Source organism: Coregonus clupeaformis, unplaced genomic scaffold, assembly GCF_020615455.1.
Source record: "Coregonus clupeaformis isolate EN_2021a unplaced genomic scaffold, ASM2061545v1 scaf1682, whole genome shotgun sequence".
Lineage (NCBI taxonomy): Eukaryota > Metazoa > Chordata > Actinopteri > Salmoniformes > Salmonidae > Coregonus > Coregonus clupeaformis.
The window spans coordinates 1-118,706 of record NW_025535136.1 but is presented as its reverse complement, the minus strand read 5'-3'; the positions used below and the strand labels follow the sequence as shown (position 1 = coordinate 118,706).

General features: G+C 46.3%; 1 pseudogene; it reads right to left on the bottom strand.

Moving 5' to 3' along the window:
* Nucleotides 1-6,352: 6,352 nt before the first annotated feature.
* On the bottom strand, nt 6,353-80,275 carry LOC121546631 (annotated as a pseudogene).
* Between the last annotated feature and the right edge of the window lie 38,431 nt (nt 80,276-118,706).

Genomic DNA, 118,706 nt, shown 5'->3' with positions numbered 1-118,706 from the left:
GTCCAGACAGGCATCCAGTTTCTCCTACCGCTCCAGACAGGCAGTATCTAGTTTCTCCCACCTTCCAGACAGGCAGTATTCAGTTTCTCCCCACCGTCCAGACAGGCAGTATCTAGTTTCTCCCCACCGTCTGTAGACAGGCAGTATCTAGTTTCTCCCTACCGTCCAGACAGGCAGATCTAGTTTCTCCTCTACCTGTCCAGACAGGCAGTATCTAGTTTCTCCCTACCGTCCAGACAGGCAGTATCTAGTTTCTCCTTACCGTCCAGACAGGCAGTATCTAGTTTCTCACTGTCCTAGACAGGCAGTATCTAGTTTCTCCCCATCACACCAGGACAGGCAGTATCTAGTTTCTCCTTACCGGGCTCAGACAAAGTGGCAGATCTTCCAGTTTCCACCGCCCAGACAGGCAGTATCTAGTTTCTCCTCCCGTCCAGAGAGGCAGTATCTAGTTTCTCCCTAATGTCCAGAAGACAGCAGGCAGGTATCACTCCAGTTTCTCCTTCCCCAGTCCAGACAGGAGGTATCTAGTTTCTCCTTAATGTCCAGACAGGCAGTATCTAGTTTCCACCGTCCAGATGGTGGGTATCACTTCTTACCGCTCCTAGACAGGCAGTATCTAGTTTCTCTGTCATTCAAGACAGGCAGTATCTAGTTTCTCCTACCCATTCCAGACAGACACCCAGTTTTCCTCACCGTCCAGACAGGCAGCACCTAGTTTCTCCTCCTCGCCCAGAGACAGGGCATTCAGTTTCACCGCCCAGACAGGCAGCACCTAGCTTTCCTCCCACCAGACAGGCAGTATCTAGTTTCTCCTGTCATCTGACAGGCATCTAGTTTCTCCCTACCGTCCAGACAGGCAGTATCTATTTTCTCCTCCCCGCCCAGACAGGCAGCATATAGTTTCTCCTCACTGTCCAGACAGGCAGTATCTAGTTTCTCCTACCGTCCAGAACAGGCAGTATCTAGCCCTCACTGGCCCAGACAGGTATCTAGTTTCTCCTCATCGTCCAGAGAGTCTAGTTTCTCCTCCCCCCAGACAGTATCTAGTTTCTCCACCACCAGACAGGCAGTATCTAGTTTCTCCTTACCGTCCAGACAGGCAGACTCCAAGCCCTCACCATCTAGACACAGTATCTATTTCTCCCCACCGTCCAGACAGGCAGTATCTAGTTTCTCCTTACCAGTCCAGACAGGCAGTATCTAGTTTCTCCTTACTCCAGACAGTGCATCTAAGCCTCACCCCAGACAGGCAGTATCTAGTTTCTCCCACTGCCCAGAGCAGGCAGATCTAGTTTCTCCCTCCCGTCCAGACAGGCAGATCAGTTTTTCCCACCGTCCAGACATTCATAGTTTCTCCCTACCGTCCAGACAGGCAGTATCTAGCTTCTCCTTTCCGTCCCAGACAGGCAGTATCTAGTTTCTCCCACCGCCAGACAGGCAGTATCTACTTTCTCCCCACCGTTCAGACAGGCAGTATCTAAGTTTCTCCCCTACCGTCCAGACAGGCAGTATCTACTTTCTCCCTACCGTCCAGACAGGCAGGCATCTAGTTTCTCCCCACCGTCCAGACAGGCAGTATCTAATCCCCACCGGGTCCAGACAGGCAGTATCTAAGCCTTCCCCACCGGAGACAGTGGCGGTATCTAGTTTCTCCCCACCGCCAGACAGGCAAAGTATATCTAGTTTCTCCTTACCGTCCAGACAGGCAGTATCTAGCTTTCTCCCTACCGTCCAGACAGGCAGTATCTAGTTTCCACTCTACCGATTCAGACAGGCAGTATCTAGATTCTCCTCACCGTCCAGACAGTGGGGCAGTATCTAGTATTTCCTCCCTACCGTCCAGACAGGCAGTATCTAGTTTCTCCTCACTGTCCAGACAGGCAGTATCCAGCTCTCCCACCGTCCATGGACAGGCAGTTTCTAGTTTCTCCCTACCGTCCAGACAGGCAGTACCTTTTACTTCTCCCACCATTCAGACAGGCAGTATCTAGTTTCTCCCTACCGTCCAGACAGGCAGTATCTACTTTCTCCCCACCAAAAGACAGGCAGTATCTAGTTTCTCCTTACCGTCCAGACAGGCAGTATCTAAAGGTTTCTCCTTACCTATCTGTAAAATAGGCAGTATCGCAAGCCCTTCACCGTCCAGACAGGCAGTATCTAGTTTCTCCTCTACCATTCAGACAGGCAGTATCTAGTTTCTCTCACTTCATTCAGACAGGCAGTATCTAGTTTCTCCCTACCGTCAGACACAGGCAGTATCTAGTTTCTCCCTACCAGTCCAGACAGGCAGCATCTAAAGTTCCCTACCGTCCAGGCAGGCAGTGTCTAGTTTTCTCCTCTACCGTCGTAGGCAGTATCTAGTTTCTCCTTACTGTCCAGACAGGCAGTATCTAGTTTCTCCTCTACCTCCAGACAGGGTATCTAGTTTCTCCCTACCGCCCAGAACAGGCAGTATCTAGTTTCTCCTTACAGTCCAGAACAGTGCAGTGAGCTATTTCTCCCTCCCGTCCAGACAGGCAGTATCTAGTTTCTCCCTCTACCTGTCCCATAGACAGGTAGTATCTAAGTCTCCTACCGTCCAGACAGGCAGTATCTAGTTTCTCCCTCACCATTCAGGACAGGCAGTATCTAGTTTCTCCCTCTACCGTCCAGACAGGCAGTATCTAGTTTCTCCTTACAGTCCAGACAGGCAGTATCTAAGTTTCCCCTCACCGGGTCCAGACAGGCAGTATCTAGTTTCTCCCCCACCGCCAGACAGGCAGTAATCTAGTTTCCTCCTTATCAGCCCAGAACAGGCAGTATCTAATTTTCCCTCACCGTCCAGACAGGCAGTATCTAGTTTCTCCCCTCAGCCCAGACAGGCAGTATCTAGCTTCTCCATCACTCCAGACAGGGTATCTAGTTTTCTCCTCTACCGTCCAGACAGGCAGTATCCAGTTTCTCCCACCTGGCCCAGACAGGCAGTATCTAGCTTCTCCTTACAGTCGCCCAAACAGGCAGTATTTAGTTTTCTCCCTCCCGTCCCAGACAGGCAGTATCTATTTCTCCCTCCCACCGTCCCAGACAGGCAGTATCTAGTTTCTCCCTCTACCGTCCAGACAGGCAGTATCTAGTTTCTCCCTCCACTGGGGCCCAGACAGGCAGTATCTAGGTTTCTCCCTACCGTCCAGACAGAAGCAGTATCTAGTTTCTCCCTACCGTCCAGACAGGTGTACCTAGTTTCTCCTCCCGCTCCAGACAGGCAGTATCTAGTTTCTCCCTACCGTCCAGACAGGCAGTATCTAGTTTCTCCCTCTACCGTCCAGACAGGCAGAGTATCCAGTTTCTCCCCCTTACCCCGCCCAGACAGGCAGTATCCCCAGTTCTCCCTACCGTCCAGACAGGCAGTATTTAGTTTCTCCTTACCGTCCAGACAGGCAGTATCTAGTTTCTCCCTACCGTCCAGACAGGCAGTATCTAGTTTCTCCCTCTACCGCCCGGACAGGCAGTATCTAGTTTCTCCCTACCGTCCAGAAGGCAGTATCAGTTTCTCCCCTCCGTCCAGACAGGCAGTATCTAGTTTCTCCCTACCGTCCAGACAGGCAGTATCTAGTTTCTCTTACCGTCCACAGACAGGCAGTATCTAGCCTCTCATCCGTCCAGAGACAGGCAGTATCTAGTTTCTCCTTACCGTTCAGACAGGCAGTATCTAGCTTCTCTCACCGCCCAGACAGGGCAGTATCTATTTCTCCCTACCGTCCAGACAGGCAGTACCCAGTTTCTCCCTCCCCCGGGCCCAGGAGAGGCAGTATCTAGCTTCCTCCCAATGTCCAGACAGGCAGTATCTAGTTTCTCCTTCCCGTCCAGACAGGAGGTATCTATTTCTCCTACCAGCCCAGACAGGCAGTATCTAGTTTCTCCTTACCGTCCAGACAGGCAGTACCCACTCTCTCCTTACCGGGTCCAGACAGGCGGTATCTAGTTTCTCCTTACCGTCCACAGACAGGCAGCATCTAAGCTTTCTCCCCACCGTCTATGACAGGGCAGTATCTAGTTTCCCCCACTGCCGTCCAGACAGGCAGCATCTGGTTTCTCCCCCCACGTCCAGACAGGCAGTATCTAGTTTCTCCCCCACCGTCCAGGACAGGGCAGTATCTAGCTTCTCCTCTCCGTCCGGACAGGCAGTATCTAGCTTCTCCTCTACCGCCCAGACAGGCAGTATCTAGTTTCTCCCTACCGTCCAGACAGGGCAGTATCTAAGTTTCTCCCTCCCGTTCAGACAGGTAAGCAGTATATAGTTTCTCCTTACCGTCCAGACAGGCAGTATCTAGTTTCTCCCTCACCGTCCAGACAGGCAGTATCTAGTTTCTCCCTCACGTCCAGACAGGCAGTATCTAGTTTCTCCTTACCGTCCAGACAGGCGGTATCTAGTTTCTCCCCCCCGTCCAGACAGGCAGTATCTAGTTTCTCCTTACCGTCCAGACAGGCAGTATCTAGTTTCTCCCTTACCGCGTCAGACAGGCAGTATCTAGTTTCTCTCCACCGTCCAGACAGGCAGTATCTAGTTTCTCCTCTACCATTCAGACAGGCAGTATCTAGTTTTTCCTTACCGTCCAGACAGGCAGTATCTAGTTTCTCCCAACCGTCCAGACAGGCAGTATCTAGTTTCTCTACCACTCCAGACAGGCAGTATCTAGTTTCTCCTACCGTCCAGACAGGCAGTATCTAGTTCTCCCTCCCGTCCAGACAGGCAGTATCAGTTTCTCCTTCCGTCCAGACAGGCAGTATCAGTTTCTCCTTACCGTCCAGACAGGCAGTATCTGGTTTCTCCCGTACCGTCCAGACCAGGCAGTATCTAGTTTCTCCTACCGTCCAGACAGGCAGTATATAGTTTCTCCCTACCGTCCAGACAGGCAGTATCAGTTCTCCTTCCCGTCCAGACAGGCAGTATCTAGTTTCTCCCTCACCGTCCAGACAGGCAGTATCTAGTTTCTCCTTACCGTCCAGACAGGCAGTATCTAGTTTCTCCCTCCCGTCCAGACAGGCAGTATCTAGTTTCTCCTTACCCGTCTGACCAAAGTATCTAGTTCCCCTCCCCGTCCAGACAGGCAGTATCTAGTTTCTCCTGCCCACAGGCAGTATCTAGTTCTCCTTACCGTCCAGACAGGCAGTATCTAGTTTCTCCCCCCGTCCAGACAGGCAGTATCTACTTTCTCCATCTACCGTCCAGACAGGCAGTATCTAGTTTCTCCCTCTACCGTCCAGACAGGCAGTATCTAGTTTCTCCTTACCGTCCAGACAGGCAGTATCAGTTTCTCCTTACCGTCCAGAGAGGCAGTATCTAGTAACTTGAACACTGCATTCAGGAGAACCATGTGGTACCGCACTTCCCTACTGTACCTCTGTTCGAAATCAAATATGTAGTTCATCATTGAAACAAATGTCTCTAAGTAACACTGTCAAAGCTTGAATATGCCTCAAACACAAACATCTGTATCTGTTGGATAACTGTAGTGACCATAAACATCTGTATCTGTTGATAACTGTAGTGACCATAACGCTCTGTATCTGTTGATAACTGTAGCGGACCATAACATCTGTATCTATGTGATAACTGTAGCACCATAACATCTGTATCTGTTGATAACCGAAGCACCACAACGCGTCTCTGTATCTGTGTGTGATAACCGTAGTGACCACAACGCGTCTGTATCTGTTGATAACTGTAGTGACCAAACGCCTGTAGCTGCGATAACCGTAGTGACCATAACATCTGCATCTGTTGAAACTGTAGGACCATAACATCTGTATCTGTTGATAACCGTAGTGACCATAACGTCTGTATCTGTTGATAACTGAGTGCCCATAACATCTGTATCCTGTGATAACTGTAGTGACCATAACGGGCCTGTATCTGTGTGATAACTGTAGTGACCATAATCTGTATCTGTCTGATAACTGTAGTGACCATAACGCGCTGTATCTGTTGATAACTGTATACCATACCATCTGTATCTGTTGATAACTGTAGTGACCATAACGTCTGTATCTCGTTGATAACTGTAGTAGACCATAACATCTGTATCTGTTGATAACGAGTGACCACAACACTGCATCTGTTGATAACCGTAGTGACCATAACGCCGTATCTGTGATAACCGAGTGACCATAACGTCTCGTATCTGTGATAACTGTAGTGACCAAACGCGTCTGTAGCTGCTGATAACCGAGTGACCATAACATCTGTATCTGTTGATAACTGTGTGACCACTCACGGATAACACACCTTGAGCAGTAATGTTTATAATGAGTCTTACGTGCGTCAACGTTGTCCAGTCGTTGGGCGACTCGTGAAGCTCTCGAAGAGTCGTCATCGAGACGCGCCGGTGTCGGGCCCGACGCGGTTCTGGTGACCCGTGATCCGGATGGACGGGTTCATCTGCTTCACCTGCCGCGCGAAAGTCTCACTCTTCATCTTCGTCACGTCCCCACGGCTGAATACAAACCAAACACAACTTTATTTAATATAGTTCCTTTAAACCCCGCAACACTTCAGAAGAACAATGAAATACAAGCAAACAAGAGGCAATGACAGATCAATTAAACACAAAGGCCTGCGTCCCAAACTGTGTTCTATCTCCCTAGATAGTGCACTACTTTTGAGAAGACCCATATGTGCCCTGATGAGAAGTGGTACACTATCTAGGAATAGGGTGCCACTTCAGACACTCGATGTCGAAAACAGTGAAATCAGAGGAAAGGCTAAAGGGGTGTTTTTTTAAGCGTGATTTAAACCCTCCATGGGGTTAAGTCTACCCTCCCTACCTCTCTCTCACCTGAAGAGGAACTGTCTGTTGAGGTTGGATTTCTCAATAGTGTCCATGTCTGTCACGATCGACCTCACCCTCCCCGCCAGCCAATCCGATCATGGCAAAAGTTCTTGAGCAGCTCACAGCCAATAGCGCCAGCCCCAACCAGGAAGTAGCGTTGTTTAGCCAGCTCCTCCTGCAGCTTGACGCCAAACACAGCGATCTGGCCATCATAACGACTGTTCCTCTGGAGAGAGAGACATGTCCTTTAATTATTTTCCCACAGGTAGCAGGTAGGGTTGTAATAGAGAACAGGTAGCAGGTGGGGGTTGTAATAGAGAACGTAGCAGGTAGGGTTGTAATAGAGAAGAGGTAGTAGGTAGGGGTTGTAATAGAGAACAGGTAGCAGGTAGGGTTGTAATAGAGAAGAGCCTAGTATAGGGTTGTAATAGAGAACAGGTATTAGGTAGGGTTGTAATAGAGAACAGGTAGCAAGGTAGGGTTGTAATAGAGAACAGGTAGCAGGTAGGGTTGTAATAGAGAACAGGTAGTAGGTAGGGTTGTAATAGAGAACAGGTAGCAGGTAGGGTTGTAATAGAGAACAGTGGCGAGGTAGGGTTGTAATAGAGAACAGGTAGCAGTAGGGTTGTAATAGAGAACAGGTAGCAGGTAGGGTTGTAATAGAGAACAGGTAGCAGGTAGGGTTGTAATAGAGAACAGGTAGCAGGTAGGGGTTGTAATAGAGAACAGGTAGCAGGTAGGGTTGTAATAGAGAACAGGTAGCAGGTAGGGTTGTAATGAGAACAGGTAGCAGGTAGGGTTGTAATAGAACAGGTAGCAGGTAGGGTTGTAATAGAGAACAGGTAGCAGGTAGGGTTGTAATAGAGAACAGGTAGCAGGTAGGGTTGTAATGAGAACAGGTAGAGGTAGGGTTGTAATAGAGAACAGGTGCAGGTAGGGTTGTAATAGAAACAGGTGCGGGTAGGGTTGTAATAGAGAACAGGTAGCGGTAGGGTTGTAATAGAGAACAGGTAGCAGGTAGGGTTGTAATAGAGAACAGGTAGCAGGTAGGGCTTGTAATAGAGAACAGGTAGCAGGTAGGGTTGTAATAGAGAACAGGTAGCAGGTAGGGCTGTAACAGAGAACAGGTAGCAGGTAGGGTTGTAATAGAGAACAGGTAGCAGGTAGGGTTGTAATAGAGAACAGGTAGCAGGTAGGGTTGTAATAGAGAACAGGTAGCAGGTAGGGTTGTAATAGAGAACAGGTAGCAGTAGGGTTGTAATAGAGAACAGGTAGCAGGTAGGGTTGTAATAGAGAACAGGTAGCAGGTAGGGTTGTAATAGAGAAACAGGTAGCAGGTAGGGGTTGTAATAGAGAACAGGTAGCAGGTAGGGTTGTAATAGAGAACAGGTAGCAAGGTAGGGTTGTAAGAGAACAGGTAGCAGGTAGGGTTGTAATAGAGAACAGGTAGCAGGTAGGGTTGTAATAGAGAACAGGTAGCAGGTAGGGTTGTAATAGAGAACAGGTAGCAGGGTAGGGTTGCAATAGAGAACAGGTAGCAGTAGGGTTGTAATAGAGAACAGGTAGCAGGTAGGGTTGTAATAGAGAACAGGTAGCAGGTAGGGTTGTAATAAGAGAACAGGTGCAGGTAGGGTTGTAATAGAGAACAGGTAGCAGGTAGGGTTGTAATAGAGAACAGGTAGCAGGTAGGGTTGTAATAGAGAACAGGTAGCAGGTAGGGTTGTAATAGAGAACAGGTAGCAGGTAGGGTTGTAATAGAGAACAGGTAGCAGGTGAGGTTGTAATTGAGAACAGGTAAAAGCAGGTAGGGGTTGTAATAGAGAAGAGGTAGCAGGTATGGTTGTAATAGAGAAGAGGTAGCAGGTAGGGTTGTAATAGAGAACAGGTAGCAGGTAGGGTTGTAATAGAGAATAGGTAGCAGGTAGGGTTGTAATAGAGAACAGGTAGCAGGTAGGGTTGTAATAGAGAACAGGTAGCAGGTAGGGCTGTAATAGAACAGGTATCAGGTAGGGTTGTAATAGAGAACACGTAGCAGGTAGGGTTGTAATAGAGAACAGGTAGCAGGTATGGTTGTAATTGAGAACAGGTGTAGGTAGGGTTGTAATAGAGAACAGGTAGCAGGTAGGGTTGTAATAGAACAGGTAGCAAGGTAGGGTTGTAATAGAGAACAGGTAGCAGGTAGGGTTGTAATAGAGAACAGGTAGCAGGTAGGGTTGTAATAGAGAACAGAGTAGCAGGTAGGGTTGTAATAGAGAACAGGTAGCATGTGGGGGTTGTAATAGAGAACAGGTAGCAGGTAGGGTTGTAATAGAGAACAGGTAGCAGGTAGGTTGTAATAGAGAACAGGTAGCAGGTAGGTTGTAATAGAGAAGAGGTAGCAGGTATGGTTGTAATAGAGAAGAGGTAAAGCAGGTAGGGGTTGTAATAGAGAACAGGTAGCAGGTAGGGTTGTAATAGAGAACAGGTAGCAGGTAGGGTTGTAATAGAGAACAGGTAGCATGTGGGGTTGTAATAGAGAAACAGGTAGCAGGTGAGGTTGTAATTGAGAACAGGTAGCAGGTATGGTTGTAACTGAGAACAGGTAGCAGGTAGGGGTTGTAACAGAGAACAGGTAGCATGTGGGGTTGTAATTGAGAACAGGTAGCAGGTAGGGTTGTAATAGAGAACAGGTAGCAGGTAGGGTTGTAAAGAGAACAGGTAGCAGGTAGGGTTGTAATAGAGAACAGGGTAGCAGGTGAGGTTGTAATTGAGAACAGGTAGCAGGTAGGGTTGTAATAGAGAACAGGTAGCAGGTAGGGTTGTAATAGAGAACAGGTAGCAGGTAGGGTTGTAATAGAGAACAGGTAGCAGGTAGGGTTGTAATAGAGAACAGGTAGCAGGTAGGGTTGTAATAGAGAACAGGTAGCAGGTAGGGAAAATTGCTAATAGAGAACAGGTAGCAGGTAGGGGTTGTAATAGAGAACAGGTAGCAGGTAGGGTTGTAATAGAGAACAGGTAGCAGGTAGGGTTGTAATAGAGAACAGGTAGCAGGTAGGGTTGTAATAGAGAACAGGTAGCAGGTAGGGTTGTAATAGAGAACAGGTAGCAGGTAGGGTTGTAATAGAGAACAGGTAGCAGGTAGGGTTGTAATAGAGAACAGGTAGCAGGTAGGGTTGTAATAGAGAACAGGTAGCAGGTAGGGTTGTAATAGAGAACAGGTAGCATGTGGGGTTGTAATAGAGAACAGGTAGCAGGTGAGGTTGTAATTGAGAACAGGTAGCAGGTATGGTTGTAATTGAGAACAGGTAGCAGGTAGGGTTGTAATAGAGAACAGGTAGCATGTGGGGTTGTAATTGAGAACAGGTAGCAGGTAGGGTTGTAATAGAGAACAGGTAGCAGGTAGGGTTGTAATAGAGAACAGGTAGCAGGTAGGGTTGTAATAGAGAACAGGTAGCAGGTGAGGTTGTAATTGAGAACAGGTAGAGGTAGGGTTGTAATAGAGAACAGGTAGCAGGTAGGGTTGTAATAGAGAACAGGTAGCAGGTAGGTTGTAATAGAGAACAGGTAGCAGGTAGGGTTGTAATAGAGAACAGGTAGCAGGTAGGGTTGTAATAGAGAACAGGTAGCAGGTAGGGTTGTAATAGAGAACAGGTAGCAGGTAGGGGTTGTAATAGAGAACAGGTAGCAGGTAGGGTTGTAATAGAGAACAGGTAGCAGGTAGGGTTGTAATAGAGAACAGGTAGCAGGTAGGGTTGTAATAGAGAACAGGTAGCAGGTAGGGGTTGTAATAGAGAACAGGTAGCAGGTAGGGTTGTAATAGAGAACAGGTAGCAGGTAGGGTTTGTAATAGAGAACAGGTAGCAGGTAGGGGTTGTAATAGAGAACAGGTAGCATGTGGGGTTGTAATAGAGAACAGGTAGCAGGTGAGGTTGTAATTGAGAACAGGTAGCAGGTATGGTTGTAATAGAGAACAGGTAGCATGTGGGGTTGTAATAGAGAACAGGTAGCAGGTGAGGTTGTAATAGAGAACAGGTAGCAGGTAGGGTTGTAATAGAGAACAGGTAGCATGTGGGGTTGTAATAGAGAACAGGTAGCAGGTGAGGTTGTAATTGAGAACAGGTAGCAGGTATGGTTGTAATTGAGAACAGGTAGCAGGTAGGGTTGTAATAGAGAACAGGTAGCAGGTAGGGTTGTAATAGAGAACAGGTAGCATGTGGGGTTGTAATTGAGAACAGGTAGCAGGTAGGGTTGTAATAGAGAACAGGTAGCAGGTAGGGTTGTAATAGAGAACAGGTAGCAGATGAGGTTGTAATTGAGAACAGGTAGCAGGTAGGGTTGTAATAGAGAAGAGGTAGCAGGTAGGGTTGTAATAGAGAACAGGTAGCAGGTAGGGTTGTAATAGAGAACAGGTAGCAGGTAGGGTTGTAATAGAGAACAGGTAGCAGGTAGGGTTGTAATAGAGAACAGGTAGCATGTGGGGTTGTAATTGAGAACAGGTAGCAGGTAGGGTTGTAATAGAGAACAGGTAGCAGGTAGGGTTGTAATAGAGAACAGGTAGTAGATGAGGTTGCAATAGAGAACAGGTAGCAGGTAGGGTTGTAATAGAGAACAGGTAGCAGGTAGGGTTGTAATAGAGAACAGGTAGCAGGTAGGGTTGTAATAGAGAACAGGTAGCAGGTAGGGTTGTAATAGAGAACAGGTAGCAGGTAGGGTTGTAATAGAGAACAGGTAGCAGGTAGGGTTGTAATAGAGAACAGGTAGCAGGTAGGGGTTGTAATAGAGAACAGGTAGCAGGTAGGGTTGTAATAGAGAACAGTGTAGCAGGTAGGGTTGTAATAGAGAACAGGTAGCAGGTATGGTTGTAATAGAGAACAGGTAGCAGGTAGGGTTGTAATAGAGAACAGGTAGCAGGTGAGGTTGTAATTGAGAACAGGTAGCAGGTAGGGTTGTAATAGAGAAGAGGTAGCAGGTAGGGTTGTAATAGAGAAGAGGTAGCAGGTAGGGTTGTAATAGAGAACAGGTAGCAGGTAGGGTTGTAATAGAGAACAGGTAGCAGGTAGGGTTGTAATAGAGAACAGGTAGCAGGTAGGGTTGTAATAGAGAACAGGTAGCAGGTAGGGTTGTAATAGAGAACAGGTAGCAGGTAGGGTTGTAATAGAGAACAGGTAGCAGGTAGGGTTGTAATAGAGAACAGGTAGCAGGTAGGGTTGTAATAGAGAACAGGTAGCAGGTAGGGTTGTAATAGAGAAGAGGTAGCAGGTAGGGTTGTAAAGAGAACAGGTAGCAGGTAGGGTTGTAATAGAGAACAGGTAGCAGGTATGGTTGTAATAGAGAACAGGTAGCAGTAGGGTTGTAATAGAGAACAGGTAGCAGGTAGGGGTTGTAATAGAGAACAGGTAGCAGGTAGGGTTGTAATAGAGAACAGGTAGCAGGTAGGGTTGTAATAGAGAACAGGTAGCAGGTAGGGTTGTAATAGAGAACAGGTAGCAGGTAGGGTTGTAATAGAGAACAGGTAGCAGGTAGGGTTGTAATAGAGAACAGGTAGCAGGTAGGGTTGTAATAGAGAACAGGTAGCAGGTAGGGTTGTAATAGAGAACAGGTAGCAGGTAGGGTTGTAATAGAGAACAGGTAGCAGGTAGGGTTGTAATAGAGAACAGGTAGCAGGTAGGGTTGTAATAGAGAACAGGTAGCAGGTAGGGTTGTAATAGAGAACAGGTAGCAGGTAGGGTTGTAATAGAGAACAGGTAGCAGGTAGGGTTGTAATAGAGAACAGGTAGCAGGTAGGGTTGTAACAGAGAACAGGTAGCAGGTAGGGTTGTAATAGAGAACAGGTAGCAGGTAGGGTTGTAATAGAGAACAGGTAGCAGGTAGGGTTGTAATAGAGAACAGGTAGCAGGTAGGGTTGTAATAGAGAACAGGTAGCAGGTAGGGTTGTAATAGAGAACAGGTAGCAGGTAGGGTTGTAATAGAGAACAGGTAGCAGGTAGGGTTGTAATAGAGAACAGGTAGCAGGTAGGGTTGTAATAGAGAACAGGTAGCAGGTAGGGTTGTAATAGAGAACAGGTAGCAGGTAGGGTTGTAATAGAGAACAGGTAGCAGGTAGGGTTGTAATAGAGAACAGGTAGCAGGTAGGGTTGTAATAGAGAACAGGTAGCAGGTAGGGTTGTAATAGAGAACAGGTAGCAGGTAGGGTTGTAATAGAGAACAGGTAGCAGGTAGGGTTGTAATAGAGAACAGGTAGCAGGTAGGGTTGTAATAGAGAACAGGTAGCAGGTAGGGTTGTAATAGAGAACAGGTAGCAGGTAGGGTTGTAATAGAGAACAGGTAGCAGGTAGGGTTGTAATAGAGAACAGGTAGCAGGTAGGGTTGTAATAGAGAACAGGTAGCAGGTAGGGTTGTAATAGAGAACAGGTAGCAGGTAGGGTTGTAATAGAGAACAGGTAGCAGGTAGGGTTGTAATAGAGAACAGGTAGCAGGTAGGGTTGTAATAGAGAACAGGTAGCAGGTAGGGTTGTAATAGAGAACAGGTAGCAGGTTAGGGTTGTAATAGAGAACAGGTATCAGGTAGGGTTGTAATAGAGAACAGGTAGCAGGTAGGGTTGTAATAGAGAACAGGTAGCAGGTAGGGGTTGTAATAGAGAACAGGTAGCAGGTAGGGTTGTAATAGAGAACAGGTAGCAGGTAGGGTTGTAATAGAGAACAGGTAGCAGGTAGGGTTGTAATAGAGAACAGGTAGCAGGTAGGGTTGTAATAGAGAACAGGTAGCAGGTAGGGTTGTAATAGAGAACAGGTAGCAGGTAGGGTTGTAATAGAGAACAGGTAGCAGGTAGGGTTGTAATAGAGAACAGGTAGCAGGTAGGGTTGTAATAGAGAACAGGTAGCAGGTAGGGTTGTAATAGAGAACAGGTAGCAGGTAGGGTTGTAATAGAGAACAGGTAGCAGGTAGGGTTGTAATAGAGAACAGGTAGCAGGTAGGGTTGTAATAGAGAACAGGTAGCAGGTAGGGTTGTAATAGAGAACAGGTAGCAGGTAGGGTTGTAATAGAGAACAGGTAGCAGGTAGGGTTGTAATAGAGAACAGGTAGCAGGTAGGGTTGTAATAGAGAACAGGTAGCAGGTAGGGTTGTAATAGAGAACAGGTAGCAGGTAGGCTTGTAATAGAGAACAGGTAGCAGGTAGGGTTGTAATAGAGAACAGGTAGCAGGTAGGGGTTGTAATAGAGAACAGGTAGCAGGTAGGGTTGTAATAGAGAACAGGTAGCAGGTAGGGTTGTAATAGAGAACAGGTAGCAGGTAGGGGTTGTAATAGAGAACAGGTAGCAGGTAGGGTTGTAATAGAGAACAGGTAGCAGGTAGGGTTGTCAATAGAGAACAGGTAGCAGGTAGGGTTGTAATAGAGAACAGGTAGCAGGTAGGGTTGTAATAGAGAACAGGTAGCAGGTAGGGTTGTAATAGAGAACAGGTAGCAGGTAGGGTTGTAATAGAGAACAGGTAGCAGGTAGGGTTGTAATAGAGAACAGGTAGCAGGTAGGGTTGTAATAGAGAACAGGTAGCAGGTAGGGTTGTAATAGAGAACAGGTAGCAGGTAGGGTTGTAATAGAGAACAGGTAGCAGGTAGGGTTGTAATAGAGAACAGGTAGCAGGTAGGGTTGTAATAGAGAACAGGTAGCAGGTAGGGTTGTAATAGAGAACAGGTAGCAGGTAGGGTTGTAATAGAGAACAGGTAGCAGGTAGGGTTGTAATAGAGAACAGGTAGCAGGTAGGGTTGTAATAGAGAACAGGTAGCAGGTAGGGTTGTAATAGAGAACAGGTAGCAGGTAGGGTTGTAATAGAGAACAGGTAGCAGGTAGGGTTGTAATAGAGAACAGGTAGCAGGTAGGGGTTGTAATAGAGAACAGGTAGCAGGTAGGGTTGTAATAGAGAACAGGTAGCAGGTAGGGTTGTAATAGAGAACAGGTAGCAGGTAGGGTTGTAATAGAGAACAGGTAGCAGGTAGGGTTGTAATAGAGAACAGGTAGCAGGTAGGGTTGTAATAGAGAACAGGTAGCAGGTAGGGTTGTAATAGAGAACAGGTAGCAGGTAGGGTTGTAATAGAGAACAGGTAGCAGGTAGGGTTGTAATAGAGAACAGGTAGCAGGTAGGGTTGTAATAGAGAACAGGTAGCAGGTAGGGTTGTAATAGAGAACAGGTAGCAGGTAGGGTTGTAATAGAGAACAGGTAGCAGGTAGGGTTGTAATAGAGAACAGGTAGCAGGTAGGGTTGTAATAGAGAACAGGTAGCAGGTAGGGTTGTAATAGAGAACAGGTAGCAGGTAGGGTTGTAATAGAGAACAGGTAGCAGGTAGGGTTGTAATAGAGAACAGGTAGCAGGTAGGGTTGTAATAGAGAACAGGTAGCAGGTAGGGTTGTAATAGAGAACAGGTAGCAGGTAGGGTTGTAATAGAGAACAGGTAGCAGGTAGGGTTGTAATAGAGAACAGGTAGCAGGTAGGGTTGTAATAGAGAACAGGTAGCAGGTAGGGTTGTAATAGAGAACAGGTAGCAGGTAGGGTTGTAATAGAGAACAGGTAGCAGGTAGGGTTGTAATAGAGAACAGGTAGCAGGTAGGGTTGTAATAGAGAACAGGTAGCAGGTAGGGTTGTAATAGAGAACAGGTAGCAGGTAGGGTTGTAATAGAGAACAGGTAGCAGGTAGGGGTTGTAATAGAGAACAGGTAGCAGGTAGGGGTTGTAATAGAGAACAGGTAGCAGGTAGGGTTGTAATAGAGAACAGGTAGCAGGTAGGGTTGTAATAGAGAACAGGTAGCAGGTAGGGTTGTAATAGAGAACAGGTAGCAGGTAGGGTTGTAATAGAGAACAGGTAGCAGGTAGGGTTGTAATAGAGAACAGGTAGCAGGTAGGGTTGTAATAGAGAACAGGTAGCAGGTAGGGTTGTAATAGAGAACAGGTAGCAGGTAGGGTTGTAATAGAGAACAGGTAGCAGGTAGGGTTGTAATAGAGAACAGGTAGCAGGTAGGGTTGTAATAGAGAACAGGTAGCAGGTAGGGTTGTAATAGAGAACAGGTAGCAGGTAGGGTTGTAATAGAGAACAGGTAGCAGGTAGGGTTGTAATAGAGAACAGGTAGCAGGTAGGGTTGTAATAGAGAACAGGTAGCAGGTAGGGTTGTAATAGAGAACAGGTAGCAGGTAGGGTTGTAATAGAGAACAGGTAGCAGGTAGGGTTGTAATAGAGAACAGGTAGCAGGTAGGGTTGTAATAGAGAACAGGTAGCAGGTAGGGTTGTAATAGAGAACAGGTAGCAGGTAGGGTTGTAATAGAGAACAGGTAGCAGGTAGGGTTGTAATAGAGAACAGGTAGCAGGTAGGGTTGTAATAGAGAACAGGTAGCAGGTAGGGTTGTAATAGAGAACAGGTAGCAGGTAGGGTTGTAATAGAGAACAGGTAGCAGGTAGGGTTGTAATAGAGAACAGGTAGCAGGTAGGGTTGTAATAGAGAACAGGTAGCAGGTAGGGTTGTAATAGAGAACAGGTAGCAGGTAGGGTTGTAATAGAGAACAGGTAGCAGGTAGGGTTGTAATAGAGAACAGGTAGCAGGTAGGGTTGTAATAGAGAACAGGTAGCAGGTAGGGTTGTAATAGAGAACAGGTAGCAGGTAGGGTTGTAATAGAGAACAGGTAGCAGGTAGGGGTTGTAATAGAGAACAGGTAGCAGGTAGGGGTTGTAATAGAGAACAGGTAGCAGGTAGGGTTGTAATAGAGAACAGGTAGCAGGTAGGGTTGTAATAGAGAACAGGTAGCAGGTAGGGTTGTAATAGAGAACAGGTAGCAGGTAGGGTTGTAATAGAGAACAGGTAGCAGGTAGGGTTGTAATAGAGAAGAGGTAGCAGGTAGGGTTGTAATAGAGAACAGGTAGCAGGTAGGGTTGTAATAGAGAACAGGTAGCAGGTAGGGTTGTAATAGAGAACAGGTAGCAGGTAGGGTTGTAATAGAGAACAGGTAGCAGGTAGGGTTGTAATAGAGAACAGGTAGCAGGTAGGGTTGTAATAGAGAACAGGTAGCGGTAGGGTTGTAATAGAGAACAGGTAGCAGGTAGGGTTGTAATAGAGAACAGGTAGCAGGTAGGGTTGTAATAGAGAACAGGTAGCAGGTAGGGTTGTAATAGAGAACAGGTAGCAGGTAGGGTTGTAATAGAGAACAGGTAGCAGGTAGGGTTGTAATAGAGAACAGGTAGCAGGTAGGGTTGTAATAGAGAACAGGTAGCAGGTAGGGTTGTAATAGAGAAGAGGTAGCAGGTAGGGTTGTAATAGAGAAGAGGTAGCAGGTAGGGTTGTAATAGAGAGGTTTTATAGTTAATACTGGCATGTGTTTTGTGCCAGACCTGCAGTGCCTGTATGTGTGACTGTGTGTTTGGTCTGAGGGTTTGTGTACGGTGTGTGCATATTGGTGTGTGTGTGTGTGCGTGTGCGTGTGCGTGTGCGCGTGCGCGTGTGTGTGTGTGTGTTGTGGGGCGGCAGGTAGCTTAGTGGTTAAGAGCGTTGTGCCAGTAACCGAAAGGTCGCTGGTTCTAATCCCCGAGCCGACTAGGTGAAAAATCTGTCGATGTGCCCTTGAGCAATGCACTTAACCCTAATTGCTCCTGTAAGTCGCTCTGGATAAGAGCGTCTGCTAAATGACTATAAATGTAAATAAATGTTAAAAAATAAATGTGTGTGAGAGAGAGAGTTCGGTAGGTGTGCGTATGGTGGATGTCAGAGTGTGTGTGAGAGAGAGTTCGGTAGGTGTGCGTATGGTGGATGTCAGAGTGTGTGAGAGAGAGTTCGGTAGGGGTGCGTATGGCAGATGTCAGAGTGTGTGTGAGAGAGAGTTCGGTAGGGGTGCGTATGGCAGATGTCAGAGTGTGTGAGAGAGAGTTCGGTAGGTGTGCGTATGGCAGATGTCAGAGTGTGAGAGAGAGTTCGGTAGGTGTGCGTATGGCAGATGTCAGAGTGTGTGAGAGAGTTCGGTAGGTGTGCGTATGGTGGATGTCAGAGTGTGTGAGAGAGTTCGGTAGGTGTGCGTATGGTGGATGTCAGAGTGTGTGAGAGAGTTCGGTAGGGGTGCGTATGGCAGATGTCAGAGTGTGTGAGAGAGTTCGGTAGGTGTGCGTATGGTGGATGTCAGAGTGTGAGAGAGAGAGTTCGGTAGGTGTGCGTATGGTGGATGTCAGAGTGTGTGAGAGAGTTCGGTAGGTGTGCGTATGGTGGATGTCAGAGTGTGTGAGAGAGAGTTCGGTAGGTGTGCGTATGGTGGATGTCAGAGTGTGTGAGAGAGTTCGGTAGGTGTGCGTATGGTGGATGTCAGAGTGTGTGAGAGAGTTCGGTAGGTGTGCGTATGGCAGATGTCAGACGGTAGGTGTGCGTATGGTGGATGTCAGAGTGTGTGAAATGCACTCACAGGGGCACAGTCCTCCTCAGTCAGCATGGCTCCTCCCTCTTCCTCAGACAGACACTCCAGAGCATCAAAATACAGCCACTGCATCATGGGCATGAACTTCCCTGTACAGGCCTAGGAGACACAGACAGACAGACAGTTTAATACCGTACAGTCACCGTTCATGGGCGTGAACAGCCTCCGCCCCATGGGCGTGAACAGGGTAGGAAATTGGCATTGGCGGGCAAGAATGTATTTCACCAGCCACGTCGGTGGGTGGGTCACACAGCATTTGGGAACAGTTTCTTTTTTATTTAATTTTTTTATCCAATGCTCAAATGTAGAAGTAGAAAGGCTAGTACAGTGTGACTTTGTCCAGGTGTTTCTTGGATAGTTCATCGTTTTGTTCACATGCTAGGTTGTATTTCAATATTAGTTTGGAGTTTGCTGCAACTGTCTGCTGGTAGACACCGAGACGATCATCTCCGACAGACACCGAGACGATCATCTCCGACAGACACCGAGACGATCATCTCCGACAGACACCGAGACGATCATCTCCGACAGACACAGAGACAATCATCTCCGACAGACACCGAGACGATCATCTCCGACAGACACCGAGACGATCATCTCCGACAGACACCGAGACGATCATCTCCGACAGACACCGAGACGATCATCTCCGACAGACACCGAGACGATCATCTCCGACAGACACAGAGACAATCATCTCCGACAGACACCGAGACAATCATCTCCGACAGACACCGAGACGATCATCTCCGACAGACACCGAGACGATCATCTCCGACAGACACCGAGACAATCATCTCCGACAGACACCGAGACGATCATCTCTGACAAGGAGTGCCCTGTTACCATGGTAATGCCTGCTCCTTAAAGGGGCAGCTGAACATTTGTCTCACCTAATGACTACAATTTTATAACAGTCCAAAAACCTTTTATTCATGAACTTTGTCATTTATCATTAAAACACTAAAATAATTTAACTGCGCTCCTAAATATCAACTTATGTACTCCTTGTAAAAAATGTAAACGTTAAAGCCCTGAACTGACAGTTATAAATAAGCAATACTACTCAGCAGTTTGCGTTGATTCTTGATGTTCAGTTGTAAAACTGTTTATCGGTTTTACACTTTTACTATTGTATCTAAATTATTTTTTGTAACCTACATTGGTTAAAAGACTTGAGGTCACAAAAAGGAAATAGAATTTAGCAATACCACATTACTTCTTAGTAGTCATATATTCCTTGTTTCGTGTAACAAATGGTGAACAAATATTTAGTCTGGTAATAACATCTGGAGTGGCTGGTAGATTTATTTCATCTACCTGCCACAGTGGCTGGTGGAACAAAAGGTTCATTCCCAGGGTGGGAAATAAACTTCCCTGTACATGACAGAGGAGACAGACAGAACACACACGATGGACATGACCTTCCCTGTACATGACAGAGGAGACAGACAGAACACACACGATGGACAAGACCTTCCCTGTACATGACAGAGGAGACAGACAGAACACACACGATGGACATGACCTTCCCTGTACATGACAGAGGAGGCAGACAGAACACACACGATGGACAAGACCTTCCCTGTACATGACAGAGGAGGCAGACAGAACACACACGATGGACATGACCTTCCCTGTACATGACAGAGGAGACAGATGGGGTCCTGTGTGGCTCTTAGTTGGTAAGGTTGTGTGCAGGGTGGGACATTTACTTTTTGGTCTACCAACCAGTCAGTTTTTTTTTGCATGCTTTGTAATGTTTTTAAACAACTGTATTACTAGTAAGTAGTAATGTGGTATATTGTAGTGATTGGGAAAAACATTTGGTAGTTACATATCACAATATTATTATCAATGATTAGTGTTTTGCTAGGTAGCGTTAGCTAGCACTAGTCAGCTGCGCCAAAATGGCGGTACTTTCCCTCCTATAGCTTGTTCTCCATCTTAAAATAGTGAGCCAACATCATGGCTCCCTCATCTCTCTGCAGCAGACATACCCTGACTGTACAAAACATTAGGAACACCTTCCTAATATTGAGTTGCACCCACCCTTTGCCCTCCGAACAGGCTCAATTTATCGGCATGGACTACAAGGTGTGGAAAGCGTTCCACAGGGATGCTGGCCCATGTTGACTTCAATGCTTCCCAAAGTTGTGAAGTTGGCTGGTAGTGGATCTCTACTCCGAATGGCTCGTTCCATCTCCTCCTACAGACGCTCAACTGGATTGAGATCTGGTGACTGGGCAGGCCACTGCAGTAAGGTAAATTCACTGTCATGTTCGTGGAACCATTCCTGGACAATCCTAGCCTTGTGTCATTGGGCGTTATCCTGCTGAAAATATCTATTTGCAGATGGATACACTGCTGCCATGACAGAATGCACTTGATTGGCAATGATGTTCAGATATCCTGTGGCATTTAAACTTCGCTCCACTTTTATCAACGGGCCCATTGTGTGCCACGAAAACACCCCACACCATCACAACCAGCCGCAACCAGCCTGCCATGTTGACCTGCAGAATGATGGATGCATGTCCTCCTGTGGAGCGCTCCTTACCCTAGTCTTCCAATCGGCAGGAACAGGGATTCATCAGACCAGGCAATGTTTTTCCAATTCTCCAGTGTTTTAGTTCCTTTTAGCCCACTGCAACCGCAGTTAGTTTTTTGCTGAAAGAAGTGGAACTGTGTAAAGTCGTAGGCTGCCATAGCCCATTCATGTCAAGGTACGACGAGTTGTGCATTATTTTATGTGTATTTGGGCACCAGTGTTGTACTGGACTGGCAGTCGACTAACTGCAGCCTGTGTATTGCTTTGCACAATTCGTGTCAGCCTCCTTTGTCCTCTTTCAACAATGACCCGTTTTCAACCACTGGCTTGCAGTTGGCTGGATGTCCTTTGGGTGGAGTACCATTTTAGATACACTCAGAAAACTGTTGAGTGTGAAACCCAGCAGCGTTGCAGTTCTTGACACTCAAACCTGTGCGCCCTGGCAGATATACCTGCGCTCCAGCAGGTATATCTCACTGGTCATTCCCAAAGCCAACACCTCCTTTGGCCGCCATTCCTTCCAGTTCTCTGCTGCCAATGACTGGAACGAATTGCAAAAATCTCTGAAGCTGGAGACTCTTATCTCCCTCAATAACTTTAAGCATCAGTTGTCAGAGCACCTTACCGATCACTGCACCTGTACACAGCCCATCTGAAATTAGCCCACCCAACTACCTCATCCCTATATTGTTATTTATTTTGCTCTTTTGCACCTCAGTAGCTCTATTTGCACATAATCTCTTGCACATCTAGCATTCCAGTGTTAATACTATTGTAATTATTCTGCACTATAGCCTATTTATTGCCTTACCTCCATAACTTGCTACATTTGCACACACTGTATATATATTTTCTGTTGTATTTCTGACTTTATGTTTTTTTACCCCATATGTAACTCTGTGTTGTTTTTATTGCACTACTTTGCTTTATCTTGGCCAGGTCGCAGTTGTAAATGAGAACCTGTTCTCAACTGGCTTACCTGGTTAAATAAAGGTGAAATAAAAAAAATAAAAAACTACCATACCCCGTTCAAAGGCACTTAAATATTTTGTCTTGCCCAGTCACCCTCTGAATGGAACACATACGCAATCCATGTCTCAATTGTCTCAAGGCTAAATAAATATTTCTTTAACCTGTCTCCTCCCTTTCATCTACACTGATTTAAGGTGACATCACTAAGGGATCATAGCTTTCACCTGGATTCACCTGGTCAGTCTATGTCATGGAAAGAGCAGGAGTTCTTAATGTTTTGTACACAGTGAGCACTATGTTTGGAACATCAAGTCGCAATACATTATAATCGTGAGAATCGCTATACATATCGTATCTGCACGTAAGTGAGGTCCCTGGCAATTCCCAGCCCTAATGTATTGTTTGGTCAAAAGAAACCATCAGAGCGCTGTGGTAGAAAATAGTCAAAATAAAGAAAAACCCTTGAATGAATAGGTGTCCAAACTTTTTGACTGGTACTGTACATCGTAGCACTTGATTCAGCGTATCATATTTAAAGAAAGGACATAGCCTAATAGAATTGTGCTTTATCTACCCTGAATACCATCAACAAATGAAATGAGCAGCTTCATGGTAAAAACAAAAAGTAAACAAAGACAATTGACTCACCAGAATTAAAAGGCACTAATGTTAACTAGCAATGGCATCAACCAACGTAACGTCTAAAGAAGCCCGATGTGAGCGGTCAACAATGACGTCTGGAGGGCTTCCTTCAGTAGCTTTGAGACCGATGAAGTAGAACTTGAGCCCGGGTCCTCAGCCACCCCATGATCCTTTGCATAGGACTTTGTAAATGTATGAGTTGTTCCTTAAGGCTAGCCACAGCCGTTTTGAGCTTCCCAACGGTGGTTTGTGGCGTAGTCGCTTCATTCGAACATGTTGTCAGAGACTGTTTTCTTCGCTGTATCCAATTCAGTGCGAACCATTGCAAGTTCATTCGTGACCGCTTGTAACTCTGACTTAATGAAGTTGAAGTCCTCACTGAGTGCCTCTGAGCTCTGACTTGAGTACAGATGAGCTGAGGAGCCGAAGAACTCAAGCACGTCGTCTTGGGCCTAGTGTTGTCACTTCTGTCGGTGCCTCCGCTGTACTTAAAAACTTTCTCTGGTAATGTGCCATTTACTTCAAAACAAGTTACGTAAAGAAAAACGATTCAAAGGCTCGTTTCCTAGTTCTTTTTGGGTAAAAGCGCAAAGAAATTATTAAATAAATGCAATTTCAGCAGGAGCTCGGACAAACGCGACCTACTCCATGGCTTGCTCACTAGTGCCCCCCCCCCTTAAATATGATTTATATCATTCTGAGCACCGTGGATGGACGCCCTAATCAGGTTACGCACCCAATGCATTTGGGTCCGTTAAATTAAAATGCTGACAGTCAAATGTCCGGCGCCAGCCACATTTCCCTAACGGAAACCCTGGTCCACACACACAATGTTTAACCATATAGAGCAGAAACAGACAGTTTAGAGAAGACAGGAAGTGAGCAGCTCCTTACCTTCAGAACTTCCTGTGCGGCCAGTCCACCAATGAAAGCGTTGATTGGTGCCAGGTCGCCGGCGGAGACGAAGGCTAGTTTCTTAATGAGCGTGTCATCCAGCTCCTCCACCTTAGCTGACCCCGTCTGGCTGGAGTTCACCTCTTTAGCCAGAGACACCAGCTCCTCTCCATCAGCCTGCAACACACACCCCAAAACATTAACTGGATTGCTCATATTCTTTTGTTTAAGTTTTTCTTATTTTATTTTTTTTACATTCAAAAACAGACAAAGGGGGAAAAGGACTGTCAGTCTCAATTTATTTACATTTTACATTTTAGTCATTTAGCAGACGCTCTTATCCAGAGCGACTTACAGGAGCAATTAGGGTTAAGTGCCTTGCTCAAGGGCACATTTACGTCATTTAGCAGACGCTCTTATCCAGAGCGACTACAAATTGGTGCATTCACCCTATAATTTATTCCAACAAATGTAGTCGCTAAACAGCGCCACAGAACATACACTGAGTGTACAAAACATTACCACCACATCACTAACATTGAGTTGCACCCCTTTTGCCCTCAGAACAGCCTAAATCAGTCGGTCAGGAACTCTACAAGGTGTCGAAAGCGTTCCACAGGGATGCTGGCCCATGTCGACTCCAATGCTTCCCACAGTTGTGTCAAGATGGCTGGATGTCCTTTGGGTGACGGACCCTTCTTGATACACAAACCGTTGAGCGTGTAAACCCAGTAGAGTTTAAGTTCTTGACACTCAAACTGGTGCGCCTGGCACCTACTACCGTACCCCGTTCAAAGGCACTTAAATATTTGTCTTGCCCATTCACCCTCTGAACGGCACACATACACAATCCATGTCTCAATTATTTCAAGGCTTAAAAATCCTCCTTTAACCTGTCTCCTCCCCTTCATCTACACTGATTAAAGTGGATTTAATCCCCTAAGGTCGATGTCAGCAACCCCGTGGAAATCAAATTAGCATAATAATAAAAAATCCCATATAAATATGTCAGTTTAAACTAGAGATATGCGTTTTTGCACTGGTTGCATCTCAATCCACCGCATCCGCCTATGGTCGCACTCTGAAAGGTGACAGAGCTTGAGCGGTGTTTGTCAGACCATGAGACGTCCCGAAAATTGGTCTGCTTACAAAATCGTCTGTAGCGTCCGAACGGTTTGGCCTAGAAACTATGATGACCCCTCTAGGTCATGTTACCTGATCTTTCTGATTTCTCTCAGATATAGGACAGACAAGTCAGAACAGGTGAGGGATCATCTGTTGTTCCATGTAGTGAATCTGTTATTCAATGTGTTTGTATGGGCTAATAGCAGTAAGGACTATCTGTTGTTCCATGTAGTGAATCTGTTATTCAATGTGTTTGTATGGGCTAATAGCAGTAAGGACTATCAGTTGTTCCATGTAGTGAATCTGTTATTCAATGTGTTTGTATGGGCTAATAGCAGTAAGGACTATCTGTTGTTCCATGTAGTGAATCTGTTATTCAATGTGTTTGTATGGGATAATAGCAGTAAGGACTATCTGTTATTCAATGTGTTTGTATGGGCTAATAGCAGTAAGGACTATCAGTTGTTCCATGTAGTGAATCTGTTATTCAATGTGTTTGTATGGGCTAATAGCAGTAAGGACTATCTGTTGTTCCAGGTAGTGAATCTGTTATTCAATGTGTTTGTATGGGCTAATAGCAGTAAGGACTATCTGTTGTTCCAGGTAGTGAATCTGTTATTCAATGTGTTTGTATGGGCTAATAGCAGTAAGGACTATCAGTTGTTCCATGTAGTGAATCTGTTATTCAATGTGTTTGTACGGGGCTAATAGCAGTAAGGACTATCTGTTGTTCCATGTAGTGAATCTGTTATTCAATGTGTTTGTATGGGCTAATAGCAGTAAGGACTATCTGTTGTTCCATGTAGTGAATCTGTTATTCAATGTGTTTGTATGGGCTAATAGCAGTAAGGACTATCTGTTGTTCCAGGTAGTGAATCTGTTATTCAATGTGTTTGTATGGGCTAATAGCAGTAAGGACTATCTGTTGTTCCATGTAGTGAATCTGTTATTCAATGTGTTTGTATGGGCTAATAGCAGTAAGGACTATCTGTTGTTCCATGTAGTGAATCTGTTATTCAATGTGTTTGTATGGGCTAATAGCAGTAAGGACTATCTGTTATTCAATGTGTTTGTATGGGCTAATAGCAGTAAGGACTATCAGTTGTTCCATGTAGTGAATCTGTTATTCAATGTGTTTGTATGGGCTAATAGCAGTAAGGACTATCTGTTGTTCCATGTAGTGAATCTGTTATTCAATGTGTTTGTATGGGATAATAGCAGTAAGGACTATCTGTTATTCAATGTGTTTGTATGGGCTAATAGCAGTAAGGACTATCAGTTGTTCCATGTAGTGAATCTGTTATTCAATGTGTTTGTATGGGCTAATAGCAGTAAGGACTATCTGTTGTTCCATGTAGTGAATCTGTTATTCAATGTGTTTGTGCGGGCTAATAGCAGTAAGGACTATCTGTTGTTCCAGGTAGTGAATCTGTTATTCAATGTGTTTGTATGGGCTAATAGCAGTAAGGACTATCTGTTGTTCCATGTAGTGAATCTGTTATTCAATGTGTTTGTATGGGCTAATAGCAGTAAGGACTATCTGTTGTTCCATGTAGTGAATCTGTTATTCAATGTGTTTGTATGGGCTAATAGCAGTAAAGACTATCTGTTGTTCCATGTAGTGAATCTGTTATTCAATGTGTTTGTATGGGCTAATAGCAGTAAGGACTATCTGTTGTTCCATGTAGTGAATCTGTTATTCAATGTGTTTGTACGGGCTAATAGCAGTAAGGACTATCTGTTGTTCCATGTAGTGAATCTGTTATTCAATGTGTTTGTATGGGCTAATAGCAGTAAGGACTATCTGTTGTTCCATGTAGTGAATCTGTTATTCAATGTGTTTGTATGGGCTAATAGCAGTAAGGACTATCTGTTATTCAATGTGTTTGTATGGGCTAATAGCAGTAAGGACTATCTGTTGTTCCATGTAGTGAATCTGTTATTCAATGTGTTTGTACGGGCTAATAGCAGTAAGGACTATCTGTTGTTCCATGTAGTGAATCTGTTATTCAATGTGTTTGTATGGGCTAATAGCAGTAAGGTCAAATAAAATGTTATACTTCAACGGGTCTTAAAATTCAAAATCAAATGATCGTTGGTATGACATTCTTAATTCTTTAGAGTCTAAGACGCTGGGGGGGGGGGGTACTAAGAAGATACTATGGATCATTTAGCTATTTGATTTAGAATTTTAGGACCCCTTTAGGTATGAAAATAATATAGATTTTGGCCTTTAATACTAAAGCCCATAGAAACACATTGAACTACACATTCAGAAATGGCAACAAGGTTCTGAAAAACTCAAGAATATTATTTATTTGTACACAGATTTAACCCCTTTTTTGAGTAGGCACAAAACTACTTCATACGTCCATTCATTTTTTTAAACCGGTACGGCTACCTTCAGACGAGTCCCATGACACTTGTGGAAATTAATTTGTAGCCCAAACGGTTCGGACTCTATCAAAAAGAAGTTGGCACATCGACGGTATCGTGAGAATCACCCCTTTCCATAGTGGTCATAATAGTTTGCAAGTCAAACCGCTCGAACGCTACAGACGTTTACGGGAGAAGATCGATTTTCGGGATGTCTCATGGTCTGACAAACACCGCTCTAGCTCTGCTACCTTTCACCGCAGATGTGGAAGGGCGACATCGGCGGATTTTGATGGGCATTATTTGATGTGGAAGTGTGACACTGGCGGACGCGGTGGATTGATATCTTAAACTGACGGATTTTGATGGGGACTTTTTTGTTATGTAACACCGGTGAGTCAATCGACTCTAGGAGGTTAAAACAATTCCATATAGCTTAGTTTCAGCACAAACACCGCTAGCTAGCCTACATTTCCTCAACCAAGACCAGGCTGTCATAACACAAACTGTAGCTGATAAAACTAAATTATCTCGTAGAAACAGTTAGCTATGTTGAATCTAAACCCGGCCAACGGACATGCAAGTAGCGCATCGGCTGTGCTAGCTACCTAGCTAAAAATCAACACACGTTGCTGTTCGAGCATCCAGAACAAATTCCAAGCCCTTACATTATGACGCATAAATTCAGTACACCCTCCTCTGTCAATTAAATGTTCTATATAGCATTTTAATCCAAATTTGAGCTGACGGATCAACAGCGGCAAGTTACTTTTCAGTGTATTCCCAAAAATCAGAACCCAGTAAGCAAAAATCTTTAAAGGACGTATTTTTCCGGAGGTTAAAAATACGTATTTCTCCAGAGGTTAAATATACAATTTCCCAGTCGTTGAAAATACGTATTTTCCGGACATTGAAAATACAGTTGAAGTCGGAGGTTTACATACACCTTAGTCAAATACATTTAAACTCAGTTTTTCACAATTCCTGACATTTAATCCTAGAAAATATTCCCTGCCTTAGGTCAGTATATTTTAAGAATGTGAAATGTCAGAATAATAGTAGAGAGAATGATTGATTTCAGCTTTTATTTCTTACATCACATTCCCAGTGGGTCAGAAGTTTACATACACTCAATTAATATTTGGTAGCATTGCCTTTAAATTGTTTAACTTGGGTCAAACGTTTCGGGTAGCCTTCCACAAGCTTCCCACAATAAGTTGGGTGAATTTTGGCCCATTCCTCCTGACAGAGCTGGTGTAACTGAGTCAGGTTTGTAGGCCTCCTTGCTCGCACACGCTTTTTCAGTTCTGCCCACACATCTTCTATAGGATTGAGGTCAGGGCTTTGTGATGGCCACTCCAATACCTTGACTTTGTTGTCCTTAAGCCATTTTGCCACAACTTTGGAAGTATGCTTGGGGTCATTGTGCATTTGGAAGACCCATTTGCGAACAAGCTTTAACTTCCTGACTGATGTCTTGAGATGTTGCTTCAATATATCCACATAATTTTCCTTCCTCATGATGCCATCTATTTTGTGAAGTGCACCAGTCCCTCCTGCAGCAAAGCACCCCCACAGCATGATGCTGCCACCCCGTGCTTCACGGTTGGGATGGTGTTCTCCGGCTTGCAAGCCCCCCCCTTTTTCCTCCAAACATAACGATGGTCATTATGGCCAAACAGTTCTATTTTTGTTTCATCATAACAGAGGACATTTCTCCAAAAAGTACGATCTTTGTCCCCATGTGCAGTTGCAAACCGTAGTCTGGCTTTTTTATGGCGGTTTTGGAGCAGTGGCTTCTTCCTTGCTGAGCGGCCTTTCAGGTTATGTCGATATAGGACTTGTTTTACTGTGGATATAGATACTTTTGTACCTGTTTCCTCCAGCATCTTCACAAGGTCCTTTGCTGTTGTTCTGGGATTGATTTGCACTTTTCGCACCAAAGTACGTTAATCTCTAGGAGACAGAACGCGTCTCCTTCCTGAGCGGTATGACGGCTGCGTGGTCCCATGGTGTTTATACTTGCGTACTATTGTTTGTACAGATGAACGTGGTACCTTCAGGCGTTTGAAAATTGCTCCCAAGGATGAACCTGACTTGTGGAGGTCTACAATTTTCTTTCTGAGGTCTTGGCTGATTTCTTTTCATTTTCCCATGATGTCAAGCAAAGAGGCATTGAGTTTGAAGGTAGGCCTTGAAATATATCCACAGGTACACCTCCAATTGACTCAAATGATGTCAATTAGCCTACCAGAAGCTTCTAAAGCCATGACATCATTCCGGAATTTCCAAGCTGTTTAAAGGCACAGTCAACTTAGTGTATGTAAACTTCTCACCCACTGGAATTGTGATACAGTGAATTATAAGTGAAATAATCTGTCTGTAAAATTACTTGTGTCATGCACAAGTACATGTCCTAACCAACTTGCCAAAACTATAGTTTAACAAGAAATTTGTGGAGTGGTTGAAAAACAAGTTTTAATGAATGTTGAAAATACCACTTTTTTTATTTTTATAAAACCATGTTTTAAGTGAGAAGAAGGCATTGGTCTTAAGTCAAAAACAGGAAATTCACATGAGCACCACAATGCCTACTCCACCCATAATCGACCAAGGTTTTCCAGCACACAGCGTTGACCTACAACAGTAGCTATGTTGGTCTATTGTACTTCAACACAATGTGTATGCAGGTCGCTTAGGATTCAAACCTTCCCGAACGGTCTAATTCATACTCAGAGGTGCTCCCACAATAATGGGATTTGTACCGCATACAAGTTCAACTATTGGATTCTTCCCACACCACACTAATCCCATTCCACTACCTTATCGAGCTTTTTAAAAATTATTATATGAAAACAAGTTTTGCTTTTATACTTACAAGACCATGCTTGATTGAGAAAGCTGTTTGGTACTATAGTAATGGGGTCCCTTCCTGTATTTCCTTTAACCTTTATTTTAGCAAACCATGTAATTGAGAAATATATATATTTCATAGCATATTTTTGGGGTCAGTAGGTTCACCAACATAACACCAAGTGGTGTGTTGGACAGTCAATCATCTATAGAGGCAGGGCCTCAAATTAAACACCTGCGGGTAGATTTAGGCATTGGTGGTTAAGATGTCAATTTCAGCAGTCACGTTGGCGGGTGTTCAGGGCTCCACAGTGCCAGCATTTCACCCATTTGTGGATAAAAATAGTCAAGTGTAATTGTGGTGCTCATGTGAATTTCCTTTCTTTTTGGGCTTCAGGCCAATGACTTCTCACCTAATAGGTTTTGTTTTTAATCCTATAATGAAGAAGTCGAAGCAGTATTGCTGCTGACACACTGGGTTTAACCTCCCTATTTCATATCAAGCGATTGAGGATAGAACAAGAAGACAGGGAACATTCTGGCAACGAAGACATAGCACTGGACTTGTTCCCTCTCCATAACACACACACGAGTACAGACTTGTTCCCGCTCCATAATCCACAGGAGTAGACTTGTTCCCTCTCAATTATCCACACGAGTACAGACTTGTTCCCTCTCAATAATCCACACGAGTACAGACTTGTTCCCTCTCTATAACACACACAGGAGTAGACTTGTTCCCTCTCCATAATCCACAGGAGTACGGACTTGTTCCCTCTCCATAATCCACAGGAGTACAGACTTGTTCCCTCTCCATAATCCACAGGAGTACGGACTTGTTCCCTCTCCATAATCCACAGGAGTACAGACTTGTTCCCTCTCCATAATCCACAGGAGTACGGACTTGTTCCCTCTCCATAATCCACAGGAGTACGGACTTGTTCCCTCTCCATAATCCACAGGAGTACGGACTTGTTCCCTCTCCATAATCCACAGGAGTACAGACTTGTTCCCTCTCCATAATCCACAGGAGTACGGACTTGTTCCCTCTCCATAATCCACAGGAGTACGGACTTGTTCCCTCTCCATAATCCACAGGAGTACAGACTTGTTCCCTCTCCATAATCCACAGGAGTACGGACTTGTTCCCTCTCCATAATCCACAGGAGTACGGACTTGTTCCCTCTCCATAATCCACAGGAGTACGGACTTGTACCCTCTCCATAATCCACAGGAGTACGGACTTGTACCCTCTCCATAATCCACAGGAGTACGGACTTGTTCCCTCTCCATAATACAAACGTGCACAGGAACAGCATGGATGCCAAGAATGGAAGTTACTTGTACGTTTTTTTAAAGTGTATTTTCGACTTCCTGGAATGGCAGCTACCGGAAACACCCATTTCCACTAGCATTAACTACATTCTCCAAAAATGCTAACCATATTATTCTGGACGTCGCTAAATAACTAGCTTGCAATTATTTTATTTTTGATTTGGAGGAAACAGCCCAGGGAAGTCAAAAATAAGAAGAACACATTCATTCATTCTTGTTCACAGGATTCTGCCTTGTGCACAAGATTGATTGATGGGATTACCACTGTGTGTGTGTGTATGTGTGTGTGTACCTGGCACCAGGGCTTGGGCAGCCTGCGGTGTTTCCTCTGGTAGCTGTGTAGAGCCTGGAAGCCCAGGTGAAGCTGTCCTGGTCGCTCAAACTTAGCAAAGTCTGTCAGAACAAACTCTGGCTCAGCCATGGAAGTGGTGAAGGATTTCTACAGAGGGGGGGGACGTGTGCAAGAGAGAGAAGGCGAGACGCATGTGAATTAACTCACCCTTTCTTCCGCCAAGTAATAGTGGACTATGCACCGTTGGAGATTACTTTACTGGTGAAATCACTGCACACATTCAGAGTCCCAAATGATCATGATTAGTCAGACACTGAAGTTTTGCAACCTGAACATTTGACCAGGCTTGTACCACTACGTTAAACATTGTTGTAGATGGCAGTAACTGTCTGCCACGTCACAGTAACAGAACGGTTTAATGAAAACCACCACATGCTCACCTGACACAATGACCCGAGGACAACGTGAGGTACTTACGAAGGCCACCTTCTTGGGCATCTTGACCTGAGAGACGATGCCTCCCCTGGCGTAGTCAGAGAACCCTGTGGTGTCACAGATACTGAAGGTGTATGGGCCTGGACGGAGAGAGAGAGCAAGGAGATGAGGAGAGTATTGACTTTAGAAGACTTCTTCCATTCACTCAAGAGTACTGAATAGAATACGCCCTGATACCATGACAGTAGCCTGGTGCCAGGACTGTGAGAGACGTCTAGCTAGATCCTAGGGTCATTGTCACGGCAGTACTAAGTTATGTTGACGGAGCTATGGCTCTAACCCAAGACAGCAAAGACAGATCTGAGACCAGGCTATGACCATCCTAAGTTATGTTGATGGCGCTAACAGACAGATCTGAGACCTGCTACAGGATAGGACTCACCCAGGGTCTTGATTTCTAACGGCTTGCAGCTGTTGAGCTCAGTCATGCCCTGCACCTCAGTGAAGATCACAAAGTCTCCGCTCTCAAACCCGTGGCGAGTCTCGTCCAGACACGTCACCACACCTGCTGCGTCCTACGGAGTGAGAAGCAGGGATGAGATCTGCACAACACGGGAAACCAGGAACAGAGGTTACCAGTTCCACTCAATGACAAGATGAAAAGAGATAAGAGACAGTACTAGGAAGACTGGAAACGTCACATATGATGAGTGGTCCTTCGTAGCTCAGTTGGTAGAGCGTGGCGCTTGTAACACCAGGGACGTGGTTCGACCACCCATACGTAAAAAATAGATGCGCGCATGACTGTAAGTCGCTTTGGATAAAAGCGTCTGCTAAATGACATATATTAAGTCAGTGGTTCCACAACAACTTTTCTTACCTAAACGCGGAACACATTTTGTCACTCTCCAGCTAAACAAATGATTGACCCTGGAACCGTCCCAGTCTTTCGCTGAGATACAGGTTAAGTTCAGGTGTAAAGAAGCTCCTAACCAGAGGGGCTTCCAGGTATCAAACAGCAGCTGGGTAATATCTAGGGTTTAGGCCAGGGCTGGGTAATATCTAGGGTTTAGGCCAGGCCTGGGTAATATCTAGGGTTTAGGCCAGGGCTGGGTAATATCTAGGGTTTAGGCCGGGGCAGGGTAATATCTAGGGTTTTAGGCCAGGGCTGGGTAATATCTAGGGTTTAGGCCAGGGCTGGGTAATATCTAGGGTTTAGGCCAGGGCTGGGTAATATCTAGGGTTTAGGCCAGGGCTGGGTAATATCTAGGGTTTAGGCCAGGGCTGGGTAATATCTAGGGTTTAGGCCAGGGCTGGGTAATATCTAGGGTTTAGGCCAGGGCTGGGTAATATCTAGGGTTTAGGCCAGGGCTGGGTAATATCTAGGGTTTAGGCCAGGGCTGGGTAATATCTAGGGTTTAGGCCAGGGCAGGGTAATATCTAGGGTTTAGGCCAGGGCAGGGTAATATCTAGGGTTTAGGCCAGGGCTGGGTAATATCTAGGGTTTAGGCCAGGGCTGGGTAATATCTAGGGTTTAGGCCAGGGCTGGGTAATATCTAGGGTTTAGGCCAGGGCTGGGTAATATCCAGCATCTACAGGCCAGGGCTGGGTAATATCGAGGGTTTAGGCCAGGGCTGGGTAATATCTAGGGTTTAGGCCAGGGCAGGGTAATATCTAGGGTTTAGGCCAGGGCTGGGTAATATCTAGGGTTTAGGCCAGGGCTGGGTAATATCTAGGGTTTAGGCCAGGGCTGGGTAATATCTAGGGTTTAGGCCAGGGCTGGGTAATATCTAGGGTTTAGGCCAGGGCTGGGTAATATCTAGGGTTTAGGCCAGGGCTGGGTAATATCTAGGGTTTAGGCCAGGGCTGGGTAATATCTAGGGTTTAGGCCAGGGCTGGGTAATATCTAGGGTTTAGGCCAGGCCTGGGTAATATCTAGGGTTTAGGCCAGGGCTGGGTAATATCGAGGGTTTAGGCCAGGGCTGGGTAATATCTAGGGTTTAGGCCAGGGCTGGGTAATATCTAGGGTTTAGGCCAGGGCTGGGTAATATCTAGGGTTTAGGCCAGGGCTGGGTAATATCTAGGGTTTAGGCCAGGGCTGGGTAATATCTAGGGTTTAGGCCAGGGCTGGGTAATATCTAGGGTTTAGGCCAGGGCTGGGTAATATCTAGGGTTTAGGCCAGGGCTGGGTAATATCTAGGGTTTAGGCCAGGGCTGGGTAATATCTAGGGTTTAGGCCAGGGCTGGGTAATATCGAGGGTTTAGGCCAGGGCTGGGTAATATCTAGGGTTTAGGCCAGGGCTGGGTAATATCGAGGGGTTTAGGCCAGGGCTGGGTAATATCTAGGGGTTTAGGCCAGGGCTGGGTAATATCTAGGGTTTAGGCCAGGGCTGGGTAATATCTAGGGTTTAGGCCAGGGCTGGGTAATATCTAGGGTTTAGGCCAGGGCTGGGTAATATCTAGGGTTTAGGCCAGGGCTGGGTAATATCTAGGGGTTTAGGCCAGGGCTGGGTAATATCTAGGGTTTAGGCCAGGGCTGGGTAATATCTAGGGTTTAGGCCAGGGCTGGGTAATATCTAGGGTTTAGGCCAGGGCTGGGTAATATCTAGGGTTTAGGCCAGGGCTGGGTAATATCTTGGGTTTAGGCCAGGGCTGGGTAATATCGAGGGTTTAGGCCAGGGCTGGGTAATATCTAGGGTTTAGGCCAGGGCTGGGTAATATCGAGGGTTTAGGCCAGGGCTGGGTAATATCTAGGGTTTAGGCCAGGGCTGGGTAATATCTAGGGTTTAGGCCAGGGCTGGGTAATATCTAGGGTTTAGGCCAGGGCTGGGTAATATCTAGGGTTTAGGCCAGGGCTGGGTAATATCTAGGGTTTAGGCCAGGGCAGGGTAATATCTAGGGTTTAGGCCAGGGCTGGGTAATATCTAGGGGTTTAGGCCAGGGCTGGGTAATATCTAGGGTTTAGGCCAGGGCTGGGTAATATCTAGGGTTTAGGCCAGGGCTGGGTAATATCTAGGGTTTAGGCCAGGGCTGGGTAATATCTAGGGTTTAGGCCAGGGCTGGGTAATATCTAGGGTTTAGGCCAGGGCTGGGTAATATCGAGGGTTTAGGCCAGGGCTGGGTAATATCTAGGGTTTAGGCCAGGGCTGGGTAATATCTAGGGTTTAGGCCAGGGCTGGGTAATATCTAGGGTTTAGCCCCCCCCTCCCCCCTCTCTTTCCACTCATAACAACAAAGATGACAGATCACATCTCCCTCTCTGACGAGCGGATTTGAGGTTTGGTCCAATAGAATCGGTCGTATGGACACCAAAACACATTGAGACAGTATTTTACTGTAATAGAGGAGAAGGTAACTTTTCTACCAATACCCTTTCTATGTCTCAACTTCTCAAATTGCATTTAGCAGAGCGGACACTACTAAAAATGAACATCAATTCTGTTGCGCACGACATTGCGGTACCACGTCCCGCTAGCAGCATTTTAGCCAAAGACTTTTGTGCAATAAGCATAAAATATAAAAATGTGCAATAAGCATGAAACACAATTGTTTTCCACATCTGAACAAAGTGGACAGGCTAACATGCTATTCAAACAGTTGGAGTTGGACAGAAGGGTGTGTTCATAACAATTCAACTGTTCTACTTTGTTAGCAAGCAAATATATCTAGTTAAAACGCACAAATATTATTCGCCCCCCAAATACCTACCCTCCCGTTATTGAAATGGTGAGAGGTTAGCATGTCTGCACTAACTGTAAGTTGCTCTGGATAAGAGCGTCTGCTAAATGACTAAAATGTAAATTTGTCCCTAAAATGGGGGGACTACGTACAAAAAGTGCTGTAATTTCTAAACGGTTCATCCGATATGTATGAAAAAACCCTCTAATTAAAGCTGACAGTCTGCACTTTAACCGCATAGTCATTGTATCATTTCAAATCCAAAGTACAGGAGTATCCCAATACTTTTGGAGCCCACCGTATCAAGCTTGTAAGGTTTTCCAGAGTTAGTCCTGCCCCCCCTCTACTTTTTCCACATTTTAGTGTTACCGCCTGAATTTTAGCAGGGTACTAACCTTGGTGATCATGGAGATCATGGAAGAGAGAGGCTGCTCTCCATTGGTATCAATCACCAGCATCTCCTCTCCAAAGTCACAGAAGAGCTGTCCGAAGAGTCCCCGTGTGTCAGCGATCACCAGCTTGATGCCGTTACTGTGACAGACCTCTCCAACACTCTGCTGCTCCTCTAGGGGGGAGTTGGTCAGGACTACAACCTGCAACACACAGACATGTTAAATCACACACCATAGAGTATACACTACAGTACATAGGGTGTTCACCCATAAAAACTATTATTTCATTCAATGTTAATAAATATATATAAACTCTGTAGAGAATGGTATAGTCCAACCCTCACCACCATATATGGCTCACACACACGTTAGTTAGACTATTTAAGTCAGAGAATTTAGCATGATTAGAGTGAATAGAATGTAATTATGGCCATGGTCAAAAATCTCAATGGAACTCTGTCACTGCTCCGCGCCGTTACTTCGAACGTCAACTGACAAGCTATCCAGTGGCTGCAGGTTCGTGTGTGATAACAGGTTTTTTTCCCTAAATGAAATCTGCGGAATACAAAACTGGGTCTATATTTATTAAATGTACAAAGCTAACAGACTGGCACACGTAGCCTACATTACAATACATACACACAAACTATCTAGGTCAAATAGGGGAGAGGCGTTGTGTCGTGAGGTGTTGCTTAATCTGTTTTTTGAAACCAGGTTTGCTGTTAATTTGAGCAATATGAGATGGAACGGAGTTCCATGCAATAATGGCTCTATATAATACTGTACGCTTTCTTGAATTTGTTCTGGATTTGTGGACTGTGAAAAGACTCCTGGTGGCATGTCTGGTTGGTAAGTGTGTGTGTCAGAGCTGTGTGTAAGTTGACTATGCAAACAATTTGGGATTCAACACAATGTTTCTTATAAAAATAAAAAGTGATTCACCGTCTCTCCTCAACTCTTAACCAAGAGAGACTGGCATGCATAGTATTTATATCAGCCCTCTGATTACAATGAAGAGCAAGACGAACTAGGCCTTTCCTTTGTAGCAATCGACCACACGACTGGACAATAATCAAGATAAGACAAAACTAGAGCCTGCAGAACTTGCTTTGTGGAGTGTGGTGTCAAAAAAAGCAGAGCATCTGTTTTACGGACAGACCTCTCCCAATCTTTACAACCATTGAATCTATATGGTTTTGACCATTAGTTTACAATCTAAGGTAACACCAAGTAATTTAGTCTCCTAAACTTGTTCAACAGCCACACCATTCATTACCAGATTCAGCTGAGGTCTAGAACTTAGGGAATGATTTGTACCAAATACAATGCTCTTAATTATAGAGATGTTCAGGACCAGTTTATTAGTGGCCACCCATTCCAAAACAGACTGCAACTCTTTGTTAAGGGTTTCAGTGACTTCATTAGCTGTGGTTGCTGATGCGTATATGGTTGAATCATCAGCATACATGGACACACATGCTTTGTTTAACCTCTACGGGATCGGTGTCCTGTATACGGGACGGTTGAGCCAACGTGCGCTAATGTGATTAGCATGACTGTTGTAAGTAACAGCAAACTTTCCAGGACATAGACATGTCTTATATGGGCAGAAAGCTTAAATTCTTGTTAATTTAACTGCACTGTCCAATTTACAGTAGCTATTACAGTGAAAAACGACCATGCTATTGTTTGAGGAGAGTGCACAACAACAAAAAACGTATCATCACCTCTGAAGGTAAGTAATGTACTTGCATTCAGTAATCTTGCTCTGATTTGTCATCCTGAGGGTCCCAGAGATAAAATGTAGCATAGTTTTGTTTGATTAAATCAATTTTATATTCCAATGTAGGAACTGGGTTGTACAGTTTGAACCCCTGCTATCTCTGGCTCCACACCCACCCCGCCCGGCCATCTAGATCTGTGAAAGTTATTGTATAAGCTAATGATCCATCATGTATGACATTCCTGGGAGTGTGTAAACTTAAAATGTGTTTAATTTTTGTATTTTCTCTATAGTTGTATACTTGAAAATGTATCAATTGACCAATTCGGCACATTTGGGCAGACTTGATACAAAATAGTCCAGTATTGCAATGCTTCACTGGATCAATCTAAAACTTTGCACACACACTGCTGCCATCAGGTGGGCAAAATCTAAATTGCGCCTAAACCGCAATATTATATTATGGCCTTTCTCTTGCATTTCAAATATGGAACATAAAATAAATAGAAAACGCATGTTTTTTTGTTTGTGTTATCTTTTACCAGATCTAATGTTATATTCTCCTACATTAATTTCACATTTCCACAAACTTCAAAGTGTTTCCTTTCAAATTGTCTCAAGAATATGTATATCCTTGCTTCAGGTCCTGAGCTACAGGCAGTTAGATTTGGGTATGTCATTTTAGGCAAAAATTGAAAAAAAGGGTCCGATCCTTAAGAGGTTAATGCCAGTGGCAGGTCATTGGTAAAAAATAGAAAAGAGAAGAGGGCCTAAAGAGCTGCCCTGCGGTACACCACACTTTACATGTTTGACATTAGAGAAGCTTCTATTAAAGAAAGCTTCCATTAGATAGATTGCCATATCGTGGATTCAGAGCTGAGGTTGAAAAGCCATAACACATACATTTTCTCAACAGGTTAAGGTCAATAATATCAAAAGGCTGGACTGAAATCTAACAGTACAGCTCCCACAATCTTCTTATCAATTTCTCAATATGCACTCACTAACTGTAAGTCGCTCTGGATAAGAGCGTCTGCTAAATGACTCAAATGTAAAAATGAGTAGCTGCTGCCTTGGCAGGAACAATGGGGATTCTTAAAAATACAAATGGTAATTATTAATTTGAATCTCTGTTGATAAACTGGGTAAATCAAGACTAGGCCCATCCACAATTCAGGTTAGGGTTAGGGTCAGGGTTAGGGTTACAGGTGAACGCATATTCAATAGGAGTGTGGATGCATTGAGTTATTGAGGTTGATTTCATGGGGCTACAGATGACAAACAATCGGATTACAGTCAGGACTTATTTTATTGTACTGATCAACAACATTTGCATAGAAGTAGCTTATTTTATATAAATGTGTGCCCTCTTTAACCAGTAATGACGAGGCAGTCAGTTCACTGAGGCAATACATAATCTTTGGGAGAGACGTGAGAGGCCGAATAAGTGAATAAAAAAAGATTTTGGTGGCAATCAGTTTTGAAATCAGCATATTTTGCGTTATGGTTTGCATATTATCACAAACAAAGTACTAGGGTAGTGAATTGATGTCAGCTTTTGCCGTCAGCTAGCAAGGAAAGTTAGCCTACAAAGACGTAAGCTACCGGTACCTTCTTGCATTGTAAAGCGTTCTAGCCTGTATGGGCATTGTTCTGTGAACAGGAATTAACAGTGTCAACATTTCTACATGCCGTGTCACATTATTAAAGTGTGTTAACTTCTGTGTAGCGTGAGTGGGGAGCTAGCATGATGCTGCCCAGACTCCCAGTGCAGCGTGCGTGAGTGGGGAGCTAGCATGATGCTGCCCAGACTCCCAGTGCAGCGTGAGTGGGGAGCTAGCATGATGCTGCCCAGACTCCCAGAGCAGCGTGAGTGGGGAGCTAGCATGATGCTGCCCAGACTCCCAGTGCAGCGTGAGTGGGAGCTAGCATGATGCTGCCCAGACTCCCTGTGCAGCGTGAGTGGGGGAGCTAGCATGATGCTGCCCAGACTCCCAGTGCAGCGTGAGTGGGGAGCTAGCATGATGCTGCCCAGACTCCCAGTGCAGCGTGAGTGGGGAGCTAGCATGATGCTGCCCAGACTTCCAGTGCAGCGTGAGTGGGGAGCTAGCATGATGCTGCCCAGACTCCCAGTGCAGCGTGAGTGGGGAGCTAGCATGATGCTGCCCAGACTCCCAGTGCAGCGTGAGTGGGGAGCTAGCATGATGCTGCCCAGACTCCCTGTGAGTTAGTGGAGTAGGCAGGGTGATCTATATTAAGGGGTGGGCTGGGCTGATTGACAGGATCCGTGGGTGATCTATATTAAGGGGGTGGGCTGGGCTGATTGACAGGATCCGTGAGACACATTTGACAGAAGTCCTGAAAATAAATTCTAGAACCGACCCATTTTTCATGTTCTAGTATGCAAAAAGTACCAAAGTCGGTATACCGTGCAACACTAGTCATCAGTGAGGGCTCCAGCGTAATGTAGTTTAACTAGGTACCGGGGTTGATGGGTAATGTAGTTTATAACCTACCTGGAACTGAGTCAGGTAGTCGTCGGTGAGGGCTCCAGTGTAGGCCACTACAGGTACGTAGCTGTTGAGCTCAGCCAGGCGAGTCTGAGACACCTCCGCCCTGTTCTTCCCCAGGTCCTCTTCACGCAGGTAGAACTGGAGACAGAGAGACAGGGTTAATACAGAGATAGGTCCTCTTCACGCAGGTAGAACCGGAGACAGAGAGACAGGGTTAATACAGAGATAGGTCCTCTTCACGCAGGTAGAACTGGAGACAGAGAGACAGGGTTAATACAGAGATAGGTCCTCCTCACGCAGGTAGAACTGGAGACAGAGAGACAGGGTTAATACAGAGATAGGTCCTCCTCACGCAGGTAGAACTGGAGACAGAGAGACAGGGTTAATACAGAGATAGGTCCTCTTCACGCAGGTAGAACTGGGAGACAGAGAGACAGGGTTAATACAGAGATAGGTCCTCTTCACGCAGGTAGAACTGGAGACAGAGAGACAGGGTTAATACAGAGATAGGTCCTCCTCACGCAGGTAGAACTGGAGACAGAGAGACAGGGTTAATACAGAGATAGGTCCTCCTCACGCAGGTAGAACTGGAGACAGAGAGACAGGGTTAATACAGAGATAGGTCCTCTTCACGCAGGTAGAACTGGAGACAGAGAGACAGGGTTAATACAGAGATAGGTCCTCTTCACGCAGGTAGAACTGGAGACAGAGAGACAGGGTTAATACAGAGATAGGTCCTCTTCACGCAGGTAGAACTGGAGACAGAGAGACAGGGTTAATACAGAGATAGGTCCTCCTCACGCAGGTAGAACTGGAGACAGAGAGACAGGGGTTAATACAGAGATAGGTCCTCCTCACGCAGGTAGAACTGGAGACAGAGAGACAGGGTTAATACAGAGATAGGTCCTCTTCACGCAGGTAGAACTGGAGACAGAGAGACAGGGTTAATACAGAGATAGGTCCTCTTCACGCAGGTAGAACTGGAGACAGAGAGACAGGGTTAATACAGAGATAGGTCCTCTTCACGCAGGTAGAACTGGAGACAGAGAGACAGGGTTAATACAGAGATAGGTCCTCCTCACGCAGGTAGAACTGGAGACAGAGAGACAGGGTTAATACAGAGATAGGTCCTCCTTACACAGGTAGAACTGGAGACAGAGAGACAGGGTTAATACAGAGATAGGTCCTCTTCACGCAGGTAGAACTGGAGACAGAGAGACAGGGTTAATACAGAGATAGGTCCTCCTTACACAGGTAGAACTGGAGACAGAGAGACAGGGTTAATACAGAGATAGGTCCTCTTCACGCAGGTAGAACTGGAGACAGAGAGACAGGGTTAATACAGAGATAGGTCCTCCTCACGCAGGTAGAACTGGAGACAGAGAGACAGGGTTAATACAGAGATAGGTCCTCCTTACACAGGTAGACCTAAATGGAACTAAAAACATGTTCCGATCAATATCACTATCAATATCATCTTGACCTGAGCATGCCCAAAGATAAGCTCCGCCAGACACACCATGTACCTGTGAGGAGAGGTCTCTCCACTCAGCCTGTCCCTGGTCGTGCAGGGTAACACTCTTGACTCCACCCAGGATGACATTCTTAGCGATCTCCACTCCAAGCCCTCTCAGCCCTGAGACCAGGACATTGGAGCTCTGCATGCGCTTCATAGCATCATGGCCCAACACGTAGCTACGGAGGAGAGAATACAGGCTTTATAAGACTACATAGCACCTTTATAACACTATGTCAGCCCCCGCAGCCCTGAGACCAGGACACTGGAGCTCTGCATGCGCTTCAACAAAACACTTGGCTTAGAGCTGTCTGGAGTACAGGCCTTCATGGCTTACAGCTGTCTGGAGTACAGGCCTTCATGGCTTACAGCTGTCTGGAGTACAGGCCTTCATGGCTTAGAGCTGTCTGGAGTACAGGCCTTCATGGCTTACAGCTGTCTGGAGTACAGGCCTTCATGGCTTACAGCTGTCTGGAGTACAGGCCTTCATGGCTTACAGCTGTCTGGAGTACAGGCCTTCATGGCTTACAGCTGTCTGGAGTACAGGCCTTCATGGCTTACAGCTGTCTGGAGTACAGGCCTTCATGGCTTACAGCTGTCTGGAGTACAGGCCTTCATGGCTTAGAAGCTGTCTGGAGTACAGGCCTTCATGGCTTAGAGCTGTCTGGAGTACAGGCCTTCATGGCTTACAGCTGTCTGGAGTACAGGCCTTCATGGCTTACAGCTGTCTGGGGTACAGGCCTTCATGGCTTACAGCTGTCTGGAGTACAGGCCTTCATGGCTTAGAGCTGTCTGGAGTACAGGCCTTCATGGCTTACAGCTGTCTGGAGTACAGGCCTTCATGGCTTACAGCTGTCTGGAGTACAGGCCTTCATGGCTTACAGCTGTCTGGAGTACAGGCCTTCATGGCTTACAGCTGTCTGGAGTACAGGCCTTCATGGCTTACAGCTGTCTGGAGTACAGGCCTTCATGGCTTACAGCTGTCTGGAGTACAGGCCTTCATGGCTTACAGCTTGTCTGGAGTACAGGCCTTCATGGCTTAGAGCTGTCTGGAGTACAGGCCTTCATGGCTTACAGCTGTCTGGAGTACAGGCCTTCATGGCTTAGAGCTGTCTGGAGTACAGGCCTTCATGGCTTACAGCTGTCTGGAGTACAGGCCTTCATGGCTTACAGCTGTCTGGAGTACAGGCCTTCATGGCTTACAGCTGTCTGGAGTACAGGCCTTCATGGCTTACAGCTGTCTGGAGTACAGGCCTTCATGGCTTACAGCTGTCTGGAGTACAGGCCTTCATGGCTTAGAGCTGTCTGGAGTACAGGCCTTCATGGCTTACAGCTGTCTGGAGTACAGGCCTTCATGGCTTACAGCTGTCTGGAGTACAGGCCTTCATGGCTTACAGCTGTCTGGAGTACAGGCCTTCATGGCTTACAGCTGTCTGGAGTACAGGCCTTCATGGCTTAGAGCTGTCTGGAGTACAGGCCTTCATGGCTTAGAGCTGTCTGGAGTACAGGCCTTCATGGCTTAGAGCTGTCTGGAGTACAGGCCTTCATGGCTTAGAGCTGTCTGGAGTACAGGCCTTCATGGCTTAGAGCTGTCTGGAGTACAGGCCTTCATGGCTTAGAGCTGTCTGGAGTACAGGCCTTCACGGCTTAGAGCTGTCTGGAGTACAGGCCTTCATGGCTTAGAGCTGTCTGGAGTACAGGCCTTCATGGCTTAGAGCTGTCTGGAGTACAGGCCTTCATGGCTTAGAGCTGTCTGGAGTACAGGCCTTCACGGCTTAGAGCTGTCTGGAGTACAGGCCTTCATGCGGTATAGATATGGTACTTACAGCTGTCTGGAGTACAGGCCTTCATCGATCTCAGCATCATTGCTATTCTTAGCCATGCCCTGGAGAGAACAAAACACGAGTGAAAACCAGTCAAACTAACCCAGCAGTGTGTGTGAGAGAGTTCAGTTCTGACAGAGTTGGAGGAGCAGAGTGTGTGTGTACGTACGTTGGCGGGTCTGTGAGAGAGTTCAGTTCTGACAGAGTTAGAGGAGCAGAGTGTGTGTGTACGTACGTTGGCGGGTGTGTGCGACAGTTCAGTTCTGACAGTTAGAGGAGCAGAGTGTGTGTGTACGTACGTTGGCGGGTCTGTGAGACAGTTCAGTTCTGACAGAGTTAGAGGAGGAGCAATGGGATCCCGTCTTCGTCTCTGAGTCTGACACGCGACGCTTCTTGGACAGCGGCGAGCTGGACATCTGAAACACACACAATTATTAAGTTGACAACCTAACACACCGACATACACACAGTTAGTCTGACAACATACCCAGTACCCGCCCCCTTTTTTGGAAGCGAACAACTATTTCATCCCTTCGCTATATCGGCATCGACCAGGTCACCCTCCCTAGGAGAGGGGGTGACCTTGACAATTGTTAAAAGGAGAGGCTGCAAGGCATTCCTTCGCAGTGCTTAAGGAGTCACTACAGACCCGGGTTCGATCCCAGGCTGTGTCACATCCGGCCGTGACCACGAGTCCCATAGAGCGCCGCACAATTGGCCCAGCGTTGTCCAGTTTAGGGGAGGGTTTGGCTGGGGGGGCTTTACTTGGCTCATCGCACTCTAGCGACTCCTTGTGGCGGGCTGGGCGCCTGCAGGCTGACCTCGGTCGTAAGTTGAACGGTGTTTCCTCCGAAACATTGGTGCGGCTGGCTTCCGGGTTAAGCGGGCGGGTGTTAAGAAGCGCAGATTGGCGGGTCACGTTTCGGAGGACACAACTCTACCTCCGCTTCTCTCGAGCCCGTTGGGGAGTCGCAGCGATGAGACAAGATCACAATTGGAGATCATAAAATTGGGGAGAAAAAGGGGGTAAAACACTATATATATATATATATATATAAAAAAATACATACAAAAAAACGAGGCCATCTGGATCTTTAATTTAAAGACCCTTGCACCCTTCGGTCTCAACGTAGACTTTAATCTGAAGCCATTCTTGTGATTTTGCTATTCATTTTAAATGTTAGTAGGCCTGTGTAGCCAAGTTGTACCTATGATCGTATATATATATATATATATATTTGTCATTATACCCTGGTGAAGACAGCTTGACTGTTGAATCGTTGGTTATTCAACTATTGTATCTGAGCATCTAGACCAGGGTTCTTCAATTCCGGTCCTGGAGGGCCGAAACACTTGTGTTTTTTATTTCTACCTGGTAGTTAATTGCACTCACCTGGTGTCCCAGGTCTGAATTAGCCCCTGATTAGAAGGAGAGGATGAAAAACAGGTGTTTCGGCCCCCTCCAGGACCGGAATTGAAGAACCCTGTCCTAGAGCGAGGCTCTCCTCTGAACTGGTAGAACAACTGACAGTGGTCCTAATATAGTGCCTTGCGAAAGTATTCACCCCTCTTGGCATTTTTTCTATTTTGTTGCATTACAACCTGTATTTTAAAATTGATTTTTGGGGGGGGATTTCATGTAATGGACATACATAAAAGTCCAAATTGGTGAAGTGAAAAATATATATAAACGGAAAAGTGGTGCATGCATATGTATTCACCCCCTTTGCTATGAAGCCCCTAAATAAGATCTGGTGCAACCAATTACCTTCAGAAGTCAAATAATTAGTTAAATAAAGTCCACCTGTGTGCAATCTAAGTGTCACATGATCTCAGTATATATACACCTGTTCTGAAAGGCCCCAGAGTCTGCAGCACCACTAAGCAAGGGGCCCCACCAAGCAAGCGGCACCATGAAGACCAAGGAGCTCTCCAAACAGGTCAGGGACAAAGTTGTGGAGAAGTACAGATCAGGGTTGGGTTATAAAAAAATATCAGAAACGTTCAACATCCCACGGAGCACCATTAAATCCATTTAAAAAATTGAAAGAATATGGCACCACAACAAACCAAGGACCCACCCCAATCTTCAGTAGGTTGTGTCAGGAGAAGGTTGTGTCAGGAGAAGGTTGTGTCAGGAGAAGGTTGTGTCAGGAGAAGGTTGTGTCAGGAGAAGGTTGTGTCAGGAGAAGGTTGTGTCAGGAGAAGGTTGTGTCAGGAGAAGGTTGTGTCAGGAGAAGGTTGTGTCAGGAGAGCTGTCCAGTGCTGAAGTCATTAGTCTACAGACTCCTACGGTGGATTGTGAAAGTACATTTGACATTTTAGTCATTTAGCAGACGCTCTTATCCAGAGCCACTTACAGTTAGTGAGTGCATGCATTGACATACTGGTCCCCCGTGGGAATCGAACCCACAACCCTGGCGTTGCAAGCGCCATGCTCTACCAACTGAGCTACACAGGACTACTATAAGGAAGGCCCACTCCATCTCTACTGGTATTGTTTATTATACTATAAGGAAGGCCCACTCCATCTCTACTGGTATTGTTTATTATACTATAAGGAAGACCCACTCCATCTCTACTGGTATTGTTTATTATACTATAAGGAAGGCCCACTCCATCTCTACTGGTATTGTTTATTATACTATAAGGAAGGCCCACTCCATCTCTACTGGTATTGTTTATTATACTATAAGGAAGGCCCACTCCATCTCTACTGGTATTGTTTATTATACTATAAGGAAGGCCCACTCCATCTCTACTGGTATTGTTTATTATACTATAAGGAAGGCCCACTCCATCTCTACTGGTATTGTTTATTATACTATAAGGAAGGCCCACTCCATCTCTACTGGTATTGTTTATTATACTATAAGGAAGGCCCACTCCATCTCTACCTGGTATTGTTTATTATACTATAAGGAAGGCCCACTCCATCTCTACTGGTATTGTTTATTATACTATAAGGAAGGCCCACTCCATCTCTACTGGTATTGTTTATTATACTATAAGGAAGGCCCACTCCATCTCTACTGGTATTGTTTATTATACTATAAGGAAGGCCCACTCCATCTCTACTGGTATTGTTTATTATACTATAAGGAAGACCCACTCCATCTCTACTGGTATTGTTTATTATACTATAAGGAAGGCCCACTCCATCTCTACTGGTATTGTTTATTATACTATAAGGAAGGCCCACTCCATCTCTACTGGTATTGTTTATTATACTATAAGGAAGACCCACTCCATCTCTACTGGTATTGTTTATTATACTATAAGGAAGGCCCACTCCATCTCTACTGGTATTGTTTATTATACTATAAGGAAGGCCCACTCCATCTCTACTGGTATTGTTTATTATACTATAAGGAAGACCCACTCCATCTCTACTGGTATTGTTTATTATACTATAAGGAAGGCCCACTCCATCTCTACTGGTATTGTTTATTATACTATAAGGAAGGCCCACTCCATCTCTACTGGTATTGTTTATTATACTATAAGGAAGGCCCACTCCATCTCTACTGGTATTGTTTATTATACTATAAGGAAGGCCCACTCCATCTCTACTGGTATTGTTTATTATACTATAAGGAAGGCCCACTCCATCTCTACTGGTATTGTTTATTATACTATAAGGAAGACCCACTCCATCTCTACTGGTATTGTTTATTATACTATAAGGAAGGCCCACTCCATCTCTACTGGTATTGTTTATTATACTATAAGGAAGGCCCACTCCATCTCTACTGGTATTGTTTATTATACTATAAGGAAGACCCACTCCATCTCTACTGGTATTGTTTATTATACTATAAGGAAGGCCCACTCCATCTCTACTGGTATTGTTTATTATACTATAAGGAAGGCCCACCCCATCTCTACTGGTATTGTTTATTATACTATAAGGAAGGCCCACTCCATCTCTACTGGTATTGTTTATTATACTATAAGGAAGGCCCACTCCATCTCTACTGGTATTGTTTATTATACTATAAGGAAGGCCCACTCCATCTCTACTGGTATTGTTTATTATACTATAAGGAAGACCCACTCCATCTCTACTGGTATTGTTTATTATACTATAAGGAAGGCCCACTCCATCTCTACTGGTATTGTTTATTATACTATAAGGAAGACCCACTCCATCTCTACTGGTATTGTTTATTATACTATAAGGAAGGCCCACTCCATCTCTACTGGTATTGTTTATTATACTATAAGGAAGGCCCACTCCATCTCTACCAGTTTTGTTAATTATCTGTAAGGCCCCACCTGCCATCTCTGCCTCAACACTAAAAATGCTGATTCAGTAAAACTTCAATGCAGTGAACTGTAGGGGTGCAACACTTAACAAAGCCTGGTGGTGGGGGGCTGTCGCCAAGGCCACATAGAACAACAACAGTATCTGATACAGAGACAAAGCCATTAAACTCTAGCACGTCAGGTTATTGATGGTGTAGCCATCACACGATAAAATGAAACAAAATAAGACAAATCGCAATTTTCTGTTTACAAAGCAAATCACCATCAGCTATTTCTAAAAGTTGCGACAGAATTAAAATGTAATAACTAAACGGGTTGAGATCGCATACAAAAGCTATAGGTCTATAACGATGGACGAATCTTAAATAGTTTGTAAGTAAATAGCTATCAATTAACGCTCCCACCAAGATAAGATAGCTGTCATTCCGGGACATTGTGGGAGCAGGCCGTAACTTCTAGATTCATGACAACCAGCCAACAAGAGAGGCGGAAATTCTGCATCCACTGCAGCTGCCTGCCGACCTAGCATTATAACTAGCTAGCGCATAGCGACAATAACAAACAACGACTGATCTTCTGCAGTGACACATAAACGGGACAAACAGAGGCAAGAGACAGCGTCAAGCATCAAATGTGGGCACAAACTAGCTAAATCAAGACAAGGTAAAAACGTGAAATAGCCCATCAAGCAAAAATCAAAATACCACAATGATACAGCAAAGTCCAAAACAAAAATCTATCATAACATCTGCTTTGTTGGCTATAACACTCCACGTTATTTCGAGTGAACGACCAAAAATATTCACTGGCTAACACAAAAGTCAGCACTGGGCCACCGAACCAGTCTAGCGAACTAAATAACACGCGAACTTAGTCTGTCGTTTTGTTGAACAAACAAGGACGTAAAATATCCGGCAACAGCAGCAAGAGGTCAACGCTATTATTAGTAGGCCGTGTGCCGCTGGCTAGCTAATCACATAAGTCATTTGGCAAGTGGATCACGGCTGAACACGGTCGGAACACTAATAACTAAACGACATATCACCAGACTGCCTCCCTTCCTGCTATCGGCCCGTAAAGGGAGAATAACTTTTCGTTGGACTGGGGGGGGGGCCTAACGTTAGCACTCACAGAGCGGAACCGAGCGTATGGCTGGGGCCTAACGTTAGCACTCACAGAGCGGAACCGAGCGTATGGCTGGGGCCTAACGTTAGCACTCACAGAGCGTATGGCTGGGGCCTAACGTTCGCTAAAAGAGATTGTAGCTCTAACATAGGTAGCAAACGTCAGAAACCACCAGGGCAATATATAGGCTATGACTAAGCGCCTGGCGTGAATCTAAATCGAGCTGAAATAACCGTATTTACATACTTGAGTGGCTACTGTAACTAGCTACTTAGCACCCGTGCCCATTGATTTGCCTGGCTTACCAATAATCCTTCTCTGTCCCTTCTCTGTGCAAACCGCTCCTCTCGTGTGTAAAACGTCAATAACGATGATTGTAGTTCTGCTTACAAAAAGAAACGAGGTGAAAAGGTTTCGGACTATAAATGTCGAGTCACTATGTCGTTTAGCTGGTCGAGTCCTGTGTGCGACCACAAGACGGGAACAAAACCAAAATGGCAGAGGGAGATACTCCTTTCTCTAATACCTCTGGCGGAAGGGGTGGCCTCAGCCAAAGAGGAAGAGGGGAAGCGAGAGGATCCACTCCCATCTAAATCTGTCCACGCGGGTAAACAGCGATAAGCAGACCACCTGCCTTCCCGCCTTTCGGACAACGACTCCCACTGGGCCGAGACCATCTCGTCATTATATACCGTATCTCTGCCTCAGCACGCTCTCAATTTAAATGGGCTTTATTGGCATGGGAAACATGTTTACATTGCCAAAGAAAGTGAAATAATTAACAAAAGTGAAATAATCAAAATGAACAGTAAATATTACACTCACAAAAGTTTCAGAGGAATAGAGACATTTCAAAATTGCATATTATTAGTGCTCTCTCTCTCCAACTCCGTCACTCATTGGCTAGGTCAGCCTGAAATCGGTCTATGCTAATAGGATGTCCCCCTCACCACTTAAAATGTGTCTCCACGTCAGGAAAGATGCGTCCTGCCTGCGTCGTTTCTAAAATACTGTACAATGAACAGGAGTCCCCATTTAACTCGGGAAGGGATTGCATTCATGCATCTGCTCTGGACATTTGGTCATAGCAAATATAATATTTTCACCTCGAATTTGCTAGGTCATTTGCAAGCAAAAATTCGGCCGATTAGGCTATTTGATGGAGAAGGACCATATATGCTATAAATTAATTTGATTTTACTACAGATTTTTTTGGGGAACCCCACTCACTAATTCTATTCATTTCAGTCCTTCGGCCAATCCTGGCTTAATATAATGGCATTAGCTATTTTTAGGCATATAGTGGTGGCCAGTTATTATAGGACGACTTGGTATACAATGATCCATGACACAGCACACCAGTCTATTTTTCTATGGTTAGGCCTATCTGTAAACGCCGATACATCCTGACAAAATACACCATATGAGTGGCCGAATGTCATTTTCTGGACCTTGTAAACTGTCGAGAATAAACCCATAACTGATCCCAATGGTTGTAGAATCAGGGCTTTATTTCGGCATGAAGCACAAAAGGACGTTTGAGCGGTTATTCAAATTAGCCAACATCACTGCAGTTTACAGCCTGGACAGTAATTGTGTACTAACAATAATACATTCCTCATTGCACTGTGTTGTTGTAGCCTAGGATGTAGAATAATTATTTTCTAAAGACGTAGGCCTACTGATATCAATAGTGGAGCGTGCCCAGCGACCGCAGAGCGCAGCCTGTAGGAACGCATAGGCCAGTATCTTCCATTTGATAATCTGCTACCTTGGCTGAAGGAGTGATGCAGCCTACAACCATGCATGTTGAATTATTGCAATAGCCTATTAAAACGATTACAAATGTAGTCTATAGCCTATTAAACTGTTATAAATGTAGTCTATAGCCTATTACTGTTATAAATAATATAATAATAATAATAATAATAATAATAATAATATGCCATTTAGCAGACGCTTTTATCCAAAGTGACTTACAGTCATGTGCGCATACATGTTTAGGTATGGGTGGTCCCAGGGATTGAACCCACTACCCTGGCGTTACAAGCGCCATGCTCTACCAATTGAGCTACAGAGGACCATAAATGTAGTCTATAACCTATTAAACTGTTATAAATGTAGTCTATAGCCTATTAACATAGCAAAATAAATAACGACCCTGACAGTCAATAGAAAAAATCATGGCGCTCGAAACGTCATGATTGTGGGTTTGATTACCGGGGCCACGAATGGAATATGAATGCATGCATACTGTCGCTTTGGATAAAAGCATCTACTTAATGTCACATTTATTTTTCCACACCTCATATTTGTGAGACATGGAACATTTTCCTGCATGTGAACTTTTGACAGTAGCTATGGGCTGCCTGCAGCATTCTGAGAAGACAGAAGAAAATAAAACAGCATATCTAAACCTGGCAAGTTATGAATTGTATCACCAACTGTGTAACTCGGTCATAGTGTTTCTTTGTCATAACCCAAGATTGCATGCCATATTTTTGCTGAACCTGAACATAGACAAAGTTGAATTGAAGATTGAGACATCACCAAGTAAACAATAGGCTCCTATTTCCTGTCTGCTTTACAAGTTTCCTTAATAGGGAGCTAGCATTACCTCTAAAGCATGTGGTTCCCAAACTGTGGGGCTCTCTCTTGGAAGATGTAATAGTATAATGCACAAAGTGCAATTTCGAAATTGGGTAGTGCATCATCAGTTCCTTAGTTATTGCAGACCTTAAGAGAGAAATTAACAACAATATTATTCCAAGTCATTCGGATTACCACAATCATATAAACATCTTCAAATAGAAACAGCGGTGTCTGCGGGTGTGGTGGTGACTATCAAGAGTTCAGTATAGGGCCTCAACATCATGTTCTAACCAGACAGCACTATAGTGGGCAGAACCAAACCAATCAGTTAGAAGTATACAGCGGGTGAGGGCGTTCACAGCCAACCGCTCAGACGGGTGAGGGCGTTCACAGCCGACCGCTCAGACAGGTGAGGGCGTTCACAGCCGACCGCTCAGACAGGCGAGGGCGTTCACAGCCGACCGCCCAGACAGGTGAGGGCGTTCACAGCCGACCGCTCAGACGGGCGAGGCGTTCACAGCCGACCGCTCAGACAGGTGAGGGCGTTCACAGCCGACCGCTCAGACAGGTGAGGGCGTTCACAGCCGACCGCTCAGACAGGTGGGAGGGCGTTCACAGCCGACCGCTCAGACAGGCGAGGGCGTTCACAGCCGACCGCTCAGACAGGCGAGGGCGTTCACAGCCGACCGCTCAGACAGGTGAGGGCGTTCACAGCCGACCGCTCAGACGGGCGAGGGCGTTCACAGCCGACCGCTCAGACAGGTGAGGCGTTCACAGCCGACCGCTCAGACAGGTGAGGGCGTTCACAGCCGACCGCTCAGACAGGTGAGGGCGTTCACAGCCGACCGCTCAGACAGGTGAGGGCGTACCAGCCAACCGTTTTACATGGTCCGTCATGTCGCTGGAATTAGCGACCAATCGTTTTTTACAGAAACGATTCATTGTTGACCGTATACAGTCAATGGGTCAATCAGCTGCCGTCTACTTTCATTGAAAAGCAACTCTATAAAATAAACTAGAAGTATAATGTAAAACAACATTCTATTAGGTTGAATGATGAGTGTTTCCAGCTGACCCCATTCCTCACTTGAACCCCATGTAAAGTGATGTGCTCTACAATACATGTCTTGTTGTTTGTATTCCTACCAGCAGACTCTCTCTCCTTGCATCTATAGCTCCGATATGTTTCTGGTCAGTGCTATCAGGGATCCTTGGGACGTCCCTACCCTAACACATGACCAAATCCCTTACCTAACCATAACCATTTAAAATGTCAACTGACCAATAAAAACATTCATGTGGGCATGGTTTGGCACAAATGCATCTAAATACAATTTGTATTGTAACCAAACTTTGTACACGTGTTCTAATTAAGTGATAATGCCAGAGAAGCCAGTGTTTGGAGGATATATTGGCACGGGTGCTGGGCCACTCAAGGACATTTACAGACTTGTCCCGAAGCCACTCCTGCGTGGTCTCGTGTACTTAGGGTCGTTGTCTTGTTGGAAGGTGAACCTTCGCCCCAATCTGAGGTCCTGAGCGCTCAGGAGCAGGTTTTCATCATGGGTCTCTCTGTACTTTGCTCCGTTCATCGCTCTGTCCATCCTGACTAGTCTCCCAGTCCCTGCCACTGAAAAACATCCCGTCTGGCCACTCTACGATAAAGGCCTGATTGGAGGAGTGCTGCAGAGATGGTTGTCCTTCTGGAAGGTTCTCCCATCTCCACAGAGGAACTCTGGAGCTCTGTCAGAGTGACCATCGGGTTCTTGGTCACCTCCCTGACCAAGGCCCTTCTCCCCCGATTGCTCAGTTTGGCCGGGCGGCCAACTCTAGGAAGAGTCTTGGTGGTTCCAAACTTCTTCTATTTAACAATGATGAAGGCTACTCTGTTCTTGGGGACCTTCAATGCTGCACACAGTTTTTGGTACCCTTCCCCAGATCTGTGCCTCGACATAATCATGTCCAATCAATTGAATTTACCACAGGTGGAATCCAATCAAGTTGTAGAAACATCTCAAGGATGATCAATGGAAACAGGATGCACCTGAGCTCAATTTCAAGTCTCATAGCAAAGGGTCTGAATACTTATGTAAATAAGGTATGTCTTTTATTTTCAATACATTTCCTAAAATTTCTACAAACCTGTTTTTGCTTTGTCATTATGGGGTATTGTGTGGAGATTGATGAGGGAATAAAAAAAACAAAAAATGTTTTTAGAATAAGGCTGTAACGTAACAAAATGTGGAAAAAGTAAAGGCATCTGAATACTTTCCGAATGCACTTTATTAAAAAAAATGTTTTATGGCACACCTGTCTGATTGACGCCTGTCTAAGTGGACTAATCCATTGCGAAGGCCGCGGGGATGGCACACCTGTCTGATTGACGCCTGTCTAAGTGGACTAATCCATTGCGAAGGCAGCGGGGATGGCACACCAGTAGTACATTTACCCTTAATTACCATCATTTATCATCTACAATGTTTTTTTTTTGGTTACGGTAATTTCTGTTAATGCATTCAATGTATTATTATTATTATTATTATTATTATTATTACGGTCTTACCATTGTAATTGTAGGAGTGGACACGTTGTTTGCAGAACACAACCGAGGCTACACTTGTGAGAAAAGTATGGGCTGATTTTATTCCATTTACGAGTTGTCAATTTATTAATTGTCTTTTGTTTTGAGCGCTCCTGTCAATCTTGACTAAGGACACGCACCTGATTACGCATAGAAGTAGGCCTGGGCTACCTGGCCTGTCTGATGTAAGCTTATAGACGTGCTCATTTGGAGATCTGATACTATTTCTGATTGTCTTAACTCACCATCACTGTGGAGCTTCTCAAAGTAATTTTTTCTTTACCTAAAAAAGCAAGTTAACGAAGTCTGTTTTTACATCCATTGAGAATGACAATCGTTCCTCAGCGTAGCCTATTTGAAAACCCTTTCCAGCGCTCTCCCTTTCAATAACCACTCAGCCTGAAAGGGGAAAAAAATGTCATGCTCTGATCCGGTGGAAATGTTATTTTAAAAAAAGCCTACCTGATTACTTCTTATCCCTTGCGCATATAGCATACAGCGGTGTCGATCTGTCTGGAGCTCACTGGTGCAGTAAACTCTGATGGCCTAGAATATTTGATACAATGTTGCAAGTTTGCTAGTGCTAGCTTCAGGCCTGACCCAAGTTAATAGTTGATACAATGTTTCAAGTTCCTTGCATAGCCAATGTGATTTATAGGATATTTATTTTTAAAATCAGGATATTTTCTACCTGCGGGCTGCAATGTTTTTGTTGGCTTTATGTAGGCTATTTTTACATATTGGCAATAGAAGTTACTTTTAGATTTGTATCATTTTCATTTAGATATAATTTTGATTAACCACATGACATTGATTTTTTTTAGATATGAAGACTATTATAAATGAAATGAAACTGTTCCACGAAAATGTGCATATGAATATCATAACTGGCAGATCAGCAGAAATGGTACGATAACTTGGCACTCCGAATGGAAAAAGGTTGCCGACCGCTGGTGTAGCCTGTTACCAGCTGCTTCAGGAGTAATAATGGCAGAATCTGCGAAGGCAAGCAGCAGCGGGGCTGGGCGGGTCGGGAACAGATTTGTTTTCTTCTGGTTAGGCTATATTGATCTCTGGCTCTCTCTTTAGTCATTTGTGTGTCTTCATTTTTTAAATCGCAGTGCTTAAAGCAACAGACAAGCTCAGTAGCCTACGTATAGTTGATTTTAACATAGGGTGACAGCCCTAGTCCTAGCACTGTACATACTACAAGATGCACAACCAAAATTTGGGACATCCAACAGGGGTCTGGAGAACGGAACAGCCGACGGGTCTGGAGAACGGAACAGCCAACATCAGTGCGTCCTTGACCCGCTCAAACTACGCCAGGCCCAACGCCAGGCCCAACGCCAGGCCCTACGCCAGGCCCAACGCCAGGCCCAACGTACTGACCCAACGCCAGGCCCTACGCCAGGCCCAACGTACTGACCCAACGCCAGGCCCTACGCCAGGCCCTACGTACTGACCCAACGCCAGGCCCAACGCCAGGCCCAACGCCAGGCCCTACGCCAGGCCCTACGCCAGGCCCAACGTACTGGCCCTACGCCAGGCCCTACGCCAGGCCCAACGTACTGACCCAACGCCAGGCCCTACGCCAGGCCCAACGCCAGGCCCAACGCCAGGCCCTACGCCAGGCCCAACGCCAGGCCCAACGTACTGACCCAACGCCAGGCCCAACGTACTGACCCAACACCAGGCCCTACGCCAGGCCCAACGTACTGACCCAACGCCAGGCCCTACGCCAGGCCCAACGTACTGACCCAACGCCAGGCCCAACGCCAGGCCCTACGCCAGGCCCAACGCCAGGCCCAACGTACTGACCCAACGCCAGGCCCAACGCCAGGCCCAACGCCAGGCCCTACGCCAGGCCCAACGTACTGACCCAACGTACTGACCCAACGCCAGGCCCAACGTACTGACCCAACGCCAGGCCCAACGCCAGGCCCAACGTACTGACCCTAGCCAGGCCCTACGCCAGGCCCAACGCCAGGCCCAACGCCAGGCCCAACGTACTGACCCAACGCCAGGCCCAACGTACTGACCCAACGCCAGGCCCTACGCCAGGCCCAACGTACTGACCCAACGCCAGGCCCAACGCCAGGCCCAACGTACTGACCCAACGCCAGGCCCTACGTACTGACCCAACGCCAGGCCCTACGTACTGACCCAACGCCAGGCCCAACGTACTGACCCAACGCCAGGCCCAACATACTGACCCAACGCCAGGCCCTACGCCAGGCCCAACGTACTGACCCAACGTACTGACCCAACGCCAGGCCCAACGTACTGACCCAACGTACTGACCCAACGCCAGGCCCAACGCCAGGCCCAACGCCAGGCCCAACGTACTGACCCAACGCCAGGCCCTACGTACTGACCCAACGCCAGGCCCTACGTACTGACCCAACGCCAGGCCCAACGCCAGGCCCAACGCCAGGCCCAACGTACTGACCCAACGCCAGGCCCAACGTACTGACCCAACGCCAGGCCCAACGCCAGGCCCAACGTACTGACCCAACGCCAGGCCCTACGTACTGACCCAACGCCAGGCCCAACGCCAGGCCCAACGTACTGACCCAACGCCAGGCCCAACGCCAGGCCCAACGTACTGACCCAACGTACTGACCCAACGCCAGGCCCTACGTACTGACCCAACGCCAGGCCCAACGTACTGACCCAACGCCAGGCCCAACGCCAGGCCCTACGCCAGGCCCAACGTACTGGCCCTACGCCAGGCCCTACGCCAGGCCCTACGCCAGGCCCAACGTACTGACCCAACGCCAGGCCCTACGCCAGGCCCTACGCCAGGCCCAACGCCAGGCCCTACGCCAGGCCCAACGCCAGGCCCAACGCCAGGCCCAACGTACTGACCCAACGCCAGGCCCTACGCCAGGCCCAACGCCAGGCCCAACGTACTGACCCAACGCCAGGCCCAACGCCAGGCCCAACGCCAGGCCCTACGCCAGGCCCAACGCCAGGCCCAACGCCAGGCCCAACGCCAGGCCCTACGCCAGGCCCAACGCACTGACCCAACGCCAGGCCCAACGCCAGGCCCAACGTACTGACCCTAGCCAGGCCCTACGCCAGGCCCAACGCCAGGCCCAACGCCAGGCCCAACGCCAGGCCCAACGTACTGACCCAACGCCAGGCCCAACGTACTGACCCAACGCCAGGCCCTACGCCAGGCCCAACGTACTGACCCAACGCCAGGCCCAACGCCAGGCCCAACGTACTGACCCAACGCCAGGCCCTAGGTACTGACCCAACGCCAGGCCCAACGTACTGACCCAACGCCAGGCCCAACGTACTGACCCAACGCCAGGCCCTACGCCAGGCCCTACGCCAGGCCCAACGTACTGACCCAACGCCAGGCCCAACGTACTGACCCAACGCCAGGCCCTACGCCAGGCCCAACGTACTGACCCAACGCCAGGCCCAACGCCAGGCCCTACGTACTGACCCAACGCCAGGCCCAACGTACTGACCCAACGCCAGGCCCAACGCCAGGCCCAACGCCAGGCCCAACGTACTGACCCAACGCCAGGCCCAACACCAGGCCCAACGCCAGGCCCTACGGCAGGCCCAACGTACTGACCCAACGCCAGGCCCTACGTACTGACCCAACGCCAGGCCCAACGTACTGACCCAACGTACTGACCCAACGCCAGGCCCAACGCCAGGCCCAACGTACTGACCCAACGCCAGGCCCTACATACTGACCCAACGCCAGGCCCTACGTACTGACCCAACGCCAGGCCCAACGCCAGGCCCAACGTACTGACCCAACGCCAGGCCCAACGTACTGAACCAACGCCAGGCCCAACGTACTGACCCAACGCCAGGCCCAACGCCAGGCCCAACGTACTGACCCAACGCCAGGCCCAACGCCAGGCCCAACACCAGGCCCAACGCCAGGCCCAACGTACTGACCCAACGTACTGACCCAACGCCAGGCCCTACGTACTGACCCAACGCCAGGCCCAACGCCAGGCCCAACGCCAGGCCCAACGTACTGACCCAACGCCAGGCCCTACGCCAGGCCCAACGTACTGACCCTACGCCAGGCCCAACGCCAGGCCCTACGCCAGGCCCAACGCCAGGCCCTACGCCAGGCCCAACGCCAGGCCCTACGCCAGGCCCTACGTACTGACCCAACGCCAGGCCCAACGCCAGGCCCTACGCCAGGCCCAACGCCAGGCCCTACGCCAGGCCCAACGCCAGGCCCTACGCCAGGCCCTACGTACTGACCCAACGCCAGGCCCTACGCCAGGCCCTACGTACTGACCCAACGCCAGGCCCTACGCCAGGCCCAACGTACTGACCCAACGCCAGGCCCTACGCCAGGCCCAACGTACTGACCCAACGCCAGGCCCTACGCCAGGCCCTACGTACTGACCCAACGCCAGGCCCGTACTGACCCAACGCCAGGCCCAACGCCAGTCCCTACGCCAGGCCCAACGTACTGACCCAACGCCAGGCCCAACGTACTGACCCAACGCCAGGCCCAACGCCAGGCCCTACGCCAGGCCCAACGCCAGGCCCAACGTACTGACCCAACGCCAGGCCCAACGCCAGGCCCAACGTACTGACCCAACGTACTGACCCTAGCCAGGCCCAACGTACTGACCCAACGCCAGGCCCAACGCCAGGCCCAACGTACTGACCCAACGCCAGGCCCAACGTACTGACCCAACGCCAGGCCCAACGTACTGACCCAACGCCAGGCCCTACGTACTGACCCAACGCCAGGCCCAACGTACTGACCCAACGCCAGGCCCAACGCCTGACCCAACGTACTGACCCAACGCCAGGCCCTACGTACTGACCCAACGCCAGGCCCAACGTACTGACCCAACGCCAGGCCCAACGCCAGGCCCTACGCCAGGCCCAACGTACTGGCCCTACGCCAGGCCCAACGTACTGACCCAACGCCAGGCCCTACGCCAGGCCCAACGCCAGGCCCTACGCCAGGCCCAACGCCAGGCCCAACGCCAGGCCCAACGTACTGACCCAACACCGAGGCCCTCACGCCAGGCCCAACGCCAGGCCCAACGCACTGACCCAACGCCAGGCCCAACGCCAGGCCCTACGCCAGGCCCAACGTACTGGCCCTACGCCAGGCCCAACGCCAGGCCCAACGTACTGACCCAACGCCAGGCCCAACGCCAGGCCCAACGTACTGACCCAACGCCAGGCCCAACGCCAGGCCCAACGTACTGACCCAACGCCAGGCCCAACGTACTGACCCAACGCCAGGCCCAACGCCAGGCCCAACGCCAGGCCCAACGTACTGACCCTAGCCAGGCCCTACGCCAGGCCCAACGCCAGGCCCAACGCCAGGCCCAACGTACTGACCCAACGCCAGGCCCAACGTACTGACCCAACGCCAGGCCCTACGCCAGGCCCAACGTACTGACCCAACGCCAGGCCCAACGCCAGGCCCAACGTACTGACCCAACGCCAGGCCCTACGTACTGACCCAACGCCAGGCCCTACGTACTGACCCAACGCCAGGCCCAACGTACTGACCCAACGTACTGACCCAACGCCAGGCCCTACGCCAGGCCCAACGTACTGACCCAACGCCAGGCCCAACGTACTGACCCAACGCCAGGCCCTACGCCAGGCCCTACGCCAGGCCCAACGTACTGACCCAACGTACTGACCCAACGCCAGGCCCAACGACAGGCCCTACGTACTGACCCAACGCCAGCCCCAACGTACTGACCCAACGCCAGGCCCAACGCCAGGCCCAACGTACTGACCCAACGCCAGGCCCAACGTACTGACCCAACGCCAGGCCCAACGCCAGGCCCTACGCCAGGCCCAACGTACTGACCCAACGCCAGGCCCTACGTACTGACCCAACGCCAGGCCCAACGTACTGACCCAACGCCAGGCCCAACGCCAGGCCCAACGCCAGGCCCTACGTACTGACCCAACGCCAGGCCCTACGTACTGACCCAACGCCAGGCCCAACGTACTGACCCAACGCCAGGCCCAACGTACTGACCCAACGCCAGGCCCAACGTACTGACCCAACGCCAGGCCCAACGTACTGACCCAACGCCAGGCCCTACGTACTGACCCAACGCCAGGCCCAACGTACTGACCCAACACCAGGCCCAACGCCAGGCCCAACGCCAGGCCCAACGTACTGACCCAACGCCAGGCCCTACGTACTGACCCAACGCCAGGCCCAACGCCAGGCCCAACGTACTGACCCAACGCCAGGCCCTACGCCAGGCCCAACGTACTGACCCTCCGCGGCCCAACGCCAGGCCCAACGCCAGGCCCTACGCCAGGCCCAACGCCAGGCTTCCCACGCCAGGCCCCACGTACCTGACCCAACGCCGGGCCCAACGCCAGGCCCTACGCCAGGCCCAACGCCAGGCCCTACGCCAGGCCCAACGCCAGGCCCTACGTACTGACCCAACGCCAGGCCCAACGCCAGGCCCACGCCAGGTCTCACGTACTGACCACGCCAGGCCCTACGCCAGGCCCAACGCCAGGCCCAACGTCTGACCCAACGCCAGGCCCCACGCCAGGCCCAACGTACTGACCAACGCCAGGCTCCCTACGCCAGGTCCTTCGACTGACCCAAGCCAGGCCCTACGCCAGGCCCAACGCCAGGCCCAACGTACTGACCCAACGCCAGGCCCTACGCCAGGCCCAACGCCGAGGCCCTGCGTACTGACCCACCGCCAGGCCCTACGTATGACCCAAGCCGGCCCGTACTGACCCAACGCCAGGCCCAACGCCAGGCTCCACGCCAGGCCCAACGTACTGACCCAACGCCAGGCCCAACGTACTGACCCAACGCCAGGCCCAACGCCAGGCCTACGCCAGGCCCAACGTACTGACCCACCGCCAGGCCCCACGCCAGGCCCCAACGTACTGACCCAACGTACTGACCCTAGCCAGGCCCAACGCCAGGCCCAACGATACGACCCAACGCCAGGCCCAACGCCAGGCCCAACGTACTGACCCAACGCCAGGCCCAACGCCAGGCCCAACGCACTGACCCAACGCCAGGCCCAACGTGACTGACCCAACGCCAGGCCCAACGTCAGGCCCAACGTACTGACCCAACGCCAGGCCCTACGTACTGACCCAACGCCAGGCCCTACGTACGACCAACGCCAGGCCCACGTAGACCCAACGCCAGGCCCAACGTACTGACCCAACGCCAGGCCCCTACGCCAGGCCCCACGCCAGGCCCAACGACTGACCCAACGCCAGGTCCTACGCATTGACCCAACGCGCAGCCCAACGCACTGACCCAACGCCAGCCCAACGCAGGCCCAACGTACTGACCCAACGCGAGGCCCTACGAAGGCCCAACGACTGACCAACGCCAGGCCCAACGTACTGACCCTATGCCAGGCCCAACGCCAGGCCCAACGCCAGGCCCAACGTACTGACCAACGCCAGGCCCAACGCCAGGCCCAACGTACTGACCCAACGCCAGGCCCAACGTACTGACCCAACGCCAGGCCCCTACGCCAGGCCCAACGCCAGGCCCTACGCCAGGCCCAACGTACTGACCCAACGCCAGGCCCTAGGCCAGGCCCAACGTACTGACCCAACGCCAGGCCCAACGCCAGGCCCAACGTACTGACCCAACGCCAGGCCCAACGCCAGGCCCTACGCCAGGCCCAACGCCGGGCCCTACGTACTGACCCAACGCCGAGGCCCCTACGTACTGGCCCAACGCCAGGCCCAACGTGACTGACCCAACGCCAGGGCCCTACGTACTGACCCAACGCCAGGCCCAACGTACTGACCCAACACCAGGCCCAACGCCAGGCCCTACGCCAGGCCCAACGTACTGACCCAACGTACTGACCCAACGCCAGGCCCTACGTACTGACCCAACGCCAGGCCCAACGTACTGACCCAACGCCAGGCCCAACACCAGGCCCAACGCCAGGCCCTACGTACTGACCCAACGCCAGGCCCAACGTATTGACTCAACGTACTGACCCAACGCCAGGCTCTACGTACTGACCCAACGCCAGGCCCTACGTACTGACCCAACGCCAGGCCCCTACGTACTGACCCCAACGCCAGGCCCTGCGTACTGACCCAACGCCAGGCCCTACGTACTGACCCAACGCCAGGCCTCGTGACCCAACGCCAGGCCCAACGCCAGGCCCAACGCCAGGCCCAACGCACTGACCCAACGCCAGGCCCAACGCCAGGCCCTACGCCAGGCCCAACGTACTGACCCAACGCCAGGCCCAACGCCGGCCACGCCAGGCCCTACGTACTGACCCAACGTATTGACCCAACGCCAGGCCCAACGCCAGGCCCAACGACTGACCCAACGCCGGGCCCTACGCCAGGCCCCAACGTACTGACCCAACGCCGACCCAACGCCAGGCCCAACGCCAGGCCCAACGTGACCGACCCAACGCCAGGCCCAACATACTGACCCAACACCAGGCCCTACGCCAGGTCCAACGTACTGACTCCAACGCCAGGCCCAACGCCAGGCCCAACGTACTGACCCAACGCCAGGCCTCGCCAGGCCCAACGTATGACCCAACGCCAGGCCCTACGCCAGGCCCTCCAGGCCCTACGCCAGGCCCAACGTACTGACCCAACGCCAGGCCCAACGTACTGACCCAACGCCAGGCCCTACGTACTGACCCAACGCCAGGCCCTACGTACTGACCCAACGCCAGGCCCAACGCCAGGCCCTACGCCAGGCCCAACGCCAGGCCCTACGCCAGGCCCAACGCCAGGCCCAACGCCAGGCCCTACGCCAGGCCCTACCACTGACCCAACGCCAGGCCCACGCCAGGCCCAACGTACTGACCCAACGCCAGGCCCTACGTACTGACCCAACGAGGCCCAACGCACTACCCAACGCCAGGTCCTACCCAGGCCACGCCAGGCCCCTCGTACTGACCCAACGCCAGGCCTGACTGACCCAACGCCAGGCCCTACGTACTGACCCAACGCCAGGCCCGTACTGACCCAACGCCAGGCCCAACGCCAGGCCCTACGCCAGGCCCTACGTACTGACCCAACGCCAGGCCCGTACTGACCCAACGCCAGGCCTAACGCCAGGCCCGTACTGACCCAACGCCAGGCCCAACGCCAGGCCCAACGCCAGGCCCGTAATGACCCAACGCCAGGCCCAACGCCAGGCCCGTACTGACCCAACGCCAGGCCCAACGCCAGGCCCGTACTGACCCAACGCCAGGCCCAACGCCAGGCCCGTACTGACCCAACGCCAGGCCCAACGCCAGGCCCGTACTGACCCTAGCCAGGCCCAACGCCAGGCCCAACCTCTGACCCTAGCCCAAGTTCATAGGAGTTCACCCAGTCTGGGACGGCAAATTCGTGTAAATTATCAATTTCAAGCAATTTCATACCAAAACACCAGTAGGCCTATGTTAGTAATTGTTGCTTGATGCCCCATTGCTGGTGAGCTTGCAAAGTAAATATTGAATATTCTTGATAAAAAATACATTAAAAAAAGCTGCATATTTATTTATGTCAAACCTCTCGCCTTTCTACATTTTTACATTTGCACCCGATCCCATAGCTGTACAGGAAATCAGCAATCTGTTTGCTAGCTCAGTTTTTTTGACCCCCAAAAGGGAGTGGTTCAAACGCTGCGCTGTAGCCGTCATGAAAATCAGGGCCATAGCTACATGTGATACGGACCACTGGATATTTTGTGGGGGTCAAAAAAACTTACTGTTGAGAGTTACAATCGTAGAATACACAAGGAGCAGCAGCATTCATACTCCTTGACTTATTCTATATTTTGTTGTGTTCAAAATGGATTTTCTCACCCATCTACACAAAATACCCTATAATGACAAAGTGAAAACATTTTAGATTTTTTGGCAGATTGAAAATTAAATACAGAAATCTCATTAACATAAGTATTCACACCCCTGAGTCAATACATGTTAGAACCACATTTGGTAATCGATTACAGCTGTGAGTCTGCGTAGCAAGGCGCTAAAATAAAACTTGGGTTCTATTTTAGACGATCGACGCGCTGCAAGTCCTGCCTCTCCAATCTACTCATTGATTTTTATGAGCATATACCCACATGGGTGATTGAAAGATGAACAAGGTCCGTAATCCAGTCAGTCTTGGCGGTAATGCACCTAAAGTTGGTTGCCACCCACCATATAAAATTCAGAAGAATGAATGAGGAGAGATTCATCTAAGAAAACTAACTAGGTTTCCCTTTCTCATGTTTGGATTAATTGTCGGAGTAGAGAACACACAATTTTGTATGACTCAAAATGGGTCAAAATTCTAGGAAGATCCAGCCAAAAAAAGGACCATATGCATTTCAGGTAAAATAACAACCCAATGTTTATCTTCCAGGCCAAATGAGCTAGCAACAGCAAGCTAGCTAAATGTCCATGAATGTTTAGTGTGTGTTTAGACCTGTCCCCAAATTAATATAGTTGGTTCACAGTTGGTTTTGGTATTTTAACCTCAGCGTCTGGGGATAGACAAAATCAACATGCACGCTCAGAGCATGTAAGAGCCTTGCACACCTGGACTGTACAATATTTGCACATTATTCTTAAAATGTAAGCTCTGTCAAGTTGGTTGATGGTCATTCTAGACCGCCATTTTCAAGTCTTGCCATAGAACTTTAAAGCTGATTTAGGCCAAAACTAACTCGGCCACTCAGGATCATTCAATGTCAACTTGGTAAGCAACTCCAGTGTAGATTTTTTTGCCTTGTGTTTTAGGTTGCTGTTCTGCTGAAAGGTGAATTTGTCTCCCAGTGTCTGTTGGAAAGCAGACTGAACCAGGGTTTCCTCTAGTCTCCCAGTGTCTGGTGGACAGCAGACTGAACCAGGGTTTCCTCTAGTCTCCCAGTGTCTGGTGGACAGCAGACTGAACCAGGTTTCCTCTAGTCTCCCAGTGTCTGGTGGACAGCAGACTGAACCAGGGGTTTCCTCTAGTCTCCCAGTGTCTGTTGGACAGCAGACTGAACCAGGGTTTCTCTAGTCTCCCAGTGTCTGGTGGACAGCAGACTGAACCAGGGTTTCCTCTAGTCTCCCAGTGTCTGGTGGACAGCAGACTGAACCAGGGTTTCCTCTAGTCCCCCAGTGTCTGGTGGACAGCAGACTGGACCAGGGTTTCCTAGTCTCCCAGTGTCTGTGGACAGCAGACTGAACTAGGGTTTCCTCTAGTCTCCCAGTGTCTGGTGGACAGCAGACTGAACCAGGGTTTCTCCTAGTCTCCCAGTGTCTGGTGGAAAGCAGACTGAACCAGGGTTTCCTCTAGTCTCCCAGTGTCTGGTGGAAAGCTAGACTGGACCAGGGTTTCCTCTAGTCTCCCAGTGTCTGGTGGAAAGCAGACTGAACCAGGGTTTCCTCTAGTCTCCCAGTGTCTGGTGGAAAGCAGACTGAACCAGGGTTTCCTCTAGTCTCCCAGTGTCTGGTGAAAGCAGACTGAACCAGGGTTTCCCTCTAGTCTCCCAGTGTCTGGTGGAAAGCAGACTGAACCAGGGTTTCCTCTAGTCTCCCAGTGTCTGGTGGAAAGCAGACTGAACCAGGGTTTCCTCTCCCAGTGTCTGGTGGAAAGCAGACTGAACCAGGGTTTCCTCTAGTCTCCCAGTGTCTGGTGGACAGCAGACTGAACCAGGGTTTCCTCTAGTCTCCCAGTGTCTGGTGGACAGCAGACTGAACCAGGGTTTCCTCTAGTCTCCCAGTGTCTGGTGGACAGCAGACTGGACCAGGGTTTCCTCTAGTCTCCCAGTGTCTGGTGGACAGCAGACTGAACCAGGGTTTCCTCTAGTCTCCCAGTGTCTGGTGGACAGCAGACTGGACCAGGGTTTCCTCTAGTCTCCCAGTGTCTGTTGGACAGCAGACTGGACCAGGGTTTCCTCTAGTCTCCCAGTGTCTGGTGGACAGCAGACTGAACCAGGTTTTCCTCTAGTCTCCCAGTGTCTGGTGGACAGCAGACTGAACCAGGGTTTCCTCTAGTCTCCCAGTGTCTGGTGGACAGCAGACTGAACCAGGGTTTCCTCTAGTCTCCCAGTGTGTCTGGTGGACAGCAGACTGAACCAGGTTTCTCCTCTAGTCTCCCAGTGTCTGGTGGACAGCAGACTGAACCAGGGTTTTCCCTCTAGTCTCCCCAGTGTCTGGTGGACAGCAGACTGAACTCAGGGTTTCTAGTCTCCCAGTGTCTGGTGGACAGCAGACTGGACCAGGGTTTCCTCTAGTCTCCCAGTGTCTGGTGGAAAGCAGACTGAACCAGGGTTTCCCTAGTCTCCCAGTGTCTGGTGGAAAGCAGACTGAACCAGGGTTTCCTCTAGTCTCCCAGTGTCTGGTGGAAAGCAGACTGAACCAGGGTTTCTTCTAGTCTCCCCAGTGTCTGGTGGAAAGCAGACTGAACCAGGTTTCCTAGTCTCCCAGTGTCTGGTGGAAAGCAGACCCGAACCAGGGTTTCCTCTAGTCTCCAGTGTCTGGGTGGACAGCAGACTGAACCAGGGTTTCTCCTCTCCCAGTGTCTGGTGGAAAGCAGACTGAACCAGGGTTTCCTCTAGTCTCCCAGTGTCTGGTGGACAGCAGACTGAACCAGGGTTTCCTCTAGTCTCCCAGTTCTGGTGGACAGCAGACTGAACCAGGGTTTCCTCAGTCTCCCAGTGTCTGGTGGCAGCAGACTGGACCAGGGTTTCCTCTAGTCTCCCAGTGTCTGGTGGACAGCAGACTGAACCAGGTTTCCTCTAGTCTCCCAGTGTCTGGTGGACAGCAGACTGGACCAGGGTTTCCTCTAGTCTCCCAGTGTCTGGTGGACAGCAGACTGAATCAGGGTTTCCTCTAGTCTCCCAGTGTCTGGTGGACAGCAGACTGAACCAGGTTTTCCTCTAGTCTCCCAGTGTCTGGTGGACAGCAGACTGAACCAGGGTTTCCTCTAGTCTCCCAGTGTCTGGTGGACAGCAGACTGAACCAGGGTTTCCTCTAGTCTCCCAGTGTCTGGTGGACAGCAGACTGAACCAGGTTTTCCTCTAGTCTCCCAGTGTCTGGTGGACAGCAGACTGAACCAGGGTTTCCCTCTAGTCTCCCAGTGTCTGGTGGAAGCAGACTGAACCAGGGTTTCCTCTAGTCTCCCAGTGTCTGGTGGACAGCAGACTGGACCAGGGTTTCCTCTAGTCTCCCAGTGTCTGGTGGAAAGCAGACTGAACCAGGGTTTCCTCAGTCTCCCAGTGTCTGGTGGAAAGCAGACTGAACCAGGGTTTCTCCTAGTCTCCCCGTGTCTGGTGGAAAGCAGACTGAACCAGGGTTTCCTCTAGTCTCCCAGTGTCTGGTGGAAAGCAGAGCTGAACCAGGGTTTCTTCTAGTCTCCCAGTGTCTGGTGGAAAGCAGACTGAACCAGGGTTTCCTCTAGTCTCCCAGTGTCTGGTGGAAAGCAGACTGAACCAGGGTTTCCTCTAGTCTCCCAGTGTCTGGTGGACAGCAGACTGAACCAGGGTTTCCTCTCCCAGTGTCTGGTGGAAAGCAGACTGAACCAGGGTTTCCTCTAGTCTCCCAGTGTCTGGTGGACAGCAGACTGAACCAGGGTTTCCTCTAGTCTCCCAGTGTCTGGTGGAAAGCAGACTGAACCAGGGTTTCCTCTAGTCTCCCAGTGTCTGGTGGACAGCAGACTGAACCAGGGTTTCCCTCTAGTCTCCCCAGTGTCTGGTGGACAGCAGACTGAACCAGGGTTTCCCTCCCAGTGTCTGGTGGAAAGCAGACTGAACCAGGGTTTCCTCTAGTCTCCCAGTGTCTGGTGGACAGCAGACTGAACCAGGGTTTCCTCCTAGTCTCCCAGTGTCTGGTGGAAAGCAGACTGAACCAGGGTTTCCTCTAGTCTCTCCCCAGTGTCTGGTGGAAAGCAGACTGAACCAGGGTTTCCTCTAGTCTCCCAGTGTCTGGTGGACAGCAGACTGAACCAGGTTTTCCTCTGGGATTTTGCCTGTGCTTAGCTCTATTCGGTTTATTTTTATCCACCCCCAAAAAACCTCCTTGTCCTGGCCAATGACAAGCACGGCCGCTCCAGCTTATCCAGATTAGTCAGCCATAGGCAGATTGACGAGGGTGGCATTTTCTGAGCTAAACTGACCAAGACACACCTCCAACAACACATACAACCTCACATAATTCTGCCCAGAAACAATGATAATTTCTCTCAACCAGTGGCATATGGGCTTTTTAGATGAGCACTGGTGCCGCCCCGTGATACACAGTGCCCACTCTGTCAAAGGCTGGGGCGCAAAATATATTGAACAAAAAAAATAAAAATACGCAACAATTTAAGATTTTGCTGAGTTATAGTTCATATAAGGAAATCAGTAAATTGACAAATTCATTAAGCCCTAATCTATGAATTTCACATGACTGGGCAGGAGTTGCTTGTGCATGTGTAACATTTCTGGGATCTTTTATTTCAGCTCATGAAACATGGGACCAGCACTTTACATGTCGCGTTTATATTTTTTTGTTCAATGTATTTTGCTTGTCCACTCCCAGCGTGCTGTTGGAGACTCATCGCTCCACCTACACTCCGTTAAAAAAAAGTATTTAACATAAATGTAGCAGATATAGGATATGGTAGAAAGAGTGCGTGGCCTTTACTGTATCCTACAGGCTGGAGATAAAACTGTATGACAATGTAATGAAAACTGACACGTTTTACATCATGCAGGTTTCTCCGATCAAATAAAACATGTGCTGTCATGTTAACAAACATATCCTAAAAACAGGACAGGTCAAAGTAAAATGGACATTCACAACTGTTGTCCAGTAGATTCACCCCGTTGTCATAATCAGTGGTTTCAAGTTTGTATCTGTACATTTTTGACAAGTTGATCATAGCTAAAAATAAATAAAAATACTTCTGCATTTCCCACTGTGTAAACACATTGCAAATAGGCTCACGATAACTCCTGATAAAGTTGGGTAGCTGATATTCAAAGCTTAAAATAGCCAAATTGATTAGTCACAGGAATCAGGACTAATAAAGCCAATGTAACGGCCTGTTTAACAAACGGTGGGCCTACCACATGGATGGGCATTCATACAATTCCATTGTGGCCGACATGGTAAGCTACACCCCAGTAAACACGAGCCAACGTATTTTTTTGGTCCTGTCCGGACGTCTTCTTTTGGCGTTTTAAAAACGGTAGGCTTACGACAGATGGGCATTCATAAAATTCAATTTCAGGTAACACTGTAGGCTAAATTTCGTAAGCATGGACCGATGCCTTTTGGATGTCTTTTGGTGAGTCCATACCGGCCTTGAGTTCCACATCCACGTACATTGGTTTTTGGTCCGTTCTGGACAAAATCTGAACCAATCATAGACATGTTTGGTTCAGATTGTCTGGTCTGGACCAGCCTTGATTTGGCCCAAACAAAGACTTCTATAAATTACGTATTTTCAACTTTCATTCAGAACCGAAAATGAACCCAATTTCCACGTCCAGAATGTCTTTATTTTTCACCTTCTGGAAAAAGATGCCTTTTCAACATCCTGAAAATATGTATTTTAAACATACGGAAAATACGTATTTTCACCTTTCATTCAGAACCCAAAATTGAACCTAACTTCAACATCTGGAAAAATATGTATTTTACATGTCCTTTTGCTTACAGGACTATTCTAGTTTTGCAGGGGACAGCATTTTTCAGTCTCACCTAGGGTGGCAGAAACAGCAAGGACTGGCCCTGATGACAAGCATACCCATAACATGATCAGCCACCACCATGCTTGGAAATATGAAGAGTGGTATACAGATGCGTTTGGCCCAAACCAGGTTTTCCGTTAGGAAAATGTGGTGCCGACAATGGACCTGGAAGATTTTAAATTAACTGGCCATTTGAGAAATGTACCAGACACATATGCATTAGGTCGTAACCCATTAAAAAAGGCATCCACCCACGGAAAGCCCAGAATGACAGAAATCACATTTAGATTATGGTAATTAATATTAACAGAATATGCAACTCCTTTAATGAAGCAGCTAATAAAATGTCATTTTCAAACATTTGCCAAAATGCAATTGCCGGGAAAACACCGTTCTAAACAGCGCACCTGATGAGAGCGGTTCCATATGTGACAGAGATGAACTCTCTGTTAGAAATGTAGAAAGACGGGAAATCTAAAGATGCAACAACTAGGATGGGTTGCTAATATGACTAAGATTGTGCCTTTGGCTTCTGGACAACGAAATAAAGTTGATATTAAAACCAGTGTGACAGGAGAGAAATGGCGAATGATGAAGTCTTTCATAGGCGGTAAGCCCAATAGGCTAGGGAAGTAATTTAAATAAATTTGGCAAAATTATACAATTACTCCGGTCTATACAGAACATAAATAAAACCATTCAAAATACTTTACCAGAGAGCTTGACTTAGCCACAGAGTATCATTAGCTTTGTGTTTTTTTTTTTTTAATAGCTGTGGATTGTTTCAAATCACAAGCTAGTAGTCTATACCTATTAGGGGAAGCTAGCAGTTTGGGCTAGTAGGCCTATACCTATTAGGGAAGCTAGCAGTTTGGGGCTAGTAGGCCTATACCTATTAGGGAAGCTAGCAGTTTGGGCAGTGTTGCATGGCGATAGGCCTAGCTGGCTAGCAGTTTGGGCAGTGTTGCATGGCGACAGGCCTAGCTGGCTAGCAGTTTGGGCAGTGTTGCATGGCTGCACAGGCCCTAGCTGGCTAGCAGTTTGGGCAGTGTTGCATGGCGACAGGCCTAGCTGGCTAGCAGTTTGGGCAGTGTTGCATGGCGACGAGGCCCTAGCTGGCTAGCAGTTTGGGCAGTGTTGCATGGGCGACAGGCCTAGCTGGCTAGCAGTTTGGGCATTGTTGCATGGCGCAGGCCTATTTGGCTAGCAGTTTGGGCAGTGTTGCACACAGGCCTAGCTGGCTAACAGTTTGGGCAGTGTTGCATGGCGATAGGCCTAGCTGGCTAGCAGTTTGGGCAGTGTTGCATGGCGATAGCGCCTAGCTGGCTAGCAGTTTGGCAGTGTTGCATGGCGACAGGCCCGGCTGGCTAGCAGTTTGGGCAGTGTTGCATGGCGATAGGCCTAGCTGGCTAGCAGTTTGGGCAGTGTTGCATGGCGACAGGCCTAGCTGGCTAGCAGTTTGGGCAGTGTTGCATGGCGATAGGCCTAGCTGGCTAGCAGTTTGGGCAGTGTTGCATGGCGATAGGCCTAGCTGGCTAGCAGTTTGGGCAGTGTTGCATGGCGATAGGCCTAGCTGATTATTGAGATGCGGCCATCAGTGAAAAGCATCTAAAATATACGTGTGAAGATGTGTCTCGAGTATAATTAAAACATGTTGAGACAAGGGGAGGGCAGTCTCCCACCAATTCTTGCGCATTCATTGTGTGAATTGTTTTCCCTTTGCTTGTTTATTTGTATCAATTCCCCATTACATAGGTTAGCAGTAGGTTACATAGGTTAGCAGTAGGTTACATTAGGTTAGCAGTAGGTTACATTAGGTTAGCAGTAGGTTACATTAGGTTAGCAGTAGGTTACATTAGTCAGTAGGTAACATTTAGGTAGCAGAAGTAGCATTACATGCAGATAGTACATATTCAGGTTACACATAGGTTAGCAGTAGGTTACATAGGTTACAGTAGGTGTGGGTCAGACAGTAGGTTATGCAGTAGGCAGTGAGGTTACATAGGTTAGCAGTAGGTTACATAGGATTAGTAGTCATAGGTTGCATAGGGTTGCATAGGAGCAGGCAGCAGTAGGTTACAGGAGCAGTAGGTGAAGGTTACATAGGTTAGCAGTAGGTGGCACAGTGGTTAGCAGTAGGTTACATGCCAGGTGCAGGTTAGCATAGGCCAGAGGTTACGCCAGTTAGGTGAGGTTACATAGGTTACAGGTGAGTTACAGTAGCAGAGGTTACGTAGGTTAGCAGCAGGTTACATAGCAGTTAGCAGGTTACAGGGTTAGCAGTAGGTTACACAGTGGATGGCATAGGTTAGCAGTAGTTACGTAGGTTACAGCAGGTTACATAGAGCAGGTCATAAGATTACATTAGAGTTAGCAGTAGAGTAGTTACATACTGGCAGGTTACATAGGTTAGCAGTAGGTTACTAGGTTGGCAGGCTGCAAGGTTACAGTAGGTTGCAGTAGGTGCAGGGTTGCATAGGTTAGCAGTAGGTTGCACTAGGTTAGCAGTAGGTTACATTAGGTTTAGCAGTAGCAGTGGTAGGTGCATAGGTTGTGGTCACAGGTACACAGTCTAGCAGTAGGTTACATAGGTGAGGTGCAGTAGGTTACAGGTTATAAAGGTTGTAGGTTAGCAGTAGGTTACATAGGTTAGCAGATTAATTAGGTTAGCATGAGGTTACATTAGGTTAGCAGTAGGTTACATAGGTTGTGTAGGTTACAGTAGGTTACATAGGTTAGCAGTAGGTTACAGTAGGTTACAGTAGGTTACATTAGGTTAGCAGTAGGTTACATAGGTTAGCAGTAGGTTACATTAGGTTAGCAGTAGGTTACATAGGTTAGCAGTAGGTTACATAGGTTAGCAGTAGGTTACATAGGTTAGCAGTAGGTTACATAGGTTAGCAGTAGGTTACATAGGTTAGCAGTAGGTTACATAGGTTAGCAGTAGGTTACATTAGGTTAGCAGTAGGTTACATTAGGTTAGCAGTAGGTTACATTAGGTTAGCAGTAGGTTACATAGGTTAGCAGTAGGTTACATTAGGTTAGCAGTAGGTTACATAGCAGTAGGTTACATAGGTTAGCAGTAGGTTACATGGGTTAGCAGAGGTTACATAGGTTAGCAGTAGGTTACAGCTCAGGTTAGCAGTAGGTTACATAGGTTAGCAGTGGGTTATACATAGGTTACAAGTGTAGGTTTAGCAGTAGGTTACATAGGTTAGCAGTAGGTTACATAGGTTAGCAGTAGGTTACATAGGTTAGCAGTAGGTTACATAGGTTCAGTAGTAGTAAATGTACTGTTAAGCCTTCATGTGGTTACATTAATTTCTATTAATGCATGTTAATCACGACAGTCATTTACCATTCTCGGAGTGGAAACATTGTTTGCAGAGTTCATAACCTGCTACACTTGTGAGAAACACGTTTTGGTTTATTTAATAACCATAATTTTAGGAGTTTAGTCAATGTTTTCATTGTCTTTTGTTTGGAGTGTACCGTGTGAGCAATGACTGAGCATGTTTCTCTGTCCTGATAATGTTGAGGGAGCATAGGAGGTCCTGGCTGGTGCATTTAGACAAGGTACCTGGCATGGTGCGAAATTTAGGAATGTCCCATCTGATTTCTGATGGTCTTAACTCACCACTAATAAGCTTCAGTCATTTTTTTCCTCACCTCACACAGTAAGTCAACGAAGTCCGTTTTTTTAACATCCATTGCAAATTATAAAAGTTCCCAGAGTATTTGAAAAATATCCCCCACGAAAGAGCAAAATGTTTTGATCTGTTGAACCCATATGGAAACAAATAACCGAATACTTTTCCCTTACGCAAAAAACAGCTGCCTGTCCCGAGCGAAAGCACTGAGCTGCGTAGGCTACACACCCGCTGTTTGAGAGGACCTACACTGATCTCGAAAATCAATGACGGAAATCCATCACAGTGAAGGAGAACTTTAACCCCTACCTACCGCTGAATTGGCCTATAGGCATCTCTGAATTCCATGCACTTATTTCTCATTTTATAATTTCATTTTAGTCATTGAGCAGACGCTCACCCAGAGCGATTTATAGGAGCAATTAGGGTTAAGTGCCTTGCTCAAGGGCACATCGGCAGATGTTTCACCTAGTCAGCTCGGTGAGTCAAATCAGCAACCTTTCGGTTAACTGGACCAACGTCGTTAACTACTTGGCTACCTGCCGCACTTTTCTTTAGCCGCCATCTGATCACATTTACATTTGAGTCATTTAGCAGACGCTCTTATCCAGAGCGGCCGAGAGTTAGTGAGTGCATACATTATTTTTAATTTTTTTCATACTGGCCCCCCGTGGGAATCGAACCCACAACCCTGGCGTGGCAAACGCCATGCTCTACCAACGAGCTACATCCCTGCCGTCACCTCCCCTACCTGGACGACGCTGAACCATGTCTGCCGCCTCATGGGTCTCCCGGTCACGGTCTATGAATGTGTCCATACGGCTATATCATATACCATATCCAGAGGCTCTCTACATCCGCGTTTCATTTTTACTTTTAGATCCTTTTTAATTAAGATTTTTTTGACAATGATTGAGAAACGAAACGGTATATGAAATGAAACTGTTTCACAAAATCTACATATGACAATGATAGCTGGCATGCAGATCAGTAGAAAAGGGAGGGTAAGTTGTAAGCTTCCCCAAACCGAAACGCCAAGGGCTCTTTCTCCCTCTGATAGTTTTATAGTTTTCAATTCAACTTCAACCCAAAATCGTTTTCTACACTCATTTGAGATCATTTCCACGTTGGGTTGTACGATATTGGAAAGAATATAGGCCTTATTTTTAACCAAATGTTGCAATTGCGATTTGACTTGGGATTTTGATCAAAACACTTGGGTGAACTGTTAGAATCATGAAATATACACACATACATATATATACACACACACACACAGTTGGTAGAGCATGGCACTTGCAATGCCAGGGTTGTGGGTTCGTTTCCCATCGGGGGCCAGTATGAAAAATGTATGCACTCACTAACTGTAAGTCGCTCTGGATAAGAGCGTCTGCTAAATGACTAAGATGTAAAAACACACATATATACACACACATATCCACAAAAGTATGTGCACCCCTTCAAATTAGTGGATTCGGCTATTTCAGCCACACCCGTTGCTGTCAGTTGTCTAGAATCGGAGCCCACAGCCATGCAACCTCCATAGACAAACATTGGCAGTAGAATGGCCTTACTGAAGAGCTCAGTGACATAGGATGCCACCTTTCCAACAAGTCAGTCAAATTTCGCCCTGCTGCCCCGGGTCAACTGTAAGTGCCGTTATTGTGAAGTGGAAACGTCTAGGAGCAAAAACGGCTCAGCCAAAGTGTAGGCCACACAAGCTCACAGAACGGGACCGCTGAGTGCTGAAGCAGGTAAAAATCTGCAACACTCACAAGTTACAAACTGCCTCTGGAAGAAACGTCAGCACAAGAATTGTTAGTCGGGAGCTTCATGAAATGGGTTTCCATGGCGAGCAGCCGCCAACACAAGCCTAGGATCACCATGCGCAATGCCAAGCGCCGGCTGGAGTGGTGTAAAGCTTGCCACCATTGGACTCTGGAGCAGTGGAAACGTGTTCTCTGGAGTGATGAATCTGGGTGTGCAGATGCCAGGAGAACACTACCTGCCCCAATGCATAGTGCCAACGTAAAGTTTGATGGAGGAGGAATAATGGTCTGGGGCTGTTTTTCATGGTTCGGGTTAGGGCCCTTAGTTCCAGTGAAGGGAAATCTTAACGCTTACAGCATACAATGACCTTCTAGATAATTCTGTGCTTCCAATTATGCGGCAACAGTTTGGGGAAGGCCCCTGCTGTTTCAGCATGACAAAGCAAGGTCCGTACAGAAATGGTTTGTCGAGACCAGTGTGGAAGAACGACTGGCCTGCACAGAGACTCTGACCTCAACCCCATCGAACACCTTTGCGATGAATTGGAACGCCGACTGCGAGGCAGGCCTAATCACCCAACATCACTAATGCTTGTGGCTGAATGGAAGCAAGTCCCGCAGCAATGTTCCAACATCTAGTGGAAAGCCTTCCCAGAAGAGTGGAGGCTGTTATAGCAGCAAAGGGTGGGGACCAACTCCATTATTAATATCCATGTTTTGGAATGAGATGTTCAACAAGCAGGTGTCCAACATACTTTTGGTCATGTAGTGTCTCTCTCATTTGGCTGTTTGCATTTTTATTAGGGCTGTCAAAAATAGCGTTAACGACGTTAATTAGTTGTTTTGCTGTTAATTACGTCAATTTTTTCAAACGCATTTCACGCATGCGCGAGTGTGACAAATTATTCAGGTCAGAAGTGGTTGGGAGCTAGAGGTGAGATGGAGCAAGGTGAGCAAAGTGGGCCCTATTGCACGGATTCAAATATAAAAAAGAATGATGATGGTACAGTTAACAAGTACAAGGTTATTTGCAAGATTTGTAAGAAGGAGTTTCAATTTCACCGGAGCTGTTCAAGCTTGAAGTACCATGTCAACGCCAAACATGCGTTTGCTGGGCAGTCGATTCAGCAAGTGGTTTGCGCCAGACCACGCTGAATGTTTGCAGGCAATTAACAAAATCAACCTCAGATAATTGGACCAACACAATAGCAAAATGGATTGCAAAAGGATTGTAGACCCATTAGCATTGTAGAAGACTCAGGTTTCCTTGATGTTTTGCAAGTGGCGTCTCAAGACTCATTCTATAAGCCACCGTCAAGAGCCACAGCCAAAGACAAATACTTATGGTGTGTAGTATGTTTCAGCTTGATTTAAAACACCATTATTTGGCTGTGTTAATAAACAGACATAATATGAAAATTATGTATCTGTGTCCTGTTATTTATCTTTGTATGCATTTCAGAAAAAAATGGTTAGGATTCAGGTGTAATTGCAAATAGTGATTAATCATGATTAATCCACTGAAAATTCTGATTAATTTGATTAAAAATTTTAATCATTTGACAGCCCTAATTTTTATATATATATATATATATATATATATATATATATATATAGACCTATTGTAAATGTGTATTATTGTTGAGTCACCATCTTTATTTCAAAAAGAAATACAAGAAAAACATAACTTTAAGCTACCCATATTATTTTGACAGAGGTAATGAACTGTCCATTGATCAGCACAGTAATTGATAAAACAGGACCATGTTTAAAACACAAGTGGTTCTGAGCTTACGTCAATATTACACAGGTAAGATAACAGCTCCATAAACCAGGAATGCAGCCAGGCTCTATCTCTGACCTACTGTGTCCAACACAACACCTCCTAACCAAAAACGGATGTTATTACCATTTATTTTTATGACATGTATTGTCATTTATAATTGTATTTATTTATTAAGCCTGATGGTCTTCTAAGTATAACGCAAAGCTTGCTTTCATTTAATAAAATAAAAAAGCATGAAAGGGGTAGTGTCAATATGATAATGTCTTACTGTGTGTGTGAAGAATCCAATACTTCACCTCGTACGAGGTACAAATCACATTATCGTGGAAGCACTTCTAAGAGTATGAATTAGGCTGTTTGAGAAGGTTTGAATCCTAAGCCAACCACCTGCCCACACATACTGTAGTTTGAAGGCCTTACAATACCAACACAGCTGCTCCATAACATATTTTAGGTTTGGGAATAGAAAACTATTGAGATGGAATGTTTTATCAATGAGAAAATGAGCAGAATGTCTTCCAAGTTTCATCTAGCTCCAACCCCTCCCACTTCCCGCCACTGGACTTCCTCATCACCATATGTGCTGGTAGGAAGTTCTAAACGGAAGCTTCATATTTTTAAAAAAATGGTAGAACGCACAAGTTTCTACTCACCGAAGTAACAGTGAGTTCAAAGACTTAGAAACGTAGTTTTAGTCAAGATCTGGTTACCTATACCTACAAAACAGTTATGTTTGGGGTTTTTACATATTTTAAATGTATTTCCAGATATCTTCTAAACTACCCACAATGCACTTCTAACGCATCTGGAGAATCTACTCATGCTTACTAGCTCGAGCTGGCTAACAGAGCTACTAGCCATTCTGGCAGTGGTGAGCTACAATCCACCAATCACGCAGTAAGTGTGATGTAAAGAACTAACCAGATTCCCACACGTGGGGCATGATCTCCATGAAGTAGGCCACCAGACTTCTTCCACCTTGGCTTAGTACTAGCATGCTACAGTAGCAGACTGATTACAGTTGTGATCATTTCCATCTGCTTTCGGAGCCTTCCTCCAATCGCAGTCTTATTGTTGACTCATATTTTGATGGCTTTTTTTGTATGTGTTCTGTGGGTTCCTGCCTGTGCTAGACTAGTTGGTTTTGTTCTCTGGCTTACTACTCAGGTATGTCCGACCATGGTGGTTGGCTCGTAGGCTAGTTAGCTGGCTAGGCTAGCTAGCAGTGAAATAATTAACTTTAGGCGGCTAAGATAACTGCATACCGTAAAACTTCAATGAATAGCCCAGGTTATTTGCTTGCCAAATCACTGAACACAACAGGAGCTTACTAGAGACAGGCTTTTACTACCGTGCATAGTTCATTGTTTAATTCAGCATTCACTTCCAGCATTTAATACGTTCATAATTTATTGCACTAATGTGTTATCATTTACACACTGTCACGTTTCTTTTCGGTCTTAGTATGCCTCCATAAAAAAATAAAAACGTATTTGACTGTGCATTTTCGGCAGTTCTTTCCGCCAATACGGCGATCAGACCATTTCTAGGGTTCTTAGCTAGCAGTTCTTTCTGTTAGCAGCCAATGGCTAGCAGTTTTACCTGCCGATAAAATGGATGATTGCCATAATCTTTTCAAGTCATTACTGAATTATTTAATGTAATAAATCAAACCTCATAAACAATTATTTTAGACCTGGCGTTTATTTGCCGAAATGTTTTCTGTTGCCCGGCCATTAAAAAAAAAGGGACAGGCGGCTATTTGAGACTCCTGGAGCAACGGCCCTATGCCCGCCAACGGCCCAAATTGCCTCGCTCCTCGAGCAACGGCCCTATCCTCGCTCCTAGCAACGGCACCTAATATTGCCTCGCTCTCGAGCAAGGCCCTATTGCCTCGCTCCTCGAGCAACGGCCCTAATATTACCTCGCTCCTTGAGCAACGGCCCACTGTCTCACACTGCAGGTGATGTCCCAAACACAGACGCGCTAGTGTCATTCCCATCCTGGCTGATATGGTGATTTTTATTTGATTTATAAAATATTTTAAAAGTGCATAAATAAATGACATTAACAGAAATGAATTCATTTCCATGACTTTTGCTAAACTTTTCAGATTTTATCATTTCCCAGAACTTTTCAGGGCATGGAAAACACTTCAAATTCCTTGACTTTTCCAGGATTTTTATGATCCTACATTTCTATTGGAGTTCACATTATAGTAAATAGGCTGGCTTGCCAGGTCCTCCATACTAAGTCACACCCCACAAAAACATTTTCTGGCATGACTTCGGCATTCTTCGAAATTCTGATCGGTTTTATGTAATAACTCAAAATAGAAATATTAGGTGTAACTTTGCATTGGGACTTTTGATGGATGCTAACGCAAATACATATGTTACATGTGGCACGTTTATGCTACCTACCCTTTAAAACATCATGAGATCTGGCTCCTTCCATCTGTGAGATGGGTGCAGTGATGTGCATGCTTGTTAAAGATCACATCACTAGGTCGGAGCTGAGACATAGAACTTGGTTTCTGTATAATCCAGATTTTTTTCTACATACTCCCACAAATAATGCAAACAATAGCCTGCTGGAATAGACGGCTCACAAGCCAAGTGAATGATATGGAACTGCTCTCACATTTTGGGGGTTAGGGGGCAGCATTCTTGGGAGAATTGAGGTGAATGGGTGTTGGGGGAGGGGTGCTTGCAAATCACAAAGGCCCAAGTGGGCCCGCTTTTCTCGGGTGCAGAGGAAAGAGGCCAGGGCAAGTGGTTCGGATCTCTGTCGCAGCAACAAAAAAGCCAATTGATTCCGTTATGTTATTAGAGAGAATCATCACCAAACAAACCTTCTCTTCTGCAAGGGTACAACATATTCTCCGTGCAGACGCGACTTGTGAATGTTCCCATAATGTTGCATTGAGAGTTAGTGAGCAAGCGTTGTAATGACATGTCACATGGCTAGCTAGCTAACGCTGCCCCTGAATTCATGTCCTAACAAAGCCGACGACGCAGCACCAGCTAACCTACTTCAATCCATGTTAGGTAGCTAGCTAGTTAGCTAACTGGATCAGTTAGCTTGTGCGAAGCAGTGATTTGCAAATTACGTTATCAAACCAAGTCAGTTAGGTAGCTAAGAGCTAACGTTAGTTATCAGACGATAGCTAACTAGCTGGTTATCCAGATAGAGGACTCCGCCACTCTCGCTCAAGTACCACATGTGTCGACATTTTCTTGGTGGTAATTTTGGACAAGTAGTTAACTGACCGGTTAAAAAACATTGATACTTTGACTTGCGTAGTTGTTAGCAAGTAGCTAGCTAGCTAAAGCAACTTGAGGGGGCGAAATCAAATTCCAACGACATTTTCAGAACTGGCTAAATCACCAAGTTCGGTAGTAACTAACGTTACTGTAGTTAGCATTTGGCGACATAAGTATGCAGAACTCACCACATCCGATATTACTCGGGCCTGGTCCGTAGTATTAAAAAAACTTTTGTCTAGCTAACGAAACGAGCAACTAATCTTAACGTTATTCTCAGTTTTTCATCTGTCAAAGTCGAGGGATCTACGTGCCTTTCCTTAGTGCTGACGGTTGCCGGCCGGCTATTCCCAGAACTGCTTGGAGAGTCTCCCTCAGTCACGCTTCCAGCAACCAAGGATTTCTTCTTCGGTGAGGTTTAACGGCGGTTGGCATCCAATAAAAGTTGCATTACCTCCACCTACTAGACTGAGTATAACTCCCGTACACGTTCCTTGAAAACATTTTTTAAAACAAATACCTACCATCTAACACTATACTCACAAAAAACTCCACTATCTAAATCTATTTAGACCTACTTAGCCAACAGCCTAAAATGATGGGACACCACCACTTAACACACCCTGTCGTCTTCTCAAGTCTCGAACACCAAAATACCTCTCCCTGCAGCGCCACCACAACCTCAATTTTCGATTTACATTCCATCCCTGCAGTACAGTTGATAACCATTGCTATAAATGCTAAAAAATCAAATCTTACTGAAACATACAGTACCAGTCAAAAGTTTGGACACACCTACTCATTCAAGGGTTTTTCTTTATTTTTACTATTTTCTACATTGTATAACACAATAACACATATGAAATCATGTAGTAACCAAAAAAAGTGTTAAACAAATTAAGCTGTTTGAGAGAATGCCAAGAGTGTGCAAAGCTGTCATCAAGGCAAAGGGTGGCTACTTTGAAGAATCTAAAATATATTTTTATTTGTTTAACACATTTTTTTTGTTGTTGATTTAATGGTGCTCCATAGGATGTTCAAAGTTTCGGATATTTTTTTATAACCCAACCCTGATCTGTACTTCTCCATAACTTTGTCCCGACCTGTTTGCAGAGCTCCTTGGGTCTTCATGGTGCGGCTTGTAGTGGTGTTGCGCAGACTCTGGGGCCTTTCAGAACAGGTTTACATATACTGAGATCATGTGACACTTAGATTGAACACAGGTGGACTTGATTTAACTAAATATGTGACTTCTGAAGGTAACTGGTTGCACCAGATCTTATTTAGGGGCTTCATAGCAGAGGGTGAATACATATGCACGCACCACTTTTCCGTTATTTATTTATTAGAATTTTTTGGAAACAAGTTAGTTTTTTCATTTCAATTCAACAATTTGAACTATTTTGTGTATGCTCCATTACATGAAATCCAAATAAAGATCAATTTAAATCACAGGTTGTAATGCAACAAAATAGGAAAAACGCCAAGGGGGGATGAATACTTTGCAAGGCACTGTATGTATCTAAGCTAGTAAGTGAAACTAATCTAAAATATATTTATTAGAACACTGCTCAAATTAAGCAGCATTTTCACTCCGCTATGAACATTCAAATTGCATTTTTTTGGGTGGAAATGCAAATACTCATAACCCCCTGTAAAATCAGATTTTTTTTTTTTTTTTATATTTATACAAAAGTGCACTGGGCCTTTAATAGTCCTGTATTAGCAGACATCTTCAGCACTGGCAAAACGTTTTCCCCATGACCCCCACAAAAATAAACGCAACATGCAACAATTTCAATGATTTGACCGATTTACAGTTCATATAAGGAAATCAGTAAACTGAAAATATTTTATTCATCTATGGATTTCACATGACTGGGAATACAGATATGCATCGGTTGGTCACCGATCCCTTAAGAAAAAGGTAGGGGCGTGGATCAGAAAACCAGTCAGTATCTGTGTGACCGCCATTTTTTCTCATGCAGCGCGACACATCTCCTTCGCGATAGAGTTGATCAAGCTGTTGATTGTGGCCTGTGGAATGTTGCCCACTCTTCTTCAATGGCTGTGGAAAGTTGCATGGATATTAGCGGGAACTGGAACATGCTGTCGTACAATCGATCCAGAGCATCCCAAATATGCTCAATGGGTGATATGTCTCGTGAGTATGCAGGCCATGGAAGAACTGGGACATTTTCAGCTTCCAGGAATTGTGTACAGATCTTTGCGACATGGGGCCGTGCATTATCATGCTGAAACATGAGGTGATGGCGGTGGATGAATGGCACGACAATGGGCCTCAGGATCTCGCACACGGTATCTCCTGGGCATTCAAATTGCCATCAATAAAATGCTTATGCCCTGCCCATACCATAACCCCACCCACCAAGGGGCACTCTGTCCACAACGTTGACGTCAGCCAACCGCTCGCCCACACAACGCCATATATGTGGTCTGCGGTTGTGAGGCCAGTTGGACGTACTCAAATTCTCTAAAACGACGTTGAAGGTTGCTTATGGTAGAGATACGAACATAACATTCTCTGCAACAGCTCTGGTGGACATTCCTGCAGTCAGCATGCCAATTGCACACTCCTCAAAACTTGAAACATCTGTGGCCTTTTATTGCCCCAGCACAAGGTGCACCTGTGTAATGATCATGCTGTTTAATCAGCTTCTTGATATGCCACACCTGTCAGGTGGATGGATTATCTTGGCAAAGGAGAAATGTTCACTAACAGGGATGTAAACACATTTCAGTGCACCACATCTGAGAGAAATAAGCTTTGTGCATATGGAACATTTCTGGGATCTTTTATTTCAGCTCATGAAACACGAGACAAACACTTTACATGTTGCATTTATATTTTTGTTCAGTCTACTTCCTACAGCTATGGAATACTCTAGAATCCGAATAAATAAAATATGCGCATTTTCTGGTCCCCACGGTGGTGTTTGCACCAAATCAGTGTGTGATGACGTAGTGCAATCTACATTTTGCTCAAGTTTCCATGTACTGAAAAAAATAATAAATTCTAAAGTTCTGTGTTTCCATCACATTTTCAACTCAACAGATAGTGTTGCCACAACAAAGTGTTATGTTAATAGCGAATGTCCCTACTCTGGTCTTGACATCGTACTCAAGCTAGCCAACAGCAGATACAGTGCGATATGTCATAGTCAGTATCTAGGTTTCCATCCGATTGGCGACAGATTTTCATGATAATATTTTAAAATCTGCATAAAGAAAATATGCGCATTTTCCCACCAGTGTTGTTTCCACCAAACTGACTTGTTGCAGATTTTTAAAAAAAATCAGTGCCCGATGATCTAGTGCTCAGGAAAATGTTCTTTTTCGCTTACGTTTTCATGTACTGAATAAAAATCTGAAGTTCAATGTGTTTCCGTCACATTTTCAACTCTACCGATTGTGACAAAACTAACTGTTGTGTTTAAATAGCAAAGGTTCCTACTCTGGTTTCAGCACGTGCGCGTGGGCGCCCACATGTCCCAGATTGCATTTAGGCCCTTTGTCCCGCAAAACCAAACAATCAAGTCCCGCAATTTATTAACAAATTCAAATACCACCAATTTAGGAAAAAAAGGTAGATTTGTCCCGTATTTCAATCATGCATTCCAACCTGTCTCTGCGTCACCTTTGGCTTATGAAAATATACTCATAAGGATGTGGTAGCCTACCTACTGGTGATGTTAAACACTACAATCGTTGTTGAGAGGCCCTGATCCTGGAGAGGGGCTGACGTCTGGGACTTGGCAATCGGTGGAGCGGACCGCTCTGGCTCCGGGAGAGGAGCCGCTGACCGAGCTGGACTGTGCACCGGTGGAACGACTGCTCTGCCTCGGAGTGGAGCCGCTGACCGGGAGCTGGACTTGGCACCGGTGGAGCGGACTGCTCTGGCCTCGGGAGTGGAGCCGACTGGGCTGACCAGGCACCGGTGGAGCGGAACTCTGGCTGCGCCGGACCCGTATCCATCCCTATCTCCTGAGCAGGACTAAACGCCGTGCTCCAGCCTGGGCACCGACGCAGAGGAAAATTCCAGCCCTTCAGTTGGGCTGGGTTGCCGGCCCCAGACTGGCCACCGACACGCCTAAAGTGCTCCCTGTAGGGGGACCGCCCGGTCCGACCGAACCTGGACTCCATTTTAGGTGCGTGTTTCGTCCAGGCACGGGTCGCGCCGACTTGGGGAAACACGCACTCACCGGCTTGGTGCGGGAGCAGGCACGGTCGCGCCGATCGGGGAACACGCACCACCGGTTGCTGCGGGAGCAGGCACGGTCGCGGGCCGGGACTGGGAACACGCACCACTGGCTTGGGCGCGGGAGCAGGCACCGGGTCGCGGCCGATGCGCGCAGGCGCGGGAACACGCACACTGGCTTGGCGCGGGGAGCAGAACGGGTCGTGGCCAGACTGGGGGAACACGCACCACCGGCTTGGTGCGGGAGCAGGCACGGGTCGCGGCCGATCGGGAACACGCACCACTGGCTTGGTAAGCGAGGAGCAGGCACGGGTCGTGGCCGACTGGGAACTGGCGCTGGAGATCCACAACTGTTCCAGTCCTTCTCTCCACTGCCAATCTCTCCAGTGAGGACTCCGGGAGCCCCACGAGTGAGGGAACAGAAATTAATCGCCGCCGCTCCTTCGACTCTTGTGTAAAAACTGCTCCAAATACCTGCTCCCATGGTTGTAGGGACTCCACCTGGAACCCCCACCGGTGCACTGGTCGGGGCCTCTTTCTCTCTGATCTCCGACCCTTTAGCCCCCCCCAAAACATTGTTTTATTGGAGGCTGCCTTCCTTCTCTCGGCCGGCACCGTTGATGTCAGCCGTTGATCCTCTTCTACCCGCTCTACCTCACCAGGGTCCTTTCTCCAGTGAATATCTCCTCCCATGTCCAGAATGTTTTCCCCACCTGTGTCCAGGGTGTTTGCTCCTCCTGGCCACGCTTGCTTGGTCCTTGGTGGTGGGATATTCTGTCGCGTTCGTTGAGAGACGGGTCAGAATAAGGTGCAGCGTGGATGCGTGCACATGTTTATTAAGACGAATAAACACTTGACAAAATAACAAAACAACAAAAACGTGGAGTCCTAAGGGCTATACACACATAAAGCAACAGGAACACAACCAAGATCCCACAACTAAGGGAGGCAACCAGGCTGCCTTGAGTATGATCCCCAATCAGAGACAACGAGCGACAGCTGCCTCGACTGGGAATCACACCGCCAAACATAGCAAAATACACATAACTAGATCTCCAACATAGAATATGATCACATAGATCTCAACGAAACTCACACCCCGACCCAACCAACAAGAGTTCTCAGATCAGGCGCGACACAGGCCTCCAAACTACTTACAATAAGCGTGCTTCAGATGAAGAGCAAAAACCTTAGTACATAGCGGTAGGCCTAGACTGTAAGATATAGGCTAAGGTAATTTCGACAACTTGTGAGGATCTCCATGCTCATTAGTTGCTCATTCAACATATTTGCTGCTACTTCACTCCCGTTTTAAAAGACTCCCATCCTAACTGTTTTACATTCCCTGAGACCGACCAGGGAAATTTTTCCTTGGCTAAATATTAAGAGATTTTCAGATTTTCTGGTTTCTGCATCATGAGTATTCTACGCTTCAATTGGCGCGGTCGGGTGCAACAGACTGCAGGGGTGTAGTGATGTCGAGCACACCGGAGCGCTTACACTTCTACAGTGCTGCTCGTTTAGTAAAGTTAGATCAAAGCTGAATCAATGTCTTGGAAGATCACAATGATAGTATAACGTCACTGTTAGCACCAACAACACCTACCTCATTTTAATAAAATAAAAATAAAACTCATTAGGCTATATAGTTTATTAACACCTGTTGATGATCAAGTTTACTGGAGAACGGAGACCAAGTAGAGACTTTCGTACAAGGTGGATAATTGTATAATATAAGGCAGTTTATTCAAGAGGTAAAGATATCATGTAAGCGTGCACGGACCTGTGTAATCTCGTGAGGGAGATATCTGAGCGAGAGCCTTTAAACATGGTGCTGACATTTTATACAATAAAATAAAGTAGGTTGATTCTAGTAGTTCTGATCTTCCTGATTGGTCCTGGATGAGTTGGGCGAGGTCACCTCCAGGCTAGTGTCACTGTTGCATTGGCTCTGAGTCGGGTTCTCTGTCTTCAGATGTTCAGCCTAAGAGAAGGGGGTTTTTGTGTGTGTGTGTGTTTGTGTGTGTTTACACAGTGGTGTGTGTGTGTGTGTTGTGTTTATCAGTGGTGTGTGTGTGTGTGTGTGTGTGTGTGTGTGTGTTTTATCAGTGATGATGTGTGTGTGTGTGTGTGTGGGTGTGTGTGTGTGTGTCCTCAGAGCAAGAACTCGTGAGTTGGAAGAACTGAGAGACCTATGGCGTGGGTGTTGTCCACAGCCACCTGCTGATAAGGCTGACAAGATAGAAGTCTCTTGTGCATTGTATTAACTCTTCGGAGTCTGGAGCTTTTTGGCCGTTTTTGGGTACCTTCAATTTTGCCCTGATATACACATAAAGAAATGTTTACCAGACCAATGTTTGGTATCTTTTTTTTCAGCACAACCTCACCTATATGATCTGTTAGTAAGTTTTTCACTTTGACATACTATTTCAACACACTGGACCCAAAACACACACAGAAAACACAAAGTCCGTTTAGAAAAAAGATGGTTTTTTTATTGTAAAACCCTCAAACATGGTGAACCAAGCATTTAAAAAGCTTCAAATTGAACCACAAGGTGCAAATATGAACATATAAAAGTATTTTGGTGATATATACAAGCAATAAATAACTATTTTCAATAAAAGTAGTATAACCACTGGCGTTTTTTCTTCTATTCTATACCCTAAACCTTTTGTGCCACTCCTCAAAACAGTTTCTGTCCAAAATGAAAAAAAAGCTTCAAATTGAACCACAAAGTGCAAATATGAACATATAAAAGTATTCTTGAGATATATACAAGCAATACACAACTATTTACAAAAAAGTACGGTATAGCCACTGGCCTTTACCCTATTTGGCCACCTCTTCAAAAACAGTTCTGTCCACAATGACACAGAGAGCCACATCACAGGCCTTGCACTTCCATGGTGTGACAAACCTCTTCTTGTCAACTTGTTTACAGCGTTGACAAACCCTGCGGCCTGCTGTCGGCTTTGTCTTTGGCCTCTGCAACATTGGCAATGGCCACAGAAACATGGCTGGTGCTTTTTTGAAGTGGAACCCTGTCTGGGTCACTCCGCTACAGCTGGGCCACAAGTTCTGCCACAAAGTTCTTGTGTGTCAGGGTGTGACCTGTTGGGTCGCACTGATGTCACAGTGGGATGTATGCATTTGTTGTTCTCATGTCCAAAAATGCAGGAAGAGGGTACGGTACCAGAGCAGTTCTGCGATGGGTTGAGTAATACTGAGAAGCTGGTCTGACAGGTCAACCCTCCCATGTACTCATTGTAGGCCATGATGGGGAGGGCAGGGAATGTCTTTGCTACCCAGCAACAAAATCAGGGTCCTCGAGTCATCCTGGCCACTCTCATTGTCTGACGACGAACTTTCAAAAGTTTCTTCACGCTCATTTGGAATAACAAGTCGACGGTTTGTTCAACGTGAAGTGTGCGCCTCATATTGCTTCACAAAAACGATACTGCTGACAATAAAACTCTTGAAATACTAACAATTGAAATACTAACTCGTGAAAACTCTCCAAACTACTCGTGAACTGAACTAATTCCTCTCGTTCGTTCTTTGCAATGGCTAGTTGTCATGGGAATGAATGTTTATATATTTCGTGTGCATCCTGAAGAACCGGTTAGCACAAGCACACGTTTTTTCCGTTCTTTTTATCACAAAAGACGACAAAAGTTATTATAATAAATGCAAAGCTCCATAAAAGAGCGCATATTTTGACGCACTTTTTTCATTGGAATTGAAATTATCATAACTTTGGTTTTAGTTGGTTATTTACATGAAACAAACACTCAAAACGTAGCTTCGGGTCTCCATTTCTGCATGAAATCGACGGCAGCCCTCTCGGCGTCACTTGGTTTGATGCTGGGCTGTGTCCTAAAGCCGGCCCGCGATTTGAACGCACGCCGCGTTGCCGACTCGGAAGAGTTAAATACAAAGGCCCAACACAAGATGGGTCATGCACAAGATTTTAGTCAGACCAAGCTATAACATTATATGGATTTACTACGACAAATCCCTCTCTTCACGTCTCCCTAGAGACGTGACTAAGTAACAGTAAAGAAGGAAAACTTAAGACGTGACACAAGCTAACAGTGTGATTGGCAAATAGGGAAAACTTTATCAGAAGATAAAGTTTTACATTCCCCCTCTTCACGCCTCACAAGAGACGTGACAAAAAGCTTAAATGCTACAATTGGAAATAGGGAAAACTTTATCAGAAGATAAAGTTTTAATTCCCTCTTCACGCCTCACAAGAGACGCGATACAAGCTTAATAGTGCAATTGGCAAAATAGGGAAAACCTTATCAGAAGATAAAGTTTTACATTCCCCCTCTTCACGCGCTCACAAGAGACGTGACAAAAAGCTTAAAGCTGCAATTTGCAAATAGGGAAAACTTTATCAGAAGATAAAGTTTTACATTCTCTCTTCACGCCTCACAAGAGACGTGACAAAAAGCTTAAATGCTGCAATTGGAAAATAGGGAAAACTTTATCAGAAGATAAAGTTTTACATTCCCCTTCACGCCTCACAAGAGACGTGACAAAAGCTTAAATGCTATTCATCATCCAGATATCCTTGGTCAGCATCGCCAATAGCAAGCAAAGAAACATCTGACCGTTATCTGCAGGATGTGGATCAATAGCGGTGGTTATAATCCTGGTTGTCAGCGCCCGTATGCATGGAATGCAACAGCATCTACAAAGCACTAGAATTGCAGCAAAAACAGAGATGGATACAAGTATAGAAGAAACAAGCGCTTTTATATTTACCAAACGATCCATCCAAGAGTCCCATTGAAGTATCCACCCCTGAGTGGCTCTTCATTTTGCCATTAAGAGTTCGAACCCTTCCAGGGCGACAGTCAAGCTGCCATCTGTGGCTGTATTGTTGGGAATAAAGGTACAACATTGTTCACCAAACATAGCACATACTCCTCCTTTTTCAGCCAGGAGCATGTCGACAGCAATACGATTTTGGAAAGCCATGAGAGAGGTCGCAGCCAACTGGCCATGCACCGCCTCAAAACCTTGTTGTGTCCAATTGCCTAATTTTTGAACATTAAAATGGACATAATTGATTCTGTCAACATTTTTATTAACGTGCACCACCAGCAAAATGAAGATTCAAAACCTGCGGCTACTTGGTCAATCAATTTATACTCATCTGGTACCCCTAGGGACCCAATTGCATCAATGTAGGTTGGGTCCCCATGAGTAGGGCCCACAGCGCGCCTGGTCCTGGTGAGGAATTAAGTCAGACACATGGGTCACCAGCTCCTGAACACCTGTTGGATACACAGAAATTGGTAGCAAAAGAGAGACTAGTGCACAGGTGCCTGTGGCATTTCAGGCAGTCCATCAAACAGACGAACGCCCCACACCACCACCAGACATCAGCCCTGAAACAGGTTTAAACTCAGCATTAGGCGATAGATAAACCGACACCATCCAACAGGTACCATACCCAACAATGGTAGACCTTTCGTGAGATTGACACAGGTAAAGTTGCTCTAGCTACCTGATAGGAAAAATTGGTTTCTTAGTTGCTTTAGTAACCAAGGGATGAACTACGTCCCCATAGTGTACAATTAGCGGAAGGGTTGTCATGTTTCATGACAGACAGGAAGCATTCTGGCGTAATGGCGGCAGGGATAATGCGAAGCAATGGCCGGCCCCCCATACAAACCACACACTCTGATGAGTCACCCTTTCCGCTTCCTCAGTCAACAAGAGCCAGTTGTAAGAAAGGCCGGAGACACCTGAGCGGTCAAGATTGCATCATCCAAAGTAGGCGGTGCTGCAAGTAAAATAATATAATTATTCTTATTACCATTTTCATTAATAGCCTGTGCTTTTGTGTTATTAATATGACAAATTCGAACATTCCAATGGACTGGTGCAGTGGTACAGCTTACATAAGGAGCAAGTCTAAAGTCCTGGCAGCCTAATGCAATACCAGGATAGATAGTAAATTTGAGTCCTTTAGAGTTTTTTGTCAAAGTCAAGAGTTTCCTCCATTGTTTTCCTAATGTAGTAGAGGTGCAACTGGACCAGTCATAATTAGTCTCATCATACCAAGTTTGTCCAAGTCCAATCGCTATGGGTGTCCCCCACTGTCATATACCAGTCCCAGTCACGGTAGTAGGTAAGTTCTCCGAAGTCTACCGGCACGTCGCAGTAGTGGTAACATTAAAGGGTATACATAATGTGGTGCTTCACCTACAATTGTCTGGGCCCACAGGAAAGGGTGTTAGAGACAACTTGTCGCTTATTTACGTGGTGGCTGTGGCTTACATTCTGATCTGGGCTCAATGTGTCGGAGTGCAGGTTGGTCGGACGTATGGTTGTGGCATTGAATGTGTCGTTAGGTTTACTAGTGGGTGTAATGGTGTCAGTGTCATGTGCTGTACTGACCAGAGTATGATTCCTAGAGTAACCCCAATAGTTACAATCAGCAAAACAAGCGGTGGAGCAGAGCACCCCAGTCTCTCCCATGGTGGTCTGTCCCTCCCTCTGTTTTTCTCCCTCCAGTATCTGAAGATGGGAGTCTCCTCCACATATTCAGATAGTGTTGGTGTCAAGAATTTGATCCGAATTTAATGTGATTAAATCACTTCCGACTTCAGTCAGGGTTCTGGAAGGAGTTGGTGCTGGTGTACAATGTGTCGTGGTGCCAAGGTGCGCCTGATTTACCTTTGACCTGGACTGAGTGTGAAGTAACCTCCTTCACTTCGTACGAGTCCAGTCCACCTGGGATCTTGCCACTTTCTCTTGTGAACCTTGATCCTTACACACGTCGCCAACCTTTACCTTCAGTGGTTCTGGATCCCGTCAGCCTCTTGGACTCTGTGTATCTGTTTGGAGAGAGCTGCAGACAGTTCTGTCAATTTCCTTACATAGTCAGTCATACCTATCTGGTGTACATCAAGAGGGGGGCACATGACCTCCTCTCTTGGTAGGACCTGGCATAACTCTTCCGGTCATTATTTCATGGGGTGAAAGATGTGTCCCTGCTCCTGGTGAGGACCTCGCCCATCAACGCAAGGGGCAGGGCTTCCACCCACGTCAATTTAGAACCTGCACATACCTTGGCTATCTTAGCTTTCAAAGTTTGATTGGGCATTCCACGAGGCCCTGAGATTGCGGTACAGACCCAAACTTGTGCACAATGCCGAACCTCTCCTCCACCTGTCTCAGGTGTTGGTTACTGAAATGGGACCCGTTGTCGGATCGAATTTGTCTTGGAACCCCATACCTTGGTATGAGTTCAGTCTGCAGCCACTAATAACTGACCTAGCATCCTCACGTGCATGTTGGTATTGCCTCAACCCATTTGGAGAATCGATCTACCATTACTCAATAAGTACCTTTTCCCATTAGTTACATTATCAGCCCCCATGTCAGTGTAATCTATGCTAATGTCCTGAAAACATGCATTAGGTACTGGGTATGGAACCCATGGGTGTTTGGAAAGGTTTCTTTGGGTTGTGGCTGCCACAATGCTGCACTCATCACAAAACAAGTCTGTCATGTCCTAATGTGTGGGTGCCACCAAATATGGGAAACCTTCGTAAAGTTTTGAGTTTCCCTTCATGGGTGGGGCCCATGAGCCTCACGTATCAGCCCGGGACAGAGATTAGCTGGGGCCACCAACCTGCCGCCATGGCATCTCCAAAGTTCATCAGGTCCTTTGGTGGCTCCATTCTGTCCCCATACACGAGTGCTCATACGGGCCCGCTGTGAATTGTAGTTCCTTTATGTGTTGGTCTGTGAGTTCTGTTCTAGCTGGTTGAGTCTGCAGCACCATCTGTCTTGGAGTGAGCCCCCAGCTTTCTTGGCTGCTTTGTCAGCTGCGTCATTTCCCTCGCTGACTTTGTTCTTGAGTTGCTGATGTCCCTTGCACTTCATGATGGCCACCTGCTCAGGTAGTGAGACTGCCTATCAGTCTCTCCATTTGTGCCTTGTGTTTGATCGGGAAGGTTTCTGTTGTGGTGAAGTTACGTCTGACCCATTGTGGTCCATCTGTGGACTGCTCCATGAGCATATGCTGAGTCAGTGTAGATGTTCACAGTCCTCTTCAGCCTTTTCCAGGGCTTAGTCAAACCAATGATCTCGGCTAGTTGGGCTGAGGCAGGTTGTGGATGATGTCTGATTCCAGGGTCAGCGTGTGACCCCGTCTGGAAGCTGCTGTACCACTGCATATGCTGCTATGTTCCCTTCTTCTCTCTATAGCAGCATCCATCGGTGTACAACCATAGATCAGGATTAGTAAGGGTTCGTTTCCCAAGTCTGGTCGCAGTTTCAGTTCCTGTGCCGCGCCTCTCTTCGCAGGGAGTGTGCCAACCCTTCTTCTGCATTGAGTGCGTCTGCCATGTTTCTTGTCGGTGTTGACAAAAGTAATGTGATTGGGTGCATTTATTCTGGATTTTGTTCTTTCTTTCAGCGCTGAACGTGAATTCCTTGCTCATCAGATATGCTGCAACCCCATGGTGCGTATGGATTTCCAATTTGTGGCACATTACCAGGTGGGCGGTTTTTTTCAATAGCTTTTGCCACTGCAGCCACGTACCTGGAACATGTTGTCTGACCTGCTTCAATATGGTCCAACTTAGAGGAATGATACATCAGTACTCTTCTCTCCCCCTCTTGTTTCTGAAAAAGGATGGAAGAAGTGAACCCCTCCTTTTCAGAAACATCAAGATGAAATTTGTTTTTGTAGTCGGGTGCTGTCAGAGCTGCTGCCACCGAGAGATCGGTTTTTAGGAGAGCAAATGCTGTTGATGCTTCAGGTGTCCAGGTAAGTGAGGAGTGTAGGTTTCTTGGTCCTGCTTCTCTCACTATTTCTCTCAGTGGTTCAGTCCTGGATGTGTAGTCAGGGATGTGGGTACGGCCGTACCCTGTCAACCCCAGGAAGGACAACATGCCGACACTGTGATGGGACGTGGATGATGGAGTATGGAGATCTCGGTGGGATTTCGAGAGACCAGCACCTTCTCCTGAGATTTCTCTGCCAAGGAAAAGGACAGTTCTGCGACAGGACTGGACTTTGCTCATTTTGACCTTGTAGCCTTTGACAGCCAAGAAGTCAAGTAGGGTTTTTGTCATTTGTAGACAGAGATCAGATGTGGGAGCCCCCCAGCAAAAGGTCATCTACATATTGGATGAGTATCACTCCTTCAGGGATTTTCAATTCGGCCAGGTGTGTCTTTAGGATATGATTGAAGATTCCGGGAGAACACTTGTAACCCTGTGGAAGAACCGAATACGTATACTGTTGATGTTCATATGTGAAGGCAAAGAGAGGCTGAAGCCCTCATCCAGTGGAATGCTGAAGAAGGCATTAGCCAGATCCACAACGTGAAGTATTGGTGTTTTGGTGAGAGATTACTCAGTGTAATGTGAGGGTCAGGGACAGGTAGGTCAATGGGTGCAGTGACGTTGGTCACATTGCTCGGAAGTCTTGTACCATCCGGTATGTTTCGCCTCCTGTTTTCAAGACTGGTAAGATTGGTGTGTTCCATGGAGACACAGTGCGATATATGACACGAGCTCCCAACAACCCATCTATGGTTGGTTTGATCCCCATGGTCTGTTCAGGTTTCAGACGGTACTGTGTTCGGTAGATAGGAATTTGATCAGGGTTGAGTAAGGTGATGGTGACTGGTGCCACCTGTAGTTGTCCAACATCAAATGGGGTGTGTGTCCATATGCCTTCATCAATGGTGGAAAGCAGTGCTTGTGATGAGGGGTGGTCTGTGTAAGGTTTACCATGGTGTCTTGGGAGAGTCAAACGTTCAGGAAGGCAATGTTCCTCTGTGTCAACTGTCATAAACCTCCACATGTTCTCAGTGGTGGCTTTGGTTATTCCTGGAGTTTGGGTGGTTCCCACTGGAGTTTGGATGCTCTTCTGATCATAGGCCCAAGGCTCCTTGCCTCAAAACCGTGTCCAACTGCCAGTGTAACATGGGGGAGCAGATTCTTCGAGTAGGTACCAGGATTTCAAATGGGAAGGTAGGATAACCGGAGCAGCCACTCCTTCTTGTCCACACACTATGGTACAACATCTGATTGTTGGTGTCAGGTGCATCATGTTTTCATCCCAGTCATCGGTATATGGGTTGACATCATTGTCAGTCACATTAATGTACAGTGGATTTCAGCTGGAGGAGTCTTGTATGGGTGAAATGTGTAAATGAGTTGTCTCAGCTGGTTGAACTTGAATTGAACCTCAGGGGTTCCTTGGCCGGATCCGATGCACTTCAACCAGTATATTTCTTGGGTCAGGGAGAGCACTGGGGTTGGGATGATGGGTAGCATCAGCACCTAACTGGATGAACTGGTGTGGAGGTAATGGGATCAAGGAAACCTCCACACCCTTTTCGGTAAGGTAGATTGAACATTTCAGTTTGCACAATAGGTCCCTTCCTAATAGGTTGATTGGACAGTTGGGACAATATAGGAATTGATGCTTCAAATTGGAAGGGCCCCATTGGAAGAGCAATGGTATGGTCTTAGTGCCATGTTCCCTCTAGGTGTCCTCCTTGCACCACGAACACAGGCGCTTGTACCCGGGGACGGCTTGTTCAATAGGGCGATATGGGACGCACTGCCAAACGCGGAAAAGGAAGGGATTTTTTTCTAATCAATTATATCACGGCAACAGCAGTTATCAGTGTTCACGTCTCGATCTGCCAGCCACTAAATGTCAAATCAGGCTAAAGTCGTGCTTCAAATGGCCCCTGAGTTTTTGGGGCGATTTCAGTCAAGTTGAAAACGCCCAGAAGTCTCTCATAGCCTGTCATGTAAAATCTATTTTTTCACATTTCAAAGCTTTCAATACATTCTCTATGGGTGTCTGTGGGGCTTGCACTTACGCGCTTTACATACACGTGACGTAACGCTGAACGAACTAAGACAATGGCGGCTAGCAGCGTCTCTGTTGCGACCTGCAGTGCGGCGTTATTTTATGTTTTTAATTTGTAGACTTAGTTTACAACACTTCTGCCAACCATGGATTTCGTGGTTGGTTTTGGACTGATCTTGTTGATCGTGGTACATACCGCTACGAACGGACTAAATAATGAAAACGCTTGCTGGCAGCTGAATCCCAATACAGCTGGGAGACTTGGCTGGATGACAGAGTCCCGGACAGAGAAGTGGAGCCGGCCACCTTCACCCCTGGTCAGAGCGGACCGCGATCCTGGTAAGAGAGCGACTCTGAACCCCGACATTGAACTGCTTTCTGTGTCATTGCGACCTTACTATCAATTCAATTCAATTTAAGGGCTTTATTGGCATGGGAAACGTGTGTTAACATTGCCAAAGCAAGGGAAGTAGATAGTAAACAAAAGTGAAATAAACAATAAATATTAACAGTAAACATTACACTCAGAAGTTTCAAAAGAATAAAGACATTTCAAATGTCATATTATGTATATATACAGTGTTGTTACAATGTGCAAATAGTTAAAGTACAAATGGGAAAAATAAATAAACATAAATATGGGTTGTATTTACAATGGTGTTTGTTCTTCACTGGTTGCCCTTTTCTTGTGGCAACAGGTCACAAATCTTGCAGCTGTGATGGCACACTGTGGTTTTTCACCCAGTAGATAAGGGAGTTTAGTCAAAATTGGGTTTGTTTTCGAATTCTTTGTGGATCGCTGTAATCTGAGGGAAATATGTGTCTCTAATATGGTCATACATTTGGCAGGAGGTTAGGAAGTGCAGCTCAGTTTCCACCTCATTTTGTGGGCAGTGTGCACATAGCCTGTCTTCTCTGAGCTCAGGTCTGCCTACCCGGCCTTTCTCAATAGCAAGGCTATGGTCACTGAGTCTGTACATAGTCAAAGCTTTCCTTAAGTTTGGTCAGTCACAGTGGTCAGGTATTCTGCTCACTGTGTACCTCTCTGTTTAGGGCCAAATAGCATTCTAGTTTGCTCTGTTTTTTTGTTTGTTCTTTCCAATGTGTCAAGTAATTCTCTTTTGTTTTCTCATGATTTGGTTGGGTCTAATTGTGTTGTTGTTGTTGTTGTTGTTGTTGTTGTTGTCCTGGGGCTGTGTGGGGGTCTGTTTGTGTTTGTGAACAGAGGCCCAGGACAAGCTTACTTAGGGGACTCTTCTCCAAGTTCATCTCTCTGTAGGTGATGGCTTTGTTATGGAAGGTTTGGGAATCGTTTCCTTTTAAGTGGTTACTATCTGCCCCGTGAGTTCCCCAATTGTTTGTTACCGTTGTGTAATGTTGATAATCACAAGTTTACTGGAGAACTGAGACCAAGTAGAGACTTTGGACAGGGTGGATATGGTATAATAAAGGCAGTTTATTCAGAGGTAAAGATATCTGAAATCGCGTGCACGGACTCGATTGCACGTGTGTAGGTCACCTAAATCATCAGAAAAATTGCCCCTCCTGAGAATTTTTTTCAGGAGCCGCCACTGCTTGTACCACTGCAGGACTTAGGAATGGGTTATAAGGGTTAGTTGGAGGAGTGGGTGTGTATGCGGGTGGTGTGCTCTTCGCTTTCTGATGCAGGGTCGGATACAGTGGTGCTGAGGGCGCTGGTATGTCACTCATGGACTGTGTCCCTCTATTGGTGTTGTCTCAGTTGTGGGTTCAATCACCACACCCACATGTCTGGTTTCTTGTATGGGTGTGCTCGTGTGTTTCCTCAATTGCCCACGTACTATCCCTTAGCTCAGCCTCTGCTCTCTCTCTGTGTTTAGTCCCTTCCTTCTTGAATAAGTGAGACTTATTCCTTTCCACTTCACTTTCTGTTCCTTCCCTCACTGCCTCCCCCTAGCTCTTTCTCCATAGAGGTGAGTTGCCCTTTGGACGGGGCACCCCCGCTAAAGTAACCTGCCTGTGTCCATTTGAGTTTCACTCCTCCCACACTTTCTTCACTGTCTTATACTGTTCTTCTTCTCCCTCCCGCTCTATCCTGTATTTTTGATCTAGATATTCATTAAATTTGAGTTTTGGGACGGTAGTGGTTGCCATGGTTATACAGTTTATTAGACTATCTTGGTGCTCTTAGCCCGTCACTGGCCGAATCCAGCAATGTATTCTTGGCGCTGACTGAGATTTATCTCTGATGTCCCACCCTGTACACAAAAAAATGTTCAATGCTTTATTATTAGGAATTATTTAGCAAAAGGTATTATTGTTTTTCAATTAGTCGAATTATTATATATTTTCCCAAAAAGGTATCAGAACTGCCCTTTGGAACAATATATTAACAAACCCGAGCGCTCCCAAAACAATCATCAATTTAATCCCAGGAATTATTTTGCAAAAGTTATTATTGTCTTTCAGGTACTCGAGCTATTATATATTTTTCCCAAAAGGTATCAGAATCGCCTTTTTGGAAGAATATATTAACAAACCCAAGCGCTCCTAAAATAATTATCAATCTAATTCTAGGAATTATTTGCAAAAGTTATTATTGTTTTTCAGGTATTCGAGTTATTATATATTTTCCCAAAAGGTATCAGAATCGCCCTTTTGGAAGAATATATTAGCAAAACTCGAGCGCTCCTAAAAATAATTATCAATCTAATTCCAGGAATTATTTGGCAAAAAGTTATTATTGTTTTTCAGGTATTCGAGTTATTATATATTTTCCCAAAAAGGTATCAGAACGCCTTTTGGAAGAATATATTAGCAAACTCGAGCGCTCCTAAAATAATTATCAATTTAATTTTGGGAATTATTTTGCAAAAGTTATTATTGTTTTTCAGGTATTCGAGTTATTATATATTTTCCCAAAAGGTATCAGAATCGCCCTTTTGGAAGAATATATTAGCAAACTCGAGCGCTCCTAAAATAATTATCAATCTAATTCTAGCAATTATTTGGCAAAAGTTATTATTGTTTTTCAGGTATTCGAGTTATTATATATTTTCCCAAAAGGTATCAGAATCGCCCGGAAGAATATATTAGCAAACCTCGAACGCTCCTAAAATAATTATCAATTTAATTTTAGGAATTATTTTGCAAAAGTTATTATTGTTTTTCAGGTATTCGAAGTTATTATATATTTTCCCAAAAGGTATCAGAATCGCCCTTTGGAACAATATATTAGCAAACTCCGAGCGCTCCTAAAATAATTATCAATTTAATTTTAGGAACTAAGGAAATTCCAACACCACATGAGGGAAAAAGTACAAGTCAGCTTTTGCGCAGCGGCTGCATAACAGGCAAAATAGGACTCGGTGGTCCTCTTAAAAGTTATCAACTAGTTAGTCTCATGAAACGGCCAATCTTACACAACATTCAGGTTATCATTTCAACAATTACATTTTTTCATTACATATCAGCATCAACACACAAATTCAGTTTGAGTTCCTCACAGTACATATAGTTGAGGCCAAGTCAACCATTTGCCCGACTATCTGAACTTGTATTTTTATTTTATTTTTTAATGATTCTCCACAACCAAGACTCCCAGTCGCTTAAACCATTCAACTGGCGTCTAGTCGGGAGAACCTTTTCTGGACTTGGATTCTCACGGAATTAACTCAACCCGACTATCTGAATCTTTTTATCAAGTCACCAGATCCTTCTCTTGTGGATCAAATAAAAGGGTCCATCGCTGTGAACCAAAACCTCTGTAATAGGCTCTCTCACTAGAGAGCCACAATTCAACAGAAAATAAAACCACTGTAACTAGACTTTTTCTCTTAGAGTCACATTTCAACAGTAAAAACCTAAGATTTCAGATATCAACAGTAAAAATAAAAGGGTCCGTCTCTCGTGAACCACAACCTCTGTAACTAGACTCCTCTCTAGAGAGTCACATTTCAACAGTAAAAACCTAAAGAATTCAGATATCTTTACATATGTGCCTTTTGAGTCATAATAGATATGTTATAAATTTAACAGTAATCCATACTCACGCCCAGTACTACTGATCATAATTTGGTTTATCCTACAATACAATATGCAGATTTTGTTTTAACAGGTTCTGCTTACCTTTGTATTGACGTCCGTTTAGATCAGTTTCCTGAGGCGAGCTGGATTCCCGGCTGCTCCTGCGAACAGGTCACCCGTATTTTCTGATCCGTCTCTTACTTGTCTCCTGTCTCTATCAACTTTTATGGACCGAATTCAGAGTTAGAAAACCATCCTCTGCTACCAATTTTGTTGATGATCACAAGTTTACTGGAGAACGGAGACCAAGTAGAGACTTTCGGACAAGGTGGGATAATTGTATAATATAAGGCAGTTTATTCAGAGGTAAAGATATCTGTAAATAGCGTGCACGGACCCGTTCGTCAATCTCGTAGGGAGATATCTGAGCGAGAGCCCCTAAACATTGTGTGCTGACATTTTATACAATAAAATAAAGTAGGTTGATTCTAGTAGTTCTGATCTTCTGATTGGTCCTGATGAGTTGGGCGAGGTCACCTCCAGGCTAGTGTCACCTGTTGCATTGGCTCTGAGTCGGGTTCTCTGTCTTCAGATGTTCAGCCTAAGAGAAGGGGTTTTTTGTGTGTGTGTGTGTTTGTGTGTGTTTAACAGTGGTGTGTGTGTGTGTGTGTGTTTATCAGTGGTGTGTGTGTGTGTGTGTGTGTGTGTGTGTGTGTGTGTTTTATCAGTGATGATGTGTGTGTGTGTGTGTGTGTGGGTGTGTGTGTGTGTGTCCTCAGAGCAAGAACTCGTGAGTTGGAAGAACTGAGAGACCTATGGCGTGGGTGTTGTCCATAGCCACCTGCTGATAAGGCTGACAAGATAGAAGTCTCCTGTGCATTGTATTAAATACAAAGGCCCAACACAAGATGGGTCATGCACAAGATTTTAGTCAGACCAAGCTATAACATTATATATTTACTACGACACACCATCTGCTATAATTTGCTCAGGAAACAGTAATTCAAGAAGATCTAAATGCATAGGCTATTCCCACGAAACTGATTGAGATCAAATGATTGGCATGTGCAGAGTGCAGACGCAGTTTGGACATTTCACTGGTAAAACGTGAAAAAATTATCATTCACGTATTGATAGTGATGATGCCATAGGCTATTTTTGGAGTTAGGAATGCCTAACTTGGTGTTTAAAGGTATTAAACATTAAAAAATTGTATTGAGACAATAGGCAGATTCTTTTGTAATTGGAGGATGCATTTAATGCATATTCTATAAATGACATTCCATATCTGTCGGTACAAACTTTGAGAAATCATGACGCCATTTACATTTGTATTGCTTTCGAGGATGTTTTTATTCATGTAGGTTACACTGTCCCGCGAATGTCCGCAAAATCATCCTGTTGTCCCGAGATTTGGGTATTTTAAATGTGGTCACCTAACGTGCACTCCAGCCAACAGCCCAAGGCTGCGCAGGGAAGCCTAGTCTACACAATGAGGTTAATATGGATAAGAGCGAGGATATTTTTATTTGTCGAATGGCAGTCAAAGCATCGATCATCATGTCACCAGAATCAGACCCTCGATATTTAGTGGAAAGGCGCGATCAAGATCACCTGCACTTTCCCCACCCTGTGAAGTTTATCGTAAGTTATTTCATCTGTAGCCTAAGAAACTGTATGCTTCCCCGAGTTGTAGTGGGAGTGACCACACGTCATATCATCATGTGACTCCAAGTTTACTTCGATGTGATGGATTTTATATCAATATTTGCGCATAAGGGCGCTTCCGCAGCCATTTCTCGTCATAATTAATTTAATCAACAAAAAACTATCCGACCATGTCCAATGAACAAATTATCTGTATTTATTAAATCGGAGCCTACCGAAACGTCCCTGTTTACATCAGAGTTGTCATGATTCGGAAAGTAGTCAGACTGTACCATAACTTCTGCAGCGCCCCCTGGAGGGGAGAGTTATATAACACACAGCTAGGTATATACAGTGCATTCGGAAAGTTTTCAGACCCCTTGACTTTTTCCACATTTTGTTACTTTACAGCATTATTCTAAAATGGAATAAATTGCTTTTCCCCCTCATCAATCTACACACAAACCCCATAATGACAAAGCAAAAACAGTTTTTTAGAATTCTTTGCAAATGTATAAAAAAATTTAAAAAAATGAAATATTACATTTACATAAGTATTCAGACCCTTTACCTTTGTTGAAGCACCTTTGGCAGTGATTACAGCCTCGAGTCTTCTTGGGTATGACGCTACAAGCTTGGCACACCTGTATTTGGGGAGTTTCTCCCATTCTTCTGCGGCAGATCCTCTCAAGCTCAGTCAGGCTGGATAGGGAGCGCCGCTGTACAGCTATTTTCAGGGCTCTCCAGAGATGTTCGATCGGGTTAAGTCCGGGGCTCTGGCTGGGCCACTCAGGGACATCAGAGACTTGTCCAAGCCACTCCTGCATTGTCTTGGCTGTGTGTTTAGGGTCGTTGTCCTGTTGGAAGCGCGACCTCGGCCCCAGTCTGAGGGTCCTGAGCGCTTTGGAGCAGGTTTTCATCAAGGATCTGCTCTGGAGCAGGTTTTCATCAAGGATCTCTGTACTTTGCGCCATTCATCTTTCCCTCGATCCTGACTAGTCTCCGAGTCCCTGTTGCTGAAAAACATCCCCACCATGCTTCGCTGAGGGATGGTGCCAGGTTTCCCCAGACGTGACGCTTGGCATTCAGGCAGCACATTAGTTGAATCTTGCGTTCATCAGACCAGAGAATCTTGTTTCGCTGGTCTGAGAGTCCTTTTGGCAAACCCAAGCGGAGCTGTCGTGTGCCTTTTACTGAGGAGGGGCCTCCGCCTGACCACTCTACCATAAAAGGCCTGATTGGTGGAGTGCTGCATAGATGGTTGTTCTTCTGGAAGGTTCTCCCCATATCCACAGAGGAACTCTGAGAGCTTTGTCAGAGTGGACCTCCCTGACAAGGCCCATCTCCCCGATTGATCAGCTTGGCCGAAGGCGGCCAGCCTAAGAAGATTCTTGGTGGTTCCAAACTTCTTCCATTTATGAATGATGGAAGCCACTGTGTTCTTGGGGACCTTCAATGCAGAAAGTTTTTGGTACCTTCCTCAGATCTAAGTGCCCCGACACAATCCTATCTCTGAGCTCTACGACAATTCCTCGACTCATGGCTTGTTTTTTTGCTCTGACATGTACCGTCAACTGTGGGACCTTATATAGACAGGTGGGTGCCTTTCTAAATCATGCGCCAATCAATTGAATTACCACAGGGGACTCCATTCGAGTTGTAGAAACATCTCAAGCGTTGATTAATGGAAACAGGATGCACCTGAGCTCAATTTCGAGTCTGATTGCAAAGGGTCTGATTACTTATTTAAATAAGGTATTTTTGTTTTTTATTTTTATACATTTGCAAACATTTCTCAAAAACCTGTTTTTGCTTGTGTCATTATGGGGTATTGTGTGTAGATTGATGAGGGAAAAAATTAATTAATACATTTTAGAATAAGGCTGTAACGCAACAAAATGTGGAAAAAAGGAAGGGGTCTGAATATCCGAATGCACTGTATCACCTATTATAATTATGTAGCTCAAACCCCTTCTTTTCCATATTTAGATTCTGTGTGAACCAATCCGACGCTGTGTTTTAATGTTTAGAAACGCTAATAATCATCGCCTTCAAACCGGCTTTCAAACAGATGCTGATATGCTATTTTGCATGTCAGTGAGAAAGAATCTTTCAAATAATAAATATACACTTACTGTAGCCAGTGGCCATTTTAGTAAATCTTGGTGGGAAGATCTTGTTGGGGCCAGCAAAGCCACAACACAACACAACACTAAACAATACATTAATTGCACGATAACGGTGACAAACGATGCCCACAAACTGTTAGGCCTCCATAAAGCTGTCCCGACAGCGGGAGCTTTCCTTTCAGCACCATGGAGTGAATCCTTACCACCTTAGGAGATCAGCGGAGCCTCGTCTGGCAGCGAAACAGTCCATTCAGCCTCATTCACTGCCTTTTAAAAAACCATAGCTGATATGGCTGACTTGTTTTAACCGGAAATATGGTTTCTACTGACTCCTTGTGGATTTGTGTAACTCGATAAGAACAGCTGACCTGAGTTTTGACTTTTGAACCACATCACAAACATTATGATATTTATGTAAAGTTTGTTCTTATATCATTAACACTTAGTAAATTATTCATCCACGTTTTTCCTATTTTGTTGCATTACAAAATGGACACAGGTGGACTTTATTTATGTATCACATGATCTCAGTATATATACACCTGTTCTGAAAGGCCCCAGAGTCTGCAACACCACTAAGCAAGGGGCACCACCAACCAAGAGGCACCATGAAGACCAAGGAGCTCTCCAAACAGGTCAGGGGGAAAGTTGTGGAGAAGTACAGATCAGGGTTGCGTTATAAAAAAATATCAGAAACTTTGAACATCCCACGAGTCACCATTAAATCCATTATTAAAAAATGGAAGAATATGGCACCACAACAAACCTGCCACAGAGGGCCGCCCACCAAAACTCATGGACCAGGCAGAGGAGGGCATTAATCAGAGGCAACAAAGAGACCAAAGATAACCCTGAAGGAGCTGCAAAGCTCCACAGCGGAGATTGGAGTATCTGTCCATAGGACCACTTTAGCCGCACACTCACAGAGCTGGCCTTTACGGGAAGAGTGGCCAGAAAAAAAGCCATTGCTTAAAGAAAAAAATAAGCAAACACATTTTGTGTTCGCCAAAAAGGCATGTGTGAGACTCCCAAACAGTACTCTGGTCAGATGAGACTAAAATTGAGCTTTTTGGCCATCTAGAAAACGCGACGGCCTGGCACAAACCCAACACCTCTCATCACCCCGAGAACACCATCCCCACAGTGAAGAATGGTGGTGGCAGCATCATGCTGTGGGGATGTTTTTCATTGGCAGGGACTGGGAAACTGGTCAGAATTGAAGGAATTATGGATGCCACTAAATACAGTGAATTCTTGAGGGCAACCTGTTTCGGTCTTCCAGAGATTTGAGACTGGGACGGAGGTTCACCTTCCAGCAGGAGCAACGACCCTAAGCATACTGCTAAAGCAACACTTGAGTGGTTTAAGGGGAAACATTTACATGTCTGGGAATGGCCTAGTCAAAGCCCAGACCTCAATCCAATTGGAGAATCTGTGGTATGACTTAAAGATTGCTGTACACCAGCGGAACCCATCCAACTTGGAAGGAGCTGGAGCAGTTTTGCCTAGAAGAATGGGAAGAAAATCCCAGTGGGCTAGATGTGCAAGCTTTATAGAGACATACCCCAAAGAAAGACTTGCAGCTGTAATTGCTGCAAAAGGTGGCTCTACAAAGTATTGACTTTGGGGGGTGAATAGTTATACACGCTCAAGTTTTCAGTTTTTTTTGCCTTTTTTCTTGTTTGTTTCACCCAAAAATATTTTGCATCTTCAAAGTGGTCGGCATGTTGTGTAAATCAAATGATACAAACCCCCCAAAAATCCATTTTAATTCCAGGTTGTAAAGGGCAACAAACTAGGAAAAATGCCAAGGCGTGGTGAATACTTTTGCAAGCCACTGTATGAGTATGAAGGAGCTAGTGAACAAACAAGCTGCGATGAGGAAGACCTTCATTTCAAAATGGACACCGACAGAAATTCAGATAGATGTTAGTTCAGATAAATTCAGCAAAATGTTGAGGCCTTAACTTTACTCTTGTTAAAGTCACCACAGAGTCAGTTTTGTCTCCAAAGCCCCATATACTACCCACCACTGTGACCTGTACGCCCGCGATGGCTGGCCCTCACTACATATTCGCCGCCAAACCCACTGGCTCCAGGTCAACTATAAATCACTGCTAGGCAAATCCCCACCTTATCTTAGCTCATTGGTCACCATAGCAACACCCACCCGTAGTATGCGCCCCAGCAGGTATTTCCACTGGTCATCCCCAAAGCCAACACCTCCTTTGGCCGCCATTCCTTCCAGTTCTCTGCTGCAAATGACTGGAATGAACTGCAAAAACTCTCTGAAGCTGGAGACTTTATCTCCCACTAACTTTAAGCATCGTGTTGTCAGAGCAGCTTACCGATCACTGCACCTGTACACAGCCCATCTGTAATTAGCTCACCCAACTACCTCATCCCCAATATTGTTATTGAGATTGTGATTTATTTTCCGGCTCATTTGCACCCCCAGCATCTTTATTACTCCGTACATCATCTTCTGCACATCTATCACTCCAGTGTTAATACTAATTGTAATTATTTTGCACTATGGCCTATTTATTGTCTTACCTCCATAACTTACTACATTTGCACACACTGTATATATATTTTCTGTTGTATTTTTGACTGTACGCTTTGTTTTACTTCTACTATGTAATCTGTGCTGTTGTTTTTAATCGCGACTGCTTTTGCTTTATCTTGGCCAGGTCGCGAGCTGTAAAATGAGAACTTGTTCTCCACTGGCTTACCTGGTTAAATAAAGGTGAAATAAAATAAAATAAATAAAAATAAACAGAGAGAGAGAGAACGTGGGTGAACCTACCATTTCAAGTATGTTATTAGGCCTAGTGACAGGGTTCCCAACCGAACTGGCGGCCAGGCGCTGAATTTGTCCCCGCAGGTCGCTTTATTCCCCCAAAGTTTTATTCCCCAAAGTTTTATTCCCCCAAAGTTTTATTCCCCCAAAGTTTTCTGAGTAAAACAATAGGTTGGACATAATAGATTAAATACCAGGAAATGCAAATCAGCTCTAAGTGATTTTTACTGAATAAATCTGTTCCCATGTACTCCCCACGCATAATAGAGAGAAACATGTGATTGTATACAAATGTAAGCAATGGCTCAAATGATTAATGTTTTATTCAAACATATATCTGTTCGAGCTTTCTTGCGGTCAATTTGCCATCTACAAATTATTTGTAATTACCACACACCAAGTACCAGGCAGGGGAAGCAAAATAGTGATTGGTTTTCAACGCTTGTAGTTAGCCACTGATTCCTTCCAAAACCACACCATTGTTGGAATTTGTGATTTCCAACTTGTTGTGTAATGTTTATGTCCAATGGCTTGAGCACCGATACGCCTTGATCGATCAGTTCTCTTCATATGACAAGGATTGAAAAGGATTTGCCAGTAGATTGTTCAACTTAATTCATGATGATGACTGCTTGTTCAGCTAGCTAGCTTGCTGGCTAAGATTTTGAAAGTAAAGTATGATGTTGAGCATGATCGGTCCAATCAAAGCTATGGTAGATATAACGTGATTTGGACGCCATTTTATCTGTGGCCAACGACCTTGAGCTCTCTTGGATGGTCACTTCTAATGTAAATCGCATGGCTGCACCCAAGAGGGGGCTTGAACTGCCAAACTCTTGGTGCGTTCAAGACAACTGGGAACTCGGAAAAAATGACTCAGGCAAAGTCGGAGCTCTAGAAAGAGGCCTGAGTTCCTGATATGGAACCCAGAGTTGGATGACCGCTCAAAACTATTTAAGTTATTTTTTTCTAGTTCCCAGTTGTCTTGAATGCGACTGGAAGTCGGAAGTCAGAGATTTGGCAAGTTCCCAGTTGTTTTGAATGCGGCATCTCCCGGTAGATTCTGTGGAGACGTATTGTCCACAAGAGTGACAGAACACTGAGCCAATCACGGCGCAACTAGAGAAGATTACCAACGCCTACACTCTGTGCTCGCCGGCTGCCCCTCTCACCAGCAGAAAGCACTGAGCCTGGCTGCCCCTCCACCGCAGAAAGCTCTGGAGCTGGCTGCCCCACCACCGCAGAAAAGCTCTGGAGCTGGCTGCCCCACCACCGCAGGAAAGCTCTGGAGCTGGCTGCCCTCCACCGCAAAGCACTGAGGCTGGCTGCCCCTCCACCGCAGAAAGCACTGAGCTGGCTGCCCTCCACCGCAGAGAAAGCTCTGAGCCAGCCAGCTGAAACACCTGCATTTTGGAGCTGCCTTACTCAAGAAAGAGACTATGTTTGTATGCTGCTTTATTAACTCAATGATTTATTTTATTTTTACATTGTTTACAAACTGACATCTATCATTCCAGTGTTAATACTAAATTGGAATTATTTTTGCACTATGGCCTATTTTGTTGCCTTACCTCCATAGCTTACTATATTTGTACACACTGTAATTTATATTTTCTATTGTGTTGGCTGACTGTACTCTTTGTTTTACCCTACATGTAACTGTGTTGTTGTTGTTTTTATCGCACTGCTTTGCTTTTTCCTCTTGGCCAGGTCGCAGTTGTAAAATGAGAACTTGTTCTCAACTGGCATACCTGGTTAAATAAAGGTTAAATAAAAATAATTATATATATATATATATATATATATATATATATATATATATATATATATATATATATATATATATGTAACACAAATCGATACCAAAATAACATCAAAACAGGCAATTGTTTTATAAAAAAATAAAAAAATAATAATGTTTTGCTAAACAGGTGGGTCGCCACTTACTGTAGCATAGGCGTGATAGAGGACTTCTCATAGTAATGGCTGGAATGGAATCACTGGACCGACAAACACATCAAACATATGGAAACCACATGTTGGGACTCCGCTCCGTGATTCCATTCCAGCCATTACAATGAGCCTAGCCCTCCTATAGCTTCTCCCACCAGCCTCCTCTCTGCTGTAGCAGTTTAGCATATAGATCCAGCTGCCGAACTGCACCTCCTCTCCAGTTAGCTAACACCCAGGCGTTCGGAGCATCGCTAGATAGTCCCATGTAGTCCCGTGCAGCTCAGTTGGTAGAGCATGGCACTTGGGTAACGCCAGGGTTGTGGGTTCGATTCCCACGGGGACCAGTCTATCTTCCTAAACTAGTAATTTAACCTTTGTTTTTTGAAAAGGATTTTCTTGCTGATATGAAAGTTAAGTTCCATTTGATCGCATGCAGGTGTGTATTTAGAAAGAGCTAAAAGGGCTCTGGCTGGAGCGTCCGGCCCGCCCTCAGCCTTAACAATAGCAGAGAGGCTGGTGGGAGGAGCTATAGGAGGACGGGCTCATTGTAATGGCTGGAATGGAATTACTGGAACGGAGTCAAACATGAAATATAAGTGGAAACCACATGTTTGCTGTTTTTATTCCGTTCCAGCCATTACAATGAGCCCGCGCCCTCCTATAGCTCCTCCCACCAGCCTCTCTGGTCAATAGACTATACAGCACACTGTATATTGGTCAAATGAATGGTTCCCAAAGCTATGTTGAACCATCCAGAGGTGCTGGGGCTAATGGGGCAGAGGCGGTGCTACTCCGGGAGGGGGGGGTGAAGGAGGGATAGAGGAACAGAAGAGACAAAGTGACTCTCGCCGCGCAAGACAAAAACACGTTTAGCCACAAAAAGAGACTATTTAATTTGGTGATTATCTTAAAGGACCTTTGGGTTTGTGAGCGGAAGTGCTCTGAACCGGCTTGGATTTTGTTTTTTCTGTAACTGGCAATTCGAGTGACATTCTCGTGAACATTAAATATGTCATTTTGATTTTTTCAACTTAAAAAGCCGATCTTCTTCTGTTTGCACCCCTTCACCAGCGCACAGATCAGAACCTCTTGGGCCGATCACCCTGTGTAGGCTAGGTCAAACATCAGAACCTCTCTTCTGGGCCGATCACCCTGTGTAGAAGCTAGGGTCAAACATCAGAACCTCTCTGGGCCGATCACCCTGTGTAGGCTGTGGGTCAAACATCAGAACGGCGATCACACTGTGTAGGCGCAGCAGGGTCAAACATCAGGAACCTCTCTGGGCCGATCACACTGTGTAGGCTAGGTCAAACATCAGAACCCCTCTGGGCCGATCACACTGTGTAGGCTAGGGTCAAACATCAGAACCCTCTCTGGGCCGACATCACACTGTGGAGGCTAGGTCAAACATCAGAACCTCTCTGGGCCGATCACCCTGGGGTGTAGGCTAGGGTCAAACATCAGAACCTCTCTGGCCGAATATCACCCTGTGTAGGCTAGGTCAAACATCAGAACCTCTCTGGGCCGATCACCCTGTGTAGGCTAGGGGGTCAAACATCAGAACCTCTTCTGGGCCGATCACTCCTGTGTAGGCTAGGCCAAACATCAGAACCTCTCTGGGCCGATCACACTGTGTAGGCTAGGGGTCAAACAACAGGCTTTTACAGGCGTGTATGTAAACATAGACTATTCTCTATAACTGCAGTCTTGAAAGCATCCTTATCTTTATAGCTACTATAGATGCCAAATGATCTGATAGATTTCTGGTGCCTATTAAAAATGGTGTGTATGTGTGTTTCTGCGAATGACACGCGTACACGGACTCAGAGAGCCACAGCCTCACAACACATTTAGTTCTGGACTTTTTATTGAAAGACAGACAGACAGACCTTATAAGAATAAGGACAGGTGACAGGCCAACATCTGAGAGGGTGGCCTGAAGGAGAAAACCAACCCAGACGAAGTCAACAGGACTACACGACAGTCACACTGATACACAACTCAGTCCGCAGGACGCTACTCCGTCAGTCACACTGAGCTACTTCCCGTCAGTCACACTGATACACAACTCAGTCTGCAGAACGCTACTCCGCAGTCACACTGAGCTACTCCGCCAGTCACACTGACAGCACAACTCAGTCTGCAGGACGCCACTCCGCCAGTCACACCGGATACACAACTCAGCCGCAGGACGCCACTCCGCCTGTCACACTGAGCTACTCCTCATTGGGTCACACTGATACACAACTCAGTCCGCAGAACGCTACTCCGTCAGTCACACCTGAGCTACTCCGCTGGGTTTCCACACTGATACACAACTCAGTCTGCAGGACGCCTACTCCGCTCAGTCACACTGATACACAACCCGGTCTGCATCCCAAATGGTACCCCTGTCCTATCCCCATTCAGTGCCCTACTTTTGCACCAGAGCACTATAGTGACACAGTAAAGTCATTCTGTAGGCAGACAGAGGGGGGGACCAAACAGCAACCTCCCAGAAAGAAAGAAAGATATTATTCACATCAGAAGAAGAGGAACAAAGATATTATTCACATTGTGAAGAAGAGGAACAAAGATATTATTCACATCAGAAGAAGAGGAACAAAGTATCATTCAAGTTCAACATTATCAAAAACCAATCAACAACCGCGGGAAGAGGAACAGAAAGCTTGTAAAATAGTGTTTGGGGAGGAGTTTGTGGTGTCGAAGAGCAGTGTCTAAGCAGATGGACAGATGGTGAATACATACAAGGCCAGTCAGTGTCTCTAACTATCTACAACACTCCTGCTGTTTCCAACAGGCATTCTCTGTCCCAACTAGTCATGACTATGTGTTCAGTGGAACAATAATGAAAGGGAAACAAAAAAATGACAAATATACAAGACAGTTGAGGGAAACGGATTGATTTGAAACAGCGTCTCTGTCTCAAATTACCCGGTCTAGTGTTTCCCACTCCTCCGAACTTCAAGTACTCCAACAGTACATATTTTTGTTGTGTCCCCTGAGTAAACTCTGATTCTACTGGTCAACTAATCATCAGTGAGCTTGTCCAGGGCTACAAATCTCAAAATATGGGCTGTTCGAGTACTGGAGACTGGAGTTTTTTATTTATAGTCACACTGATACACAACTCAGTCTGCAGGACGCCACTCCGCTGGGGTCACACTGGATACACAACTCAGTATGCAGAACGCTAACTGGCCAGTCACAATTGATACACAACTCAGTCTGCAGTATCGCTACTCCGGCTGTCTTCACTGATACACAAACTCAGTCTGCAGAACGCTACTCAACAATGTCAAGCACTGATACACAACTCAGCCCGCGTGAACGCGCCACTCCTGTCAGCCAGTCAGCACTGATACACAACTCAGTCCGCAGGACGCTACTCCGCTAGTCACACTGGATACACAACTCAGTCTGCAGAACGCCACTCCGTAGTCACACTGAACTAACTCAGTCTGCATGGGACGCCACTCCGCCAGTCAGCACTCGATACACAACTCAGTCTCGCGGCAGAACGCTACTCCGTTTCAGTCACACTCGAGCTACTCCGTCAGTCACACTGATACACAACTCAGCTCCGCAGAACGCCACTCCGCCAGTCACACTGAGCTACTCCGTCCAGTCACACTGATACACAACTCAGTCTGCTAGGACGCCATTCTGCCCAGCTCACTGGATACACAACCTAAGTCTGCAGAACGCTACTCCGTCAGTCGCAACTGAGCTACTTCCGCAGTCACACTGAACACAACTCAGTCTGGGACGCCACCCGCAGTCACCACTGAGCTACTCCGGACATCACAATCGATACACAACTCAGTCTGCAGAACGCTACTCCGTCTCAAGTCACACTGAGCTACTCCGCTGGGGTCACACTGATACAGGCCAACCCAGTCTGCAGAACGCTACTTCGTCAGTCACACTGATACACTAACTCCAGTCTGCAGGAAGCTACTCCGTCAGTCTACACTGAGCTACTCCGGCAAGTCACACTGATACACAACTCAGTCTGCAGGACGCTCACTCCGTCAGTCACACTGATACACAACTCAGTCTGCAGGTACGCTACTCCGCCGGTCACACTGATACACAACTCAGTCTGCAGGACGCTAATCCGCCAGTCACACTGATACACAACTCAGTTCGTGCAGAACGCTAATTCACCAGTCACACTCGATACACAACTCAGTTGCGGAACGCCACTCCGGTCAGTCACACTGAGCTCTCGTCAGTCACACTGGATGGCTACAACCTGGGTCTGCAGGACGCGCTACTCCGACAGTCACAGCCCTGATACACAACTCAGTCTGCAGTGAACGCTACTCCGTCAGTCACATCTGATACACAACCTCAGCCCGCAGAACGCCACTCCGTCAGTCACACACTGATACACAAACTCAGTCTGCAGAACGCCACTCCGTCAGTCACACTGATACACAACTCAGTGTGCAGAACGCCATCTCGGCCAGTCACACCTGATACACAACTCAGTGTGCAGGGGACGCTACTCCCACAAGCCGCTAATTGGACACAACTCAGTGTGCAGGACGCTTACCCGTCAGTCACACTGGGATACACAACTCAGTCTGCAGAACGCTAATTCCTGACCAGTCACACTTGATACACAACTCAGTGTGGCATCCCAAATGGTACCCTGTCCTATCCCCTATTCAGTGCCCTACTTTGACCAGAGCACTATATAGTGAAATATGTAGTCATTCTGTAGGCAGACGGGAGAGGGGGACCACCACAACCTGTGTTAATTATTCACATCAGAAGAAGAGAACGGAAAGATATTATTCACATCAGAAGAAGAGGAAACAAAGCAGTATCATTCAAGTTCAACATTATCAAAACCAATCAACAAATCAAGGGAAGAGGAACAGAAAGCTTGTAAAAATAGTGTTTGGGGAGAGTTTGTGTGTCGAAGAGGTGTCCTACAGATGGACAGACGGTGAAGTCAAGCATACAAGGCCAGTCAGTGTCTCTAAATATCTACATCACACCCTGTTGTTTCCAACAGGCATTCTCTTCTGTCCCAACTAGTCATGATCATGTGTTCAGTGAACAATAATGAAAGAAACAAAAAAATGATGCAAATATGGGCAAGATGTTGAGGGAAACGATTGATTTGAAACAGTCCCTGTCTCAAATTACCCTATTCAGTGTTTCCCACCCTCGCACTCATACTTCCAACAGTACATATTTTTGTTGTGTCGAGCAAACCTGATTCTACTGGTCAACTAATCATCATGGTGAGTTTGTCCAGGGCTACAACTAAAATATGGGCTGTTCGAGTACTGGAGGACTGGAGTTTTTTATTTTACTAGGCAAGTCAGTTAAGAACAAATTATTATTTACAATGATCGTCTCACACCGCCAAACCCGACGACGCTGCCACCAATAATTGTGTGCCACCCTACGACTCCAATCACTGGCCGCGCGATACAGCCTGGAATCGAACCAGAGGGGTCTGTAGTGACGCCTAAAGCACTGAGGATGCAGTGCCTTAGACCGCAAGTGCGCCACTGGGAGCTGTTGGGGATACTGGAGGACTGGAGTTGGGCTGTTGGGGTACAGGAGGACTTCTTCTGAGTTGGGCTGTTGGGGTTACAGGAGGACTGGGAGTTGGGCTGTTGGGGATACTGAGGACTGGAGTTGGGCTGTTGGGGAGACTGGAGGACTGGAGTTGGGCTGTTGGGGGGACTGGAGGACTGGAGTTGGGCTGTTGGGGGACTGGAGGACTGGAGTTGGGCTGTTGGGGGCTGGGGGACTGGAGTTGGTTTGTTGGGGGACTGGAGGACTGGAGCGGGGCTGTTGGGGAGACTGGAGGACTGGAGTTGGGCTGTTGGGGGTACTGGAGGACTGGAGTTGCTGTTGGGATTACTGGAGTGACTGGAAAGTTGGGCTGTTGGGGATACTGGAGACTGGACTTGAGCTGTTGGGGGGTACTGGGAGGACTGGAGTTGGGGCTGTTGGGGGTGCCGGAGGACTGGAGTTGGGCTGTTGGGGAGACTGGGAGGGACTGGAGTTGGGGCTGTTGGGGGTACTGGGAGGACTGGAGTTGCTGGCTGTTGGGGTACTGGAGGACTGGGAGTTGGGCTGTTGGGGGGGCTGGAGGACTGGAGCTGGGGAACACTGCTCTACATAATGTACTACTTGAATTGGGTCTGTCAAAAGTAGCACAATTATATAGAGAATGGGGGTGCATGCTGGGACACAGATACTTTCTCACAGGGGACAGGTCTTAGTTTGTAATAAATAACCCCTTTAGGATTAGGAGCATGATAAAAGAGGAATCTATTCAGTTTATTTTATTTACAGTTTGGGAGGGATCACCAAAGGAGGTGACAAAACAAGTAGAGTAGAGGGAATCAGTCATGTATAGAGTAGAGTAGAGGGAATCAGTCATGTAGAGTAGAGTAGAGTAGAGGGAATCAGTCATGTATAGAGTAGAGTAGAGGGAATCAGTCATGTGGTAGAGTAGAGTAGAGGGGAATCAGTCATGTATAGAGTAGAGTAGAGGGAATCAGTCATGGCTAGAGTAGAGCAGAGGGAATCAGTCATGTATAGAGTAGAGTAGAGGGAATCAGTCAGGTATAGAGTAGAGTAGAGGGAATCAGTCATGTATAGAGTAGAGGGAATCAGTCATGTATAGAGTAGAGTAGAGGGAATCAGTCATGTATAGGAGTAGAGTAGAGGGAATCTGTCAGTTAGATAGAGTAGAGGGAATCAGTCATGCATAGAGTAGAGTAGAGGGAATCAGTCATGTATAGAGTAGAGGGAATCAGTCATGTATAGAGTAGAGTAGAGGGAATCAGTCATGTATAGAGTAGAGTAGAGGGAATCGAAGTCAGGTATAGAGCAGAGCAGAGGGAATCAGTCATGTATAGAGTAGAGTAGAGGGAATCAGTCATGTATAAGAGTAGAGTAGAGGGAATCAGTCATGTATAGAGTAGAGTAGAGGGAATTTAGTCAGTATAGTAGAGTAGAGGGGAATCAGTCATGTATAGAGTAGAGTAGAGTGGGAATCATGTATAGAGTAGAGTAGAGGGAATCTGGTCATGTATAGAGTAGAGTAGAGGGAATCAGCGTCATAGAGTAGAGTAAGAGGGAATCAGTCATGTATAGAGTAGAGTAGAGGGGGAATCAGTCAGGTATAGAGTAGAGCAGAGGAATCAGTCATGGCTAGAGTAGAGTAGAGGGAATCAGTCATGTATAGAGTAGAGTAGAGGGAATCAGTCATGTATAGAGTAGAGTAGGGGAATCAGTCATTCTAGAGTAGAGTAGAGGGAATCAGTCATGTATAGAGTAGAGCAGAGGGAATCAGCTTATGTATAGAGTGGGAGTAGAGGAATCAGTCATGTATAGAGTAGAGGGGAATCAGTCTTGCATAGAGTAGAGTAGAGGGAATCAGTCATGTATTAGAGTAGAGGGAATCAGTCATGTATAGAGTAGAGTAGAGGGAATCAGTCATGTATAGAGTAGAGTAGGAGGGAATCAGTCATGTATAGAGTAGAGCAGAGGGAATCAGTCATGTATAGAGTAGAGTAGAGGGAACTGAGTCATAGGTATAGAGTAGACTAGAGGGAATCAGTCATGTATAGAGTAGAGTAGGGGAATCAGTCATATAGAGTAGAGTAGAGGAATCAGTCATGTATAGAGTAGAGTAGAGGGAATCAGTCATGTATAGAGTGAGAGTAGAGGGAATCAGTCATGTATAGAGTAGAGAAAGAGGGAATCAGTCATGTACAGAGTAGAGTAGAGGGAATCAGTCATGTATAGAGAGTAGAGTAGAGGGAATCAGTCATGTATAGAGTAGAGTAGAGGGAATCAGTCATGTATAGAGTAGAGTAGAGGGAATCCAGCCATGTATAGAGTAGAGTAGAGGGAATCATAAAAATCAGTCATGTATAGAGTAGAGTAGAGGGAATCAGTCATGTATAGAGTAGAGTAGAGGGGATCTAGTCATGTATAGAGTAGAGTAGAGGGAATTGGGTCATGTATAGAGTAGGAGTGAGGAATCAGTCATGTATAGGGTAGAGTAGAGGGAATCAGTCATGTATAGAGTAGAGTAGAGGGAATCAGTCATGTATAGAGTAGAGTAGAGGGAATCTGGGTCATGTATAGAGTAGAGTAGAGGGAATCAGTCATGTATAGAGTAGGAGTAGAGGGAATCAGTCATGTATAGAGTAGAGTAGAGGGAATCAGTCATGTATAGAGTAGAGAGGAATCAGTCATGTATAGAGTAGAGTAGAGGGAATCAGTCATGTAGTAGAGTAGAGTAGAGGGAATCAGTCGTGGGATAGAGTAGAGTAGAGGGAATCAGTCTTGTATAGAGTATAGAGGGAATCAGTCATGTATAGAGTAGAGTAGGGGAATCAGTCATGTATAGAGTAGAGTAGAGGGAATCAGTCATGTGATAGAGTAGAGTAGAGGGAATCAGTCTGTATAGAGTAGAGTAGAGGGAATCAGTCATGTATAGAGTAGAGTAGAGGGAATCAGAAGTCATGTATAGAGTAGAGTAGAGGGAATCAGTTATGTATAGAGAGTAGGCAGGAGAGGAATCAGTCATGTATATAGAGTAGAGTAGAGGGAATCAGTCATGTATAGAGTAGAGTAGAGGGAATCAGTCATGTATAGAGTAGAGTAGAGGAATCAGTCATGTATAGAGTAGAGTAGAGGGAATCAGTCATGTATAGAGTAGAGCAGAGGAATCAGCACGTTAGAGTAGAGTAGAGGGAATCAGTCATGTATAGAGTAGAGTAGAGGGAATCAGCCATGTATAGAGTAGAGTAGAGGGAATCAGTCATGTATAGAGTAGAGTAGAGAGGGAATCAGTCATGTATAGAGTAGAGTAGAGGGAATCAGTCATGTGGCAGAGTAGAGTAGAGGGAATCAGTCATGTATAGAGTAGAGTAGAGTGGGAATCATGTATAGAGTAGAGTAGAGGGAATCAGTCATGTATAGAGTAGAGTAGAGGGAATCAGTCATGTATAGAGTAGAGTAGAGGGAATCAGTCATGTATAGAGTAGAGTAGAGGGAATCAGCATGTATAGAGTAGAGTAGAGGGAATCAGTCATGTATAGAGTAGAGTAGAGGGAATCATCATGGTAGCAGAGTAGAGTAGAGGGAATCAGTTGTATAGAGTAGAGTAGAGGGAATCAGTCATGAATAGAGTAGAGTAGAGGGAATCAGTCATGTATAGAGTAGAGTAGAGGGAATCAGTCATGTATAGAGTAGAGTAGAGGGAATCAGTCATGTATAGGAGTAGAGTAGAGGGAATCAGTCATGTATAGAGTAGAGTAGAGGGAATCATCATGGAGTATAGAGGTAGAGTAGAGGGAATCAGTCATGATAGAGTAGAGTAGAGGGAATCAGTCATGTATATAGAGTGAGAGTAGAGGGAATCAGCCTATGTATAGAGTAGAGTAGAGGGAATAGTCATGAGTAGAGTAGAGTAGAGGGAATCAGTCATGTGTAGAGTAGAGTAGGGAATCAGTCATGGAGTAGAGTAGTAGTAGAGGGAATCAGTCATGTATAGAGTAGGAGTAGAGGGAATCAGTCATGTATAGAGTAGAGTAGAGGGAATCAGTCATGTATAGAGTAGAGTAGAGGAATCAGTCATGTATAGAGTAGAGTAGAGTGGAATCAGTCATGTATAGAGTAGAGTAGAGGGAATCAGTCATGTATAGAGTGAGAGTAGAGTAGAGGAATCAGTCATGTAGCAGAGTAGAGTAGAGGGAATCAGTCATGTATAGAGTAGAGTAGAGGGAATCAGTCATGTATATAGAGTAGAGTAGAGGGAATCAGATGCATAGAGTAGAGTAGAGGGAATCAGCTCTTAGGTAGAGTAGAGGGAATCATCATGTATAGAGTAGAGTAGAGGGAATCAGTCATGTATAGAGTAGAGTAGAGGGAATCAGTCATGTATAGAGTAGAGTAGAGTGGAATCAGTCATGTATAGAGTAGAGTAGAGGGAACTTGGGGTCATGTTGTATAGAGGGAATCAGTCATGTATAGAGTAGAGTAGAGGGAACCAGTCATGTATAGAGTAGAGTAGAGGGAATCAGTCATGTATAGAGTAGAGTAGAGGGAATCAGTCATGTATAGAGTAGAGTAGAGTAGAGTAGAGGGAATCAGCTTATAGAGTAGAGTAGAGGGAATCAGTCATGTATAGAGTAGAGTAGAGGGAATCAGTCATGTATAGAGTAGAGTAGAGGGAATCAGTCATGTATAGAGTAGAGTAGAGGGAATCAGTCATGTATAGAGTAGAGTAGAGGGAATCAGTCATGTATAGAGTAGAGTAGAGGGAATCAGTCATGTATAGAGTAGAGTAGAGGGAATCAGTCATGTAGATAGAGTAGAGTAGAGGGAATCAGTCATGTATAGAGTAGAGTAGAGGGAATCAGTCATGTATAGAGTAGAGTAGAGGGAATCAGTCATGTAATAGAATAGAGTAGAGAATCAGTCATGTATAGAGTAGAGCAGAGGAATCAGTCATGTATAGAGTAGAGGGAATCAGTCATGCATAGAGTAGAGTAGAGGGAATCAGTCATGTATAGAGTAGAGTAGAGGGAATCAGTCATGTATAGAGTAGAGTAGAGGAATCAGTCATGTATAGAGTAGAGTAGAGGGAATCAGTCATAAATAGAGTAGAGTAGAGGGAATCAGTCATGTATAGAGTAGAGTAGAGGGAATCAGTCATGTATAGAGTAGAGTAGAGGGAATCAGTCATGTATAGAGTAGAGTAGAGGGAATCAGTCAATATAGAGTAGAGTAGAGGGAATCAATCATGTATAGAGTAGAGTAGAGGGAATCAGTCATGGCAGAGTAGAGTAGAGGAATCAGTCATGTATAGAGTAGAGTAGAGGGAATCAGTCATGTATAGAGTAGAGTAGAGGGAATCAGTCATGTATAGAGTAGAGTAGAGGGAATCAGTCATGTATAGAGAGTAGAGTAGAGGGAATCAATATGTATAGAGTAGGGGGGAGGGAATCAGTCATGTATAGAGTAGAGCAGAG